Genomic DNA, 144,179 nt, shown 5'->3' on the forward strand with positions numbered 1-144,179 from the left:
GAGAGCCTCCTAGCGGAGAACATAAGAACTATTCGGAACAACCTGCTCGCAAGAGAACGGACGATTTGTCTCGGAGTGGGTGACTGGTGGCCGTTCACTGCTCCCCCCACCCTCGGAACTCGGCCGCTCAACGCTCACCCCACCGTTCTTGACTCTAGCCAGAGTGTTGAGCAAAGCAACTCAGGTGTCACTTTGGTCTCTGCGGTCTTAGCTCACGCAGCAATACAGCTCGCAGCTCGACCAGCTTGACTCAGCGCCTCTGCATCGGAGTTCGTCTATACTGTTCTTCATACTAATACCGATATGTATATTACATAATTATGTTATGTATACATCATTTGTTTTTATTTTATTTTTATTTGTTTAAACTGATCAGATGAGGTTCCTGACGACTCCTCTTACTATAGGATTTTTTATTATGGACACTCGAATTTACACTTTAATTGCGAGCGAACCAATGAACGTATCGCAAAATGTGATACACCAATATTTTCCTTGTTTTATTCTGCGTAAGGCTATATGTAGCACTTTGGTCTTACAGTCAAATTTATATATTTTTTTCTAATTGCAGTACGGATTTTGCGATTTTGGGCGTCTTCGGAAGGAAACGTTTACTTTAAAAATATATGGCTTGGGATGTATTTGTACGAGGTTAATGAAATTTTAATACATTATAGCCAAATACATTGTTAATGTAAATCTCAAGTTACAACATTTTCCGATCACCCAAAAAAACCACGATAGTGCAAAATAAATCGATAATCAAAAACTTTGTCATATCATGGAAATTTCAATAAACAATACAAAATTCTTATTAATTATCTGTTACTTCAAAATAGGATCAAATAAGATCAAAATATAGGTATAGTACTGGAATAAACCAAGTTTAAAGGGCAATGTGCCTTCCATTTATTTTCTGTTGTGAATGAGTGGTGAGTCATGAAAAAGACCTAGTTCATTTCAGGGAGTGAACAGTTCTGATCCGATCTCTGAAAAGAACAGTTTTGCCCATCTCTACTTTCTACCAGGCACATATTTATCAGTGTAACTACAATTAAATATCACGATTGCTGCTGAAGTCTAATACCGAGCCATGTACTGGCAATTTCTCCTCTTGACGGCTATAGTTCTGGAACGAATCTGGCTTTGAAATTTCAGTACCTGTAGCGCACATAATCCTCCACGTAAAATCTCTCTCATACCCTTATGGCTACCGATGTGTTGTTTTTATATCTCTCTCATGATAGGATACACAGTCATTTACTCTGGAGGTGCCGGAGTATAGGCCACAGTAACTTTACACTGCACACACATCACGCAAGCAGTGCAGTACGCAAAAAAATTATGTTAAGCCCACACTCATACCAGCTGTGTGTCCCGACCTGACGTTTAAGTCTGAGTTCAGTGCTTCTGGAAGGCGCTGCATCCTGCCAAGTTTCTCTCAAACAAGTGTTGTAAAACCACAAGCGTGCGGCACTATGTGATAATCAACAGCGCTCCTACGGACGAAAGGATTGGAAAGACGTCATCGATACGGGTCGGTGGACTGAAATCAACATCGCAGTCGATAGTGCAACAAGGAAAACGTGAGGATATGCTTAGGAGAGGCGATGAGTGGACGTTTTTTTACAGCTGTATTGCCCATCCTGTTTGTATACTATAGCAGATCCATTTGAACCCTCGCATTGCTATATTGTGCAGCTGTTTACGTAATGAATTTACGTTGGGACATACTCCTCAATGCGTTGAAATCACAATTCACCACGTCAAACCTCTCTTTCCCTTACAACTAAACACATGTAATTTTTTTTAGATGAATAGTAGTCTGACTACTTCCCACAAACGTCTGGTGATATATCGGAACATAAGCCACAGTACCTTTACGTTCAAGCAGCAGCATAACATTTACGACTATCAATTATAAGTGTATACAAAAAGTATACGATACGTCCACGCTCGCACCAGCTGGGTGTCCTTATCACACTTCCCAGTAGCAAATAGCCTTCGCCATTACATATTTATCGACCAATTTCATCACTTTCACGAAATCTTTTCGTAATTTTTGATACTTGCAAATCCAGCCAACACACAGTGGCATCTTATATACATTCAGACAACCAAGTCGGGGTTTGTGTCATTATAATCCATGTATAGCTACCGTAGACCTACCTACCACCAAACAGATCATACAAATTTCCCCGACTAAGAAATCATTGCGAGTGCCGTACAGACTAGAGTAGTCCATTCGGAGTGGAGAAACGGCAAAACTGTTCTAGTCTAAGCACATGTTTAAGTTCCTGGTGCTAAGTACTGTACCTTTTTAACACTTTGGGTCAGGAGGAGAGTCACTGCTAGATGGATCTATTGCAGCTGGCAACATCATACAAAGATTTTGTTTGTTACATGTGCGAGAAACGGTGACTTAATGATACAGACCTGTTTGGATCCTGTAACGTGTGTGTGGAGCTGAATTTTGAAAAAGGAATACCATTTTATGTAGAGGCCTGCTATAAACTTGATTGCAAAAAATGTTTAATCCAAGCATACAATTAACTTTTGTTGTCACTTTCAAAGTACTGGCGGTATGTAACTGAATCGTGACTGTCAGTCTGGCGTCATTCAGTTATTCAATTTCAATTGTGTGCAGTAGGTCTGTGAATACGGTAATGCCGTAATTTTAATAGTGAATTTGAGGGGTGGTAGTGAGTGTCTTGTGCAAAGTATGGTCATGCTTTAGTTATCTCTATTAAAGGGAGATAGAGTCTGCACAACTCTGCTTATTCAAGAACAGAGCTGCATCCACACAGTAGAAAAAATATTGTAGAGCTCTTACTTCCTCAATATGTTACGACAGTTAGCCTTGAGGACTACGGATTCGCTGGGCAAAGAGAATGTTACTGATTACAATATGTCTGAGAGGGTAAAATCGAGAAATGTGTGTAATGTGTTCTTGGATATTTATATGAAACTGATTAAGAGTGGTCGCCACGTGAAAGCTTTTGATTAACACATGTCCCCTATACAACTTGCACAATTACTGGGTCACAGATTTTATTTGCTACCTGACGTATTTAAAATGATGGGCTACCACCACTGTCCCTTAACTCACTTTAATTTTTGCAGCAATGTGATTCTCTGTTTCTCTGAGTCGTATCGAGGTTGATTTGTTGCTAAGGTGTTTCATTGTTCCAAGTGAACTGAAAATGCTGAAGAGGAAGTATTCATTCGAAGCAAACTATTCAGATGAATACTTCTTCATAAAAAGAGGTAGACGTGACCATGTTGCAGAGTATGTAATGTGTAAGTGTTATGGTATTATTGCGGATATTAATGATCATTTAGATAATGTAAAGCGCAAATCAAACGTGCACTCTGGAAGTACTTAAAGAAATGGACAGCTACTTTGTTTCAAATTCATTCACATAGGGTAGGTGAGTAATAGCAGCGAAATTAACACTGTGCTGTCAATAGCGTTAAACGTCATCGCGTCTTCTGAAATCAGTGAAATATACTTACACGCAAAGCTCAAACTTTTTAATGTTTTCGAAGCCGCAAAAAAAATGTGACGTTGGGGATAACAAAATCAACAGCAATTGTGAAATAATTTTTAGCGACCGGCACTATCAAACAAGTATACAGCGATCTTTCAAAGTTCCGTTACTTTTGTATAGCTGCGGCTGTACGCAGCTAGAAACGGAATTTGCTCCAATCTTTCACTTTTTTAAGCTTAAGAGAAGTAGCCCCCTTTTCCCTATTTCATCTTCCCAAATTACGTCCATTTTTAGTCAATTTGAGAGAAATGTCCCGGTTTGTCAGACAGAAATTATGGCAACCCTAGATATATACAAAGCTGAACGTGGAGTTATCGCGAAATGGGGGGCGAACATTACCTACGTTTCGTCTTGCGTTCGATTTTATCGTGTAGCAAAAATCCCACAATTAGTTAGACACGGGCAGTGCTCGCAGACCGACACAGACTTGTCCAGTGCGCTCAGACCAGCATTAATCTGGTGGTGAGGTAGAACGCTGCTTTCCTACTGGCTCCCTGTGGAAAGAGGTGGGTAGAGGGGGCAGAGGGTATATAAAGGCCACTCCACCCCCAGTCGCCCTCATTTTGTCGTCAGCCACTGTAGTGTGAGGTCAATCGTCTTGGTATCGCTCGTGTGCGTTAATCGTCAGTTTGCTCCTTTTTGCGTGCGCGTTACCAGTTTGTGTGAAAAATGAAGCGTTCAGCTGCATCAAGCACAATCGGTAGTGCCAGTGGCAGAAAACGGCAGAGACCGTTAGATTAGGATGGGGAATTACCTGGCAAGTACAGATTCAAATCGGTAACTGTAATTTTTCGCTTCCACTAAGAATTTAGTACTATTGATACCCACCGACACCAATCGTGGATGCAACAGCAGAGACAGCAGTAGCATTGTAAGTATGTATTACCTGATTGTAGTACTGGGTGTGACCAGCGAATCTGTAGATGATTTCAAGTGATCGAAACTGATAACCATATGTTTTTTTCCCCTAAGAATTTCGTACTGAACACATGACTTCTTGTTTCAGCATACATCCAGTGGGTAGTAGAAGAGCCCGAGAGGCAACAGCTGTAGCAAGCAGTTGCAGCAAGAACAGTGGCTGCAGCTGCACCAGCAGCAACACCAGTGGCAGCAACTGCAGCAGCAGCAGTATCATCGTAAGTAGTAGATATATCTTTTATCGAATACGTAATATGTTGCGACCAACGAGTCCGATGTTGTAGATGATTTCGAGGAGCCAAAATCGATAAATGTTATTTTTTCACAAGGAATTTCGCGTTGTTGCAGTATATGTCGTGTACACGTAGTTTCAGTCTAAAAAAGTCATCGTTTACATAATATGTTGTTCCTGTTATAGATGTTTTTGATGATAAAAAACGATAAAAGTTACTTCTTTTCGTATTGTTTCAGTGTATATAGCCGCCATTACTTTTTTTTCAATCTCCATAGAACTGTGTATATGTAATTAACATTGTACAGTAGAGTCCCGTTAATCCGAACTAATTGGGATCAGACCTTGTTCGGATTACCGATTTGTTCGGATTAGCAGGAATTACGGTGACGAGTTTCTAGAATGAAGTATACCAAGCAGATAAGTAGGTACACCATGGTAACAAATGGGAACAAGTGTGGGAACAATGGCTCACTCTCACTCCCTGCCCTTGTTGTTGTGTGTTGTTGAGACCTTTGTAGTGTGTGAGGTCAGTGCACTGCCAGTTGGCTCGCAAAGCGCTTGGTTATGTTACTTATCGATCGCTGGCACGCGTAACTGTTGTATTGTATTCATTCAGGTATAGTGGTGTACGTATATTCGTCATGAGTAAACGGAAACATACAACGTTAACTCTCAAAGAAAAACTGAATGCTTTGAAGTGGATAGATAATGGTGAGAATGTATCTAAACTGGCAACGGAACTGGGTGTCGGTGAAGCAACCATTTGTGATTGGAAGAAGAACCGAGTGAAGCTTGAACGGTCCTGTGCAACGTCGTCGGGAAAAACACTCGAAATTCGGCAGACTTTGAAACAGTCCTAGTACGATAAAGCAGATGAAGCTCTTTTCCTTTGCTTTAAGCAGGAAAGGGAACTCCTTTGAGTGGAGTACTGGTTCAGAAAAAGGCTGTTTACCTGAACAAGTTAATGAATGGTGATGAGTCTTTTAGTGCGAGTTCGGGTTGGTTGGACAGATTCAAAAAACGTCATGGAATCAGTCAGCTAACAATTACTGGAGAGAAGATTTCTTCTGACCGCGATGCAGCGAAGGAATACTTGAGTGAGTTTGAAGAAATGATACGAGAGGGAAAGTATTCTCCCCAACATTTAACGCTGGCGAGATTGGCCTTAATTTTAGGGCTTTACCAACAAAAAGCCTGGCATCAGAACCAGAAGACCATGCTCCTGGTTTAAAATGTGCAAATATCATGTGACTTTATTATTGTACAGCAATGCTGCTGGTAACGACAAGCTGCCTTTAAAGCTGATCGGCAAATCTGCTAGGCCCAGAGCTTTTAAAAACTGCAACATGAAGTCCTTGCCCGTATATTATCGCAGCCAGAAAAAAGCTTGAATCTATGGTAAGCTGTTCAAAGAATGGTTTCACGGCCAGTTTGTTCCTATCTGTTCGACGGTTTTCTAAGGAAAATCATTTGTCTCCCCGTGCATTCCTCTTGATTGATAACGCACCCAGTACTGAGGAAGTGATGGAGAAATTGTGGCGAAGTTTTTGCCGCCAAATGTTACACTACTTCTACAGCCGATGGACCAGGGCGTACTGCAAACGTTAAAACTGATTTACAGAAAACAACTTTTAAGAATTCTGCTCCAAGATCATAGCAGTCCTTTAGTGGACAAATAAAAGACCAATGTGAAGGATGATGTTTATTGGGCCGCTGAGGCATGGCAGAATATTTCAGAAAATACTCTGAGAAAATCGTGGATATCTCTTGAATTTCAGGACAATCTAGTTGAAAAAGAAGAGAAAAATCTACTACAAATGATACAATCACTGGATGTGAAGAAGCTAGTGAAGGAGACATAGATGAGTGGATGGCAGTGGATGTGTGGAGAACCTTACTGACGCTGATGTAGTTGCTGCTGTGATTCAAGAGCAGGAAGAAGTGGACTGCTGTGGCGGAAGTGACAATGAGCCTGAAAGCGACAAACGAGAGCTGGTGCCATACAGTGACGCAGCAGAAGACCTCGACCTCGCACTACGTTATTGGGGCAACAGCCCGCTGCTACACCTGCTGATTTGATGTTTATGAAACGATGGCGCAACTATGCGCCATATAACAGACTGTCTTCATTACGCCAAAAACAATGACTGAGTTTTTGCCACCTAAAAAGAAGGGATAAAATGTCCGCTGTATATTAGTAAGTTTGACAGCTTTTCTTTAATTGTCATACATGGTTTAAACCTAATGTTTTATTGCCAGTTTTTCTAATACATGTTTACTGTACTGTGTAAATTAAAATAGTGTGTATGTACAGCAGTTTACCGCACAGTTTTCCATACTTGGGCCAACATTTTTCATGTTCGGATTACCGGGTTTCAGATTAGCGGGACTCTGCTGTATATGTAATATGGCGTGTATTCTTTGTTGTAGGTGATTTCCTGGCAGACGAAGAAGGGGGACAGGGAGAGGTATGTGCTGGAGATATGCAGGGGCCATTGCAGATCTCATGTAAGTATGTATTCTAAAACAAATTTTTGCTTATCATAGTATCTCTGTGTATATTGTTTTATTATTAGATCGTTATGTTGTAGACGATATCAGTGAGATGAATCGATGGGCCTTCACCAATTCAGACGAGGACGAAATGCCACAGTGGGTGGAGGAGATGGACAGAGACATTCGTCGTCATGAGGAGATGGGGGAGATGCCAAGAAGCCAGAGCGAAATAGGTAACATACACTCACTCTGCTTACAAATAATAAGTGTTCTTTCTTTCCTTGTAGCAGCAGCAGCAGCAGTAGGCGATGTCTAGAACGTTCTATTTAATTTGTTTTTAGTTACTCTACAACGGCCAGAATGACGGAAATACGTACACCACTATACTTGAACGAATACAATACGACGTTGCACAGGACCGTTCAAACTTCACTCGGTTTTTCTTCCAGTCACAAATAGTTGCTTTACCAACACCCAGCTCCGTTGCCAGTGTAGATACATTCTCACCATTGTCTATCCACTTCAAAGCATTCAGTTTTTCTTTGAGAGTTAGCGTTGTATGTTTGCGTTTACTCATGACGAAAATACGCACACCACTATACCTGAACGAATACAATACAACTGTTACACGTGCCAGCGATCGATAAGTAACATAACCAAGCGGACTGACTTCAGACACTACAAAGGTCTCAACAACGCACATCAACAAGGGCAGGGAGTGAAAGTGAGCCATTGTTCCCACACTTGTTCCGATTTGTTACCATGGTGTACCTTCTTATCTGCTTGGTATATTTCATTCTGGAACAATTCCTACAATACGCTGTGCCTTGGGTACCAGGGGCGGCAAAGCCTATAACATCGAGACGGGGTCCTGTGCGACACGCCTCGCCGGCAAGGGCGCCTGCCACTAGTTGCTGTGCGGGTAGTCGCCGCCGCCACAGCACCGCTCTGGCGTACGTAGACCAACCTCCCTCAGTCTAGTAGATCAGGACTGCAGCAGCAGGATTGCTCGCACTGGCCCGATTCTGTGGCATCTCCTCCTCCTCCGCCATCATGTCCCCGCCGATCTCTTGAGGTACAGCTCATACCCTTCAACACATCACCACAAGCAGATCCGTCATCTAGTTGTAGTTATAGTATTAGTAATAGAGATGATTCTGTGGCTAGTGGCAGTTCCCTCTCCCGTCCTTTTAGTGAAGGCATGATATCAGTGACATCATACGGCATTTAGAATACTCAGTGATCGCAGACGCCTTTGAGGAGCAAAATGCTTTCACAAGGATCGAGAATCCAACAGGAGGGTACCGTCACTCTGTTGGTTTCCTAATGGTGTGCCTTCCTATCGTGGAAACAGAGCTCTTCAAGGTAGTCAATGATCCGCAGTATCCCACCATTAAGTGCACTGCGGTGCTCTGCATCAAACAATTGCTCCCCCTCCCCCCCCCCCCTCCCTCAAAGCTGATTCTGGCATTGAAGAGACAAGTCTTCATTATCCTTGGGGAGGAGGGGGGGGGGGGGAGAGGATGGTGTAATAACGTGGAGCACGTCAATTGCCGAGTGGTTTCGTAAACCCACCTTAAGTGCTGTAATGGACCGGTTTTCCGAGATGGAAATTAAGGGGTCAGCTAAAGCACTCAGCTGAATACTACACCTGGACATGCACACACACATGTCTATGATCCAGTAAATGGAGGGTCTAGCTACATAGAGCTACTTATAGATGTAGCTAATGAGAGGGCATGCATAAATGTTGAAAATAGAAAGGATCGGGCTTGTTTTGCGTGATCAGTCCTGGCTTGTGAGAGAAATTGCGATAGTAGGGAACATCTTGAGCACCTCGGTACATACCACATACCTAAGATACTATCCCTGGAGGGTATAACTTCCATGACATCGAGTCCCCTTTCAAGATCCAGGACATATCTAAATTTGAGGTGCAGAATACCAGTTCATGTTTATGGCCTGGAGAAATAAAGAAAGTTAGATCAGGACAAGCATATTGTCGTCGGCCCCCTCCTTTTCTCAAAATTTGTTGGTGAGCATGAGATGCATGTAAATGTGCTGTTCTTCTCTGAAGGTGATAATTATCATTATGTTTGGATCAAAGGCATGTCTCAACTCCTTCCTGCCCAACAGAGTAAGTATAAAGGTAAACAGCATAATTGCTTAAGGTACCTCAATGCATTTTCCTGAGACAAATTATTAGCAACACATCTAGTAGATTGCACTTCCAAGGACCCAGTACGTGTTATTAGGCCTACTGAGGTAAACAAATTCAGAAAGTTTAAAAATGCTTACCACCAGGAGAAATGCCTCCTTTCTCCTGTGACCTGCTGTGAAGGTGACCGTACGACATCGCTTACCATCTTTACAGAAAAACACATACCATATGCAACAGTGTACCAAATTGTATCTTCCTGTGATTCGGGTCTTAACCATCGAAAAACTTAAGTCAGGGATAATCCTGCAGTTTGGCTGCTTACTGAAATCGAAAAATTTTCGTGGGATGTTGATAAGATTTACAGCGACAACGTTGCAATGACCAAATCGAAGGAGAATGAAGATTTGTACAATAATGCAGTTGACTGTCATATTTGTGGGCTGCCGTTTGCCAGAAATGCAGAAACTCCTCGTAGGGACCACTGTCATCTTACGGGGAAGCTCTGTGGTGTAGCTCACAATATGTGCAATTTTAAATACAAGCTACCAAGGCACATACCCGTTTTCTTCCATATGTTAAGTGATTATGATGCTCACTTTCTAGTTGAGCACTTGGCTGATAGGTGAATATCCTACCTGAAGGTGTCGAGAAATACATCTCATTCGCCAAACATATGATACCAAGAATTACGCACCACTTCCTTGACACGCTACGTCTTATGCAGGCTCCACTACAGAAACTCATTGAAAGTCTACCCCAGGGGGATAAGCATATCACTCGAGCTGCATTTCCTAATGAGGAAAAGTTTCAACTTGTGACTAGGAAGAGGGGGTTTCCCATATGAGTACATGGATGGTATGGCAAAACTCACTGAAACTGGGCTACCCGACATAACTGAATTCTCCAGCGACTTCACAGGTGGTGCCATAATGGGTGCAGAGTATGAGCATATCGTGAATGTCTGGTGGGAATTCAACATCTCCACTTTGAGTGAGTATGCACAGCTTTACATGGACACATACGTGTGCTTGCTTGCTGATGTTTTCGAGAAATTCCGTAGTCGATGTATGACCACATGTTCACCGGATCCCACCTTCTATTACATGGCACCTGGGTTGTCTTGGGACGCAGTGCTCAAGAAAATGAAATGCAGCATCAAATTATTGACCGATGCTGATTTGCTCCTTTTCTTTGAGTGAGGGATCCATGGCGGACTTTGCCAATCTGTTCACAGGCATGCCAAGGCATGCATGGGTGACTGGTTCAAAGTATCCCTTGATCCAAGTTACATAATGTACTTGGATACAAATAACTCATACGGGTACACCATGCAGGAATCACTGCCGATTGTTGAATTTCGATGGGTGCCTGAAGACGAATACAAGGGATTAAGTGGAAAAATCATTGAAGTTATGGCAGCTGATTCTGATGTAGGATATGTAGTGGAGGCAGAACTCACATACCCTATTAATTTGCACGATTCACACGCCGATTTGCTGCTGTGTCCAGAGCAACGAGTCCCATGAGGATGCTCCACCCCAAAACTGATGACAATGCTGGAGAATAATCTCTAGTAGTGTCTTAGCTTGGAGATGGATAGAATCACCTGGGCTATCTTCTTCAAACAGACCCCCTCTTTGAGGGACTATACTGATTTGAATACCACACAGAGAGCTTCTGCGGTGTGTGACTTAGATTTTCATAAATTAATGAATAATTCAATTTTCGGTAAAACAATAGAGAATTTGAGAGAACGACGTGAAATTTTGTTTGGAACCATTTGGGATGGGCGTTAAGGCGTAAGAAAATGTACTGCCAGACCAAATTTTAAGCAGGTCACCATATTCAATAAGAACTTTGTTGCTGTGGAGATGGCGAAGACTGCAGTAGAGTTTACGGAATCTGTTTATGTGGGGATGTGCTCACTAGACCTTTCCAAATTCCACATGTACCGCTTTCAGTAGGAGTTTGTCAAAATTCATTTCACAGATACTAAATTACTTTATATCGATACAGACAGCTTCATCTGTCAGGTGAAGAACAACGATCCATATGAAGTAATGAGGTACCATGGTAATGTATTCGACGCATCCTCATGCAAGGCTGACAATCCTTATTGTATTGTTCCACAGAACAAGAAAGATTATCAGCCTTAAGATAAGGCGAATGGATTGCCGATTGTGAAGTTTGAAGGTCTGCGATCAAAAATGTATGCATATCGCACACTGGAAGGTGCCACCCAGAGGCAGGATAAGGGTGTGTGTCATATGGCATCGAGAGCCATCTCTGTTGAAGACTATTTGCAGTACCTGTACAGTGACGTTAACATTGCTGCACCGCAGGTGCCACATATGGTACAGCAAACTAGTATCTGATCGAGAGGACATGAGGTGTACATTGTGCTGCAGTTTAAAATCGTCCTGTCGTCTCATGACGATAAAAGGGTCGTTTGTGATGATTGGATTGAAACTCTCCTGTACTCACACTACTCACTTGTAGCGAGAGAAGAGGTGGGGGACTCTGAGAGGGAGAGAGGGACCGAGGGAGAACGTGTGTGTATGTGTGTGTGTGCGTGTGTGAGTGTGAGTGTGTGTGTGTGTGTGTGTGTGTGTGTATGTGTGTGTGTGTGTGTGTGTGTGTGTGTGCATACTAGTAATATGACCCATTTCTCATAGTGTAAGTAAATTTGTATGTGTGTGTGTGTGTGTGTGTGTGTGTGTGTATCGCTCACAGTCCATCAGAATTGTTATTGGAAAAAGCCTTTGCTATTGGGTGCTGTGGAAATTGGATTCTAAGTGTGCACATTCCGCCAGAAATATTGTAAAAGCTGTACTGCTGGGGCTGTGGAATTTAGTACTAAAAAGTATCTCCACATTAGTTTTTAGTGTCAATTTATATACCTGGAAAAACGTAAACTTTCTCATCCAGTGCTACTGAGGAAAAAAAACTGTAAAAAAATATTATCGGCCAGCATTACTGTTGTAGCATGTAAGTTAAAAGTATTTCTTCATTGGAATAACAGAGTCAAATTATACCTCTGGAACTATTTAGTACCTCAAGAACTGAATTGTAATCTCAAGAATTTATTTTTAATCTCAAGAATTGTATTTGTGTGAACAGAATAAACGAAAGAATTCGTTACCATGTGGTCTTTGCTGTTCTTGTCATTTACAAAAAAACATATCCCCTGTTGCACTATATAGTCATGCAGGTCACAAATGACATTACTTTTTCTGAAGATGAGTGCTATTAAGGAGGTGAAGTTTAAGATGTAAGATAACAAAACATATAGAATTATTGCATGGAATTACGCATATCACACAGCACAAGTAGGGTTATGGGAGCAGGAGGCACATGACCACATCCACTCGCAAAGTCATATAGCAAACATATCTAAAACTCTATATAGGAGAACCACAGACACAATATCTGGACGAAACTGTACACTGTCAAAGCGAGAAAAAGATGAGGGAAAAAAGTATACACAGGGTTGTGAGGTAAAAAATTCATTTATTTCTCAAAGCAATTTTACATTTTTATAAGCAGACACAGTAACACTATTTTCATGCATCTTCTCCCTGAGTCGACGGAGAACAGGACCACCGAAGAATTCCAGGTCTTGAATAGCAACAAACTTGAGGATTCGAAGCATCCATGAGATCTTCCCCTTCACGTAGATGACGCTATCAGTGTGGTCGAAAAATAGAAGTGACATCACCATATCTGTATATATATATATATATATATATATATATATATATATATACGTATAACTGATAGAAATGTTATGGTGCTGCTTGAACGTAAAGCTACTGTGGCTTATGTTCCAACATATCACCAGATTTTTGTGCAAAGTAATCAGACCACTATTCATCTAAAAAATTATGTACGTCTAGTCATGGAAGGATAGACTTGATATGGTGAATTGTGACTTCAACGCATTGAGGATTATGAACGAATGTCAGGGGTGACAGATTCATTTCGTAAATAGCTGCACAATATAGTAATGTGAGGTTTCAACTGAACTGCTATAGTGTACAAATAGGATGGGCAATACAGCTGTAACAAAATGACACGTCATCGGCACGCTTAAACAAATCCTCACTTTTTCCTTGTTGCACTATGGACTGCAATGATGATTAGAGAACACTGACCCATATCAGTCATGTCTTTCCAATGCTTTCGTCTGCGGGAGTGCTATTGATTATCACATAGTGCCGGACGCCTGTGGTTTTAAAACAATTGTCTGAAATAATCTTGGCAGGATGCAGCACCTTCCAGAAGCACTGACTTAAATGTCAGATTGGGACATTTGATCAGTGCGAGTGTGGATCTATCATAATATTTTTGAGTGTTGTACACATATAAATGATAACTGCACTGCTTGTCCGAAATCTGAATATGTTTCAGTGTAAAGTTACTGTGGCTTATGTTCTGGCATGTCCAGGGAAAATGATTTTGTGTCCTATGGTGAGGAAGGTATAGATTCAACACATGAATAGCCATAAGGATATGAGAGAGATTTTACATGGAAAATTATGCCCACTATAGATATTGAAATTTCAATGCGAGATTCGTTCCAGATCCACAGGCATCAAGAAGAGACATTTGCAGTACATCACTCAGTGTCAACTTCAGCAGCAATCGTGATATTTAATTGTAGTTACACTGATAAATATGTGCATGGTTCCCAAAATTCTTGTGAGTCTGGATATGACCATAGAAAGTATAAGTAGGGGGGCTAGGACATTTCTGGCACATTTTGTTAGTGCGGGTTGCTTACATCGGGAGCAGGTAGGCACTCACGGGCAGACCTATTGTTCTCCTTTGATTAACAGGTACTTAACCTATTGTTCTACTTTGATTGACAGGTCCTTATCCTGTTGTTCTGTTAAGTGGTTTTCCATGTTCCTGCACTTAACCTATGGTTTCCCCACCCCATGCCACCCCCCTCCTCCCTCAGGAAACTCCCCACCCCTCGCTGCTACTGGTACACTTTCAGGTCTGAGTTAACCTATTGATTTGTTAAGTGCTTTTCCATGTCACCCCCATCTTCTTTTGATTAACTGATTGTCCTCCCACCCCATCCCCCATCGCTGCTACAGGTACTCTTTCAGGTCTGAGTTATTGGAATAGGGCCCCCTCTCACTCTTATCAATATGATTGACTAATTAATTAAATTGATCAATTAGTTAACCTCTCTGGTGGGAAAGAGCAACGCCCCCTGCCATGCCTCCCAGGTGGGAAATTCAAATTTTGTCAGATTTTCACGAGTACTACGCCCACATGGAAATGGAATCAATTTTCACGAGTGACACACCCACCTGGACCTGGAAGGAAATAGTCTCCACCACGATCCTCAACCGACCGCCACGTCCCCCAACCAACCCTTGTTGGTAGGCTAATGTGCAACCACATTTACTAACGTGCACTAACATGTACCAACGTGCACAGCACATGACATCATCCAGGATGGTGGCCATGATATCAGCTGATGAGGGCTGCTTTTGGCAGGAAAGTGCCAACCCCCCTCGTGGCAAGTTCAAATTCCCACAGGACAATGCAACCTCTACTAACCTAAGAAAATGGCGGGAAGATTGGTCACATTGACTACTTAATTAGATTTATCAATTAATTAACCTCTCTGGTGGGAAAGTACCATGCCACCCTGCCACACCCTCCTGGCAGGAAGTTCAAATTCCATCAGGACAATGCTACCTCTACTAACCTAAGAAAATGGTGGGAAAAAGGGCGCCTCCACTAACTTAAGTCATCCGACCACCACCTCTTCCTAGGATTTCTCTTGCTCATCATTCTCTGCTGTTTGGAAACATGTAGGTCTTGCAAGAAGCAACTGCATGGAGCAAACATGTTGCATAACCTAATGTTCAGAATTGTACTTTGGGTGTCTTAACCTAATGTTTGGGCCCTTGTCAGCACATAACCTATTGTTCTGTTAACTGGTTTTCAATGTCACCCTCATTCCCTTAAACTATTGCATCGCCTTTGGTACCAAATTAAGTAATCAGTTATGTCCTCTCACCATTTTCTGGTACAAGTTACGAATTTCACATGCTTTTCAAAGCCATTTCTGACGCATTCTCCTTTGTCACCCACCCCCTTAAACTACTGTATTGCGTTTTACATAAAAATTATGCAAATTAACATAGTGTTCTGCACATACCCTGCTGTTCTGCTCGATGTCACCCACTCACACACCCTCTCCCATTAACTACTGTACCGCTAGTACCACACTGATATAAAACATTTATGAAAATTAATTAAATCGGTATTCTTCACACGTATGGGGTAGTGTTTCTTAATTCGCAGCATCCTATTGGTTGGTGAAATTGAGGGAATATAGTTTAAACAAGAGACTGCTAATAAAAAAACACATCTCACCACTTGACGCCCAATGCCGCCGCCGCCCCCGCAGCAGCCGCTGCCGCGAGCCACTGCCGGAGGCAAGCCAGCGCGAGCCATTGCTATCACGCCGCTGCAGGGGAAAGTTGGGTCTATTTTCGTGTATACTGTTAGAATTCTTCGAGTGTTGTACTTACGTCACAGAGCTCCAATCCGTGCTCGCGCTGGTCCCATACGCGATGACGCGTGATGTGGTATGGTCCAGCACCAAGAATGTTTCAATGCTTCCCAGAATAGCACAGGGTGCATTGTTCCTGGCGATCCTTTCGCCATTGTTTTCTGTAGACGAGACTTTCAGTGGTAAAATTATTTTGCATAGATCGCTAAATTTCACTGACAGTTAAACACCGCAAAAGTTATCTACAAATCATCGAATACATACAAGACTCACAAGAATATTGAAATCCAGGAACATATTTACCAGTATAACTACAATTAAATATTACGATTGCTGCTACAGTCTGACACTGATCGATGTACAGGTAATGTCTCCTCTTGATGGCTGCAATTCTGAAACTCTCGCGAATTGCATAGTGTCCCAGAAATACTTAACGTGCACTTTTGTAGGAGTTTTCGTGATGTCTCGGCTTGTATGCACGGAAATTCTTGCCCTAACAGAACCTGTTTACGAAAATAGCGCCGAATAACGGGGCAGCCCGTCCATCACGTGTTACCCTTCCTGCTTTCAACATACGGAAACGTTCTAAAAGCATGTGCACGCTCGCAAAAACACCATTAATCATAAAAGCATTCTTGTTGTTTGGAAAGAGAGCACTCTATAAGCACAGATGGGGAAATCAGAACAATTACGCAAACAGAATTTGAAGGACTGTCTTACAGAACAGAAAAAAATGGCCGGAATTTTCAGTATCCTACAGCTACAGGTCTGGAGATGTCCTAATGCCACAGTGGCGGATGAGTGACGGCATCCCCACGAGAGATTGATGGACTGCTTCAACTTGTCTTTGAACACTTGCTTTCTCAGAACTTTCCGTACATACCTTGTCTCCATCTTGTTTGAATCAGTTTGTAGACGCTCCTACGACCTGGCACAATGGATGTCTTGTGAATGAATAGAGAGCATTATGATTGTATTTTGTACAGATCACCATATTGCATCGACAATTAAACCCTGTAATGTGCCCTACATATTGTAAAATACGGAAAGACTCTTACTCAATTACACTGCTCTCCCACTGAGGACATCAGCTTGAATATTAGAGCGCGAAACAGATCTCCAACCCTGCAATATATCACCAACTACTGTGTCGATGTAGTAAACATACATCCCTTTTACATCATCCATACATATACCATGAAGACAGACAGCACCATATATACTCCTGGTAGCACTGGATATTTCCATGCGAGGTCGGCGGTCATCAACCACTGACGGATGACCAGAACGCTCTCAGCGGACCGAAGTCACTCTCAGAACTGTTTTACAAATTCGGACTCGTTTCCCCTCGGCACAAACGCGTTACTGTTTCTGGTCCGGACCTGTTTGCTTGCTCGCTTTTCTACACACATCTCCAGACTCGGGGATTACAAGAACACACGTATTTTTGCATGGTTCGCCATAATATTATACCATTTCCGCGGAACTTCACGATATCAAGCACACAGCAGCATCCTACCGATCGCTCACGCAACATAATTTCGAAGATATAGACTGGAAATTATTACCTTACAAAACCCGAATCTTCAGCTAGGTGGGGGCGTGCTGTAAACCACTGACTTACTAGAAACTTGTCACGTCTGCGAAGACATTTACGTGGAAACTCAAGAAAAATAGAGAAAATTGATATTTCCACTCGCGAATACCGATGCTGGTGGTGTAGCAGATTCCAAATCATCCCTATAATTTACAAGGTCAACTAAGGTGTTTCTCATGTCTAGAGAACTGGCAAATGTGTCTTCCACATGCTACATGCACACACCACAATCAATTTTCCCTCAAGTAAATAAAGGCGCGAAATGTGCAGAAGCAGTCAACTGAACATTTACATGGGAGAGAATAATGGTCCAGCACAAATGCACCTCCATATTCAATCTCAAATTTCCAAGCGATCACGAAAGCTATGCAACACATACTAAGTATTAGTTCGCTATTCAGTCGTTTAGAGGACAACACATTAATTCATCTACATTCCTACACTCCAACAGGCCTCTTCATTCTGACAGATCCTACCGTTAAAGGGAAACGTGTACCACCCCCGCACAAGTCACCAGCGTTGCCGGCGAGCACGCACAGGTAGAATTAATCATCCTAAGAAATCGGTCACATATACATTTTATTCCCGTACTTATTACTAAATGCTACGATTGCAGTCACAGTTGAACGACATTCGACAATGAGCGAAGTATCAGAAATACACCCTGCTGATGGCTGTGACTCTGGAAATAGAAATATCTGTATCATTCTTATCATCTGACATACTCTTCCCTTTGCTATCACAGTATTCCACATCAAATCCATACCTTCCCTATGACTGGACATAGTCATTGCCTTTACGCATGTCAGAACTCAAACACATCCTTTATAAGCCTGATGCTCAAGACAAACTTATCACGCATCCCCTGCTACTAAGTATAATACTTTGCTAATAACTGGTTGCTGACGATACGGAATAATACTGAGAGAAAATCAGCGATGGGTGGACATGTCTCTTAAGTTTTTCTTGTGAGTGATACCACTGTGTCTTAGAAAGAGCCGTAATCGTCTCATATGTTTAAAAAACCCGATCGTAACAACCACTGTATGCTACTGTCACAAGTGGTCTTGGTTCAACATGTGCACACAAGCTTCCATTTTAAAAGGCTAGCATCCATGTTAAAGGCTATACTTCCTTTATAAATATACGTATGGCGTTACCTACGAATCACGTGGGTTTTCCAGACAAATACCGAGATGGTGATCGTCTTACAAACCGCCAGATGTTAAAAAACCCGATCCCAACAACTACTGTATGTTACTGTTTCAGGTGGTCTTTGTTCTACAGACGCACACAAGTATCCATGTTAAAAGCTATACTGGCTTTATAAGTCCATGTATGGCATTAGCTATGAATGATGTGGTTTTTCTATCCAGGGACATACCGAGACAGTGATCACCGGGGTGTATATTATCACACCAGCAGTGCGCTTACACGTAACCCACGATGCAATCTCGTGATAAAATCGCTGAATTTTGAAAGTGATTTGGCTAAGGAGTGTGGTATGAAACAGATATGTGCAACCCGCTCAAGCCACTGCCACTAGATATTTCTCCAGTATTTGTAACGCATTCTGTCTCGATGCCATATCATACGTCTGGCACTCACACATCTCGAAAACGAGCCACCTTCCTCGAACCTATCTGCTTCAGTAAAATTTCAACGTGATTTTAGGTAGCCCCTATGTATCTTGCAACTACCCTTCAGACTCTGCGCTACCACTCCTACAGCTTTGTGCATGTGATTGTTCCAAGGTAAGCCAGAACAGAGCAGAAGTCGGAGAAAGCTACATCTACCACCTTCGGCAACCCATGTAGAAACAGGCAAAGCTGAGTTACTGTGACAGAACTGTGTGTGGATCATTCGACAGAAACGAAGCCTGATCCTGCAACACAAAGTAGTATGAAAGACGATACGGGAGCTGGGGGAAGGACATGGATTTTCCTACTGCATTGTGGTGCTTCTCCAAACTACAAGCAGGTACTACAGATCCACGTCCCTCAGGGTCCATTCACGTCTATCACCCCAATATTCTGTCTTCGTCATTCTACTCCATCAGCCAGAGAAAACTTATGAACTATAAAAGCTCAACGAACTTTATCTGATAGAGAACAAGATAAGATTTTTACGCATCTCTCTCCCCCCATGTATCGGAACCAAATATCACATGCATGCAGGCATCGAGCACATGTGACGATGCTATTAAATATACTGATATTGATCAACTGCTAAGACCAGTTTAAGGTTTCATCACCTGTACTGTAGGATGACGACCGTATCCCACAGACTATACTCTAAGTCGCAGGAGACGCTCCCGGTGACCCTGTGTCGTTGTTTGAAACATTGTTTTCTAATATGCTTTATACACAGCCATACATTTTCTTTTTCTACCACGACTTCGAAGTCTGTGTCAGGTCCTAAAGTGACATTAAGACACTCTGGTCCACGGCCTCTCGCAGAAAACTAGGCACTGCATGGTGTAAATAATTTTGTTACTGCGGCTACCATAACACATGACACACGTTGGATGATTTTAAATAAAAGACAGTTGCAACATAAGGAAACTAGAAGAGTTTGGCTGCATTGTGAAGAGTTTCCAAACTGATGTCCGAAAGTGACTGACGACCTCTACATTTAAACTAATCTTCCAAAACTAATTCCCCAACTCAAACAAGCGCTGTCAGTCAATCATTATGTGGTAACCAACAGCGCACTAATGCATGGGTGGGATGGAAAAGATACCGCCGGTGTACTCTAATAATAAGCATCACAGCTGATAGCGTGAACACTTATAGCAGTTTTACAGTAATTTCACAGCCAATGATGTGACAGCATGTTCCCCAATTTCAGTATCATAGCTAAACTGCCCCTTCTCTACTTCGCGAGTATGATTGCGATTGTAGATAGATGACTGCGCAGTACATCCATTCAGTGTTAATTCTCGAACACATGAATCATCAAAGTATACCAGACATAGCTCTACATATTTCTAACACAGTGCTTAGTTTACGATTTATCTCTCTGCGTATGAGAGTCACAGAGCATACTCTAAATTATTGTTCTAGAGTCTAGGGTCGGTATCTGGAAGGTATTGGTAGGAGAGAACATAAACATATCCACTCCGAGGGCTACAACATCCCGCACTTAAAACAGGCTATAACATTCGACCACCTACGTTTCCAACCTATCGGTCATATGGAATGTAGCACTGTTAATATTCCTATGTAAGAAATATATTTCAAGCACAGGACATACATCCTTCTGCCCGGTTTCTCTAGGATAAACTATGTTATTGAACCGTAAAATGAAAAAACTACTTCCTTAAAACATTGGCTCTGTGTGATACGGGTACAATATAGCTTTCCGGAGATGTACAGCGTACACTGTTCACATCCGACCACAGTTCAGAAATTATACTATGCCTGCATCAGCCCAATATAAAATGATCGTTAGTAATGGTGGATACCTCTCACAAGGAAACAGATAACGCATAGCAGCATCGTCCGACATGCGAAAATTACCAGTCATTCCGTCACTAACTCTGTAAACAGCACACCTGTCAGGCAAATGTGTACACAGGGAATGCAGTGCCTCGCAAGCACCTATCACTGACTTAGCTGTGACGCTGAAGTCTAGATTTTACACCCAAGATGCCAAGGGGGGATGGAGTATATCGCATAAATCAAAGTTCATTTAGAGGAATGTGTCGTGTCTCATCACACATGAGATTGAAATCCTCTGATGACCGATAGGTTTGTCGTTAATGATCGCAAGTAGACAGTGCTTTAAACCTATACAGAACACGTGGCTGTATACAAGTAGAACGCAGGCTATATCACGCGACTGATGCATCCTGACAGAACTGTGGAAAAATTGACAAGCAGCAATTTCTCCTCCTCTAGAATGCATCATCAGTCAACCATTAAATCGCACCTCGTTACAGCTCCATCTTAATCGGTCACTCCATCCACTCTCTGTTATCCTATAACGCAGATGCAAGTATGTTTAGAGGAAGATGGTTCTCGGTCTTCCTGAAAAGCATCAAAGACAGTAGTCAACTCGCTTGTATCACTGGTACTCCAATAAACATACAGTATAATGCTGCCTCGATGGAGGAAAATTGCTGCCTCCCTGATTCCCTTCGTTTCGATGTCGGCGTTTTCTCGGATTCCTCTTGCTGCCACATACTTGTTCCAATGTACAAATCGTTCGGCGCAAACCAGAAAATACACAAGTACTTCCTCAATTTCCCCGCTTTTCGATATATATTCGGTAAATTTATACCTATTTCCTCCTCATTTTCCGCAATTCTATCGATTTTATGTCAGATCTATCCATGTGATCATGACATAGGCTGCTCGTTCTGTGTTCTAAAATTGCTTGTAAATGTAGCATAGTTGCCAACACCTAACCCAAATGCAGTGATTGGGAGTTGTAATACAGCACTGTACTCGACAGTATTCAGTCACCTCCACATTTGGAGAGCGTTTGCTATGTTTTCTGTATGTCTGTGTACATACATGCCTCGCTGGCAGTGGTTCACGGCGGCGGCTGCGGCGGGGGCGGCGTCGGCTTCGGGTGTCGAGTGGCGGGATGTGTTTTTTACTTTTAAGGAAATGGGGTGACATGGAAAACAATGGAGAACAATAGGTTAAATGCTGACAAGGATTCAAACATTAGGTTAAGACACCCAGAGTACAATGCCGAACATTAGGTTATGCAGCATGTTTGCCCCATGTAATTGCTTCTTGCAAGACCTACATGTTTTCAAATGGCAGAGAATGATGAGCAAGAGAAGTCCAACCCCCCCCCCCCCCTCCCAACTGAATTTTTTATAAATAAACAATATATCCTTGAATTTACTATATGAGATCCTTCCTCTCCACCAATTTTCACATATTCCATACAATGTCTTGAATCCCCTAAATTGTTTAAATAAACAATATTCCACACAATGTCTAAATTGTTTAAGCAATATTCAAAACACTACAATCGAATACCCTCCAAATGATCGATCAACTGAGTTTTTCTCCCGCCAATTCCTAGGAAGAGGTGGCGGTCAGATGACTTACGTTAGTGGAGGTCCCCTTTTCCCGCCATTTTAAGTGCAGTGATATGGAAAACCACTTAACAGAACAATAGGCTAAGGACCTGTCAATCAAAGTAGAACAATAGGTTAAGTACCTGTCAATCAAAGGAGAACAATAGGTCTGCCCCTGAGTGCGTACCTACCCCTGATGTAGGCATCCTGCAGTACAAAATGTACCAGAAACGGCCTAGCCCCCTACTAGCCTAGCAGAAAGCAAGCAGGTCAGGCTGGAAAGAGCATCTGAGTGGATGATGCCTTTGTTCCAGGCTGGTGCTTGCCCATCCTTTGTACACCAGTTCAGAGAGACTGGGAAATTCCCAGCTTTTGACAATTTGGCTCGCGGCTCCCCCTGGATGGCTGAATAGTGAACTAATATCCAGTTTGTGTTGAGCCGCCTTTGGGACTGTGTGTGTCACGTGTATACTCCATGGAAATGTGACAAAATTCAATATGATGAGTGTTTGTGACAGAATTATTGATAACTTTCAAACTCCTACCACACAGGTCCTCCTGGGGTGTAGACCCACCATCGACAGCAGGCCTCTCTCTGACATAGATTTCTGCAGCTGCTGTCATGGACCCTGTTTACAGTGGTAGTTTCCCCTGGTCTCAGAGCGCTGGCACTGTACTGCAGCATCATGTGTGTGAGCATCGAGAAGGTGAGAAGGTGAGCACATGGGATGTAGGAATGTTTTCAATGATCTAACCGTGAATGGGTAGTGTTTCTCAATACATTGCAGTGGTATTTTTTGTTTGTGTTACTATCCTGTCACATGATAGACCCTTTCCTCCTAAGTACTTTGAAAAAAGAAAGTACACTTGGCAGACCTGTTTCGGTCGGGAACACTATTACTGTGACGGTGTAATTCACACCGAAATTTGAAATTGCAGCTGTCATTTCATACGTCACCACTTCCATTGTGACATCAAATAATAATAGGCTTGGATTATTTAATGAAATTTCTCATCAAAAACGTAACACTGCTTTTTACGCACGCAAACTGCTGTGCAGTATCGATATTTTTCTATTTCGAATAGTTTCAAACTGTGTGAAGGAAATTGTTTAAACTCCATACCAACGATTTAATTAATATTGTCCATGGCACATCTTCTAAAGCAACATTTGTGACATCTTCGAGATGTGATATATTCCGCATCATATTTAATAACTCCTGAAGCAGTTCATGAACTGCATCACAAGGAAGTGCGCCGGGATGGCTGGGGGCAGTTTAGAGCCCATGGAGGAATATAATCTCTCATGCTAACTCCTATGTCATCTGCAAAGCAAACTACAGCTGTCTGTTTCTCTCTTTATATTCAACGATCTTTTTTTAAGTGTATTTCCAGTCAGCCAGCTACTATTTTTGTGACATTGTCAATTTCTGTGTGTGAAACAGCTATCGCATTCGCCTTATGTCCCCTACATCACACTGACATGACGGAAAATTAATTATTTATTATCTTCAGCAGTATTACATTATCGATTCTCAGTCAGGTATTTCACTTTCGAGGAAGGAGTCCCACATGCATCAGTATTCTGCAGGGGTTCACCAGGCAAACGCTGCTTTGTTTGCAGTTCAGCCAGACAATGACCTACAGCATGTGCAGGTCTGGCAGTGGCACACTATGGGACGACAGAGAGCAGGTGTTTCGACAGGAATTACTCTGATGTCAAGCATCAAAGGGTTGCCGCCACCTGATGCTTTTTAGCTGGCCGCTGGTGGCCAAGCGGTTCTAGACGCTTCAGTCTGGAACTGCACGACCGCTACGGTCGCAGGCTCGAATCCTGCCTCGGGCATGGATGTGTGTGATGTCCTTAGGTTAGTTAGGTTTAAGTAGTTCTATGTTCTAGGGGACTGATTACCTGAGTTGTTAAGTCCCATAGTGCTCAGAGCCATTTGAACCATTTTTGAACCTGACGCTTTTGTTCGTCAGGATAGAAGTCAGGAGCGGAGGGCGTTGTAAAATGAAAATTAATTGAGTGGAATGGACCCAGTTTATTCTTGTACTGATGGTACAGTGGTGCCTACGTAGGGCTGAGCAGCCCCAAGAGGGGTTGCCGTCTGCTCATCAGAGAGGCAGAGGCTAGAGGAGCGACTACTCGGGGCCGAGGTCAGAAGCTAAGAGAGCGCGGAGCTGTTTCCAAGCCGCCCTCGCCGCTCCCGGCCGCGTCCCCACGTGATCACACGATTAGTCTCTGATTGGAGGATTGATTCCGCCAACGCGCCTTGCTAGTAGCGTGCCCCCGTCAGCGCAACCAACCCGTGGGACTTGAGTCTGACCGAGGAGCACGTGGCAGGAATGTGCCGACCATGGTCTTCCGGCCAGCACCTTCCACCACAGTATGCCCAAGCCGGCTACGGCCGAACATTATGCATTGAAAATTTATTTAAATAAAATTTTGTCGGCAATGATCCCTCTTGGGGGTCTCCTCCCTGCACATCCTTTCCCCTTCCGAAGAAGGCTCTCTGGATGAAAATGAATGAGCTTATTCTAATCGATTATTCCATTTAAAAAATATATGATCATTATGAAGGGTCCCATAACATAGTGATATCAATATGTGCAAATGTTACAAGGTGGCCTGAAGGGCCTGAAGGAAGGCTCTTGAATAACAAACTTGTGAAGTTGGTGCGACGGCAGTGGGGCGGCGCCATGCTGTGAATGTGTGTCGGCGGTATCAGTGGTGGTGGGTACCCAGGCAATGGTGAGGGGCACCGGAGCACAGCACACTGAAACACTCCACCCTCGTGGGGGTGACAGAATGCTCCCAGGCCTAACAGTCACAAGGGGGTTTTTCCCCGTAATATTACTTTGAGTTCTTAAATCTAGGATTACAATGGTAATTGCCCAAGTGGGTGAATGAGAACATTACAAAATGACAAAAATTTTAAGAGAAAACAAAATGACTTACATGAGGGTTAAAACTCGGCAGTTAAATTGTGATTCCATAGACTTTACATAGAAATACAAATCCATTACAAAATTAGTTCATTGACCTGACACCTAGACTACAACTTAATTCTAAGGGGGGGTCATGCCTGATCGCATGCGCCAAGGTTGGCAGGTAGTTTCAGGTGTGATATTCACCTTCAGGTTGTGGGGGTGGTACTACATCTCGGAAGGAAGTGAAACATTTGAAAAACCCTCTTTTACAGAGTATCCAGGATACTATAATCAGAATCATTACAATGATTATTACCGAACCAGCGCTGGGTAATACAACGGTGGTTAATCGCTTGGTTTGGTGCCAATCAGCAATATGTGAGGCCACTCGGTCAAGAGCAACTTGGTTGTGTTCCTGGGTAAGGAGATGATTGATCGATTGGAGTAGATCTGAATCATTGGTATTCGGTAAATTCTTCAGCTTCTCATGGTGATGGATTTTAAAAGGGAGTTCAGGAAGGTATAGGGTAAATGTGGGAATGGTGACATGAAAGGTGGAGTGCAATTGAGCTGATATCCTCATAGAAGCAGCGTATACGTCACATCTTGAACTATTATACACTAGGCCACTATTATTCAGTGTTATCCGGTACGATTCAGTCTCTGACATTGAACGGTGGCACACCAGGGTGGCGGTGACAGTCTGTGGAACAGCGAACAGAAAACTGTTGCCAACAGGCTGAATTATTGGTTGACGAAGTGAGACTAGAACACGAGGACATGGAGGGGTAGTAGTTTCAGCTAAAAACAGTGACATCTCGCACTCGGTAGTGTTAGTGTGTAAAATTAGCGTGGAGCATAAGTAATGTGTTGTATGGAAGCAACTGGATAGTTCAGCGCGAGAGAGAGTGGCGTGAGTTTGTCGATCCCGACTAACTATTAAAAATTCTTGAGTCTGCCAAACAACATGGTGATGAAGGGTAGCCCAAGAGACTGGAAAAGTGTATATTTGATAGCACTCGTATTCGCAATTTGCGCACGTGATTGGCAACCTCATTCGCATCCGAATACCGTCAGAATTACGGGTAAGTCGGACCTCCAACACAGCATAGTAAAAGGGGAGGTTGCTTTCCCGCACGGCATAAAGCATTTGTTTAGGGGCCAAAATTTGCGACGACACATTGTGTAGTATGTGCAAGAAGGGCTCTGAGGGTAACAGATGGGGACTGAGCTTTCCTTGCAGTCCGAGTTGAATGGCCGAGTGTAACATGTGCACGTGTAACTGTGCTGTGTGTATATTAAATAAAAGAATCTGCGTGGTCTTCATAATGTCCAATGTGATAGTTGGATTTCGTAATCCCGAGCGAAGATGAGTCCACTCTTGGTTAAAGGATTGTTCAAGTGCACCATAGTGTCGTGTTAATCTGTCGGCTACAACTTGTATTTGTCTAGTTGTGGCTAACAGGTTATTCTCAAGATGTGTCAGGCGCACCTGTTGATGTACCAACACTTCGTGATTAACTTGTGTTTCCGAAAGCGCTTGCTGTGTGTCCAAATCCCAAAGACAGATTTTAATAATGTACCTCCAACGGGCAACCAGGCTCGTTTGAAACGAGGCAGTGGTACTGCATCCCTAATACTGTTCAATTGACTTCGAAGGGTTGAAATAATTCTAGTCACTTCCCACAAAGATCGGAGAAACTCATGTTCCTTCGTCTGCGTCAAGAAGGTTTCATATTTTGACAATTGCTGAGCTGTATCACATAAAGCACGGTCTTCCTCTTCTAATAATGTTAGGTTGACATCAGCTAACACAATAGCATAATGTGGAGTATGCACCAGATTGTGACGACGTCCAAAGAGCACGCCAGATGTAGAAGGGTAGACGTGAAATGGAGGCGCCTTAACGGCGACGACGACAACCATTGAGATTAACATGCTGCCCATTGCGGATGATAAATTGACAGCCATTTGAACGGAGGTTGCTTTCAGCTTCCAATGTTGATAACGGTCGACTGCGAGAGAAAGTATTAGTGCCCTTAGAAGTAAAAATTTCCTGGCTTACTTGATGAGTAATTCAGAGATGACGGAGGGGGTACAACGTTGTAGCAATAATTACCTGGCAAGTAGCGACGATGGACCCGTTCAGTCACGCTTACTGATGAAGAAGGCCACGAAGTAGAATCACGGCAGGCAACCAACAGTTTGGCAGCCGTGGGGGTAACAAGGCGGCAAGACAATGGTGTAATTCGACACCGAGTATCCGCTGATCAATCACGCGTCAGCAAAAAAGACGCTGAACGAGGAGGCAGTACTACGCAGCGCAGACTAAGCGTAACTCGCTGGGAAAATTTTTCTACCTGCTATGGGACGAAGGCCAAGTGTCATCAATTAATTTGAGATTTTGTACGAAGAAAGTTTTTTTTTTTTTTTAATGAATAAAATGAGAAGGAATCCTGTGATCGCGGTGTAAACCTGCACAGCCTAGGCACCTCCCACGCATTGGCCACTACGCAGGGGCACCCACCCCGCTAAGGTTCGACACGGCGAGACAGGTGAAGTACTTCATAAATTTCAGAAATAATATTGAGTGGTTTTTCAGCTGTAGAAAACCCGAATGAGGGTAGGACAACTCAAGTTAACTCAATAATCAAAGGATCTTTACTTACAGAAGTGGTCAATAGAGAGATTAACTGTACTGAAGTCGGAAATGAATGTTAGCGAGAGCGAGTCTGTTGCTCATGAATACAGAGGCTGGGTGTGAAGCAGTGGAGGCGGCGCAGCGCAGCTTTATCAGCGCTGAGCCGGCAGAGTGCTGAGCTCAGATAACAGCGTCAGAGAGCGCTAGTGGCTCTGCGTCCGAGACTAAGACATTGTAAGTGCAACTTAAAAGTAACAGTTTATTGCAAAGCAATAATACACAAATAGCTGATGTCACAAAGACGTTTGATTCCATTTTAACAGAACAACTTAAGTGTTCAACAGGTAAATTGACTACGTTGTTGATTAAAAGAAACTGCTACTGAACATGACGTACATATGTACCTACATCCCTTTCCCCTTCCGAAGAGCGGAGGGCATAAACCATAAAAGCCTTGTTTATGTACTTAGTATATGACAACAGAGGTCTGGTAACATCAACAAGTTACACCAAGGTAGTGTGGATATGAACAGTGTGAGTGTGTTGTTAGTTGTTATTGGGCGTATGAAGTGTTGTGTAAATGTGTGACTAACGGTAGCTGATGGCGGATACGAATTGAAGGCCAATAGGTGCTATCAGAGATACTTCCAGTCGAGAAACAATGAAACTTAAAAGGGAATACCGAATATGACACAAAAATAGCGTATAACCATAAAGCGTACTAACATTAATCATAACTATAAATTGATAACAATAAAACATGACATTGAAGTAATAATAATTGACAAGAAATAAAATAAAGGAAATATTTCCCGAACATAAACTTCCGAATCGGATACGAAATCCGCCAGGGGAAGTTTTTTTTTTTTTTTTTTTTTTTTTTTTTTTTTTTTTTTTTTTTTTTTTTTTTTTTTTTTTTTTAGTCGGTTGACGAAGTGCATAAGGGACTACGTCAGTAAAATCCGACAGTGTGTGTATATAACAACATTGTTCTTAAAAGTGCAGTTTGCACTGTCAGATGGTGAAAAGCAACTAATCCGTTCAGCAACGGAAGAGGCTGCCATCTGGGGAACGGTATCTGAATCTTTGGCAGAATCCGATGATTTTGCAATGGTATTGCCATCTAGAAGAAGGTGGCGTTGCATAAAATGCAATAAAAGAGCGTCTGGGGCTCAGTTCATTTGTGGTTGAGTGCCAAAGGCGTAGTGTGAGCGCAAATTGTCTCACGGTAATTGATGTATGAATTGTTTTGTGGTCAACCGAGGAGCCTAGGATTCGGTGACGTGTAAGTACAAGTTCGCAGTGCGTATGAGCTACCTGCGAGTGACTCGACTATTAAGTTCAGCAGTGCATTAGTGCAATCTGCAGACTTGGATTGATGATTATATAATTTGCAGGGCAATGGGGCAACCTGCGGACAGTGCTAAGGCAACCTGTCTAATAATTGAGGGGTAGGCAGTGCATTGGAGCTATCTGCGATACCGTGGTTCAGCGGGCCTAAGGGCGTCCGACTGACTTAATAAGAATTAGTGTAGGCACATGGGTTTCCTGCGATACATGTAATAAAAGTATCAGCGGCGTTATTAGCGACCTGCTGTACTAGGAAAATGTCGACTGTTCAAGTAATAAAAATAGCTCTGAAGCTAGAATAGCATACATGCATAAATAGCGTCACTTTTTGTGCGCGCAGTACATAACACTACATAAAATGAAAATCATGAACTATAAATCACTAGCGCTAGCATAATGACATAATTAAACACAATGACATATATTGACAGGAAAATAAAAACACAATTATGTATAATAATAACGCTGTAAGTAGTCGGAACGCTCAACGTTAACATGCAACACTGGCCACTTGGGGCTGGCTGCTAGGCTGCGTGTGTGTTAGTTTTAAAACTGATGATAACAAATTGAACTGAAAGGACAACTAGGCACAGTTCCCGTAGCGCTTACATCACCGGCTAATTAGAGGCAAAGTACGTATCTCACAATGGATCATCGGCCGATATTTTGGGGCAAGACTGCAACAAGGGAGAGCAATATCTCGGTGTAAATGGTGGTAAGACTAAAAGACCGGTACTGTCGGAAGAGGGTACCTAACATGTTGTAGGGGCCTCCTCATCGACAGAAGAAGGAAAACAGGATAGAACAATGACCACGGCGGTAGAGTAAAATAAATGGGGAGGGCAAAAATAACTGCGTAGCAACCAAGGAACAATCGTCCACCGATATACGGCAGCCCGGACGATTGGTCGTTTGTGCCTCGTCAGTAGCGTGAAAAACCCGTGGCATTGTATTGGTTTGCCCATATCTGGCCTTGTCCAAGGCAGTTCGATGTGTAAGAGGATTAGGGCTGTAGTTTGTAGCTTACACAATGAATCAAAGCAGTAGTGAAATTTCACTTATAGGATTGGCAGACTAAGGTATGCAGAATAATGTAAATCGTTAAGAACTTCGTGTGATTTATCCAGCTAATGTGAAACAAAACGAGGAAAAGAATTTAAACAATGAATCACATCTATTTAATATTTATGTTAAGATTTATTGGGATGTTTGAATGAATTTTGTTTGCCGTGTCCTCCGGCTGCATGAAAGAAACCAGCTTGGAGCTGTTAGCGAGCGCGCAGCGCACGCGTAGGTGCGGAGTAGGCAACGGCAGCGGTTATGTGAGACGGCGTGTAGCCGCGAGAGACCGGCCGCTACTGCAGCGACAAATATCACGCGCTTAGCGTGTACCAGAAATAACGATGAATTAGAAATTGCTAATTATCTAGAATAAGAGGTTTTTTTTAAAAAAAAGGCTGTTAGTTATATAAACTGATGGTAAGTGCATTGTAGTCTGTCATACACGGAGGATAGGGCAGTAATTTGCGGTTTGTTTTTGTAACTACTAGGACGCGCCGCGTGTTGAGACGCTGGAGGCGGCAGCGCACGTGGTGATAAGATACGTCATCGCGCGGAGCGCTGTTACTGGCTGAGAAGGAATGATGGCCGCTGGCCAGTTCTTGGCGAGGAGAAGGGACAGCGCTGAAGAGGAGGGGAGGCGACAGCTGATGTTTTGCCCCGCCAACAGCTGGTCCCGTAAACAAAGCGTACGAGTCGTATGCATTTCAAGTCCTGGCTTTATCTGTTCCGATTACTTACGAATAGCTGCAGCAAATACAGAACTACGACATATAGTACAATACACTAGACGTCAACGTAACAAGTATTAAGAAAAGCTCGGAGTAAAAATACTCCACATGTACTGGTTTGCCAAATAGATGGCAATAGAGGACATTGAAGAATATTATTCGGAGTTAGCAGCCGCGGTACTGCCAACACCAAGTGTAATGGTTGCATTTGAAGCAAGTCAGTTGCGTGACGTCTAATGCGTGGCATTGCTTGCAAAACATAAAACATAATCATACATATAGAAATGAGCAAAAATACATGACAGGACTGGAAACTGACAATTGAGAATGGCTGGGAACTCCGTGGTGGCCAGGCACGTCTTGCTTCCAAGTCCTTGGAGAAAATGACTTAAACTAAGCTGCAATAGAACATAACATAAAACTCTAACTAGGCGTGATTAATCACGCGACCTCAACCCATAAGGGTGTCGATTCCGCAAAGGGTATCTACAACCGTGTGGAGGTAATCTCCTCCGTTTTTTCTTTCGTTTTTGTTCTACTTGAGGTGGAGGTGACACAGGCGGATCGGGGGCTGCGACCTGTTGTGGTGACACAGCCCTACAGTGGTAAGGTTGCAGGCGGTCAAAGTGCACTATCACCGTACGATCGGTTAATTGCAGTTCTGCATTGACTGGTGAGGTCAACCGTACAATCCGATACGGGCCTTCAAAGCGGGGAGAGAACTTTTTAGTTCGTCCCTATTTGATTGCCGGGTTTCGTAGTAACACTAAATCACCTGTCTGATAAGTCGGTAAAACAGCATTTTTGTTCTGCCTGTGCAACTGTTTATTAGTAGCTTTGATATTATTCCTCTTTACCTTATACCAGATCGCTTTTAGCCGGCGGGCTAAACCTTTTACTTCCTTTATTTCTACACCTTGAGGTAGTTTGTCTATTTCGAACGGCGAATTCATCGGCCGTCCAAACACAGCTTCGTAAGGGGTATACCCCGTGGATTCATGTATTCGGGTGTTGTATGCAGAAGAAATATACGGTACATATCTGTCCCAATCAGCGTGCGTTTTTGCAACATAATAGGATAACATTTTACAAATTGTACGGTGTACGCGTTCAACGCGACCGTTGGCTTTAGGATGGAAGGGAGTTGTACGCCATTTTTTGATTCTTAATAATTTACGAACTTGTACAAATAAAGCAGACATGAAATTGGTTCCTTGATCCGTTAAAATGGCATCAGGACTTCCAAAAGGTAGTATCACACGATTTACAAACTCTCTCGCCACAGTTTCAGCTGTCATGTCGGGGAGGGGAACCAAAATTAGATAACGTGAAAAGTGATCAATAACAGACAAAATGTATTTGTTACCTTGTTGCGACTGTGGAAAAGGACCTTGGAAATCTAAAGCAAGAATTTCGAAGGGTGAAGATGCCTGAGGAAGTGTTTGCAGCGGCACTCGCGGATGCCTATTTTGTGCTCGTTGTGCACACGGCAGGCAAGATCTTACATACCTGTCCACATCACGTTGTCGGTATTGCCACCAATAACGTGTCGCAATTCGAGCGTTCGTAGCGCGTTTTCCGCTGTGACATGCTTGGATGGTATCATGGCATTGCCGTACTATACGTTGCTGCAAGCATTCCGGTATTACCAAACGATTCCCATGTGGAGTTCTTCGATACAAAAGGTCGTCTATTACTTCAAATTCTGGGAAGGTGGCGTATCTTTGACATTGAACGTCCACCTGCTGTGCTTCTTTTAACTCTTCAATTGATACCTCATCTGATTCAATGACACGCACTTTTCTACTTAACGCATCAGCATTTTGATGCAACCGACCAGGCTTGTGCCGAACTTCAAAATCATATTCTGACAGTTTCATGGCCCAGCGCATAAGTTTGCTGCTAGGGTCTTTAAGATTCAATAACCACTGCAGAGCAGAGTGATCGGTAAGAACTGTAAACTTGCGACCATAGAGGTAACATCTAAAATAATTAATTCCAAAAAGAAGGGCAAGCAATTCCTTTTCTGTAGTACTGTAATTAGTTTCTGCTTTATTCAGTTGACGAGAGGCATACCCAACGGGTTTTTCCTCACCATCTTGCACTTGGCTTAGGACACATCCTACAGCAAAATCAGATGCGTCACAAGATAAAATAAAAGGTTCAGCGAAGTCTGGGTAAACAAGTAGAGGTGAACTAGTTAAAATAGTTTTCACTGTTTGAAAGGCGGTCGAACATTCATCCGTTCAAACAAAAGGAGTATCCTTTTTCAACAATTTAGTAAGTGGTTTGGTAATAGTAGCATAATCTTTAACAAAACGGCGTAATAATTTGCAAGGCCAAGGAAGGATTGTAATTCCTTTAAATTTGTTGGAATAGAAAAAGTGTCTACTGCTTCAGTTAATCGTGGATCTGGTTTGACTCCGCTGGAACTGATGACATGACCTAAATACTGCACTTGTGATTGAGCAAAAGAACATTTTTCTAATTTTAAGCTTAAATTGGCATTTTGCAAGCGCAACAGTACACTGCGTAGATGTTCAGCATGTTCAGCAATGGATTTTGAAAATATAATTATATCATCAAGATACACAAGGCACATAGTAGGTTTCAACCCACGTAATAGCAGATCTGCAAATCGCTGAAAGGTTGCTGGTGCGTTGCGAAGCCCGAAAGGCATCCTTAAGAATTCATATAAGCCGCCAGGAACTACAAAAGCTGTCTTAGCTCGATCTTCAGGAGCAATTGGAATTTGATGATACCCACTGCGCATGTCTAATGTTGTGAAGTACCGGCAATTGCCCGGACGATCGGGTGTTTCATCGATCCGGGGTAATGGATAATGATCTGGAGTAGTAACTTTGTTTACTGCTCGCATGTCTACACAGAGGCGATAGGATTTTTCTCCGTCTATAGATTTCTTTGGAACGACTACAATTGGGCTAGACCACGCACTAGAAGAGGGTTGTATTATTCCTGCTTCTAGTTGCTGTTGTATAGTTTCCTCTACCACTGACTGAAGATGGTAGGGAATTCGGTACCCTTTTTGAGCTATTGGCCTAGCATTTCCGGTTGGAATCTCATGTTGGATTAGATCTGTTGCTGGTAAATATTTCCTGTCTTCAAACAACCATGAATACTCATTCAATACTTCATTTATTAGCTTTTGTTCATGCAATGGGAGGTGACTAAGCTTAGCTTTAAACTTATCTGTCAGATGTGTGTGTTGAGAGGCGGCAGCAGTCTTTTTCTTTTTCAGAGAAGGGGTTCTCTTTGACAACTCATCTTCTGGGATAACCTGTAAGCTGGCTAATACTGTACCACGCGGTATGAAAGCTTGCTTGTGACTAAAATTGTCTAAACATTCGGGTACGCAATTTTCTTTCTGTACTTGCTGCGCTTTGCACAGGCTACGTTTTACGTGGACCTGCATCTGGTCGAGAGTTTCATTCTGGCAGAGTGGATCTACCAAGAAATGAACCTCTTCGGATTCACGTATCCCGACAGGCACCCAAAGGATCTTTCCTGTGCCTTCTGCTATCTCCACGGGATTATCGGCTTTTAGCATCGTTACTGGAGACTCTGAAACTTGGGAAACGGATCCTTTTTTCCCAGCTCCGCTCGCCCGCAACGTGCAGTCACGTCCAAAACGGTGCACGTTGTCGCCGAATTGGACGGTATTTAACCTATAATCAATAACCCCCTGGAAATGACGCAGAAAGTCACTTCCTAGGATGATGTCGTAATCCGTGCGCCTGTTTCGTACAACCTCCATCATAAAAGCATATTCTGTGGAGTCCAACATGAACTCAACGCAACAGCTGCCATCAGCTTTCACTATGCCGGGACCAATACCACTGATATGGTACCGCGGCGGTTGCAATGTTCTTTTATCTCTCTTCGATAAAAATGCCAAGCTGATCTGTGCGCCTGTGTCAATTAGCACGCGTATTGGTTTGCGGCCTCTAACACCATCGACAACCACGCTTGCCACCTGCGTGATTCCCTTATCAACTAGGGGGGTCACTATTTTTAACGGGGGCCGGGAGGGGTGGCACTTCCTGCCCCGCGGCCGTTTCCCGAATTCTGTGATTGGTTTGCATTTCGCCTGGAATTTGCAGGCGGTTGTGGCCTACTATTTGGACAATGCACGCTTTGGTGGCCCATGCTCCTGCACTGATGACAATATGGCACGCGACATTGCTCTGCCACATGTCCTTGTCTATTACAGCGCCCACACTTAGTATCGTTCGAAAAGACACGTCGGGGCTCACTTTGCCGCGCGGAGACGGGCACAAATCGGCTCGCCTCCTCTCTCAAGAGTGCTAATCGCACGGCTTCGTGTAAGGTGCGGGGGGAAGCTACCTTGATTTCGCCCCCTATTTGAGGGTTTATGCCACGAATAAACACGTCTATCGCACGATATTCTGATTCTTCCAACAGAACTTCGTTACGAGCAGAACTGGCACTTAGTGCGTACGTGTGGCATGCGACGCTTCGAATCCTGTCCGCGAATGCTTCTAAATCTTCACCCGTTTTTTGCTTAAGGGTGGAAAGCAAGTCGCGATAGTAACTAGTACCACGTTTGTATGTATACCTTTCAATCAACCCTGTTGCAAGGGACTGGAAGGTAGGGGCATTTTTCAAGCTCTCGACCGACTGCACGTAGTTCCGCGCTTCGACGGTGAGTTTCATTTTCATCACGTTTAAGAGAAATTCATCTGGCCAACCGCAAAGCTTTCCGATGTCCTGGATATTCTGGACAAGCGTTTGAATATCCTCGTGCGGCTTTCCAGCGAACGCCGGAATAAACGCTACTGCTGGGAAGCTCTGCACCAAAGTAGAGGTGGCTATTGCCACAGGTGATTCAGCACTAGTGAGTGGCGGAATCACCTGCTTCGGCTGTTCTTCCACTAGCACTGGCTTAGCAACATTAGATTGCGGAGAAGCCATTTTAAGATCATCTATCTGTTGTTTAAGCTCCGCGTTAGTCAGAATTAATTGATTTAACTGGGACTGCAGCGCCAAGAGGGGATCCTCATCCGCTCCGGCTGCTCCTGCCTCCGATTGCTGCCTGGTGATCGGCATGTTACAATAGTGTGGGCATCTACACCACCGTAGCGTCGCTAGCGACTTACATTATTTGGTGGCGTGCAGACGACGGACGGCGGCGGTGTCGACGAGCGGCGGCAGGCGCGTTGATCACGCGTGGGCGCAGCAGGCGGCGGGCGACAGCACGGACAGCTGCGACGGCGGGGCGGCGCGAGGGCCGCACCCCGGACCCTGGCGCAGGCGGTGACCCGTGGCAGCTACGGACAGCGGCGGCGGCGGCGGCGGCGGCGAGCGTGACTGCATCGCGGACCCTCCTCGGCTCGCGTCCGGCGGCGAACTGCGTCACGCTTGTGGCGCGCTAGTGCGCGGCCACGCACATTCTGCAACGCAGGCGACCGGCTGGCACGCGCATGGCGCGCTGCAGCCTCGCCACGTTCGGTCTAGTTTCCCTTAATTGCTCAGCCTCGGCCCCTTCGTAGTACTCATACTCAACTGATGAGTTGATTTTACAACCGTAAGGTGGGTCGCATCCCACTTCTGACACCATTTGTTCGTCAGGATAGAAGTCAGGAGCGGAGGCCGTTGTAAAATGAAAATTAATTGAGTGGAATGGACCCAGTTTATTCTTGTAATGATGGTACAGTGGTCCCTACGTAGGGCTGAGCAGCCCCAAGAGGGGTTGCCGTCTGCTCATCAGAGAGGCAGAGGCTAGAGGAGCGACTACTCGGGGCCGAGGTCAGAAGCTAAGAGAGCGCGGAGCTGTTTCCAAGCCGCCCTCGCCGCTCCCGGCCGCGTCCCCACGTGATCACACGATTAGTCTCTGATTGGAGGATTGATTCCACCAACGCGCCTTAGTCTGACCGAGGAGCACGTGGCAGGAATGTGCCGACCATGGTCTTCCGGCCAGCACCTTCCACCACAGTATGCCCAAGCCGGCTACGGCCGAACATTATGCATTGAAAATTTATTTAAATAAAATTTTGTCGGCAATGATCCCTCTTGGGGGTCTCCTCCCTGCACACTTTTGTTCGAGGTTAGCGTGACATCTGGTCTGTCAGTTGCGGGGCAAAGTGGACATCTCTTGGACACCAGTGCATGGCTCAACTGCTTATGGGTGCACCACTTCGTGGGGCTCCCTGTGCACCCCGACTCTGGGCAGCCAGGGATGGTGGCTGGTGCATGCTTCATGATTGAAATATTTTTAACAGTGTAATTACGTGTGATGACTGTTTCATGATGGTGTTCCTTGAACGATTCATATTAAAAAATTGATTGATTTAGTTACTTCTTTTTGATGTATTTTACAAGACCTGTGTCTTCCCAAACAGCAGAGAATGATGAGCGTGAGAGATCCAACTCCTGCAAACTGAATTTTTTATAAATCAACAATATGTAATTGAATTTCCCGTCATGAGTTCCTTCCTTTCCAGCACAGACCCGCCAATTTCTAGGTAGGAAGGGGGAGAGGTGATGGGAGGGTTGGGGGTTTACCAAAGGGGGAGGGGTTAATTAATTGATCAATTCAGTATTCAATCAAATTGATAGAGTGAGAGGGGGCTATTCGAATAACTCAGGCCTTGCTGATGCCGTCTTCTTCGGCATCAGGAAGAAGATTTAAGATGCACAGGAGTGTGACATGATGTGTAGAGTCGTTGAGCTTGTGGAGAGGTGAATAAAGCTTGAAGAGAGCACTGTCATGTAACTGCAAGAAGTGGTCGTCGATAGACAAAGAAGAGACATCGATGTAGAAGTGCACAATCTCAGGGGAGGAGCAGGTGATATGGAAGGCTCAAGATGAGCACTCGTGGTGTCAGTGTCGGAGGGAGGAATGTCATATGCAGCACTCAGAACACTTGAAGCACATGGATCACATGTGTTGCCACTACTGGGGAAGTTGGACAGTGAGGTTTCCAAGGGGGCAGGTGACAACTCATCAGCTGGAGGAGATGTCGAGCTATCAGTGGGAGGAAGGTCATCACCAAGCATCCAAGCTGGCTTGAGTCTGTTGATGGAGGCAGTTTGCAGCTTACAATATAATAGAATGTCGAAGGTGAGGGTGGAGCGACAGAGCACATTGTGGGGATCTGAGTAAAGCTGTGAGGTAATGGATCACATGATGTCATCATGGAACATTACATAGTTACAGTGCTCTATGGTTTTATGAATAAAGACATGGGGGGCAGTGTGGGCACATGGATGTATGGTGTGGAAGTGAGGAATGTGAACACAGATGCACTCGATCAGATTTGAGAGCTTGGAAGGAGGTGGAGGCTTGGAGTTTTTGATGAATTCAGTAGGAAAGGTCAGGGGTTTGCCATACTGTGTGTCAGCCAGGGAAGCCTCTAAGTCCTCCTTAAATGCCATGCAAATTCCAAGCAGGACCAAGTGGAGGGCCTCAGACCGGGAAGTAGAATGACACATGGGCATTGGCTTAGGATGCAGTGCCAGTGCTTGACCAACCCATTACTCTAGAGGTGGTAACGTGGTGCAGAATTTATTGGCACTGCACAAATCACACAGCCCACAGAGAAGTATGGATTCAAACTGTTGCCCCTAATCAGTTACAACAGAACTGGGGCGACTGAAGCGAGCAATCCAAGAGGTAACAAATGAATAAGTGGCAATATCTGTGGTAATGTCTGGGAGAGGAACAGCCTTGACCCACCTGGTGATGTGTTTAATAATGGACAGAATGAATTTGCAACCCTCTAAGAGAGGACCACTGAAGTTGAGACAAACTTCTCAAAACCGTCCTTTGGAGATGTCAAACTGACCACGGGGAGGGTGGGTGTGGCATCCAACTTTACTGCATTGGCAAGCGAGGCACGCACATGTCCAGACACAACAGTCTGACTTAATGCCCGTCTAAACGAAACATTCAGTGACAAGATGAATAGTAGCCTTAATATTCAGATAGGCAAGATTGTGGATCACTGAGAAAAGCTTGCGGTCTAGGGGGACAGGGACAAGGGAGTGGAGAGTACTTGTGGAATGTCACATAGCACCAGGTGTAAGGAGCCAAGTAGACGTCATGGCTCGATAACCAATGACGTAGTGTTGTCTCATAATAAATGGCCTATATCTGGATCATTCTGCTGGAGCCGTGCCAGTTCGTCCAAGTCCAACAGTGAAGAGGTGGTGTGTACACAAGACAAGCAGTCAGCGATGATGTTTTTGGCTCCTTTTATACAACAGACATCAATGGTGTATAGGCAAATTAGGTCCATATGACGAAAGTGCTGAGGCGGCAAGTCATTAGCAGGATTATGCGTGGTCTCTGTGAGTGGTTTGTGATCTGTGTAGATGGTTACAAACCAATCCTTTATGTCCTCGCGAAAGTGATGGACCACCTCATATATCATCGACAGTTCCCTGTCGAACACAGATCACTTATGTTTTTAGGCAGAGTGTTTCTTGGAAAAGATACAAAGGGGTTTCATCAGATCGCCTACTTGTTGTTGTAGGACAGCGATGATGAAAGATGCACTCACACTAGTGGTGATAGAAATGATTGCATCAGTAATGGGGTGAGCGATGGTTACGACATTGGCGAGTGCAGTTTTAAGTGCATCGAAAGTGCACCACATGTAACCAGACCATAATACTTCTTAGGTACTGGAAGTGTTCTTGCGTGCCAGGGCATCAGGCAGAGGGGCTTATAGGAATACAGCATAAGGGATGTGCCACTGGAAAAAATTGACCATTCTGAGAGAATGACAGAAGTCAGGAAGTGTAATGGAAAATCATGGATCAATGCAGTGCAGTCGGACGTAGGGCAAAACCACATATGGAAACAGTATGGCCCAGCAAAGTGACATTGGTAGCGTGTAACTGAGATTTTCCATGGTTTATCGTGGGCTCATGCTCTTCAGAAGAAGGGGAGAAGATGAGAATATCAGCAGGTTAAACATAGTAGAAAGGGAGATGGAACAAGACTGAGTCAATAAAATGTTGCCATGTCTGATATGTAGCACTATTCAAATAAGCCAAACAGCGTAATTAAGGCTGTTTTAGGTATATCATCGCAGTGCATAGAAATTTGGTGATAAGCCTTCTGGCAGTCAATAATGCTGAAAATCTGTATGCCATGCAGTTGTTGTGCGAAATACTGGATGTGCAGAAACAGATAATTGTCAAGCATTGTCCGAGCATTGAGTAGGCAATAATCGCTGCACATGCAGAAGGAACTGTCTTTTTTAGGCACATTGTGTATAGGCGACGACCAGTTACTGTCCAAAGGATGCACAACACGTGAATCTAAGAGGACTTATATTGTGGCCTTGCCGTGGCAGAGTTCGGTGGTGCCGGGGTGGTGAGTTGTATATCAGAAAGGGGGCTGGAGTAGTAAATTGCCTAAGGAAGATCCCATTAGTAATATCGCCTATGATGGAGGGAGGCGCACATGTAACAGCACTGGATGACAAAGGTAAGATACACAGTACACAATAAGTTCGACTGTCATTGACATGCAGAGATTGCAGCGAAGGTGGAGGCAGAGGTGGGTCAGGAACAGGTGAAACCTCGGCGACATCATATGGCTGCCATGTGGCGAGGTCGGTGAACATGTGAATGGCACAAGCGAAGTTGGTTGATGTGTCGACAATCAGCTGATGCAGGCTGCTGTTGTCAGCATGGAAGCTAGCGATCTCATGGATCCAGTTGTAAGCTCGGCCAGCATGCTTACGAGATCTTCTGTCAGATGTGAGCACTCAGAAGTAGCACAAATGAGCGTGACACACTGAGAGAAGGTGGATGTGGGTGAGGGGGTGAAGATACCCAATACATGAGAGCCTGACGTAAGATAAAGCAGAACAGCCTGTTGGAGGTCCGGCGAGTGGCCAAAATTTTTGAGGAAGTCGACCACGAGGATGGGGCTGTCAACGTCTGTGGCCTGGATGGTCCAAGAGAATACCAGGTCTAGTGTGAGTTGGAGATGAAGATCCGCTGAGCCATGGACAGAGTTGCTGGCTGTGGGGGAGAACAGTGATGCAGGAAGAAAATTCGAAGGAGTGGACAATGGTAGGATGACACTGGCATCAGTCCTGGTGTCGATGAGGAAGTGGAGAGTGCAGGCAGGATAGAAAATGTAGAGCCTGCCTGCAGGAGGTTTCAGCATATTGGATGACTGAGTAGAGGGGCGGCGCCCTACGGCATTGCCATGAGTTGTGGGCTCCAAATGGACTCACGTCCAGAGTTTGTGTATAGACACGGTGAACAACAAGACCGTGCGGAGTTGCGGAAACTTACATGGTTCCAACATAATGGATATGCAGGATGCGGCATCTACTACGCATCACCCAGATTGCTTGATGTGCTGCATGCTTGCTTGTCCACAGGAAAAGAGTGGGAGGTGGGTGCTGCTGGTGCAGATAGTGTTGGAAGTTCACAGCCAAGTGGCACTGGAGGTAACTGCTGGGAGTGGGCGCCACATGCAAGACCTCTACTTGTTGGGTGAGGAGGCATCAGGACTAAGGCAGGAGGAGTGTTGCCAACCTATGAATCCATGGGGGAGCCGCCAGAGGGAAGGAGCCAGTGATGCCATACAATACGGTGGACTTGGTCAGTAAGACGGAATTTCTTTTCTAAAACAGCAGAGGAGATGTAGTTGAAGATCAGATGGAAATTTGACCAGCCAAAGGATCCACAGTGTAACATCAAATAGCTCCTCAGACTTGGGAGCAGAGGTGGTGCCACAAATGTGATTGCACCACAATTGTGATGGCGCCACAACTGAGATGGGGTCCAATCCTACTTCGGCAGGAGGGCGCAACAGGCGTTCAGTATTGTGAGACCAAGCTGTAGCATACTTATGTTGAAGTGATCGATCAAGCAACAAGTCACTGATGGGGTCTGGTGAGCGGCTAACCAGGCACATGAAGCATGCATCGTCACATGGAATTCCGTGAATGTCAAACAGATTATCAACTAAGGCGAACAACATTTTGGGATTGTCCTTCTGCAGGCAAGCTAGTTTTGGAAAACATCCGACAGGCACCTGTTGCGCTGCACAGGAAGAGGCGAGTGGCAGTGTTGCGACGGCGATGCCGACGTCGGACCCAGGCAATGTGGTATAGGTGGTATGTCTGCATGGGGGAGGGGGGGGGGCTGAGAGCTGCTCTTTATTACTATAAATGACATACTCCAACAGAAGCGAGTGCACACAACGGACGTTCATACCAGACTGAGTTTATAATATCATGAACAAAGTAGTTCTTCTCAATGTCGATAAGGCCGGTATTACACTATCAAATTTCTTTGTCCAATATCTTTGTCCAAAATCTTTGTCAAAGATATTTGATAGTGTAATAGGGATCTTTGACAAATGTCATCCAATATTTGATCAAATCTAGGCCGAGGCCGTATATTTGATCAAAGAAATCGCTTGTCTTCTGTTCACTGCAATGCGATATGTTACCACGCGGAGCGCTAGCATCGCTGCAGCGTTCTGTCGTCTGTAGTGTTTTTATAACCATTGCCGGTAAATACAGTTGGTGTGTGCCGACAACTACAGAATTAATAGAGATGTCTGAAGCTTATGAGGCGCTTTACAACGTGAGGCACCCTGAATAAAAAATAGATTAAGAAGATTGGAGACCTAACCTGACCTAACCTAACATAACATAACCCTCTCCTGTAGCAAGGAATCGGAGTGTTATAGTGTGCCTGTCTTCTGAAGATGTAGCAGTTCTTAAGTGAAAATTGTGCTTTGTGATATGAGGATACACTTCATTGAGCACATACAGAAATGTATGCTCATCCATTCTTAAGTAATTGATGTACGACTTGATGTCTTTCACTGTAAGCTCACGTAACAAGTTTTGTTGAATGCTTTTATCGTGTCGTCGTAAAACCCACGGCTTCACCCAGATTAGATTAGTTTTTCGTTCCGTAGATTCGTGCTGAGGAGATCCTCGTGGATGTGGAACATGTCTATTTTTTTTAAGCCGAAATAAAAATACTAATAGTATGAATAAATACATCATTTGTTTCTATTAAAAATTTCGCCAATGGAGTAGAAGGAGTTGGCCAGTAGTAAGTCTTTCAGGCTCCTTTTAAACTGATCTTTATTTCTAACTAAATTTTTTATGTTTCCTGGCAAATTATTGAAGATGAGTGTTCCTGAGTAGTGGACCCCTTTTTGAACTAAAGTAAGTGTTTTTAAGTCCTTGTGCAGATCATTTTTGTTCCTGGTATTGTATGTATGAACTGAGTTGTTTGTTGGAAAAAGAGATATATTATTTACGACAAATTTTATTAAGAAGTAAATATACTGAGAGGCAGTAGTTAACCTGCGAGCCGGAAGTATAGTGAGACTCTGTCATTTGGGCCTACGAGAGTTATAGTTTTTTTTTTTTGTTTGTTTCTCATGCCTAGATAACTGTACAAACATATCGTTGCATGTATTGTAATAATCATTACATATAATGATCCACATGCAACAATATCTCTACGGAAGTATCTAGGCATGAAATACAAAACAAAAAAAGCTAACCTGCAAATCTCGTACGTCCAAACGACAGTCTCACTGTTCTTCTGGCCCGCCAACAGTTTCATTTTCTTTCTTATTTTCCCCCAGTACCAATGCAAGAATCTGAAGTACCCAGTTCTTTGAAGAGGTTTCTGCAGGAGGTCCGTGAATTTACTCCACAAATAATACGTATTACACGCTTTTGGACCTTGAAAACTTTTGTTTGACTTCAAGATTTACCCCAAAATATTATCCCATATGACATTATGGAATGAAAGTATGCAAGCTTTTTCATTTTTATGTTGCCTATGTCTGCTAACACTCGAATTGCAAATACAGATTTGTTAAGGCGTTTCTGCAGTTCTGTGGTGTGCTCCTCCCAACTATTTATTATCAAGTTGTAATCCCAGGACTTTTAAGACTGTCAACCTCGTATGTATGGTTCCATTTTCTCCCCCCACTTCTTTTCCGCATGTGCACACAATGCAATTGGAGTACGTAGAACTGCTGCGGTTAATAACAAGTTGTTGTCAGCCATCTTGAACTTTGACGAAAAATTTGATGACAGTGGTGTAATACCCCTTGTAGCGCTACGTCAAAGATCTTTGTCAAATATATTGGACGGAATATTGGATCACATCTTTGATCAAATCTTTGACAAAGAAATTTGATAGTGTAATACCGGCCCTTCGACCATAGATATTGGTAGACTGGTCATGACGTATATTTCGTGGCACCAACATCTCTACTGCTATACCACGTGACTATTGGCAAAACAATGGTGGTATCCTGTTGTGCTTATGGTTGTACCGAGCGTTTTGTGAAGGGAAGTAACATTAAATTTCACGTGTAAGTATTATTAGTATAATTTAGCGGCATTTCTTGAATACTGATAAACTATTGTGTGTATCATATCCTTACCCAGAACGCCACAGTTACGTAAATTGGCGGTTTGAAGTGCTGTGTGTGTTTCCAGGCGCACATTGCAATCGTATATATTTCTTGAAATGGTAAGCTACAAAGCTGCTTTTTCTCTTTCGTATAGGTTTCCAAAGGATGAAGGGCGCAGGCAGATGTGGATACAGGCAGTGAAACGAAAAGATTTCAAGCCTACTGCGCACACACGCATCTGTTCGAAGCACTTTGAAGAATATATATATATATATATATATATATATATATATATATATAAAGAAAGATGATGTGACTTACCAAACGAAAGCGCTGGCATGTCGATAGACACACAAACATACACACAAAATTCAAGCTTTCGCAACCAACGGTTGCTTCGTCACGAAAGAGGGAAAGAGAGGAAAAGACGAAAGGATGTGGGTTTTAAGGGAGAGGGTAAGGAGTCATTCCAATCCCGGGAGCGGAAAGACTTACCTTAGGGGGGAAAAAAGGACAGGTATACACACACACACACACACACACACACACACACACACACACATATCCATCCGCACATACACACCTATATATATATATATATATATATATATATATATATATATATATATATATATATTGTGTGTGAGAGAGAGAGAGAGATATTTATTACCAATAACCCTTCCCACTCCAAAAGCAATGGCAATGTGCATTGCTACTACACAAGAAGAAAGGATGATTTTTACTATCCTGGGTTAAATCTGACTTTGGTACAAAAAGGGGTGAATTATGCTGGTATTATTTTAAAGAACAATTTGCAAAAACAAGTTAGGGGTTTGATTTCTCATCAGGGTTTAGTTTTATTTTATACTTCCCAGTTACAAAACATACGAATATCAGAAACAAATACTGAATACCATTTGCAAAAAGGTAGTTGTATGGCCTATGTTAGTTTCCAGATAATAAGCTGTAATGTATGGGATAAATAATATGCTGCTACAAAAATCTTTGGTCATTTACCAAAAAGCATTAAAAGCCTGACAGATAGCCAACCAGCATTTAAAATCAAACTAAAAGAATCTATGAATGACAGCTCCTACTCAGTAGACGATTTTTTAGGTATAAATAAGTGATTGGAAGAATTGTCATGTAGTGATAGGTCTACCTTTCATTAAACTGACACATCATTGTGAAGTATCGTATTCATGATCTGTGGAACAAGTATTCATGTAAGTAGGTACTGATTTTGTAGATATCTTATTTGATACATCTACGAAACAAACTGTTTAAACCAAAAAAAGAGCTTTCAAATGAAACTGCTTTACGTTTTGTGGGTGAACGACACAATTGAGTTCGTTACATTCGATGTGAACACGTATGTTTACGTTACAGGTTTCGTTGTTCATGCCGATTTATGAAGTCTATAACACTTTCTTCAAGCAAGGCACTAAAACACACACACGCAATATTTACATTTTATGCAGTGCATAACGCGTATTGTTAGTAGAGAATGCATCTCATAATTGGTAACACTGAAATATTCGCGGCGAATATATTGCCGAACATCGAAAGTGTTTCAGCAGTTCACAAAGTTCATTGTGAAGTAGTGGCTGTAAAACTAAATTTGTACAGTGGTTACGCAATAATTTATCACTTCTAGCTGTGTTTACATAAGCCACATTTAATGTGGTGAAGTTAGCAGGAAATCCACTGAGAAATACTGGAAGTGAAATCAGGAATCAGAATGCTGCCTTGAACTCCCGCCGACGTTCTGCCAACAGTCACGTGATTCTATGTTGCAGCCACGCCAGATGTATAGCCGCTGCACTGCTTACCCAGTCTATTAGTATCTATGGTCGAAGTACCGGCCTAACCTCATGTTCGATGTTGGTGGCCGCCATAAGCCGTTTACAAAGAGCAAATTAACTGGAAGAAATGACGTGATATCTTCTTTCCATTTCATTTAGTGTTCTATCAAAGCATAATGGGTTATATGAATAAGTAAGAGAACATTCTTCAGGGAAGATTCTCAGAGCAATATAACATTCTCTGAGAAAATTCTCAATTTCGTGTGAATAAAAGTTCTTTGTTTCGAGCAACTCCCCCACCCCCTTTTTTTTCTTTTTTTTACTCTTAGAACATTCTCGGGTGAAGTATGATTCTCCGACTCGCTTTATTCATGCGAACCTGATAATGTTCTCCGAAATTTCCAGAATAATTTATATTCTCCGTTTTACCCAATAGCTCAAACAGTAAGGTTCTAGTCATCTATCGGAATACTTGTAGCACCTGCTCGCCAAATTCCCAGACAGAGCCTACAATACCGTAACTGAGTTGGAGCAAGAACTCCATTATTGAATATTAATGATCTATGTAGACTGGCTATGTGAAACAAGCGCAATGTTACCAATGAAAAGTCAGTTAGTGATAGACATCTATTCGTCAGCATTGATTTCTTTGCGGTGTTACTTGGACGAAATAACACAAATAACAGCATGCTTTAACAGTTGCACACCATGGGACTGGCTTCTCTGGATACAGGGGGCACTATTAAAAATTCTGGCTGCATTTTGCGTCTATTTAAAGCATAAATTGAAGTTTTAATGATACAGGTTTATCATGGTAATACAATGAAAATAAATAGTTCAAATGTACGTACGCATAGAATAAATAGGAATGTTTTTACAAGAAGAAGCAGGTGGTAGGCAATTTTCTCGCTGAAGAAACCATCATGATCTAGGAAAATCACGGGAAACTTAAATCAGGATGCCTGGACAGAACAAACTCATATTCTCCATAATACGAGATCAGTGTCTGAACAAATGCATTTGTTCATTCGGTTGACCATATTGTGCAGTGTTCTCTGATTTTCAGAATCAGCAGAAGATTACTTACAACATGAAAGATAGTTTTCCACTGCGTCACTGAACATGCTATGAACAGCCGCTACTTACTGAAGGATCACAAACAGGATGCTATGCCCCTTGCAGTTTCTTCGTTGTGTTCAGAAGACACTAGAGGCCGTAAACATGCTTCGATGCCCCATATATGTACCCATGATATTATATGTGAAGAATTCTGTATTATTTATTTCGATCCTACGTCACTCTGCACACAACCTCCCGCACTTTAATGTAGGAAAGGTATCGAGTTGGCATGGAATCGGTTGCGGAGCAGCTTTCGATATTTGACCTTCATGTAATAGTTGTGATTTGGTAGAACTGACGAGTGTGGCCGGAGATCTGACAGCGGATTGTTTGTTGTAACCGACATTTCGTAATTTGTTACTTTCATCGTGAAATTGTTACAATGATCCAGGGACGAGCTCTTCACTTTGTATTCAAAGTTGCAGACAGAACATTGACAGCAAAATTTTATAGAGAAGTGCTGGGAATGAAGGTAATCTTTTGCTATGTAGTTCTCAGTCCGATTCTACGCCGCAATACTGCAGACTATAGCTAATTCCATTTTACCCTAGGTTTTGCGACACGAAGAATTTACTGAAGGTTGCGCAGCTGCATGCAACGGGTAAGTACACTGTTTGGATTGCGTGTTCAATACGCAAGTTTTTGTGTGATGTGTGCATCATGCTAGAGATATCGCACAATGATGTGATGTGAAACGTGTCAGTAATCATTAAAAAGAGCAACACAGTGCACCCAGCACCGTTTTTTTACACTTAACAACTGTTCACCTAGTGTATATATGGACTTAAGTTTCTTGGAAAGACAGTCAAATATTGAGTCGACGAAAATATATAATTTTCCGTTCTACTGTGAGCTTAAGTCGCGAGTAGGTGCTGTTTTTAGTTGCAGTACTGTTAGTTGTAATTAGGTGGCCATTTGATAATGAGAAGTACAGTGCAGCACTCTGAGAAAAAATATGCAACAGATTGTTGTTGCTTCATTTCCTTATACAACTGAACAGTACATTACGCTGAATACCTACATCATGTTGAGTGAGTCTGATACTGCTTCGGCAAGAAACAACCAGCCACCTTTCAATCTGACTTGGGCGTCGGACTACGCTAAGTATCACTGGGTTGCCACAACTAAGATTTCATATTCACATATGCTGGTTTCACCAACTCTCAACCATATTGTCATCTTTCAACCTAACCTGCACCTCAGCCTATGCAAAGATCAAACTGTCACAATGAACATTCCAAAAAGTAACATCGATGCAAAATTAAAATTTTGTCAGTGTTCTTCCTCTCTTCGTCAGCACAGACATGAAACACCATGCCACATGATCAGTGCATTATAGGACAACGTACACAGTTCCTGGATTCGGTTCTGAGAGGGGGGGGGGGAAAGGGGAGGGAATGTTTGGTCTTTCTAGGATTTTTGTAATAATATCAACAAAATTTTCATCAGTGCTTAGGAGATTACTTTATAATAACTTTACAATAATTGCAGTTCAGAGAAATTATCAATATTTTAAAAGGTTTCCTACAAAAAATTGATAACTGTTTCTATAGGCCTATAGCTGCTGAGACAATGACACTAGGAAGAAATGAGGCAGAACAACTAAGGGAAGAATTGTACCGGAACATGAGAACAATATCCAGGGAAACCCGACTCAAAAGGGCAAGGTTTGCTGGACATGTAGTTAGGATGAGTATGGACAGAATGACGAAGAGAGTGTGGGAAACAACAGGGAGGACAAGGGGAAAGACAGGAACCAAGTGGGTTGTTGAACTTCGGAAGGACTGGTTCGAATTGAGGATCAAGGTCGAAGGAAAGGAAAGTTGGAGGAACAAATATACACCAACAAATATGCCGGAGATCAATGACGGAGAAGAATACAGGAAAAGATTAGATGTCATCAGTGGAGCCGACTGGAGAAACGGAAACTGAATATCTCAGGAGAAGAGTGGGAGAGAAGAAGAGAAAGAATTGAGAGGTTCTGGGAGAAGAGGAAAATGTAGTCCATGAAGGGGCTACCCGTGGCCCTACAGAGGCCGTAACGCAAGAAGAAGAAGAATATAGGCCTATTGAATGAATTGAAGAATGACAGTAGCTATAAACTGTCAACTTTGACATCATCATAATTTATACTATATGAAATGTGTGTGTGCATTCACGGTTATCAGTACTTCATTTAGCACAGCAACTGTGAAACCAAGTCCACATTGTACATTTGTATGAGCTTGTAATTGGGTGAGCATTGTTTCTTTCAGTTGTTTATGCCAACATTTGAGAAATTCAGTCTTTCTATTATATGCTTCAAAGTGGAGGGTTTTCTCCTGTCTGTCTTCCATTACGAAACTGCTTGTGTTTCACCAGTTCTACCCATGGGCAAGTCAGTCAGACCTACAGATATCAAACATCAACTTTGACTCATGATGCGTTAAAGTAGTGTCTGACATCTCATATGTGCAAAAAAAATGAGAATAGACAACTGAACAATATTTGTTTTGCATCTGTAATATTACTTGGAATGTACGTTGAGGTGCCAGACTGATCTGTAGCATAGCCCAAGGTCTAAGTTCTATTAAATTGTGGCGGTGTTGCTGTGAGTTGACGGAGCACATTTAAAGGCTTAAACCTTTGACTCATAAGCAGTGCTGGATTTTCATGTTGGGACCATAAAGACAAGATACGAGAAATTAGGGCTCATACAGATGCATATAGGTAGCTGTTTTTCCCTCATTCTATTTGCGAGTGGAACAGGAAAGGATATGACTAGTAATGGTACAGGATACCCTCTGCCACACACCTTATGGATGCTTGCGAAGTATGTATGTAGATGTAAATTTATTATTGGCATTGGGGTGGCATCAGTGAATGGATCCTTTTTCTGGTCAGAATGTTTCCTGTAGCTAGTCAACCCACAAGTTTGGGCACATGAGCAAACGGCTGAAAAGTGTTGTGTGTTTGGCATAATTCATAATTTTCTAAAATTTTTTGGAGTTTTTGTGGTACTTTATTTGCGAATTTATATATGCAAAAATATAAATGCTTATAACAAAATATTTATTGATAGGGTCTCAGTACCCCCTTTCTGGTTCTGCACTGGTGTTCAGCTCTAATAGAACTTCACTGCAGAGGGAAATATTAAATCTACTGATACCACCTGTCTGCTTTGGCCTATGACATCATCAAAGCAGCAGACATAAATATTTATAACATGCATACCATCACAAGACTTATAGTTAGTCTCTCTAGATCACTTTCTTTGACTTTACCAACTCACAACCCAGCTGCCAACTTTCAACGTGACCTAGACATCATGTCGTGTTAAAGACCAATACATCACCACAACTAAGATTTTGTATTCAGTCATTGCTTTCTGTACTATCAAACTGTCACTTTCAGCCTAGACTACCATTGGCTACACTGTAAGCTCAGTCTAACACTATAACATACATAAAAAAAATCAAAATAAATATTGTTGATACTCTGAACTCTGTTTCTGCGTATGTGATGTCACAAGCTAAAACGCTGTTGTTATGTTTCAGTAGGTTCATCTGAACCCTCTGTAAAGTTATATAGTAACTGCTAATATTAAATTTACTACATGAGTTCTCATAAGAATCTGTATTTTTATAGATAATATCTCATGCTTGGATAATATAAATTTTCTTAAATAATAGTATTTTTTATGCAATCAGGCCATATGACAATCGATGGAGCAAAACAATGGTTGGATATGGCCCTGAAGATACCCATTTTGTTGTGGAACTCACATACAATTACAATGTTCACTCATACGAAAAAGGAAATGACTTCATTGGCATCACTGTGCGATCAAAGGAAGCTATAGAACGCGCCAAAGCAGTTGGTTGGCCACTGGAGCAGGAGAATGGATTACATGTTGCAACAGCGCCTGGAGGTTACAAATTTTTCCTCATCAATGATTCGCAGCCAACTGGTAGAGGTATAAATATTAAATTTTATCAAATACATAATATTTAATTAAGGACCCTTAAGTGCTGTCACAGAAAAAGTATTTGCTTTTATGTGTAGCAAGAGGAACATGACCCATTACTTTCAGAAATAGCTAACCTAATCGAAAGCGGAACTAAGAGCTACAAGGTAGTAAAGTATTACTGTAAACCATTTCATTAATGACAGTTAGTGATACTTAGCAGCACTGTGAGAAATATAAAATACACAGTTTAGTTAATGGGTAATATAAATTGTGAATCTAGACGAGTTTTGCCAGTATATGCAAAGTAAATGTCCATCATAAATAATTTTCTAATTTTGATGTGGACGTCTAAGGAACTGTAAGAGTTGCTAGGTTTCAGATTGTCAACAGTCACTGAAAGAAGTTATGTAGTTTTCCTTTCTCTTTTGAGCCGTCCCTTTGTTGCTTGGTACTGGCTTGCCATCTGTGCACATGATGTTAATACAGCTGCTTCAGTTTTCTCCAAAGCTCCCGCAACCACTACTACTACTTCCACAACCGTAGACGCAGTGTCTATCTTGCTCGTAGCCACACATACAGCCACAGCTTTACATTTCTTTCCTAGCCATTGCTGCTTTGCACATTCTGCCAATCTCATTGTTTACGCATCTGTATTTTCTTTTAACACAACATTGGAGACCAAGCCTAAGCGTAGATCAGCCGCAGCTTTGTGTTAAAAAGACCATGCCCAAGTATAAGTTTGTCTGTGATTTTCTCGGCCCATGAGTAACCTGTTGTTCAAAGACTGGACTCATTTCATTTTACAAACGTCCTACGACTTAGCACTGGTGCTGCTTTCTGTTGTCAATCATCATCATCATCATCATCATCATCATCATCATCATCATCATTTAAGACTGATTATGCCTTTCAGCGTTCAGTCTGGAGCATAGTCCCCATTATAAAATTCCTCCATGATCCCCTATTCCGTGCTAACATTGGTGCCTCTTCTGATGTTAAACCTATTACTTCAAAATCATTCTTAAACGAATCCAGGTACCTTCTCCTTGGTCTGCCCCGACTCCTCCTACCCTCTACTGCTGATCCCATGAGTCTCTTGGGTAACCTTGCTTCTCCCATGCATGCAACATGACCCCACCATCTAAGCCTGTTCGCCCTGACTGCTACATCTATAGAGTTCACTCCCAGTTTTTCTTTGATTTCCTCATTGTGGACACCCTCCTGCCATTGTTCCCATCTACTAGTACCTGCAATCATCCTAGTTACTTTCATATCCGTTACCTCATCCTCATTGATAAGGTAACCTGAATCCACCAAGCTTTCACTCCCATACAACAAAGTTGGTCGAAAGATTGAACGGTGCACAGATAACTTAGTCTTGGTACTGACATCCTTCTTGCAGAAGAGAGTATATCGTAGCTGAGCACTCACTGCATTAGCTTTGCTACACCTCGCTTCCAGTTCTTTCACTATGTTGCCATCCTGTGAGAATATGCATCCTAAGTACTTGAAACTGTCCACCTGGTCTAACTTTGTTCCTCCTATTTGGCACTCAATCCGTTTGTATCTCTTTCCCACTGACATTACTTTCGTTTTGGAGATGCTAATCTTCATTCCATAGTCCTTACATTTCTGATCTAGCTCTGAAATATTACTTTGCAAACTTTCAATCGACTCTGCCATCACAACTAAGTCATCCACATATGCAAGACTGCTTATTTTGTGTTCACACACCTTAATCTCACCCAGCCAGTCTATTGTTTTCAACATATGATCCATATATTATATGAACAATAGTGGAGACAGGTTGCAGCCTTGTCTTACCCCTGAAACTCCTCTGAACCATGAACTCAATTTACCGTCAACTCTAACTGCTGCCTGACTATCCATGTAAAGACCTTTAATTGCTTGCAAAAGTTTGCCTCCTATTCCATAATCTCGTAGAACAGACAATAACTTCCTCCTACGAACCCGGTCATATGCCTTTTCTAGATCTATAAAGCATAGATACAATTCCCTGTTCCACTCATAAGACTTCTCCATTATTTGCCGTAAGCTAAAGATCTGGTCCTGACAACCTCTAAGAGGCCTAAACCCACACTGATTTTCATCCAATTGGTCCTCAACTAATACTCGCACTTTCCTTTCAACAATACCTGAGAAGATTTTACCCACAATGCTGATTAAAGAGATACCTCTGTAGTTGTTACAATCTTTTCTGTTTCCATGTTTAAAGATTGGTGTGATTACTGCTTTTGTCCAGTCTGATGGAACCTGTCCCGACTCCCAGGCCATTTCAATTATCCTGTGTAGCCATTTAATACCTGACATTCCACTGTATTTGATGAGTTCCGACTAATTTTCATCCACCCCAGCTGCTTTATTGCACTGCAATCTATTGACCATTTTCACCACTTCCTCAAATGTGATCCTATTTCCATCCTCATTCCAATCCCATTGTACATCGAAATCTGGAACATTACTGATCGTATTTTCACCTACATTGAGCAACTCTTCAAAATATTCCCTCCACCTGCCCAAGGAATCCACAGGATTCACAAGCAGTTTTCCTGACCTGTCTAAAATACTTGTCATTTCCTTCTTACCTCCCTTTCGAAGACTGCTAATTACACTCCAGAATGGTTTTCCAGCAGCTTGACCCAAAGTCTCCAACCTGTTTCCAAAGTCTTCCCAAGATTTCTTCTTGGATGCTGCAATTATCTGTTTGGCTTTGTTTCTTTCTTCAACATAACTTTCTCTGTCTACCTGAGTTCTAGTATGTAGCCATTTTTGATACGCCTTCTTTTTCCTTTTACAGGCTGCCTTGACTGTGTCATTCCACCAAGCTGTTTGCTTCATCCTACCGTTACACACTACTGTTCCAAGACATTCTTTAGCCACTTCTAGTACTGTGTCCCTGTACCTTGTCCATTCCTTTTCAAATGACTGTAATTGACTACATTCAACTAACTGGTACCTTTCTGAGATCATTGTTATGTACTTGTGCTTGATTTCCTTATCCTGAAGTTTCTCCACTCTTATCCTCCTACATATGGACCTGGCCTCCTGCACTTTCGGTCTCACAACACAAATTTCGCTGCAGATTAAATAATGATCAGTGTCATCAAAGAATCCCCTGAATACACGTGTGTCCCTCACAGTCTTCCTGAATTCCTGATCTGTTATTATATAGTCAATGACAGATCTGGTTCCCCTGCCTTCCCAAGTATACCGATGAATGTTCTTATGTTTAGAAAAGGAGTTTGTGATTACTAAGCCCATACTGGCACAGAAATCCAAGAGTTGTTTCCCGTTCCTGTTGGCCTCCATATCCTCTCCAAATTTACCCATAACCTTTTCATACCCTTCTGTTCGATTTCCAATCCTGGCATTAAAATCACCCATGAGCAGAACACTGTCCTTGTCCTTTACTCTAACAACTACATCACTGAGTGCCTCATAAAAACTATTCATCTTATCTTGATCTGTCCCTTCACAATGCGAATATACTGACACCATCCTAATTTTCTTGCTAGACACTGTCAAATCTATCCACATCAGTCGTTCGTTTACATACCTTATTGCAACTACGCTGGGTTCCATTCCTTTCCTGATGTAAAGCCCTACACCCCATTGTGCTATTCCTGCTTTGACTCCTGACAGGTAGACCTTGTATTCTTCCTCTTCTTTCTCACACCTTACCCGAATGTCACTAACATTTTGAAAGAAGCATTAGCGAAAGTAATAGCTGCTATCATGAATGGCTAAGCCAATATGATCAAATTGACATAATTTCTTGCATGTACTGTTGAGGTTTTGCAGTTTGCTGTAATTTTGCTACAAACAGGTCACATTGTTGAGTGAGCAAGAAATTTTGGAAGCTCTTGAGGAAGAAATTGCTCAGTAACTTGCCTCACACTTCTTTCGTGGATGATTACACTTTCTGTCTTCATCATTTTAAAATTTGTAATCTGTCGAAGAATTAAAGTGCATATGAAAAATAAATCTTCAATCTTGGCCCTTTTTTGGTGTGTGTTGCTGTTGTAGATATGCAATTACATATGCCAGTAACACTTTAAATGATGGCATAAATATTCTTCTAATCGGCCTGTCTCCAGAGTGATAATGAACATGTCATCACAGTTGAAAACTTTTGCCGGACTGGGACTCGAACCTGGATTTCCCATCTGTCACAAACATTTTTCTTATCTTTTAGGCTGCATGGATGGCTCAAACTTTTGTTGTCACATGTTTCCCTCTATTCCTTTCTTCTTGTCCTCTATCCTTTATCCAACCAATGTTGGGTTGGGATTGGTATGGCATTTCTCCAATTTTGTGGAGAGTGAACTATACTCATATACAGATGATGGGGTACCACTCAAATGCATTTTAAAACTATTGCTGGCTCACCCACAGGGAGGAATCTTTGTACCCCTTCTGTTTGAATCTAGTGCGACCACAGGATCAAATGTGACATCATGTATTCCAAAGTATTTGTCCATTGTGTATCTAAGGTGGGATGTGGGAACCAGCCTGGCATTTACGTAGGTGGATGTGGGAAAACTGCATCCAGGCTGGCTGGCACGTTGCTTCCCGCTGTAAACCGTGAGGCAGATTCAGTCCATAAACGGTTCACCTACCAATGTCCCGGACACATGACTATCAATATGGTTGTATCCACCCACCTATGTCAAGACATTATAATTTTATTTGTAGCAGGAAACAATTCGACGCTTTCTGTTGGCACTGGCCGGCTTATGAAAGATGTGATGGACACTATTTGTTTGGACTGACTCCATCTAGACAATGCAAAACTAAATTGAAAATGTCTACTGAAATACAAGAAATTGTGCCTGATGACTCATAGGAGAGGCACCCTGTACAATCTGTCTGAAAACTTCAGAAGTTTTTATGTCTCTTCCACAATTACAACATGCTTTGCTGATTCTCAAAACTAGTGTTAGCAATGTGTGCAAAATTCTAGTAAGTGGTTTCTCCTTTCACTCATTTGTGACTCCAGTTCATCTTCTCCTACTTTGTTTCCCCTCTCTTCCATTTACTACTATCAGATTATAGACCCTATCACAATTAAATTTTCATATCCAGTAACATGCTGAATGATTTGTTTTCTCACATCATAAATTCTCCCCCCCCCCCCCTCTCTCTCTCCACTATGGAATTAGTAGACACACATACTTGTATTACTGTGGTGCGACATGGTTTTATATGTGTCTTGGCTACAGTAATCTTCCAGGAAGTTCTTTTATGTAACTACACATTAAAGGGATCTAATATTCCTTGCTCTGAGCCATAGGGTGATTGTCCTGGTGACAACGTGCGAGATTGGAATGAGAGATTATTTTACCCAGGAAAATACCATCATCGTTAAACCATACAGCAGCAGTGTATGTCTTAGGGAAATAGAACCCATGGCAATAAAGTTTGGTTAATGAAGTCAGAATGGTCGATCGGGCAACACTGGTGACTCTACACTACACCTGCATAGCGGCCCGTGTTGACAGCTGTCCCCAACGTAGTTCAGTTGAGCACAGTGTGTGTTCTGTGTTAGACCTGTTGGATGAAGTGCTTGTTTAGTGTGTTGGTTCTGAACTGAGAACAGGACAGTGAACGAGCAAAGGATCAAGTTAAAGTTTTGTTTTAAGCTTGGCAAGACACCGAAAGAAACGCATGCAATGCTGGTACATGTTTATGGGGATCAAGCACTGTCCATGAAGTGTGTGTACAAGTGGTTCACCCATTTTAAATGAGGCCGGGAAAGTGTTTCTGACAATCCCTGTAGCAGACAACCAGTGACTGCCGTCAATGACAAAAACATTGAGGAAATTACGACATTAATCACAAACAACTGTCGATTAACTGTGCACATGATAGCGGATGAACTGCAGGTGAACTGGGAATCCATATGACAGATCCTTACCCAGGAGTTAGGGAAGAGGAAAACATGTTTGTCATCTTGTGCTACATCACTTGACTGACGATCTGAAGCAGGCACGTTTAGAGGCTTCACAGGATTTTGTAAAAACGTTAGATGCGACACCCAATTTCTTGAACCGTATTGCCACCGAGGATGAAACATGGTGTCTCTGGTACGACCCTGAAACAAAAAAAGCACGGAATGGCGTTCTCTGACATCACCTCGTCGGAAAAATGTCAGAGCCGAAAAATCACACATCAAAATGATTCTCATCACCTTTTTTGATAGTCAAGGCGTTGTCCACAAGGAATTTCTACCTTAGGGAATGACGTTGAACACTGCACAGTACATTGAAATTTTGACCCGTTTCATGCAACCTCTTTGCAGGGTACTACCCCAGTACGCACAACAAGGTTCCTAGGTTTTTGTTCATGACAACGCTCGTCCACACACAGCCAGTATCATCAAATATTTCCTGACAGAAAAGGGGGTGGCACAATTTGAACATCCACCATATTCACCAGATCTCAATCCTCCAGACTTCTTCCTATTCCCTCGACTCAAACTTGATTTGAAAGGAAAGAGATTTGACAATATTCCTGACGTCCAACGAAACATGACGTCTGTTTTGAACACCATCCCAAAGAAAGACTTCGTGCAAAGTTTCCAGGACGTGTATCGCAGAGCTCAGCAGTGCATAGTTATGGGAGGTGACCATTTTGAAGGACAGTAAGGCAACTGTAGTTCATAGTTCATCTTCTTTAATGTTACAGGACTATTCACCGAACTTTATTGTCAGAGACGGTATAACACTTCTGTATAATTCACATAATTTTGTTACTTTAAATTTGAGTTATTAATTTAATTACTGCTTTCTCCCAAAAGGCCAATGAAAAACACCCACTACAATAACTAGATACAACATGAACATCACCCACTATATCATAAAAAATTTTGAGTGAGAAATCGACACCACTAAAAAGGAAAACTGGCAAGAAAACTATACAGGAAGCAACGAAGCTGCAAAAAAAGACATTGGATTGGAAAAGAGGAAAAGAGAAATTTGGTGGAAAGAAGTTTGAGGAATTACTCTGGAAGAGGTCCTCTAGAAAAATTGGACACAAGAAGCAATTCAGGCACTAAAAGAAATAAACATCCAGATTATTCCAATTTTCTCTGCTGCTTTCTGCAGTATTTAAAGTTTATTTTGTGCCTCAGTGATGTCTTCAGCAGTTAGTTGTATGTCATCAGCAATAGTTAGTCTAATTATAGACCTTTGACTTTAGGTCCTAATGGGAGTTTTGGAACACCTGCTTTTCTCCATTCTCTTACAACTTTTTCAAGGGCACAGTCTGAGAGGATTCAGTTAGTTTCTAAATTACCTCATCACTCGTCTTCAGCTCCGAACAGTCTGTGAACCCACAACTAATTGATAATTATATTCATCTTACATCTTTTGAAGAATTCTGTTTATATCCAAAACCAGAACTCAAAAACCCGGGTTTGTATGAAGTTGTTTTATTATGCCTTTCATATAAGCATGATCTTAATCAGTTAGTACATCTTTTATGAACCAGCTTCAAGCTTACAAAGCAAAAACAAGAGTATATACATAATCATTGAGTTGCAAAATGACTGTGTGGACGATGTGGCCTATTTTACACCATATTTTAGTCCTACATGACAATGCTTTGCTGAGTGTATTTATATGTGTTTTGACGATGCCATTACGGCTTTATCACATTAGGACATGGTGTAGAACAGATCCGAAGGTGGTCATTATGGACAGAAACCGGTCTTCGTCCAAGGACTTTATATTGCAATCAAAGACTGGGATAAAAAAATATTTGACAGTACCTGGATCACTGTTTGTATTCGCGACTGTGTCACAGCTTGTGAAACATTTGTATTTACATTATTAATATTCTGGTCATTGGTATTCCACATCATCATGTTTCATGCAGAAGATTCTTTGTCACCACCAATCACTGTGCATGTCATGATGTCAATCACAGCTTTAATGTTCCAGGGCAGCACAAAGCTCTTGCGGAATATCTCAGAAAAATAACAAAACACACGAAACAAGACCAGCTCCTTACCAAATCTTCCCATAAAATAATTTAACTTTTAATCTCTGTACGATTTTTCTAAATGACCAAATGAACAGATGCCTACTAATAAAGCTTCCTCACTCGTATTCAAAATTGGCATAAGATTTCTCCCTCAACCAACGAAGTAATTTATTTTCAAAAACTTTGGCCACAAACTATCTGAGAAATCAAGACTCTCACAAGTTGAAGGTAGAAGGGATTGACCATGCCCTTGGTGTACTCCTGTGCCTTTTTAAAAGTTTTTGCTCAGCTCTCACATAAATTACACTTTTGACTTTGTACATGTGAGTACTTTCCTTACCACACAAATATCATAAGTAAAGTTATGGAAGGAGAGTAAATAATTTATGAGTAGAAGAGACCACTCAAGTAGTTGCAGTGGGTCATGATGCATGCAAAATGAATGAAAACTTGCCAGTTTGTACAAATCCTTTGATAAGCTAAAGAGAACATACATGCTTGCGTGTGTGCCCAAACTCGCACACACCTGTGCACTTACATTGTGCCACTTCCGCTGATCCTCCTCAGCCCAACACACCACCTTGACATTTGCATCCACCTCTCTGATGGCTCCATCCATACATCTCCACTCCGCCAGCCATCTGATCATTTCGTGAGACATGTGTAGGAGAAAGTAATATATTGTCACATTTTTCCCGGAACATGCTCTCAATTTAAAATGGAGTGTAATGAAATTTGTGCACTACAAGAACTGCACTCTGTAACATGCTCTAATTGGAAAAGGAATCTCTGTAGTATGGGCCAGTGTGCAATCTGGAAGCATTGTAAAAGGGCCTCTTTACATCTCAGCAGCTGGAAGGATGTGTGCCACAGTCATTTGATAGACTTCTCCAACTGTAGCTTGTTATTACTCACTTTCTACTATTCTTCTTCTTAGTACTGAATGATCCTATGCCTATGCCTCATTATACACAACATTGTTCGAACCAGAAGCACTCTACTCATCAGAGACATACTCTCCACCACAAAACATTAAAACCGCATCAAGAAACTTAAACAAGTCCAGCACAACACTGTCATCAAGACATACGAAGAACAATCACTTGATATATCATGTCTACAGAATTGCTGTATTCATTATTGTAAACATTTTATTAACCATAATTCAAGACATACAAAATGAAGTTAAAGGATGCTAGTTATTGGCATGTCATCAGAAAAAAGTTTGTGCCATGTCTTACATTCAAGTAGAATGTATATTATCAAAAGCAGATTAACATGCACATTCTTGACAATTTAAAACATTGTACTTAACTAGGTCTTGAACCTGACACCTTGTTTTTAGCAGATGCTCTTAGAAAATTAGTTATCTAGACATGCTACCTGTCCTATATCTCACAGGTACCATTTCTCACTACTTCTTTCCTACTTCCTAAATTAGATTGTCAGTGCAGGACACAGTCTCCATATATCAGGCAGTTTTCGTAAGACTTTCAACTTTGCCGCAAACAGAAATATTCATTCTGGGAGTTGAACGTGGATAAAATGTTAAATGAAGTAACTTGAAGTAGAGCAAGATAAGTTTTTAATCATGTTGCATCCTCTTGTTTGTTGAAAACTTTTAGCAACACTGAGCAATACAATTACTCCTAATCAGTTGAGTGCTGGTTTCTCGTTCGTCTGTGCCCCAGCAGTGTGCATCATGTTACTTAAAAATAAGTTCAAAGAAAGCTTGCTAGCTGTTTGAATATACTCTGACTGACTAGTGGCTTTACAGACCTGTGGTAGGAAGCAGTGTTCATCCTTCTCTTGCAACTATGAAAAATGAATCATTGCCAGTGGTTATTTTAGTATTACTCTAACTGGTTGTGTAGGAAAAACACAACACTCTACGGCCAGCAGGTGTCTGACCAGGCACAAGACTCTTGAAAGCTATTTACTTTGTCACATTCGGTGTGAATTCAGGGGATATCACTCGTCTGTCGAAAACCTCACCCTGCTGGAGGCAGTGTTGTAACAATGTCTCCTATGTTGGCAATACCTCAGAAATATTATCTTCGATCCTCAGATGGCCTAAAACACTGCTTAGAGGTATATTATTCTTGGACAGCTCTGTAAATGGAGCTTGAATATCTGTTATCCTACAGTACATTATCTCGTGCCATTCTTTTAAACATTTATTCACTGATCTCATCAGACAGATATGAACTGGAGAATCATTAAGGATTTGTTTCTGTGTAACAGTATTTTGTATAGCTATAACTGATATAATGATACCAGTTCAGTTTTCAGTCAAATATTTGTTTATATATGATCTCTTCAGTGCAGATGTGCGCAACACTCAAAATCTTATGGGAATCAGCGAAATGCTGCAAGTAATGGGGATAATGGGCTTGGGAACTGTGTCAGTAGGGTGCGGATAAGTTTAGAAATTTGGTCTGACAGGAGGTGTGCCAGGATTGTCCATGCAGTTGCAATGACCACTGTATCCAGATGGCTCAGTAGTCAGAACATCTGCCTAGTAAGCAAGAGACCTGGATTCCAATCCTGGTCCGCCACAAATTTTCAACTTTCCCCATTGATGTAAATTAATGCCCACTAGCAGCTATATGTCGTAATTCCTTTGAGTCATAAACATTTATTTGTTTGACAGTGAGTTTGCTGTATTCTGTACTTTAACTGCCTTGCAAAGACTGTTCGTCAGTTGCATCAGTCAGTGTAGCTTTTAAAATCAAGTTGCTTTCAACTTTACATTGTTCTCAACTTTAATAACGCAGTTTGAATTTCACGATTTATTTATTTATTAGCATCATAAAACATGCCCTCTTGTGTGTCTGAAGTAGGTAGTACAGTGTGTCAATACTTTGAAAAGTTTCTACATAACAGTACCTTAAAATCTAATCATACAATATAAGATAATTGTAAAGAAAATGAAATGAAAATAAGCAGTGAAACAAGAGACAAATGTGTTATCTTGCTTCTTGTGTAACTTTCTCTTGTGAATTGTGATGCCTCAATACATCTTGAGGTTTTCCCAGCACTGAGTGGGAGTGACAAAATAGCCTGCACGTCAGGCACTACACGAAACTTCACTGATCGTGTAGCATTTCTCTCTTACTCACCATCGCCACTATGGTATCCTTTCGTACCTCATCGTAATTCACATATTCCCCCTCACTCATCCCTCTCTTCTACTGATATTTCTCATACATGTATTTATGTTTCCTATATGTGTATTTATGTTTCCTATATGTGTATTTATGTTTCCTATATGTGTATTTATGTTTCCTATATGTGTATTTCTGTTTCTGATAGCTGCACTGAACTTTTTTAGTTCATTCCTAGATGTAACTAAATATAATGTTTGTGACTATGTTCAGTAATTGGAATGTGTCTGCATTTCTAATTAGATATGTCACTTTACAGTGAGGGAGTTCATGTCTCATGGTTTCCACTTGGTGTGGACATGCGAACAGTACATACTTAGGGGAGACCGGTTAGCTCAAGCACTTGCTGCAAAGTCCACAGTGGCAGTCGGTAGTGCATTGTGCTACAGTTAAACAGCATCCAGGGATAAATTGGCAGGGTCAGTGTTGGCATCTTTGTGCATGATTTTGGCAGCCTTTAGGCAGACTGTATCTACATAAGCCGAGACATTTCTTCTGTCATCGAGGAAAAGTGCTAAATATCTGCTTACAGTGTTTCTTATAACAGGGCTGTTATCTCAGCTAAAGTTTGGATTCTTGTTTAGGGAGAGTTTTCCCTTAAGCAGCATGTATGAATTTTTATTTATAGATATTGTTAATTGGTTTTTCCTGTATCAGCCCTGCACCTTGGAACACATGTGGTTTGCATTTTCCTCAAGCTTCTGAATAGAATCTCCATAGATCAGCATGACATCAGTGTAAGCCACAATTGCATTCGCATCATTAGACCCATCCAGCAGTTTCAACAGCAGCTTTATTGTTAGCTCCCACAGTACTGGTCCACATATTGAGCCTTGTGGACAGCTCCTTGTAATCTTTTCTTATTATCTTATGCCACCTAGCAAGCCATTCGACTGTGCTACCCTTCCAGCAGTCTATGAAACTTAAAGGCATTTTGGGATCTGAAAATTTCTTAATAAATTGAATATCGCAGACCACCATAAATTATCGAAATCACTCGCAATGTCGATGATAATTGTGGCACAATATTTAGTGTTTGCCCTGGTTACAATTTTAAGAGCCTGACTAATGGCGTCATGTATCGATTTACCTTTGCGGAAGTCAAACTGACGTGCAGAGATCTTGGAGCTCTCTGTGCTTTTTAAAGATGCTGGCAGAGTAGCTGCTCCTGAGTTTCTGCCAATGTATTTATTAATCATATATGTCTGTAGCTCTTTGGCAATGCTGGCTCTTGATCGAAGCCTTTCTTTATGACAACTGCATATGCAGATTTCCAGGTTCCTGGAACCCTATCCTGTCTCGATGTCTCATTCAGTAGGTGTGCTAAGAATGGCACTATGATTGGTCCTGTTTTGTGTATCACCTCTGAACAGACATATGAACTCAGTGCCTTGCCACATTTAAGCATGGCTATTGCTACAGCTACTTCTTCCTGAGCAAACGGCAGAGGATATCATTGCTACTGCATTCAGAACTGACCTGGTCATAGAGCACTGATGGATGGTTGTTGTCTGTATTTGTAGAATCATTTGGCAAAAGTGTGTTTAGTGAATGGTAGCTTAGTTCCTCCAGCCGTTCATCACTGTTATTTCTATCTTGCAAATGGTGGACAGGATTGTGGGAGCCTTAATTTTGTCAGTTGGAAGTCACTAGTCACTATATGTTTGTTTCAGAAGCTGGTATATACACTCCTGGAAATTGAAATAAGAACACCGTGAATTCATTGTCCCAGGAAGGGGAAACTTTATTGACACATTCCTGGGGTCAGATACATCACATGATCACACTGACAGAACCACAGGCACATAGACACAGGCAACAGAGCATGCACAATGTCGGCACTAGTACAGTGTATATCCACCTTTCGCAGCAATGCAGGCTGCTATTCTCCCATGGAGACGATCGTAGAGATGCTGGATGTAGTCCTGTGGAACGGCTTGCCATGCCATTTCCACCTGGCGCCTCAGTTGGACCAGCGTTCGTACTGGACGTGCAGACCGCGTGAGACGACGCTTCATCCAGTCCCAAACATGCTCAATGGGGGACAGATCCGGAGATCTTGCTGGCCAGGGTAGTTGACTTACACCTTCTAGAGCACGTTGGGTGGCACGGGATACATGCGGACGTGCATTGTCCTGTTGGAACAGCAAGTTCCCTTGCCGGTCTAGGAATGGCAGAACGATGGTTTCGATGACGGTTTGGATGTACCGTGCACTATTCAGTGTCCCCTCGACGATCACCAGTGGTGTACGGCCAGTGTAGGAGATCGCTCCCCACACCATGATGCCGGGTGTTGGCCCTGTGTGCCTCGGTCGTATGCAGTCCTGATTGTGGCGCTCACCTGCACGGCGCCAAACACGCATACGACCATCATTGGCACCAAGGCAGAAGCGACTCTCATCGTTGAAGACGACACGTCTCCATTCGTCCCTCCATTCACGCCTGTCGCGACACCACTGGAGGCGGGCTGCACGATGTTGGGGCGTGAGCGGAAGATGGCCTAACGGTGTGCGGGACCGTAGCCCAGCTTCATGGAGACGGTTGCAAATGGTCCTCGCCGATACCCCAGGAGCAACAGTGTCCCTAATTTGCTGGGAAGTGGTGGTGCGGTCCCCTACGGCACTGCGTAGGATCCTACGGTCTTGGCGTGCATCCATGCGTCGCTGCGGTCCGGTCCCAGGTCGACGGGCACGTGCACCTTCCGCCGACCACTGGCGACAACATCGATGTACTGTGGAGACCTCACGCCCCACGTGTTGAGCAATTCGGCGGTACGTCCACCCGGCCTCCCGCATGCCCACTATACGCCCTCGCTCAAAGTCCGTCAACTGCACATATGGTTCACGTCCATGCTGTCGCGGCATGCTACCAGTGTTAAAGACTGCGATGGAGCTCCGTATGCCACGGCAAACTGGCTGACACTGACGGCGGCGGTGCACAAATGCTGCGCAGCTAGCGCCATTCGACGGCCAACACCGCGGTTCCTGGTGTGTCCGCTGTGCCGTGCGTGTGATCTTTGCTTGTACAGCCCTCTCGCAGTGTCCGGAGCAAGTATGGTGGGTCTGACACACCGGTGTCAATGTGTTCTTTTTTCCATTTCCAGGAGTATATTTGGCTTTCTATCTCTTCTGCCCTCCCTAGAGAGTGTTGATAATTACTCCTTGCGTTACTGATTTTTCTGCGCAACTCTATCAGTTCCCTACTGCAAGATGACTTGGTAATAGCTCCACATTGCCTCTTTGGGATGTTGTTTGCCTATGCCCACAGCAGGAGCTTGGTAAGGGCCAGAGGTCTTTGTTTTCAGCTATAGGGTGTAGGTTGAAAGAAGCTACATACATAAAAAAAAGTTTTGCATCAGCTTGGTTCCCAGAACTCCTGAGATAGACGTTGACTGTGGATATTGTATCACAGACACAGTCCCTTTGACTGTTCAGAGATGTCACTAAACCCATCCAAAGATGTAAACAACCATGCATGAGCAGCACCTATTATATGGAGGGGGTCCAACAGCCAATCAGTTCGTCATTCCACTAGGAAGGAGGTATACAGCTCTTGTTGTCTGTAGTTCAACCATGCTTAGATGGTCATTACCGCAGTTCAATAATGTCCACACTGTTACTTTGTGCCAGTAAGGAGGAGGGAAGTGTCCAGGCCTCTCTGAGTGAACCAAAGCGATGTTGTTCAGACTTGGAGGAGGTACAGAGAGACAGGATCTTCAGTGACATTCCTTGCTCAGGCCACCCAAGGGCTATTACTGCAGTGGATGACTGCTACCTACGGATTATGGCTTGGAGGAACCCTGACAGCAATGCTACCCTGCTGAATAATGCTTTTCGTGCAGCCACAGGACATCGTGTTACAACTCAAACTGTGCGCAGTAGGGTGCATGCTGCGCAACTTCACTCCTGACGTGCATGGCGAGGTCCATCTTTGCAACCGCGACACCATGCAGCACAGTACAGATGGGCCCAACAACATGCCAAATGGACTGCTCAGGATTGGCATCATGATCTCTTCACCCATGAGTGTCTCATATGCCTTCAACCTGACAATTGTCGGAGATGTGTTTGGAGGCAACCCGGTCAGGTTGAATGCCTTAGACACACTGTCCAACGAGTGCAGCAAGGTGGAGGTTCCGTGCTGTTTTGAGGTGGCATTATGTGGGGCCAACGTACGCACTTGTGGTCATGGAAGCCTGTAACAGCTGTACAATGTGTGAATGCCATCCTCCGGCCGATAGTGCAACCATATCGGCAGCATATTGGCGAGGCATTCGTCTTCATGGATGACAATTTGCGCCCCAATCATGCACATCTTGTGAATGACTTCCTTCAGGATAACGACATCACTCAACTAGAGTGGCCAGCATGTTCTCCAGGCATGAACCCTATTGAACATGCCTGGGACAGATTGAAAAGGGCTGTTTATGGACGACGTGACCCACCAGCAAGTCTGAGGGATCTATACCGAATCACCGCTGAGGAGTGGGACAATGTGGACCAACAGTGCTTTGATGACCTTGTGTGTACCACAACAAATACAGCCATGCATCATTGCAAGAGGACATGTTACTGGGTGTTAGAGGTACCGGTGTGTATAGCAATTTGGACCACCACCTCTGAAGGTCTCACTGTATGATGGTACAACATGCAATGTGTGGTTTTCATGAGCAATAAAAAGGGTGGAAATGATGTTTATGTTGATCTCTATTCTAATTTTCTGTACAGGTTCCAAAACTCTCGGAACTGAGGTGATGCAAAACTTTTTTGATGTGTGTATTTCGGCAGAAAGTGCATTCCAGTTTTCTCTCTTCAAATGCCTGCCTTTTGGTTTTTCCATTAAATTCAGTATTTCTATAGTTCACAGTTACCATTCTGATATTAAAGGTTATGACACTGTGGTCACTAGTGGTCATCTCTATAGTGGTCTCTGAACCAGTACTGTTTTCAAATGTGCTAGGCTGCCCTTCTTCATTGATCAGCCAGGTGCAGTTCTTGGATCAAGTCCTGCAGCACTGCACCACATTCATCTGTTGTTCCTCTAAGCCAAACCACCAACTTTGCATTCATGTCAGCCCCTATTACGTAATGTGCACCATGGCTGCATAGTGCTGCAGCTCTTAATTTGCCAAGGTACAAATTAGTCATGTGGGAGCACTGCTTGTATATGCAGGTAATAATCCATTTCCGTGGAGTACGCGTCTCTATTGTGAAACATGCTCAGTAATTGTGTGACTTTGTCTTCTTGCTAATTTAAGGTTTACGTGGTCACTGCACCTGCAAGACTTAAGGTTCAAATATCTAAAGGCTTTGAGTATATCCAACCACCTCAGCAGCGGCTGACTGGAAGCATATCAGACACATTTGCTCCAGTTCTATAAGGTTTTTTTTCCCCCCAGTTCTGACAACGGTATGGGTGCCTAGTTTCATTCAACTCAGCCAGGCCATCAGCCTTAAAATCATTGGTGCTGTTCATTTAATGGGAATTAGCAGGAAACAAGATACAAGACTAGCCTAAGAGCTTCTGTGTTGAAGGTGAATGAGCTGCCACTTAACATCCAGCAGTAGCTCCTCTTAGAGTATGATGTTTATGGCATCCTGTAAGACGCAAAGTGAACGTCATTCCATACTGTTGCAAGCCCTGTAATGTAGCAAAGATTCGTCAGCTTAATCAGATCCAATGCCATTTGGGATTCACACAACGCAGAACCCAGTGGCAGCAAATGGGAGCCATACTACTAAGGAGGGAGTTGCCCGTCAGAATGGTTGATAAGCCCTGACGTGATACTGGAAGTAATGTACTATACACTATATGTCTAAGGCTCTCTTTTGCAAAATTTTATTGTGTGCTTCAATTACATTGAAGTTTCTACTGATGTTAAGTAGGGTGACTTCTATCAGCTACTATGTAGTATTGCTTTAATATAGCTGTGTAATTCGTTGAACTAACATATTTATTTCACTTGCTGCAGAATTAGGCTATGTGCAATCTTGAGAAAAAAACTGAAATGTAAATACGCTGCTAATAACTAAATGCCTCATTTTCTGCAACTTCCTATGGCCTTCTAGATTATCCATAACATATTGACCAGCTTAAGAAGTTGAACTTTGAAGTTCATATATCCAAGCAAATGTCACCTTCAGTCTTGTTCAGCAGTTCGGTCAGAGAAAATTGACAATCCTTGTTGATATTTTCGAGAGAAGGAAAAATTACCTACATGGATGCCTCAGTTGTATTCTTGAAAGAAACAGCTCTCTTCAATGTGTGGTTGTTCATAAAGCTTTCTCATGCAGAATTATGATACTGCTCATCTCAAACACATTGTATTACAGCTTGTCCAAACTCAATAATAAATTCAGTATGTTTCCCTATACTTTCATTTTCTGAAATTGCATTTAGCCATAGGAAGTGAGCTTTGATCATTCAGAAGCTTTGTGTTCTGTCAGTTCACAAAAGTCTTTTTCGATTGCACAATCAGGGATAACAGATGAATGTAACTGTTTGTCCTGACTTCTTTGCTGAATCTTTAAGTGGTTATCAATCAGCTTTTCATTGAAACCTTGTTTCCAACATTTTTCATGAACTGTTAATAATGTTTCCCCTCAGGATGATCATACTTCTCACCCATTTTTACAAACTGTTCCTAAACTTTTTTGTTTCACTTCTGTCACTGCTTTCCTTCTCACGAATACACTATCACAAATAAAACTTATCATTTTCTCAAAACCATTTTTCAAAACAGCAAATTAACTGAACAAGAAGTAAGAATAATTAATGAGGATTTGTGAAAATAACTAAGATTGATAGGGGGAAAAGAGGGAGTCAAATAAAAAAAAAAGCCCTACCTGCACATCTGGTGATGGCCTTAAAATACACATGCTGAGACAGCAATACAGGAAGAAAGTAAATGAGAGTGAAAGGGGTGAATAAAAATATGAAACAGGAAAGCAAACCAGACGGATCAAAATAGCACTTTCCAGTTCATTATCGCAATGCACTCCTGTTTCAAAACAATATGCCAGGCAAAAAAGATCGTAATCATAAATATTGTAAGGAATTTAGTCCTACATAACTTAGTACTGAATGAAGTTATTCAGAAATGCATCATTTTCAAATTAGGAGCAAACAACTGAAGGAAAATCACTTTGTGCTTTTTTTTGCAACTTTTAATGGGGAAAATTTGGACAGCAAAGTTTAATTTTGTAATCAACACCTCCCCCTCAAAAAAGACAAAATATACATAATAATTTTGTGACAAAGGAACCAGTTTACATAAACATTTTACTCACAAAAGCAAGCACACCGCATGCACACATGACTGCCACTACTGGCAGATGAGACCTTCTGGTATATATATAATCCCTCGCCCTCTTCCTATTGCATTAAGTCTTCTTTACGGCTTTCATGAAGAAGGAATAAGGACGTTGAAAGATTACATAAAAGAAAACTGTGCTTCAGCGTGTTTACCTGTTCCTTGTATTCTTTCCCCATCTTGAATACTTCGGTTCTTTTTCTGAAACCTTTTCAACTGTTCTCCAGTAATCTGTGTTACTGTGTTAGAAAGATGTTCCATATATCTCGAAACTCCACTGATACATCTTACTTAAAAGTGAGCATGAAACACTTGGGCAAGATAATAATCAACTCTCGAGTAGTGTTTTTCATAACACAAGCAGGCGCTCGGCGTACTTTGTACACATGTAAAGGATGGCTGTCTTTATGTTAATAAAGTGAACATGTTTGCACAGAATCACAGTTCAGTCTTAGTTTAATTAAACAATGATAAAATAAATTTACATTATATGATTAAAACACTGTTTACTTAAACATAATAAAATAAACTTTCATTATATCACACTGTTGTTATGTATAAGTGTTACCCCACAGTAATGACCCTCTTGAAACATTAAACAGCACAGTTACATCAGATTCTATCCAACCGCTTATTCCATTAATAATTACGACTGCCTCAGTATGAGATTGTGCTAGTAATCTGGGTCATTTTCTTGCAGGGATCATAATTTTTCTTTTTCCTCACCTAGCTCACTGTTTCATTTTATATTGCTACTGCTCACTCACAGTAAACCACTGCATCTGCTGAAGCGGTATTGAACGAATAGTTATAGCCCTGCAACTGTAAAACAACAATGGAGTGGTACAAAACAGTATTATTTTTGGTTGGTGCACTTCATGCATGTGCTTGCCTGCTCAAGACTTAACATCTCAAATGCATCTATACTCTGTAAACCACTTTAAAGTGTGTGGTTAAGGGTACTTCGTGTACCACTGTCACTTCCCCAGTTTCCTGTACCAGTCAAAAGTAATGCACAGTTCTGAAAAACTTATGCTAAATCTCTGCACAAGTTCAGATTTCTACATTATAAGGAAAAGTATAGATTTATGCTCGCTGAGTTGCAAACAAGCACAACAAAAAACACACAGCTTTCAGTCAAAGCCTCCTTTAGAAAAGGAACACATGATTGCCATCATCGGCAGATGAGACCTTCTGGTATATGTATAATCCCCCCCCCCCCCCCCCCCCCCATCGAGATGAAATTTAAAGCTTTATGAGTAGGCCTTAAATGTGCAATACAGTAAATTTATTAAGTTGAGTGTTAACCTACCATCTCTGAATCGGGTCTTTTTGCATTTTGCTACAGTTTATTGGCATCATAGCAGTATTGTCTGGGAACAGCCTCATAGATTTTCTGACATTATCCATTAATTTGTTTTTATACATTCTGAGCAGTAATGTTCCTACAGCACTTCCTTAAGGTGTGTTGTCCAAGGTGTATCAGCAGCTTGCAGCAACAACAAGAACCCTCACGATGATAAGAGCTGCCTGCGCGCATGCATAGTTTGCGTTTGGGCTGTGACGTGTAGCTGGTGTGGACGCTGTCTCAGCACTGCACTAGTGACCAGTTGTGCAACAGAAGCTGTGCGACTGGGGGGTTCTACCTAGTGTTGTCACATGATGTCTACACAAAGAAAACTACAGTGAGACACTCGCAGAAAATAATACTCTGTGAGTTAGTCTCTCAGCATAAGTATCTTCAGATTTAAAGCATTGTAAGTACAAGGACACTTTTTTCCAGCACCGTCACTGTTGGAAAACTGCCAGTTGGTAAAAAATTCCTTTGCTTGTTCCAAAAGTTTTTTGTTCAAGGAACTGGAAATAAATAGGAGAAAGTTTGTAGACAACTGTGGACAGTACTTCTGCTGACGTATTGTGTAGAGATTTGGAAGGAAAATACTAGAGATGGGAAAGATTCCCCTATTGCTAAAAACCTGAAAAAAACATGATTAAGCTAGTATGCTTATATTTTTAATAATTCTATATTCCATGGCGTTTAAGTGATACTTTCAAGAAGATGTGGAGAAACGTTAGGGACTCACATCATAGAAATAGAAGAGAGAGAATGCCTGGAACAGGACCAAATGTCTCAATGAAACCAAAGAAATGGGTTTTGTATGATCACTTTTTCTTCCTGGGTACAGCACAACACAGAAGACAATAAGTTAATTTCTTGATTTTAACCACACTGTTTTCCTTTGCTAGTAGTTTCTGCTTCTTTGCCTTCAGGAAAAATAAATTTGGGCTGTTAATACACTTGCAGGAAATGTAAGGACAGGCCTAAATTTCGCTGAATCCGTTGTGTCCCTAAAGTAACAGCATTCCTTTACAAGATGTTTTTAGACATCTTACTTCCTGGTTTTCAGTTAAATTTCACTTCTGTAGCTCTAGTAATGTATTGTTGTACTGTTTTGTAAACAGAGCTAAAAAATCCTGTTTCTCTGACTAAAATGTTTCCTGTCTTGAAAACTGCTACTCCTACAGGTACAAAATTTTCACTGCCATTTTATTACAGCATAGAACTCTTACAAATAGTGTTTTTGTGGTCTTCAGTCCTAAGACTGGTTTGATGCAGCTCTCCATGCTACTCTATCCTGTGCAAGCTTCTTCATCTCCCAGTACTTACTGCAACTTCGCCGTTAAATTCGGTGGCAGAATCAGTCAGTTTTGTTACACAATAATTCCCAATTGGCAACAGTTAGTCCCATTTTGACATTTGATCCACTATAAACAAGACACAGAGAAGACAGTCACATGGTCAGTATTTGTCCATGTGTTGCCAATTGGTAGTTATCTTGGAATGAAAGTGACCAATTTTGCCACCAAATACACTGGGAAAAATAATTTTATTATTTTATCCATTTTGGATGGGCAACAGCACTGCTGTTTTAATAAATTACACTCTAGGAAATACTACAACCAGCCAGTCTTCAAACGGTTTTATTATACTATTACCAGTTTCGTATACATATCACTTAACCTGGGAGAGACTGAGATGAGCTCCATCAACTGTTTCAGATGGACATTATGCAGATAAACAAATGTCATAATCCCAGTGGCACAAGTTTGCATGAGACGAAGAAAATGAGTGTAGAGGACAAGATGTAGACGGACTGAAAAGGAAAAAGCATCCACAGAATTAAAAATAAAATACCTAGAGGTGCCTAAGAAGGACTGCATAAATTCATTTCACTGAGCATGGATATGGCTATGATAACACCCCACCCCACTATTTTAGTTGTCAAAAAAGCATATGGAATTTAGGAATTAAGTGATGGGTATAAAATTCAAAACTGAGAGGCATAAAAGTGTCAGAACAATCTGATATTATTTGAAAATGATCTTAGGGGCATGATATATTCCCTTTTAAAATAAAATTAAAGTTTTTAATTTTTTACTGCATTTTGTAAGTTTCTTAAAAAATCTTCCTCTTTCAATGAATATTGTTTATATTAAGTTCTCTGTCTCTCTCTTCATTGCTGTAAATGTGCCAGTGGTGGGAGAATTAATAAGGGCTTTTGTCACAGTGACTCAGTACTATGCAGAAGTTATTACCTCAATGATACACAAGAATTGCATTTTCCAAACGTTTCACTGTTTACACCTTAAAGAAGAAATGTGACAATGTGTAAGAAGAAAGAGCTCAATTACTATCTGAAAACATTGGTTCTTAATAATAAATGAGGAACTATTTAACTTTCCATGATGTGTTAAAATATTAAGAGTTGTTAAACTATTAAACTGTGACAAAGAGAGAAATTATTTTAATAATTTTAGCCAAAAATTTGTGTATTACAGAAGAAAATAAGCATTCACTATGAGTTTTTTCAGCTGAACTGATGGGTTTCATGAACAAATTGCACATTTTTTGTCTGTAAGGTGCAAAATGTGAGCGAACTAACCTAAAATAAAGTCAGAATTTGGTGTCATTTAAAAGGTGCCTGTGTATCAAAATGTTATGACAGCCTTCGCTTTCATATGCCACAAAACTATTATTAATCTTCTTCTTCTTTTTCTTATTCTTCATCATCATCAAGGTGATGAGCAATGATAATGTTACCATGTCAATTTCTTTGTAGAAAAATATGTAATTAGTTCAAAGTCAGATTCAATTTGACAGCACTTCCCATCCCTTTGCTGTTTGTGTCGAAATTGCACCTTGGGAAACAGCAGCGACTGTGGATGAAGTTCTGTCACATCACAGTGTATACCTAAGTGAGCAGGCAGCCCATTTCACCATGGGGGGCTTGTTACTGCCACTGTTGTGCCTTGGACAATGCTCCTTTAGGATATCGATTTGAGAAGGAGAATGGTGTTCCTCAGGGCAGTGTTTTAAGTGTTACCCTCTTTGCCATAGCCATCAACAGTATCACATCTACTATAAGAAGTCCTGTACAGTGCTCCATATTTGTTGATGATTTTCCTGTTTTCTGTTCCTCCTCCAGTGTCACAACGGCAAGCCATCAATAGCAATTACAGTGCGGAGGTTAGAGGAGTGGGCTGCAAAGACGGGTTTTCAGTTTTCTGCAGATAAGTGTGTGTGTGCGTGCGCGCGCGCATTTTAATCATTCTGGTCTTTTAAATTTGCCTGCCTTGAATATGGGGAACACCATCCTACATCTTAGAGACACAGTGCGGTTTCTGGACCTCATTTTTGCTCCCAATTGTCGTGGTTACTACACCTGTAAGACTTAAAAGCCAAAACCCTAAAGGCACTGAACATCATTAAGTGCCTTAGCCAAAGATCTTGGCCTTCAGTTTTATCAGGCATTTGTGCATTCACGGCTGGACTATGATTGCACGGTGTATGGGTCAGCGAGACCCTCTTACTTGCGAATCATTGATGCTGTCCATCACGAGGGGATTTGAGTGGTCATGGGTGCTTATCGGACCCATATCTAGCATATGTGCTGAGGCGGGGGAACCGTCACTTACCTTCCGGCGCTAGCTCCTCATGGTGCGTCAGGCATGCAAGTTTCTCACAGCTCCACTTTCACCCACACACCATACTATTGTTTGTCCACCTCTAGAATGCCTTTTTTCCAACTGCCCACAAGCCACGATTCCATTTGGGATCCACTTGCAGTGTGTGCTGGAGTCACTCGGTGTGGAGCCAGTACAACCCCAAATCTAGGGTTTTAACTGTCTGCCACCCTGGTTACTGGAGAGAGGCCCAGAGTGATTTTAGATTTGGTGCAGTGCAGGAGAGATAGCACTCCTGTTCTCGTTTTTAATGCAATATTCTCTGATTATCTGAGTACCATGACCATGTAGCTGTTTTTACGGATGGGTCTAAGCAGGGGAACTGTTGGTTACTCTGTCGTTTTCTTGGATCATGTACTCAAGGTCAGACTGCCTCCAGAATTTACCGTCTTCGATGCAGAATTATATGCAATCTTGCGAACACTGGAACAGATGAGGCGTTCTCCCAGTGTTAGATTTCTCGTCTGCTCAGATTCTCTGAGCACCCTGTACTCTCTCCAACATTTGTACCCAGCAGATAAAATAACCCAGAATATTGAAGATGCCCTCCTACAACTACACGACGATTCGGGAAGGAGGTGTCTTTCCACTGGGTACCTGGGCACATTGGAATTGCAGGGAATGAAAGAGCGGATCAAGCAGCCAAGGAGGTGTGTAGTGATCCTCTGGTATTTCGGTGTTCTTCCCCCCGGCATGCTATCGCCTCGCTGTTGAGGTACAATGTCAAGTGTCGATGGGAAGACGAGTGCCTGGCAATGATCGATGACAAGCTTCATGTCATTAAGCTATGGAGTACTTCCTTCCAGCCGCATCAGCAAGACAAGGTCCTTCTTACTTGTCTTCGCATAGGCCACAGCCCTATGACACAAGGATTCTTACTCCAGTGAGAGAACCCACCAATGTGTGGTGCTTGTGGCGTGCAGATCACGGTGCATCACATTTTATTGGACTGCATTTTATTTACAACCAGTGGACTGTGGCGTATTTGTCAGTGGATCTGCCATTTATTTTATGTAATGATCAAATGAATGTGGTTAGGAATTTTTAAATTTTTAGACAACATAGTTGTATGGAGATAAACAGCGATTAATTTACTTATAATCAATTACTCAAAATGACAGTCACAATCGCATTATTTATTTTGCCGTCAACAGTGCACAGGCAAGGTGACGACTCCAGTAGGGACCAAATGGTGTAAATTGCCCTGAAAATGACCCTATCGCGGGATGAAACAGGTTGGCGGAAAAATAAATAATGCAATTGTGACTGTCATTTTGAATAATTGATTATAATGTGGTTAGGGTTTTAAAGCTTTGGGAATTGTCCAACGTTTTTAACAAGATTTTAAGGAGATGTTCTTAATTTGTCAAAGGGTGAGTGGCTGGCTTGCCCTAGCTTTTTGTAAGTGGTCAGCCAGTCACATTTTCCTGTGCTTTTCTTTTAGTTCTGTGTTTTGTTTTCTCTGTATTTTAATTTCTCGATTAGCTCTCTTCTCTACTAACTGGTTTTAGTGCATGTGAGAGTGAATGCGATACAGAGTGACTGTGTGGTCATTTCAAGTGCATGCATGTACAACACTTTTACTTCATCTCCACATTTGTTTGTTTTCATAAGTGGAGGGGTGCTGATGACCTCGCCGGGCACCCAACAGATCCAAAAACGCGCGCGCGCGCGCGCACACACACACACACACACACACACACACACACACACACACACACACACACACCTCTACGTACCTTCAGGATATGCCCAAAGCTGCTTTTACACCTGAAGATTTACTCTCAATAATGACACGCCATGTTACATTTGCAAGGAAATCTTCTATGCAATCGCGTAGCTAGACTGATATTTTATGTGCTCGTGTTTTGGTGATTAGGTGATAGTTGGGAACTATTTCCGAAGCGTAATGGGAGATGATATGGTAGATGTGGGGTACCCAGTATGAGAATCATAATTTAAAAGAGCTTCAGATGACTTAAGAACAAATAAAACAGTGGAAACTTCAGGTAGGAGTATCAACAATGTAAGGTGAAGGAAATGGCATTGACTTGGGTGACAATATTTATTACCTTTTCTTGGTTATGTGTACAAAGTGAGTTGGCTTTCATGAGATTTTTACACAGAGGCAGTTTTCAGTCTCCAGAAAAATCAAATGTGTGCACATACAATGTATTCAAAAGTTCTGCAATGGACAGACATAAGTAATGTAGTCCTATAGATGTGTGCATTTTCGCAGCAATCCTTTGTGAAAATGATGCAATCACTTGGAACCCTCCGTTCGTCAAGCGACATAAGACTCCTTCTAGAAGAGGAGAAAGTTCTTGTGTATACTCTCTTAAGACACCCCGTCAGGCCCAGTAGACTTCCCACTTCCCTTTCTTGAATGATTTTAGTTAATTTTTGCATTTGCCACTCACTTACCTCATTATGTCACTTCGCTGACAGTGCAATGATTGAAAGGGATAACCATAGTACAACCTTCACCAATGGGTTGTGTTTTTTTGGGAAAAGCAGCCTTCTGCCATCCTCTGCCAGTGCCAGTATGGTCACTGACTGATTGTATAGGTGGCTTCGATCAATTTACTGTCTTAACATAAGACAAGAACTGCTTACAATTTTTTGTTGTATTGGTAGATGGAATTTTAGTTTTGAGTTCACTGAACATTTTACACATGGTTTTCCACATGCTCTTATTGGCTTTTTTCAGTTTTGACAACTAGGCTTCGGCTATGTTGAAATCTGTGGTGAAGTTTTCTTTACTTGTGGAACAGTTTTCTACCCCACCTGTTGAACCATGGTGAGTCTTTCCCATTCCTCACAACTTTGTTCAGCACAGAGCTGTTTAAAGCACAATGCATAACACTCATGAATTTTGCTCATCTATATTAAACATTTGCAGTTTTAAAGATTAATCTTTCATATGACTGCTCAGATTTGTTGCCCCACTTCACGTACTAAGTCAAAATTTCTTCCTCCCTTTTTTAACATTCCTACTCACACCTTAGTCAGTGATTTTATAATGGCCTTATGATAACTAATTCCCTCTTCTACATTTATGGAATTGAATATTTCAGGCATGTTTGTAACCAGGAAATATAAGATACCCTCACACGTCTGTTCTCCAAACTCAAGGTATTTTTTCAGATGAGGAATTTAGAACAGTATTCCATGAATCCCTGTCCCCCTCACCTGTCCTAATCACTTGTCTTCTGTTCTATAGGTGGTAAGTCAAAATCTCCCCCAATACTGTAACATGATCACGAAATTTACATGCAGTCTTCTCCAAGTTTTTCCTGAAATATTCTACCACTTCAGTTCTACAAAAATACCCAATCACAATATTTGCTGTGATATAGCACTTATCTTCACCCAAATTATTTCACATTGGGTGTGTGCCAACCTCACTAGATGTTATCGTGTTATTTATGTCTATGAACATACCTGCACCACAGATGCCCTGTCTATCTTTGCAATATTCATTCCAGTTGGAATTTATAATGCCATTGCTTCAGCCAGCTTTCTGTCCCTTGTACTATATGAGTATTACTTCCTTTTGTAGGCAAGACTAGAAAATATGAGCTTGGTAGTAGAAATGAGGGAAGAGAGAGACCGAGTTCTGCAATAAATGTCAGCTAGTTATAGCAAATTTACTACTCGACCATCACAAGAGAAGGAGGTGTACTTGGAAAAGGCCTGGAGATATGGGAAGATTTCAGCTGGATTATATCACTGTCAGACAGAGATTCCAAAATCAGGTATTGGACTGTAATGGGTACCTAGGAGCAGACGTAGACTCTGATCACAATCTAGCAATGATGAGTAGGCTGGAGTTGGACTCATCTGGAAGAATTGGTGTGCAAAGAAGTGGGTTATTGAAGTGTGGAGGAATGATGGCACATATTTGAGATTCTCTGAGGCTATAGAAACTGTGATAATGAATACCAAAGCAGAAAGCTTAGTTAAAGATGACTGGACCTCTCTAAAAAGGGCAGTTGTAGATGTGGGACAGGCAAACATAGGTACAAGTAAAGTAACTGCAAAGAAACTTCCGGCAACAGAAGTAATCTGCAGTTGATCGACATAAGGAGGGACTACAAAAATGTTCAGGATAATTCAATAATACAGAAATATAAGGAATTTAGGAATGAAACAAGTAGGAAGTGCAATGAAGCCAAGGCAAAATGGCAGCAGGAAAAATGTGAAGAAATTGAAAAAGAAATGGTTGTCACGAGGACTAATTCAGCTTATAAAAAATTCAAAACAACTTTCAGTGAAACTAAAAGCAAGTGTGTCACCATTAAGAGTGCAGTGACAGTTCCATTGTGAAGTGCAGAGGGGATAATAGATAGGTGATAGAGTACATAGAAAGCTTCCACAATAGGCAGGACTTGTCTGATGATGTGAGAGGGACAAATGGGTGTCTGTTGGCAGACATAAGGCATCCAGTATTAGAATCAGAATTTAAAGAGCTTCAGATGATTGAAGAACAAATAAAACAATGGAAACTCCAAGTTGGAATGTCAACTATTTAAGGAAAAGATAGATTGCTACTTACTGTAAAGACGAGACATTAAATTGGAGACAGGCACTATTAAAAGACATTTACACATTAGCTTGGCCACAGATTTCATCAGAAAAAGGAAGAAAAACACACATGTATTAATTCACACAAGAAAGCATGCTTCACACACACAACTGTCATCTCTGGCAGCTCAGAGCAGAATGAAACTGTTATGCTGAATGGAAGCAGCAATCTGGAGGGAGCAGGGAAGAGGAAGGGAGAGCTATGTAAGTGTGGGGAAGAGAAGTGCTGTCTGGCAGTGTGTGGAAGGACTAGACTTCCAACAGGCATAGTTTCAGGAGGCAGTGAGGTGGAGGAAAAAAAAAACGGAGAGGAGCAGGGAAAGATGGGTGGCGTGCATTACCAGATTGCAGCACACAAGGAGGATGGGAGACAAGGGTAGGGAGGATGTGATACAACAGAGGAACAGGAAACTGTTGGGTGGAGGATGTGGGGACTGTTACCATAGGTTGGGGCCAGGGTAATTTCAGGAGTGGAGAATGTGTTGTAAGGATAACTCCATCTGCACTGTTCAAAAAAGCTGGTGGCGGAGGGGAGGATCTGGAAGGAAGCAGCCATTGAAATGAAGCATATTGTGTTCAGCAGCATGTTGTGCTACAGGGTGGCCTACCTTACTCTTGTCCAGTTTGGCAGTGGCCATTCATCCTGGCTACTTTCACAGGTGTTCCAGCCTCTAATGTGTAGGATAAGCCTGTGACAGGACTGGAATAGGAAGTGCTGTGTGGGTGGTTTGGGCAGGTCTGGCATCTGTGTCTTCCACAGGGATATGATCCTTGTGACAAAGGGAGGGTATTGGGAGCGGCATATAGATGGACTAGGATGTTGTCGAAGTTAGTTCGGAAACTGACACTACTTTGTAGGAGAGGAGAGATGGGGCTTGGGTAGGATTTCCCTCATTTGAGGGCATGGTGATATGTAATCGAAGCCCTAACAAAGAATGTGGTTAAGTAGTTCCAGTCCAAGATGGTGTTGGGTGAAGAAGGGGACACTCCTTTGTGTTTGGTTCTTGAGATTGGTGGAGCATTTTGGGTGTGAAGGGAAATCTGTTTGCAGAATAGGTCTGGGAGATATTGCCTGTCTGTCAAGGCATTGGTGAGACCCTCAGCATACTGGCAAACGATTCTTGTCACCGCAGGTACACCATCCCCAGGTGCCCATGTTGTATGCGAAAAACTTTGTGGTTTCAAAGGGATGGCATCTGTTGAAATGGGGGGCATTAATGTGGACAGAGGTGTGGATGGAGCTGTCAGAGAGGAGGAAGTTAACATCCAGGAAGGTCCCACACTGCTTTGGGGAGAACCAGGTGAAGCAGATAGGAGGGAAGGTGTTGTGGTTGTGAGGGAATGAAGATTAGGGTGACTTGGCCGTGAGTACACATCATGAGGATATCATTAATAAACCTGAACCAGACTAGAAATGTGGCATTTTGGGAGGTTAGGAAGGTTTCCTCTAGATGGGCCCATAAACAGGTTGGCATAGGATGGTGCCATGTGTGTGCCCCTGGCTATGCTGCAGATTTGTTTGTACACCTCTCTTTCAAAGGAGAAGTAGTTGTGAGTTAGGATTAAGTTAATGAGGTGCATGAGAAATGAGGTAGTGGATATGGAGTCGGAAAGACATTGGGAAAGTAGTGCACAATAGCAGTAAGACTATGGACATGAGGCGTGTTGTCGTACAGGGCGGAGGCGTAAATATTGATGAGTAGGGACCCAGGATGCAGGAGAGACGGTGTAGGAAGTGATTGGTATCTTTGATGTGATTGGCTAGATTACAGGCAGTTGGTTGGATCTGTTGGTCAGTGAGGGCTGAAACTCTTTCAATTGGGGCACAATATCCAGCCACAATGAGGTGTCCAGGATTGTTTGGTTTGTGGGTTTTTCAAGCAATTAGAAGATGAGTGTGCAGGGTATCGTAATGGTAAGGAGGGAAATGGATTAAGGGGAAAGGTTCTTCGGAGGGCTTATAGCTTTAAGCTGGGATTGGAGGTTGTACTGAACTTATGGGATGGGATCACTGTGGCAGAGTTTATAAGCAGATCAGTTAGACAAGTGGCAGAGACTTTCTGCCAGATGGCCACTGCCATTCTTAACAGCAGTGGTGGATCCTTTCTCTGTAAATAGGATGATTAGGTCAGGATCTGTTTTGAAGTTGCGTATGGCTCTTCTTTCTTCTACTGAAAGGTTGGTATTCTGAGAAAGGGACCTGGGGAAGGCTGGTGAGACCAAGTTGGAGGTAAAGAAATCTTGTTAGGGCACCATTGGGTGGTCAGGTGGGCGGAGAGGGAGGGGGGATTATGGTTGTATGTTGGTATGAACTGGGAGAGGCAGGGTTCAGTGTTGGGAGGGTTGGCTTCGGTTGGGTTGTTGGGAAACAAATGTTTCCATTGCAGGTATCTGGAGAAGAATAATAGGTCTTTGACTTGTCCAGCATGGTTAAATTTGGGAGTCAGGTTAAAGGCGAGGTCTGGACTGAAACTTCCGTGGGGCTGAGGGCTTTGGTGGAAATTTTAAGAACAATGTTACTGTAATATTTCGTCTCTGGATTAGGTGGAGTGTTGGTAGGGAGTTTTATGGAATGTGCTTAGTTGAAAAGGTGAGGTAAGCACTCCGTCTTCAGGCCACAAATGGCCCATCGGGACCATCCGACCGCCGTGTCATCCTCTCTTGAGGATGCGAATGGGAGGGGCATGTGGTCAGCACAGCGCTCTCCCGGTCGTTATGCTGGTTTTCTTAAAAGGTCAGGTAGGCAATGTTTAAATGCTATTTTTGTTCAGTGTTTTAACTTCGTTGAGTGTTCCAGTGGCCGCTTGAATTTTTGGTTTTTGCTAATATTTTGTGAAGTTTTGTTTATATTGGTATTAGCTGTGGTGTAGTAGTATTAATACAAGTAGTTGCTTTCTTAGTAGACAGAGAATTTCGAGACCGCTATTATTAGTTCTATAATTAGTTCTACTGGTATAACTGAACTTAGGTAATGTAGACTTTTTCAGTAACTGTAAAATTTTATGATGAGTGAGAAGTGTGGGCTCTTGTCATAGGTTTGTGGTTTGTGAGTAGTGGGTTACGGTGTGGAATTTGTTCAAAGTATTTTCATTGGGGGCGGGGGGGGGGGGGGGGAGAATGCAGTGGGGAAGCCAGTGGGCACTTTAGCGAGATCCTCTCCTGAAAATGCAGAATCTGTAGTAGAAATAAGTTGATAGAGGAGCAGGAGCATAAGATCTGTGCCCTTCAGGTGCAGTTACAATGCACAAAGGAGGAACTATATAGGTTGAGGAGGGTGAAGGAAGGTGGGGAATGGGAACTGGCAGTTGGGAAGAAGACAGCTAGGAGGAGGAGGTGTTCAGATATTTATACTTTGTGTGTATGCAATAGATTTGACCAATTGTCAGAGTTGAGTGGAGAGGAGCCTCTTGTAGCTGTAGATGTAGGGAACATGCAGCAGTCCTCAGCAGTTAGGAGGCCTAGATCAGTTGCAAAGTCTGACAGAAAGGAGGAGGTTCTGCTGCTAGGTGGTTTGCATGGTAGAGGTGTGGGCCAGCAGTTGCAGAAAGTGTTGAGGAGTGAGTACTAGATCACCAGCATAGAGGAGTTATGTAGGAATTTTACAAAGGAGGATCATGTAGCGATAGTGGGTGGAGCAGGGAACAGTCTTGATTGGGACAGGGAATATGATGTAGATGGTGACCTGGTAAAGATAACTACTCAGTAGCACTGATGTGCATTTTGTGCAACTGTTTCAGCGCCATGATCGGCCTCACATTAATGAGGCTGTTAGGCGCATTAACATGGGGCTGGAGAGGGCGCTGATGGCAGAGGGCATGGGTCACATTTCAGTGGTGCCATTTGGGTCCATCAGCAGATTGGGTTTCACTAGGCATGGCCTGCACCTCAATAGGTATGGGAAGGGGAGGCTGGCAAAGCTTATAGGTGACAGATTAGTGGGTGGTGGTGGGATCACTCGTGGAAAAATTCCTGTAGTAGTTGATGTTAGAGCTGCACCTCTTTTAGATTGAAGGCAGCTGATAGATATATCTGCTTAAAGGAAGTCCCTCTATCTAAGGGTTCATCTTCAAAGGACGTCATGTTTCCAAGTAGAGAAGGAATTAGAATATTTCATCAAAATATAAGAGGTATTAGAGATAAAGTTATTGAACTGCTTATAGATGTTGACTCTGAAATTATTGGTATATCTGAGCGTCAAATAAATTGACAATTCAGAGGCTTCCTTTACCAGGATACAGATTAGCTGGCTGTATTTCAAGGAGTTCCTTGTGGGATGGGGGAGTGGCTATGTATGTAAAAAAACAGTATTCCATTTGAGCGCATAGACGTATCACGGAACTGCACTGAACAGATATTTGAATGTTGTGCAGGATCATTTACATTTAGTGAAAGTAAATTTTTTATTGTTGTTGTTTATAGGTCACCTAACTGTGACTTCAGAGCATTTCTGCTAAAGCTAGAGAGGGTTCTTGATTCACTTTGTAGGAAGTGCCAGAAATTAGTTATATGTGGTGACTTCAATATAAATTTTGCATATGATGGTGCAAGAAAAAGGATGTCGGTAGATCTTCTAAATTCATATGATCTGATGCAGACTGTTTTTTCCAACTAGGGTGCAGGGGAACAGTAGTACAGCCATATACAATCTTTTTTATTCATATTTCATTCCTAGATGGACTTTCTGTTAGTGAAAGGGTGAATGGCCTTTGTCATGAACCCTCTCTATTGTGCTGGAAAAGTTACCTCCATAAGGACACTGTTACGGTGTGGCTAATGGCTGTATAGTATTTTTGTAGAGTTGGCCGTGATGTCTCCGTTGTTGATGCTGCTGAGTCTGCGTTGTCCATGTGGCTTCTCGTTGTCTAGGCAATGATCCCTTTGCAGCTCTGGGTCCAAGAAAAGGTGCGATGCAGTATTCCACGGTTTATTTGTAACAAAAACACACATTTATTGCCAAAACTCGAAAAAGACTACACTCAACCGTGGCCAAAACTCAAGTGGCGCGGTCATAAGCTACAAAGAACATACCATTTCAATATCGATTATTGATCGCAACACCTAACCTAGTATTATATTAAGCAAAAGCTTTTTTAACACAACTTTAGTGTATAATATAACAAAAATGACATCTATTTGTCAGTTCCATTACACCTTTCAGACCATCATGCACAAATTTTAACACTAAAAGGCTTTTGTACTCGAACCAAAGTCACATATAATTACAAGCTATGTAGGAAAGTTAATCCAACAGCAAACCTTGTCAAGGAACAAGAGTGGCAGGATGTTTACAGTGCCGATAACATAGATGATAAATATAATACTTTCCTTAACACATTTCTCATGCTCTTTGAGAGTTGATTTCAATTAGAACATTTTAAAACGGCATACCTGTCCACCTTTCTCCACACCTCCCTATTCTCATCTCCCACACACTTCATGTGCCGCCCTCTCCCAGCCACCTTCCGATCTCTCCCCACTCCTCTCCTTTTTCACTTATTTCCTGCACTCTTCACCTCCCCACCCCACAGTCTCCCGACAATGCGCCTGTTGGCAGTGTAGTCCCAGCACCCTCCGATAGACAGCACTCCTCTCTCTCCCCCCCACCTGTACACTGCTATGCTTTTCCCTTCCCTGACCCTTTGGGATTTCTGCTTCCATTCAACATTACAGTTGCATTTTGGTCCAAGCTGCCAGAGATGGCAGTCAAGTGTGGATGAGGTGTGATTGCTTATCTGAATGAATGTGTATGCGTTTCTTTTTCTTTTACTGAAGAAGGCTATGATGGAAAGCTAATGGGTAAGTGTGTTTTAATTGTGCCTATCATTTCATCTTTATGGCAAGTAGCAATGTATCTTTGTCTTTTATTGTTGATATTCCAATCTGGACTTCCCATTGTTTGATTTTGCTGAACTACTTTTCTTCGATTCACAACCCTGTGATGTTTTCCATTGTTACTATTCTCTGTAGGATTACTCTTCCCAGTGGCTTCTCTCTCTCTCTTCTTTCCTGTGTTTAATCACTGTCTTACAAACTGGATAAACTTCCAGCCACACTGTATCGATGAACATCCACACACAATGTATGGCTTCATGACTGTGCATATTGTTGATGCACCATCTGATGCCCCATATTCTTTCCACCAATAATTATGTTTATACCTATGAATCCCATTTCCTCCCTCATGCTCATGTACTTCAGCTTGTTATTTCCACACCTACCTGTGCCATATGAGCTTGTGAGCCTCAACCTAAACCATCCCACTTCCACCTCTCCCTTATCACAACACACAGATACTCCCGTACCTAATCTGTTCCATTTCTTCCACATTTTTGTACGTTTTAATGTATTTGTACCTATTTTATATGGTTTTACATGGTTTTACACAGTTAGCATATTTTTACGTATATGTGTGTGTTTCTTGAGTGTCTTTACACATTTCAATATGTCTTTTCTCTTATCAAGCTCCCCTTACAACCATCAGCAATTAATTTTGCTCATTTGTGTGTCATTCTCGTTTCCTCTACACCTTCCTCACCACAGGGGACCCCTTCTCCATCTTTCTGACCCAGTTCAGAAAAGTGTTCCCTTCCCTGGCTAAAACTCAGTCTCACATCGGATTTCATAAATGCTGCCTACATCATGGACTCCTCCCCACTTCCTGTGTCCTAACCATAAAATTTCCTTTCTCTAGATCTCACCCCTCCTTTCACAGTGACCTACACCTTTCCAGATTCCACCAGTCCATGAGCATTCCAGACACCACCTCCAGAAGTTACCCAACCTGCTGATACCCTGCTGTTGCCTCGGTGTACCACTATCCGACCCATATCCTACCCAGTGTGCTCCTCCTCGTTAATCCTTCAAAGCATCCAGACCCTGTCTAGCAGACACTTTCAACGTGCCACCTCTCCCAAACTTCCCTACCAACAGTCTAAACCCTGAATCCAAACAATCCCAGAATACTGTTCTTAACCTTTCCACCAAAACTCTCAGCTCCACAGAAGTTTCAGTCCTGTCCAGAGGCTTCACCTTTAGCCCTACACCCGAATTTAGCCATGTTGGACTTGAGAAAGACCTGCTCTCCTTCTCGTGGTTGCTGCAATGGAAACACTTCTTCGCCACCAATTCCTCACACCAAAGCCAACCTAATTCCAACATTGAACCCTTCCTCACACAGTTCATATCGCCATCCAACCATGATCCTCCCCACCTGCCACAGAACCCATCCCACCCCCAGTCCCCCACCCCCTCCGCCGCCTGGGTGACCTTCAAGGAACTCCTTACTTCCAACTTGGTCTCCCCACCCTTCCCCATGTCCCTTTGTCATCAGAAGCAGAAGATAGAAGAGCCTTAAACAGTCTCAAAACAAATCCTGACTTAATCATCGTAGCTGCAGAGAAAGGTTCCACTACTGTTGTTATGAATCGCACTGACTACCTGACAGAAGGCCTCTGCCACTTATCTAACTTGCCCACCTATAAACTCTGCCAGAGTTACCCCATCTCAGAAGTCCAACAAAACCTCCAGTCCCTGCTTATAGCCTTAGGCCCTTCCCAGAATTTCTCTCTTGAACCCATTTCCCTCCTCACATCTATATACCTTGCACACTCACCTCTTAATTGCTCCCCAAAATCCACAAACCCAACAATCCGCGACACCCCATTCAGGTATATTATGCCTACATTGAAAGAATTTCAGCATTCATTGACCAACAGATCCAATCAATTGCCCATAATGTAGCCAACTACATCAAAGATACCAATCAATTCCTTCACCGACTCTCCTGTATCCCCATCACTTTACATCCTGGGTCCTTACTTGTCACTGTTCACACCTCCACCCTATACACCAATACACCTCATGCCCATCGCCTTGCTGTTATTGAACACTAGCTTTCGCATCATCTTTCAGACTCCAAACCTACTACCTCATTCCTCGGACACCTTACTAACTTTATCATAATCCACAACTTATTCTCCTTTGAAGGGAAGGTATACAAAAAGGTATACAAACAAATCTGCAGCACAGCCATGAGCATTCACATGCCCCCCTCCTATGCCTATCTAGAGGACACATTCCTAGCCTCCCAAAATGCCAAATCTCTAGTTTGGTTCAAGTTTATTGATGGTGTCTTCAAGATCTGGACTCAGCACCAAGACACCCTATCTTCATTCCTTCACAACCTCAACACCTCTCCCATCTGCTTTACTTTGTCCTGACAGCCCAGTATGCCACCTTCCTGGATGTTGACCTCCTCCTCTCTGATGGCTCCATCCACACCTCTGTCCACTTTAAACCCACCAGCCACTAACTGTACCTGCATTTCAGCAGCTTTCATCCCTTTCACACCAAGAAATCTCTTGCATACAGCTTGGCTACCCGGCTACAGTGTCTCTGCAGTGATAAGTATCTTTTGCCAGTATGCTGAGGGTTTCACCAAGGCCTTTATTGACAGGCACTATCCCCTGGACCTAGTCCACAAGCAGATCTCGTACCATTTCCCCTCACAACCCCAATCCTCCCACCACTCCCAAGAACCAGCAACAAAGGAGTGCCCCCTTCACCACCCAGTACCATTCCGGTCTGGAACAACCACCACATCCTTCGCCAAGCCTTTGATTACCTATCATCATACGCTGAAATGAGGGTCAGTTTACCCAAGATTCTTCCCTCCCCTCCTAAAGTGGTGTTCCATTGCTCACCCCACCCCCACAACATCTTAGTCCATCCCCTCCATCTCCACAACATTTTAGTCCATCCCTGTGCACTCCCAATCACAACCCCTTGCTACAATTATCATATCCATCTGGAAGACCCAGGTGCAAGACCTGTCCAATCCACTCATCCAGCACTTCCTGTTCTATCAAGGGCCAGGCCCTGTGGAAGCAGCCATGTCATTTACCATCTGTGACTACCAACTAGCTCCCCATCAGGCTGAACAGCCACCGCCAAACTGTGGCCAAGAGCAAAACAGACCAACCTGTGGTACAACGTAGCTGAACATAACACACTTGATTTCAATGGGTGCTTCACTATCTGAACAATTTGGATTCCTGGCTCCTCCCCGCCACCACCATATGGGAGTTATCCTTGCAACACATTCTCCACTCCCGAAATTATCCCGATCCTTGCAACACATTCTCCACTCCCGAAATTATCCCGCCTTAAACTTACGGCAACATACTGTTTCCACATCCTCCACCCAACAGTTTCCATCCTCTGTCATATCACCTGCCCCCCATTTCACGTCCCTCAACCTCTGTGGGTATCACCTTCTGCCAGTGCAACCACCCATCCTTCCCTGCTCCTCTCCTCTCTCGTTCCATTTCTCCCCTCCCACGAGGAAGCCCATAGCTCTTTTATGGGCATGTGCATGTCGCACACAGGGTTCTGACCTATTGTAGCCTTTCTTCTCTCCTGGGCTGTATTCCCTTCCCCATACTCTCCTTCTCATCATTGCTTCTCACCCTCCTGCTCAAACCAGCTAACCCCTCAGTTCCCATATTCCCTTCCTTTCACTCTTCTGCCTGGTGTTTGCACTCCCTCCCCCCCCCCCCCCCCCTTTTCTGGGTTGCTCTTAGGATTTGACTTCCCTTCCTAAATTGTTTGTAGTGTGAACCATATGGAGAAGAACTGCCTCTCTAGCATCTCCGATGTGGGTTCCTCTTCCCCTCCCCTTCCCTCCCCTCCTTACTTCCCTGCCATATCCCCCCTCCCCAGGTCACCAGCATGGTAGCCAGTCCATGTGGTGGGGGCTCTTACGTACCCATTTGGCCAAATCCTCTGACAACACAGGGATCACTCTTATGGCAGCTGACCTGTCACCATCTCATGTAAGCCTAGGAGCGATTGCATATCTTTTTGGGGCATTGTAATTCCAGCAATGACAGCTGTGCTAGATGGTCTTTGCTGTGTCTTGGTTGTGCCCAGGGGGTGAGCCCCTGGTCAGAGTGGATGGTACCAGAGTGGGCACTCCATCCTTCTGGCTGCTCTTCTGTGGCCGTTTCATCAGAAAGGAACAGTTCTCTGTCTGCTCCTACTCTTGCTTCCTCAGCCCTTCACTCCCTGATCACCCCCTGGGAGGAGGACCAGGCCTGCTGGCTTGGGGTGAAACCCTTTCCATGTTACTTGGTTTGTCAAGGACAGATGCCTAGACTTTTACCACTACGAAACTGCTTTTTTTTGTCACATAAGTTTCATGAAGCACATTCACCTCAGTATGATGCAATCTGATACTGATTATAACCCCCTCCTCACAGTCAGTCAGTGTCTCTTTATGCTTGCAAGTGCTTGGGAGACATCCCCGGTGAGCAGCACTCCTCACCAGTCCTTAAATATGATGTAAGGCGTTATCTTCCAAAGAGACCACTTTCACTCTAACAAGCAGCGCAGGATTAATCTGTCACAGCCTGGTGTTCATTTCATCCGATTAGCCCAGAGAGATCTTAAGGACAATCACATTGGTATCGGCGATTTCATTCTTGCTTTTGAGGAGATACCCTCCCATAAAAAGTCAAGGTCATAGTTTACCGGTACAGTGTGAATCCACTATATCCTATGAGCTGTTTCTGGTGTCTCCATTTTCATCACATGTCTTCACGATGTGATGTGAATCCTGTTTTCAGTGATTGTGGCCACCCTCTCCATGTGGGAAGTCCTTGCACCCCACTGTCCAAGTGCGTGAACTCTTCTGGTTCACACTCTCCTTGCTCACCAGATTGCCCAGTCTGTAAAAATGAAAGAAATATTAATGGAATCAAAATTCTTGACAGTCTATCATAGTCACAGGCCTGACAGAAATATGACCATCTCCATCCTGTATCAGCAACCTTCCCTTCTGTTGCATCCATTCCTCCTCCTCCTCCTCCTCCTCCTCCTCCTCCTCCTCCTCCCTTACCTTCACCCTGTCCCCCTTCCCTTCCCTTCCCTCCACCCCAGTTTCGGTCCCCCCCCCCCCCCCCCCCCCCCCTCATGGAACCCTCTTCTCTGGCACCTGCCAGGAATGGAGCTCCCTCAGGGAGCACCCCTCCCTGCTGTATCCAAGACATGAAGCTTGTTACTTTGAGTTGTACACAAGATCCATGCTCTATGGGCCTCCAGGCTGCTCATTCTCTCTCATATCTAGATATTGTTCTGACATGCTCTCTTCCGACCACGACGACGACGACGACGACGACGACGACGACGACGAGGAGGAGGAGGAGGAGGAGGAGGATGCGTAAGTCATGGGACAGGGTTCTCCCTACATCCTACGCGGTGTAGCCTCCTTCTCCTCCTCCTCCTCCTCCTCAACTAGGGTCTGATCTTACATTCATGGTTGTCATTCTGTCTTTACCGGTGATGGACACTGATTCAGCACAATGATTTATTCTGGCCCATTCAGTGCTTGTCCAGGCTCTTGTACTACTCTCCTCCAATGGAACTCTAATGGTTAGTATTGTCATAATTCAGAATTTCAGTCTTTTCTTTCTCTCTATTCTGTAGCTTCTCATTCACCAACTCTTATTGGTTTCCAAATCTTGTGCTGGAACTTGGCAGGTTCTTTGCGAGCCTCCAGTGGTAACTGTGTGTTGGTCCGCACAGACATAGTTAGTTCCCGGTTCCTCTTCGAGCTGCACTGGAAGTTGTGGCTGTTTGGATCCATTTAGTCTGTGTGGTAACAATATGCAAGCTCCATCTCCTCACAGGCCGGTATTCTGCTCTTTTTGCCCTCCTTAGACAGCTACTTCCCCCTTCCTTCTGCTTGGGGGATTTCAGTGTCCATAACCCTCAGTGGGGTGGTACTGCAACCAATGACCGGAACAGGATTGTTGAAGATGTGCTAGCAGAGCTTGATCCCTGCCTCCTCATCACTGGATCTCTCACAGACTTTAGTATGGCACAAGGCACTTTTTTCGCCACTGATCTCTCCATTTGTAGGCCAGGATTCTTCCCCTCCATTCGGTGGGGAAGCTCATGAGGATTTGTGCAGCGGCAATCATCTTCCTATTGTCTTGTCGTTTATTCAGCATCAATCACCTGGACACCCTTCAGGTGGCACTTTACCAGTGTGTATTAGAATGCCTTTTCCTCAGCTGCCATCCCAACTGCTCCACCACATGATGGCACATATGAGTCCACATACAGTTTGACTGATGTCTTGTTGGCAGCCACTTCAGCGATTCCCTCTTCCGTGAGATCTCCCTGACAGAAAACTGTCCCTTGACAATCCCCGAAAATGGTACAGTTATGAAATACTGCTGCCATGCCGTCCGCCACCACAAATAGCAACTATCTCTTGACCACTTCCTGCCTTCAAATGGCTTTGTGCCTGTGCCCGTTACCCAATTAAATGCAGAAAACGATTTGTTGAAACCAGTATGTCACTGCCATAGGGTCATATACTCCCTCTTCGCAGGTATGGGCAAAGATCAGGTGCATTTTTGGCCACCATGCTCTTGCAGGTGTCCAAGGAATTTCCCTGAATGGTGTTATCCTCACCAGCCTAGATGAAGTTGCCGAGCATTTTGTTCAGACCTCGGTGGTTGTTTCCTGGACCCCCGGATCACGATGGGACCCCAGGGAACGATCTTGCTGCAGGCTGGTCAAACTGGATACTGGAAAGTTGCCTCTTGAGATCAATATTCTGGCATTGGGCCTTTGATCGGTATTATGCTGTCAAGTTTCTAAAGATGTGAAATATGGAGCGGTATTGTCTGACTTTGCCAAACAAACTATGGGTGATAAAGGAGACTATAAATTTGTAGAGGTTCTCCATGCAGACATCTCGCAAGGACTCCATTGTTCTTTTGCAGCTCTGCAATGGCTGTACTTGGCTGACTCTTCGCCATCTCCTCTGTCATAAGGATCTGCATCACTGTCGTTGCAGTGCTTGTTTGACAGTGGTCCACATTTTGCTGGATTGTCTTAACCTCACCGCCCTACGGTGGGCTCTTTAATATTCCTGCCTCACTACCCGTGGAATTAGCAGATGGTGCCCGCAGCATCTGACCAGGTTTTAAGATTTCTTCATGAAGAGTGTTTTTATTACTCTTTCTCTAACGGAGTGTGCCTCATTCTTGTTGGCCTATTTAAGGCTTGGCAGGGTGTCCTTTAGCATCCAGTGTCCTGACTGGACAATGGCTTTCTGGGCTTGACAGTCTACCCCAGCCCTCACCCTGCCTGTTCTTTTGCTCCTCTACCCTTTCTCATGTGTTCTGTCTGAGTTGGTGATCATTCTGTTTTTCTGTGCTTCTCTCACCTTGTCCATGTTGCTAGTCTTTACTGTGTATTGCTGAGTGGGCTGCCTCCGGTAACTGGTGGGGGGTATGTCCCCCACTGCAGTTCCTGTCTTTGAGGGCCTCCAGCTGCTCCCTGGACATGGCAACTCGCATACCTTTCTTTCTTTCCCACCTTTCTTCTCCCTTGTTCCTTTATCTAGGCTTTGTTGACCTTCAATAGACCCTGAGGTTTTCTTTCCTTGGGTTTCATGCATTAGCCACTTCTTTGGTGTGTTGTTTTGTTGTCTTGCCTGCTCCAGGTAGGAGGGACTGATTACATCGTAGTTTGGTCCCTTTAACCCTTAAACCAACCAACCGTTCCCCACCTTCCTGCCCCGCAGCCTCTCGATACTGTGCCTGTTAGCAGTCTAATGACTGTCACACTTCGTCAGGCAGTGCTCCTCTCTTCCCCCGCCTGTACACCACTGTACCTTGCCCCCCCCCCCCCCCCCCCCCCTCCCTGCTGCCCCCTGTGCACTCCAGGTTTACTTGTGCCCCTGCATAGGATTTGTCACTTACAAAAAGCATTTGGGAATGTAAAATCGTGTAAAATGTTTGAAATTCGGAGAAAAATAGAAGTAAGCTATAGAGCAAGATGGTAACTATGCTGCCTTATAAAGACAGTTCATACAAAGTTGTTAACAAAAATGTTGAAAATTTCTTGACTGATTTACTTCAGATTTTTACATGCTACTCTAACAAATGGTCGGAGGGACATAGGCTACGTATTTTATATATGGTATGTAAATATATATGTATCTGAAAAGTGGAAATGTTTTTGGCAAAACTCTTGAAAAGTTCTTGATTGGTTTACTACAGATTTTTGCACATACTCTAATAAACATTTAGACAAACAAAGGCTATATACATTTTTAGCAAGAGTGTGTGTGTGTGTGTGTGTGTGTGTGTGTGTGTGTGTGTGTGTGTGTGTGTGTAAAAGTTGTTAGCAAAAATTTCAAAATGTCCATGACCAAATCATTTCAAATTTGTACATGATACTCCAATAAACATTCAGATGGACATAGACCATAGTTCTATCTCTCTCTCTCTCTCTCTCTCTCTCTCTCTCTCTCTCTCTCTCTCCCTCCCTCTCTCTTCTCTTTAACAGTAATGTAGAGGTTTTCATATATATATATATATATATATATACACCAGAAAACCTCTACATTACTGTTAGAGAGAGAGAGAGAGAGATAGAACTATGGTCTATGTCCATCTGAATGTTTATTGGAGTATCATGTACAAATTTGAAATAATTTGGTCATGGACATTTTGAAATATATATATATATATATGTCTGCTTGTGTCTGTATGTGTGGATGGATATGTGCGTGTGTGCGAGTGTATACGTGTCCTTTTTTCCCCCTAAGGTAAGTCTTTCCGCTCCCGGGATTGGAATGACTCCTTACCCTCTCCCTTAAAACCCACTTCCTTTCGTCTTCCCCTCTCCTTCCCTCTTTCCTGATGAGGCAACAGTTTGTTGCGAAAGCTTGAACTTTGTGTGTATGTTTGTGTTTGTTTGTGTGTCTATCGACCTGCCAGCGCTTTTGTTCGGTAAGTCACCTCATCTTTGTTTTTATATAGAATTTTTCCCACGTGGAATGTTTCCTTCCATTATATATATATATATATATTTTCTTCTTGTACGTAGTTTCAAACAAAAATTGTATACACAACTATGGGCTGTTTTGTTTCCTCCCTCTCTGTCAGTTTTGACGTAAAACAGGAAAGTGGTAGTTACGGTCAGTTTTGACGTAAAACAGGAAAGTGGTAGTTACGGCTTATTGGCTTGTGAATGGAATGCTACTGCATAGTTTGAATCTTCTGAGTGCAGTCCTAGACTCTTACCCATTTGCAGATTAAAAACTATGTGAAATACTGTCATGAAGTGACTCTCCTCATAGATTCAGCAGCAGGCAAGGTCTCCCATACCCTCTATACGAATGATCCCAACCAATTTACGCATTCATTTCAAGTGTCTCCAATTCCCAATTAAGGTTTTGTTGGCAATAACAGTAAACCAGGCTCAAGGTCAGAGAGAGAGAGAGAGAGAGAGAGAGGGGGGGGGGGGGGGGGAGGAGGAATTAACATAGTGGGGGAACAAAATGGACATAGAGAGGGAGAAGGGGGGAGGGATATTAGGAAATATATGTGATTCCCCATACTTATTAAGCAGTGGCAAAGAATTTCCAGATTTGCTAGTATAAAATATGTACAAGAACCAAGAGAAAACCATAAGAATAGAAAATAAAGTGCTCAGACTACAAAGGGTGTAAGACAGGGGCACAGTTATTCTCCTCTGCTGTTCGATCTTTACATAGAGGAAGCAGTGATGGAAATGAAAGAAAGGTTCAGGAGTGGGATGAAAATTCAAGGTGAAAGGATATCAGTAAGGTTCACCTGTGACATTGCTATCCTCAGTGAAAGTGAGGAAGAATTCCACAAATGGAATGAGCAGTGTAATGAGCACACTCCATGAACTGACAGGAAACAGAAGGAAGTTGAAATTAATGAGGAGTAACAGAAATGAGACTAAAGATAAATTTAACAATGACATTGAGGTGTACGAAGTAGGTGAAATGATGAAATTTTGAGGATGCAAATTGCGCCCAACGGGCGAAGCAAGGTGGCTATATGCAGCAGACTAGCATAGAAAACACAGCATTCTTACACAAAAGAAGTATACTAGTATCAAATACAATCCTTAATTTTATGGTGAACTAGCTGAGAGTGTGCGTTTGGAGCGCAGCATATATGAAATTGAATCATGGACTGTGAGACAACTGGAGGAGAACAAATTCAAGTGTTTGATATGTGGTGTTACAAAATGATCCTGAAAAGTATGTGGGAATATAAGATAATAAATAAGGAATTATCTGCAGAAACTTACAGAATGAGGTACAGGATGATAGGACGTGTCAAGACAGCAGAGAATGATTTCTGTGGTACTAGAGGGAGATGTAGAAAGTAAAAAGTGCAGGGAAGGCAGATATTTTAAAATATGCAACAAATAATCGAGGACGTTGAGTGTAAGTTCCTGCTCTGAAATGGAGAAGTTGGTGAAGGAGAGAAGCAGTGCAGTACTGAAGAGGTGCTAAGTCACTTTTTAGGTATTTATGTACCTGCATTCTTCTTCGGTAATTTATGATCCCAAGTAAATTGCCACCTGTATACAATCAAGGTGTGTTATTGTATAAATATAAGCAGGTATGATTCTGACAGCCAGAAATCGCCAAAAACATGACAGTACAGTTTTTCTTCTCATAGGGTTATGGCTGTTGTTAAGCTCTGGTCCTTTCTATCCTATTCTATACTGCACGTTCACACTGCATTTTAAACCACAAAAGTGAGCTGAAGCATATTCCATAATTATAAGATGTGCAGAGTATGATTTCTTCATTTTATTTCTTATTTTTGCAGATCCTGTAGAGAAAGTAGCACTGGCTAGCTCTAATCTCAGTAAGTCTATTCAGTATTGGAATGGCATTTTAGGTCTAAAAAAATATAATGAGACAGGAACATCTGTGCTTCTTGGGTTTGGTGACAACCAAGCAAAATTGGAATTGTTTGACATAGGTAAGTATAATTATACGGCAAGCACACGTGTGTGTGTGTGTGTGTGTGTGTGTGTGTGTGTGTGTGTGTGTGTGTACACCATTAGTATTCCGATATATTTATTAATTTTTGAATTATTTCCAGGCAAACCAGTTGAACATAAAACAGCATATGGCAGAATTGCTTTTTCGTGTCCATTTGACGAAACAACCGAAAATAAATAAGAAAATTGAAGAGACAAATAATACTATTCTAACACCACTTACATCTCTGGATACACCCAGGAAAGCAACAGTAAGAGTAATAATTCTCGCAGATCCTGTAAGTAGTTAACCATAGCTTTGTAACTCAAAATTTACACTATACAAGAACATAAAATTATATATTAAATTATGTTGTTTACAGGATGGCCATGAAATATGCTTTGTTGATGATGAAGGTTTTAGAGAGCTGTCCAAAGTAGATCCAGAAGGGGAAGCTTTGTTAGATAAATACATAAAGAAGGATCTTGAAAGAATGAAAACAGAGTAAAATATCTAACCAATCTCTGTTAATTACGTGATACGTCAGTGGTCCCTAACTTTTCATTGAATAAGAGACTGAAAGCTACTGTGATGGCAATTTCATGAAAGTATTACTCATTTATTTTTCTAAAAATGCTTGAAACGTATTAAGGTGTATTTGTGTTATACATAGCCCAGGTACTCTCATCACATTTATGGATCTGTTTTTTGAAAGTGTATGGCTATGCGATTTGTAACTGGTGTTGGTGCAATAGATGTTTTACTGCTATGCAGAAATATTACTTTGTTATTGTATGCAAATTTTACATACAAATTAAAATGTTTGTGAATTTTCAGTGTCATAGCATTATTCCTGTTGAGGTGACATTAAACCTGTAAAATGGTAAAATTTGAGGTACTTAAAATTCATTAATAAAACTAATTATTCGGCTGGCCATGTATTTATGGCATTTATCATTATCTTGACACAGTAATAATATGTGAAGTTGATACCAAACATTGTGTGTCTGCGATAACAACCATTTTGCGAACTTAATTTGATAACACCATACAAGTACTTCTACCAGACCTACGTATCACATGCTAATCTTGGCATGCTGAGTACTGAAAATCTGTGGAAAATGTAAATTTGTACACGAAGCCAGAACAGAATGTACTTAAACCTATCTGTTCAAATAACCATATGGTATGGCATAGAGACTGTCCTATGTATGTTGCAAAGCAGAAGATTTTGAAACAAACTGCTAAATCAAACATATTTTTAATGGCCTCTGGATAGTATTGCGAATGGTGGTTCGAAAAGAGTTACTTTCAAAGTAAATTTCTTTCTAATCAAGATGAATTATGTTACGTGAGAGAAAGTGGGATGAATTTCTAAATCACAGTGTGTTTAAAACTGAACACTTGGAGGACCAGCCACTTACAAGAATTCCAAGCCCAGAAGGCCTGACATTTATGTTATAATTTTAAATTTACTGGCATATTTGTGTGATGTATCTTAAAGTACAACACACACAAAAAAGATAAATATTACATGTGAAAGCTTAGCTTTTCTTGTAGCTATACTATGTATATTAATGTAAACCTTTAACTTTTCCTCTTCGTGTGTTTGCGCTATGTAACAGTGATCTTGCTATTGGCTGACTATAACACGTGTCCTATGCTCTGAATATCTGTTGTCATCGGCTGGTGAGATCACGTGGCATGAGAGGTGACTGGCTTACAAAAGGACATCGCAATCTAGATTTCAACGCTTCGGAAACTAACACACTGTGTTTGTTGCAATTCGAATTTATACTTTCGTAATACGAAAATATGCAGCATGTATGTTGCTGCACATCAAAGGCCTTTCCAATTCTTTCCCTTTTTTATCATTGAAAGTCTTTCCAAAACTTCTCTCTCCCGTCTTTTTTTTCCGGGAAGTTCTACGCTAGTGTATAAAACGTTAACCATTCAAGGAATTGATAAGTTTTACAGTTAAGAGGGAAAAATCTACAGAATACTTACTGTCACTTAACAAGGAAGAAGTGTATTTTTGCCCGGGAAAAAGCAGATTTTTTAAACAGCATATCGGGGAAAAATCCGGAAATTTTTTTTCCTTTTCCCCGTAAACACCCTGATTACCCTTTTTACAGGGTTTGACTGTGTGTTATGTCTAGTGGATAAGTAAATCAGACTATTCAATTCTTTTCCTGAGATCTTACCCATCGGTTAGAAAGAAATGCAGTATGAATAGTGTTATATTGAAGCTAGGACAACTCGGTTCCAAGCTCATTTTGTGGTTTAAAACATGTACTAATGCTCGCCAGCCTATCCAGGCAATGAGACATGGAAGTATTGGAAAAGCAGAAGTATTAATTTTGCCTAATTTCTTGCTACTGTTTAAGTTGTTTCTTCAAATAAATATTACTCCACATTAACTATGTTGGTGCAGACACCGGAATTTTTTTTTATTACTACACCCTTATACATTATGTTTTTAAGACAAAAAAAGACCAGTAGATAACTTCAAGGAAGCTAAAAAGATTTTGGCCAGGGGAAACCTTCAAAAAAGCGTTGTCTATAACCAACCAACTTAAATACTTAGATACTGAAGCACACACTTTTTATACTGAACATTTCACTTCAAGGAAACCCCTTTCTTACTGGAATTTAATTTCGAACGGTATTACTCTTTACACAAAACAATTTAAATGGTGCCTCTTTATATTAACTTGGCACTTCATAAGTCTGTAAAAACAGGATAATTGGATTAATCAAACACCAGGAAGGAACCCTGTATAGGTGGAGGATTAGAGTGAAATAACAAGGTGAACCAGTTTCTTTAAAGTTCAAGAATGATTGTTCACTAATAAAACACAGTTTAAATTAATGGTTCATGCTGTACAAAAGTAAAATATCAAAAAAATCTTATCTGGTGGCTGTAGGCTTGGGTGTGGTGAACAGTTATAGTGACTACACTACCCACAGTATGGCCTGCAAGTATCTTGCTGTATTGGTTCAATTTCTCTTCTTGGCATTGTTCAGTTTTACATACAGTAGCCAAACAACTCACAGCTATGCTCTAAGCCATTTGCAGTCTTCATCTGAGGCATTTTTGTGCAAGTTTGTGGGCAAGCTTTTCCTGCTCCACAAGGGTGTTGCCTCAATCACTGTGCTACAGGCTGTGTGCCTTACTTCCTGCGCATACTGTAGGTAGCGTGCCAACTCGCCCTTGCCTCCTTTTCCACTCCCCAGAGCCACTTTTGTTTCAAACAAAAGCATACTGGCTTTTACGTATGAGTGTGGTTTGAAATGTTCTCGGCAAGGAATAGAAAAAAGTACTTACATCACTGAAACTTCTTTCATTTTTCAATGTAGCCTCCTTGTAGATTAATGCACTTGGTCCAACGATGTTCTGGAGCCTTGATTCCATCTCGAAAATGAGTTTCCTCCAGTTCTGCAAAATGGTTGACAACTCCGGCTATCAATTCTTCATTTGAAGTGTATCTTTGTCCACCAAGAAAAATTTTCAGTTTTGGGAAGGAATGGAAGTCTGAAAGAGCCATATCAGGTGAATAAGGTGGCTGTGGCAGCAATTCATACCTTAATTCATGTTATTTTGTCATGGCGATGGCACATGTGTACGGGTGCTCATTGTCTTGATGAAAGATGACTTCCTTCCTCGCTAAACCTGTACTTTTTTTCACATATCTTTTGCTGCAATTTGTTCAGGTTGTTAGCATAGTATTTTCCAGTAATTTTTGCCCAGTGAGGAGATAATCTACAAACAAAATTCCCTTCGCATCCCAGAACACTGATGCCATGACCGTTCCCACCTATCTCTGGGGTATAGTAGTGCACTCAAGTTTCATCTGTGGTCACAAACCGACGCAAAAAAATCTTGTTCATTTCTCCTAAAATGGACCAAACATTTTCCAATATGTCCATTCTCATGCATTTTTGATCCAGTGTCAGGAGTTGTGGCACCCATCTTGCAGATAACTTTTTCATTTCTAATTCTTCAGTTAAAATGTGATATGTCCTTTCAGATGAATCTGGCAAGTGTAAGCAATTTCACACACTTTCAAAATCCATGACCATTTTGTGCACTTTTGCAGTGATTTCTGGAGTAGTGACACATATTGGCTGACCGCTGCGTGGATCATCATCTAAGCTCTCCCAACCAATTTAAATTGATTTGTCCACTTGGCAACAGTTGAATATGAGAGAGCAGAGTCCCCAAGTGTATTCTGGAAATCAGAATGAATGTCCTTTGCTTTCATACCTTTCTTTAACAAAATGCTTAATCACTACTCAAATCTCAATTTTTTTCCATCTTCACAAATCACTACACAGGAACAACAACAGAGCCATGTCACTGTCACAGCTCTCTTCCAAGAGCACTGATGTAGCACGTGTTTACAGGCAACAGTCCAATGAATATCATGTGAACAACTCGTTGCGATAGTGCTGGCCTCTCTTGTGATTCCGAGAACATTTCAAACCACCCTCGTAACACCTATTTCTTACATTGTTCCTAAGTGTGAATATTCCTTACAATTATCAAATTTACATCAACATGATCAGTTTATACACACAAATATTTTTAAATACAAAATGTCATCAGAAAATTATTTATTGTAATAAACAATTTAAATAGTTTTTTACATACATTATTCACATACAATGCAAAGAACTTCAACCTCCAATATAGCACACTTTACTTTGCATATGCAAAAATTTTAAGGCACAAATTAGAAAAATATAGATTAACTGTAAACAAATAGTGTTATAATGGCACAGGCTCTGTTCTGTGTCAATAGACAGTGCACCACAAATGGTTGGGAGCCAGTAGGGTTTTGTGACTAACCTGAAGAAAAAAAAAACAAAAATTAAGACAGAATTTCAGAAACAAATATCAAGCATACATTGTTTCATGCACCAGAAAGCCCTTTGTGCTGAAAGTGTAAAATGCAATGAGATCATGAATGTTGTGGTGAAGTGTGTAAATTTTGTAAGGTGCCATGGGGTTAACCACCACTAGTTCAAAGGCTTTTTGTACGGCCAGGAAGCAGCCTATGGTGATATTTCTTATCACTGCACATTAAAGTGGCTTAGCAGAGGCAAAGTTCTCACTGTATTTTTCGCAATTTGAGAAGAAGTTGCATTGTTTATGGAAGTGAAAGGAGAGAAGCAACCATCACTCAGCGACGAGACATGCGTAGCGGACCTAGCCTCCCTGACTGACATGACTAGACATTTAAACAGCTTAAATAAGCCACTTCAAGGAAAGAATCTATTAATTGTTGATGTGTGTGACAAAATTAATGCATTTGTGGACAAACTTCATCTATTTGAAAGGCAACTTGGTAGTGGAAACAAGTTTTTTCAAGTGTTTTTCATCCCTTTAATTGCCAAAGGAAATTAGTTTTGTTAATTATTAGAAAATTATCGTACAACTTCGTCAAAGTCTTGAAGCAAGGATTCAGGACATGTGATGCCCCCAAAATAAGTTAAAACTGTTTAGTACTCAATTTTCAGTTGTATCAGATACTATTCCTTCAGAAAGGCAACTAGAATTAATAGATGCGCAAAATAGCACACTGCTTGACAACAATTATTACAACACCACAAATCTGGTAAGATGGTATCGCGATTTACATGCAGAAGACCTTCCCAAATTACACAGGAATGCAGCTGACATCCTTGGCTCAACATGTGATAATGAACAACCGTTTTATATAATGAAGAGAGTTAAAACTGCAGAAAAGTCCCAGATGCATAACCCAACATTTAAGACTTCTGTGTCTTGCAGCAGCTCAAGGACTGACACACAATATTTCATTCATTGTGAATAAATGGAAACTTATTTCTCAAACTAAATAAAATATTTGTACATTTTCCTTATATTAATGTTTTTTGTTAATTGTAATCAATCATCATATATTACCTTTTAAATTGTCTCCTCCCCTAGCCAGTATCTTGCGCATAGTGCTGCACGAAAGCTTGTTGCCCAGCCATGTCCACCTGTGACATTGCATGCACATGTGCAAGCTGTAAGCTGTTTATTCACTCCTGCCCGCCAGTGCTCTTGGGCACCCAGCTGCTCACAGCTGAGCTCCCAAGCTGTAACAGCCTGCCCTAGGGGCTCCCACTAACTAGCAAATGCCTCTCCCCATGTGCTTCTTTGGACCCTTTTGAAGGAGCAGACACTTGTCCACTCCCAGGGTGAATGGATGAAACCAGACTCTCCACCTCAAGCAACGAGAGAGCTTTACAACCCACCACTCTGCAATATGTGTGGATCCCCCACATTGAGTACTCTGTAAGGTGTCTCAGTAGCAGAAGCTGTGAGCAAAACGAGAAACCTGAGATGCTCCCTGTGATGCACCATATTCTCAGCTGCAGCTACATCCTGAAGTGGTAGCCTGCAGACAGTTGACTGCGGACAACGCCATCTTCACCTGTTCATGAAATGAAATGCAGCCCTTCTGCTCCTGCGGCTGCACACAGCATGCACACACCATGCACACACCCTACACTACAAAGTTTCTAAAATGTGAGACTACATGTCCTAAATACACAAAACTGCAATGAATTTAAGAATTAAACTATATTAATACACAGGAAAAGCTAACTATGTAATTTGCTACTGTCTTGGTGTGTCACAGACGCTAGTGCACGATACACCACAGATACTACCTCGCAACTGGTAATGTTATAGAGAAAGGATAGTGCATCAACACCATTATGACTGCCTCACAAGTGATAATGTTATGGATAACTCAGGTGAAGTCGTCTGGGTTGTTGGGCCGCATCATGTTTCTGCTGTATGATAGATGTTTTGGCCCTTCTGCTGGGATCCTTTTCAGGACCTTGTGATGTCCACGGTAGATAACATCATAACGTCATTTATTTACTGCAGTATCATTGATAAATTTTCTGATTGTGTGTAAGGAAGTGTATTTAAATACAGAAAAAGTTTGCTGGCATATTTATAAAATCAAACAAATTCACTTCCGAATGGAGAGTGCTCTTACACACAATAACAGTGAATATTAAAGAACATATGTCCACTAAATAAATAAGAAAGCCATAGAATCTTATAGAAAAGATGAAGGTGAATAAAATATATGCAGAAAGCAGGACACCCAGCAACTCTTCAGATCTCATTACACAACTCTATCTACTACTATAAAGTTGTCAAATGTCCCATTGAGTATATGTCTTGGTCCTATAATCTCCTGAAAGTTTTAGTGAAATTGTCATTAACTGACAGACCTTAACAAAACAAAGCATTTTTGATAAATCTACAATCTGCTGGCTTCTTGAAATGACATACTTTTGGAACATATATGTTATAATACAAAAATCACGGAATATGGAAAGCTTTTACCCATCGTTACGTCATTTTCTGTCATTTGATATAGCAAATCCTTCCAAGCGCACTGTATTTTTGATAGCTCTTCAATTTGTCAAGGTTTTGAAACAATATATTTATGGCATGTAATTGATAATATAAAAACCAACAGATACGGGCTTCAACTGCAAATACTGTAATCTAATATATCTCATAAGTTCGGATTGTGATTTAGAAAGCACCCATGCATTTTATTTGCCACATTCCTTTCCAAGAAGCAAAAATCTGATGTGTCTATGACTGAACTTCGCAGTAGTAAGTGTTTTGGATTGTGAAAGTCTACATTGTGAGATTACAAAACTCAATCAATGCTACATCCATGGGCACTTTAGCGTCTCCTTTGATGACAGCTGTTAAGAGAATTGCTATCTTTTCTTGGTCTGGAAAACTATTATTGAAATTTGTGGCTTACAGTGCAAAAATTGCAAGCCTCTCGAGCAACAACTGAAAGAAGTTGTCAAATTTTATTGGACTATAGAGTGTGAAGACATTTTTTGTGCATTTGAAGGAGCTACTATTGCCTTAACCCCATTATCATGTGTTCAGACTATCCTCTTTATCTTATCATGTGATGCCAACAATTTCCCAGTTTAAATGTGTGTCCTTACAGGAAGTAAATGAAATGGAACATGAAGTCATATGTGTGTCCCATCCACTGATAAAGCCAAAAAGAATTAGTGCACAATAGAGAAGGAATTATTGAGTGTGATATTCAGAACAATCTGCATCCATTTCTATCTTTATGGCAGGCATTTCTGTATAATGAATGACCATTCGACTTTGAGGTGGCTTCTTTTAGAGCCTAGACTAGGAAAAGCACAGGTGGTGTAAGCTAGACAATATCGACACTGCAACCAGTAAGTGAAAAAACAGTAGAAAATGTGCAGTGGGAGGATGAGCAACGTACCGGTAACAATTTTCAACACAACCCCAATTCAGCACACACAATGGAGTTGTCATGCATACACAAATGATTCAATGAACATAAGAAAATAATGGTAGGTACTACTGTAGTATACAATATTCAAGTCAACAAACACTGTTATGATCATCAGTGTTGTGACCTAATGATCTGAAGAATTTTTGAATGTACTATAAATTGGCTGCATGATCCCAATGGAACATCCCTAGCAATAATTGAGCAGTAATCTCTCAAAATAGGAGGTGTATACTTCCCTGCATTCCACTTCTCCGTGACTGCAATAGCCTGATAAATCACTTGCCATGTTCTGGAATTTTCAGGGAAGAAGTTGACGTCGACATGAAGAAAGTGTGTTTCAGCGACATGTTACAGCCAAGCATTTCATAAAATGATGTATGTTTACTTGCAGGGTCCTTATGATTTTGTAGTCTTTTTCCTAAGAAACGTGAAAAAAAAAAAACATTTAAAATTTTCCTGTGGAGACTTCTCACCACCACATAACATCTCATCAAATTGCTTATTTCTGAAAAGCCCTCAAAGATGCGGGACAGTGATGAAACACTTTTTGACTTTTGATTCACTCAGTCATGGGAATGATTCCTTCAAGTGCTTATAGGCCTTGCCTTTGTGATTAATTTACTTTTCAAAATGTTTCATGAGTTATGTAAAAATGACTTTAAAACACAACGTAAGGACAAATTATGATCACTATCGTCTATAATTCTAAATGAAGTAAGGTATTGAACTGGTGTGACCTGAGCGTTGAAAAATATTTTTACAACAATGTTTCATTCTCTTCTTGTGTAATAATTATGCACATACTAGCAGTAAATTTTCTGTTTTCCTATATGGATGAAAATCTTTGTAAAACAATAACCAGAGCTTAGTTTCAATTTTCTTTGTGATATTCATTGTCCGCACAACAAAACTGATAAGAATTAGCTAGCTTCATACAATTTACAGTTTCACTGGTGCATGGTGTTGTTAGCCCACAACCATTCAGGTAAAAATGAGCACCAAAGGCCTACAGGCATACATTGGGATACAACTTGTTTGCAAGGCTGCAGCTACAAACGCCATTACATAGAGCCGTACCTTATAGATTTTGCCATCTGAGGGAAATAATTACATTTATGGACTCAAAGGATATTCCTAGTAACTGCAGAACGTAAACACCATACCACTTTCACCCTAACGAAGTACGCATATTGCTAACCCAAACAAATCAAAATTTTCCCTTCCATAGCTTCCTACATGAACAACATATTTTTTGAGCTTACACTATTCCTTGGTGATTGGTACTCAACACAAAGCCTTTGGTATGTCCTTGTAAGTTAGTTGCAGTATTTCCAGAAGACAGGTCAATGCAGGTTGTACATCACCACTGAAGAGACAACAACAGCAGTCACAGGCATTACTGAAGGATGACTGGTCAGATGACATTACAGTTAAATGGAGTAGTGCTTAATGGGACTGACTGTAACATACAAGGCCCTGCCTATCACCCACTATTATTGGAAATATCCAGATGTATGTATCCTTACCAGCAGTCTACCTGCCTGAACAGTAGTTTGAAATCCTAACATCTGCCAGCCAAACCTACCTAAATATTACTATTGACTGCCAGGCATTACTCAACCAACTATTTACTGCTCAGTGTGACTAGATTAGTGTAGCACACCTAACACAACATGTCAAACAGTTTCCTGTAACTGATTGACACACACTGTATGCTTATCGTCGCGTCTTCCTCCTCACCATAGATTGTGTCATCCTCGTTGCACAAACAACAATCTGCAAAGGATAGATTGCTGTTCACCAGATAGAGAAGCCCTTGAGTCGCTGACAGGCGCAGTGAATAGACTATTAAACATTTCAAATTTTGGGCAGAAAAGACTTCCTTGAGAAGTAAAACACACACACACACACACACACACACACACACACACACACACACACATACACACACATACACATATGGCTGAGGTCCGACTGCAGATGGTGTCTGCATCTGTTATGTGCAGCAATCTGGGGTGTGTGGTCGGTGAAAGAAAGGGGCATGGGGTGGAGAATGGGAAGGATGGCAGGGTAGTGGTTGGGGAAGATGATGTGCTGTTGTGGTTGAGGTAGCATGCAGAGATGTGGTAGGCCAGGATGGACTCCTAGGAAGCTGTGAGGAAGGGGGAGGGAGATGTGAGAGTAGACACTTAGAGAAGGGAAAAGACTGTAGGTGTGTTGGTGGAATTGAAGGTGTGTATAGTGCTAGAGTTTGAGCAGGGGACAGTGACTAGCAAAGACTGAGGCCAGTAGAGCTATGGCTTGCAGGGAGCGTTACCACTTGCACAACTCAGAAAAGCTGGTAGGGAAGATCCAGATGGCACCTGCTGTGAAGCAGTCATTGAAGTGATGCACATTGTGTTGGGCAGCTTGTTCAGCATCTGGGTGGTCCAGTTGTCTCTTCACCACAGCTCAGCAGCGGCCATTCATGTGGTCAAACAGCTTGTTAGTTGGGTCACACCCACATAGGAAGCAACACAGTGGTTGCAGCTTAGTCTGATCACATGACTGGTGTCACAGATAGCCCTGCCTTTGTTAGAATAGGAGATGTCTGTGACAGGACTGGAGTAGGTGGTAGAGGGAACACGTTTGGGATATTTCGTGCATGTATGTCTGTAGCATCTAGATACAGTATATGAGTTACGACATAGAGGGTGGGAGCAGGGATGGAGTAGGGATAGACAAGGATATTGCATAGGTTCAGTGGATGGTGGAATACTGCTGTAGGAAGAGTGGGGAGGACAGTTTGTAGTATATTCCTCATTTCAGGACACAACTAGAGGTAGCTGCTCCCCTGGTGGAGTAAGTGAAGCAGTTGCTCCAGTCCTGTGTGATACTGAGTCACAAGGACAGTGCTCTTTATGTGGTCGGACAGTGGTGTGTGGGAGGTGGTAGGTGACTGGAAAGCCAAGGCATGGCAGATCTGTTTCTGGATAAAATGGGAGGGTAATGATACTCTGTGGAGGCCTCAGTGAGAACCTTGGTATATTTGGAGAGGGGTGCTTGTCACTACAGATGCGACAGCCACATGTGGCTAGGTTGTATGGAAGTGACTTCTTCATGTGAAATGGGTGGCAGTTGTCAAAATAGAGGTATTGTTGGTGCTTGATAGATCTGATGTGGACAGAGGTACTGGTGTAACCATCATTGATGAGAAGGTCAACATAGAGGAATGTGCATCTTGAGTTGAGGAGGATCAGGTAAAGTGAATGGGGGAAAGGAGTTACAGTTCTGGAGGGGTGTGGGTAGGGTGTCCTCACCCTTGTTCCAGATCATGAATATGTCGTCAATGAATCTGAAGCAGATGAAAGGTTTGGGATTCTGGGTAGTTAAGAAAGGATTCAACTAGATGGCCCACGAATAGGTTGGCATAGGATTGTGCCATGTGGATGCCCATTGCTGTACCATGGATTTATTTGTATATGATGACTTCGAAGGAGAAGTAATTTTGGGTGAGATTGTACATTGGTTTCCAAAATTAAAGCAACAAACAGAAGTTTTGCAAGTTTTCATTTATTTTGCCAAAAAATAGTATAAACAGGTGATAGCAAAGTAGAAACAATGCAAAGAATACAGATCATAAACAACTGCAACATGCAGAACAGTAGACGAAAATGTTCTTAGTTTTTTCCAACTTAACAGATTTGCACACACTTTCCAACAACTGCTTAATGTGCTCGCTATTGGGTGTGACCACCTCTGGCAGCAATAGAGGCCTGACAATGATGGAACATGCTGTGAATAAAGTTATCAATGTCATATTGAGGCAATAACGTCCATTCTTCCTGCAGAGCTGCTCGAAAATTTTGTAGAATGTTTCATGGATTACGTACCTGACGTCACGCTCAGCGCGTTTTGTGATTGGCGGCACGGACCTGCAGTGTGGCACGCGGCAGCGGCGGCTGTTCGACATGTGCAAACCGCGACGCAGAGCCGTGTATGCCGCGCCGCGGACGGCGTTTCCACGACAAACAAGGGCCTACCGCGCGGTATTATTTGTTTACAACTGGGCTATGCTCAAGGCGAAGTGCTGTATTTAGGGTATCGTCGTCTCTAGACACACAAAAGTAAAATTCTTCCTTGTTACAACCACTCATCTTATCGTTTGCACATTTGACATATAAGAAAAAATACAAACAAAAATTTTCCTAATGAACTAACAACATAAATTCTGGAACGTGACTTTCCAGCATCCTAAATCTAATGTTATTATCCAAATATACACCCCTTCTTCAGTATATAAACGTTCTTAGGTCTTCGTATTGGGCAAAGGCCCTTGTCTTTACCTGCATTTGTGGGTACCAATCTGTATGGTCCCGGGTACGGGATTTTAGTGATCATGTATGGTCCAGTGTATAGTAGTTGCCACTTACTGTTCAGTTTATCCAATTTCTGTGGATTTGGGATGTGTTCTAAGCAACACCTTTTGACCTATATAAAATTGTGTTGGTTCAAATGGCTCTGAGCACTATGGGACTTAACATCTATGGTCATCAGTCCCCTAGAACTTAGAACTACTTAAACCTAACTAACCTAAGGACAGCACACAACACCCAGCCATCACGAGGCAGAGAAAATCCCTGACCCCGCTGGGAATCGAACCCGGGAACCTGGGCGTGGGAAGCGAGAACGCTACCGCACAACCACAAGATGCGGGCAAAATTGTGTTGTATGTACGTGTTTGCTTTCCTATATTTAGCCCAGGTTTCAAAGTTAATTACTGCTTGTCATATTTTTTCCTCTAGTGATAATTGCTGTATTGGTATCTTGGGCAAAGGTTTCTCCCACTCGTCTACTTGTTTACAACTGAACATCAGCTCATTTGGTGTAAATCCGGTTAATGTATGGGGAAGGTTGTTAACAAGGGAGTGACATATTCAGTCCACTTAGTATTTTTTGAGGTATATAGGTTTTCACAAACCCGTTGAATTCCTTAAGTTCTGCTCGCTGTTCTTGAGACAAGCACTTTGATTCACTTACCTTTGTGTTTATGGTTCAAATGGCTCTGAGCACTATGGGACTCAACTGCTGAGGTCATTAGTCCCCTAGAACTTAGAACTAGTTAAACCTAACTAACCTAAGGACATCACAAACATCCATGCCCGAGGCAGGATTCGAACCTGCGACCGTAGCGGTCTTGCGGTTCCAGACTGCAGCGCCTTTAACCGCACGGCCACTTCGGCCGGCTATTGTGTTTATGTTTACCTCTTCTGTTGCCGACTGTTAATTATTGTATGGGCTGATAAACATAACTATGGGATTTACCAATTGAACCACAAAGCCATGAGTGACTTCAGTTTTACGTCTATTAGTACTTCCCCTTATTAGGTCTATTCCAAATAATTGGTTATTTACAGTGAAATGTCATTGGCCATTTCCTACATGAATTTGTGCTTGGTATGTCCAGAATGCATCCATACCGATTAAACAATCAACTATTAATTTCTCTACGATCAAAAATTTGCATTGTACAGAAAACTGTCCTAATTGGATGGGAATTAAGGCTTTATTTTGACTCCTTTCGATTACTGACCAGAATCAGTTCTTACCTTGCAATTTTGCACTGGCAGTGTGGGTATATGGCCATGATCCATCAGTTCTTGAAAGAATCCGTGTGACATCAAATCAGTCATAGCACCTGTGTCAAGCACAATGGGTACGCCAAGGCCAAATATTTTGGCTTTAATCGTAGCTTGTACCTTGCCCTCTGTCAAGTTTTTCTTCGTATACTCATTACTTTGATATATATCATCTTTCACATCACTACCTTGATTTTATCTGATAAAGCAAGTGTCGACCAAGCTCGTGCCCCCACTCTCCTCCCAGGTCACAGAACGGGGGCCTACCATGATCGGTTCAAGTTTTCCAGTGGCATGGTGGCATTGGTCTCTGGATTAGGCATAACTTTCCTGCACATATCAAAAAAAGTTTTGCATCACTCTGGTTCTCAGAACTCACTAAACACACCCAAAGATGTAAACAACCAAACATGAGCAGCGTCTATTAGATGGAGTGTGTCCGACAGATGATCAGTTCCAGTCATTCCACCAGGAAGGAGGTACACGGCTTGTGTTGTCTGCAGTTCAATCATGCCTAGACGGTCAATACCATGGTTCAATGGCGTCCACATTGTTACTTTGTGCCAGGAAGGGCTCTCAACAAGGGAAGTGTCCTGGCGTCTCTGAGTGAACCAAACTGATGTTGTTCGGACGTGAAAGAGATACAGGGAGACTGGAACTGTCAATGACATGCCTCGCTCAGGCCACCCAAAGGCTGCTACTGCAGTGGATGACCGCTACCTACGGATTATGGCTCAGAGGAACACTGACAGCAACGCCACCATGTTGACAATACTTTTTGTGCAACCACAGGACGTCGTGTTATGACTCTAACTGTGCGCAATAGGTTGTGTGATGCCCAACTTCACTCCCAATGCCCATGGCAAGGTCCATCTTTGCAACTACGACACCATGTAGCACGGTACAGATGGGCCCAACAACAAGCCGAATGGACCGCTCAGGATTGGCATCACGTTCTCTGCACTGATGAATGTTGCATATGCTTTGAACCAGACAATCGTCAGAGGTGTGCTTGGAGGCAACCCGGTCGGGCTGAATGCCTTAGACACACTGTCCAGCGAGTGCAGCAAGGTGGAGGTTCCCTGCTGTTTTGGTGTGGCATTATGTGGGGCTGATGTATGGTGCTGGTGGTCATGGAAGGTGGCGTAACGGCTGTACAATACATGAATGCCATCCTCCGACCAATAGTGCACCCATATCGGCAGCATATTGGCAAAGCATTCGTCTTCATGGGCGACAATCTGCATCCCCATCGTGCACATTTTGTGAATGACTCCCTTCAGGATAACGACATCGCTCGACTAGAGTGGCCAGCATGTTCTCCAGACATGAACACTATCGAACATGTCTGGGTAGATTGAAAAGGGCTGTTTATGGACAATGTGACCCACCAACCACTCTTGAGGGATGTACACTGAATGGCCGTTGAGGAGTGGGACAATATGGACCAACAGTGCCTTGATGAACTTGTGGACAGTATGCCACAACGAATAATGGCATGCATCAGTGCAAGAGGACGTGCTACTGGCTATTAGAGGTACCAGTGTGTGCAGCAGTCTGGACCATCACCTCTGAAGGTATCGCTGTATGGAGGTACAACATTCAAGGTGTGGTTTTCATGAATAGTAAAAAGGGTGGAAATGATGTTTATGTTGATCTATATTCCAATTTTCTGTACGGGTTCCAGAACTGTGGTGATGAAAACTTTTTTCATGTATCTACAGGGTGGTCCATTGATCGTGACCGGCACATATATCTCACGAAATAAGCGTCAAGCGAAAAAACTACAAAGAACAAAACTTATCTAGCTTGAAATGGGAAACCAGATGGCGCAATGGTTGGCCCGCTAGATGGCAGTGCCATAGGTCAAACGGATATCAAGTGCGTTTTTTTAAATGGGAACCCTCATTTTTATTACATATTCGTGTAGTAGGTAAAGAAATATGAATGTTTTAGTTGGACCACTTTTTTCATTTTAGGATAAATGGCGCTGCAATAGTCACAAACATATGGCTCACTATTTTAGACGAACAGTTGGTAACAGGTAGGCTTTTTAAATTAAAATACAGAACATAGGTACGTTTGAACATTTTATTTCGGTTGTTCCAATGTGATCATGTACCTTTATGAACTAATCATTTCTGAGAACGTATGCTGTTACAGTGTGATTACCTGTAAATACCACATTAATGCAATAAATGCTCAAAATGATGTCCGTCAACCACAATGCATTAGGCAATATGTGTAACGAAATCCCTCTCAGCAGCGAGTAGGTCGCCTTCCGTAATGTTCGCACATGTATTGACAATGCACGCATGTTGTCAGGCATTGTCGGTGAATCACAATAGCAAATATCCTTCAACTTTCCCCACAGAAAGAAATCCGGGGACGTCAGATCCGGTGAATGTGGGGGCCATGGTATGGTGCTTCGACGACCATTCCATCTGTCATGGAAAATGCTATTCAGTACTACTTCAACCGCACGCGAGCTATGTGCCGGACATCCAGCATGTTGGAAGTACATTGCCAATCTGTCATGCAGTGAAACAACTTATAGTAACATTGGTAGAACATTCCGTAGGAAATCAGCATACATTGCACCATTTAGATTGCCGTCGATAAAATGGGGGCCAGCTATCCTTCCTCCCATAACGCAGCGCCATACATTAACACGCCAAGGATGGTTCAAATGGCTCTGAGCACTATGGGACTCAACTTCTGAGGTCATCAGTCCCCTAGACTTAGAACTACTTAAACCTAAGGACATCACAAACAACCATGCCCGAGGCAGTATTTGAACCTACGACCGTAGCAGCAGCGCCGTTCCGGACTGGAGCGCCTAGAACCGCTCGGCCACCTCGGCCAACACGTAAAGGTCTCTGATGTTCCACTTGTCGCAGCCATCGTGGATTTTCCGTTGCCCAGTAGTGCATATTAAGCCGGTTTACGTTACCCCTGTTGGTGAATGACTCTTCGTCGCTAAATAGAACACGTGCAAAACTTCTGTCATTGTCCCGTAATTTCTCTTGTGCCCAGTGGCAGAACTGTACACGACGTTCAAAGTCGTCGCCATGCAATTCCTGGTGCATAGAAACATGGTACGGATGCAATCGATGTTGATGTAGCATTCTCAACACCGACGTTTTTGAGATTCCCGATTCTCGCGCAATTTATCTGCTACTGATGCGCGGATTAGCTGGGACAGCAGCTAAAACACCTACTTGGGCATCATCATTTGTTGCAGGTCGTGGTTGACGTTTCACATGTGGCTGAACACTTCCTGTTTCCTTAAATAACGTATCTACCAGGCGAACGGTCCGGATACTTGGATGGTGTTGTCCAGGATACCGAGCAGCATACATAGCACACGCCCGTTGTGCATTTTGATCATAATAGCCATTCATCAACACGATATCGACCTTTTCCGGAATTGCTAAATGGTCCATTTTAACATGGGTAATGTATCACGAAGCAAACACCGTCCACACTGGCGGAATGTTACGTGATACCATGTACTTACACGTTTGTGACTATTACAGTGCCATCTATCTCGAAGCTAAAAAAGTGGTCCAACTATTACATTCATATTTCTTTACGTACTACACGAATATGTAATAAAAATGGGGGTTCCTATTTTTAAAAAACGCAGTTGATATCCGTTTGACCTATGACTGCGCCATCTAGTGGGCCAACTATAGCGCCATCTGGTTTCCCCCTTCAAGCTAGACGAGTTTCGTTCTTTGCAGTTTTTTCGTTTGATGCTTATTCTTTGAGATATATGGCCCAGTCACTATCAATGGACCACCCGTATACAGCTACAGTACATTCCAGTACAATGATTCTTGCCATTTGTGGATACTTCTAGAATGTACTCGAACCAAATGTAGAAATTAAAATATTTCACTTCAGGAGAGTTTTGAACTCGTGACCCTCCATACAACAATCTGGTATGATAACCGCTACACTACGGCGACTGCACTACCACCTTTCTTCTTCGACATTTCTCCCTCCGTAAGAGAACAGCATCTTGATGTTATGTCCTAGTCCGGGAATGAGTCATTGGTCCTTCATACTGCGACTCCCAATGACTGATGTTCGCCCTGGCGGTGCTACTTTCTTCGTTACCTTTCCGCTTGTTGCCTGTCGTTGGAGTGTCGAATTTACCCTAGGTTGCAGGATCGTTATAGGGCGCCATTCGAAGGACGTGGAGCGTATCTCTGATTCTTCATCGTCTTGTGTCAGGGTCGAAATCTTCAACTTCATAAGTAACATAAGACAATTGTCTTACAACCTTATAAGGCCCAAAGTAGCGCCTGAGGAGCTTCTCAGAGATACCAACCTTCCGAACAGGAGTGAAGATCCAGACGAGGTTACCAGACTGGTAGACAATGGGGCGGTGGCTCGCGTCATATCTTCGACGATCCGTTTTTTTGAGCCTGCAGCGTGCGGACTCGAGATAACTGCCGAGCTTCCTCAGCTCTGCTTAACACCTGGCCGATGTAGTCGTTGCCCACGTCATCAGGATGTAACGGAAACACAGTGTCCATCGTCGTCGTCGCCTCACGCCCGTGCACCAGGGAAAATGGCGTAAATCTTGTTGTGTCTTGTTTGGCGTTGTTGTAGGCAAACGTCACGAAAGGTAGCACCACATCCCAGTTGCTCTGCTCAGCAATGACGAACGTTGATAGCATGTCGGCCAAGGTCTTATTCAGGCGTTCAGTAAGCCCGTTAGTTTGCGGATGGTAGGCAGTTGTGATGTCAGGAGTAATGTTGCACCAACGTTTATTTCTGTCACAAGATTCGATTGAAAAACTTCCCTCGATACGTAATTAACGACCTTGGAGCAACGTGTTTTAATACATTGTCTTCTACGATGAATTTGGCTACCTGGAATGCTTCGGCTGTTTTCACGGCTATTGTAATGGCATAGAGTGTCAGATAATCAGTGCAAGCAATAATCCATCTATTGCCACTAGCAGACTTTGGAAATCTTCCGAGGAGGTCAATCCCAACACGCTGGAAAGCTATTACGGCTGGTGGAATTTGTATAAGTCGGTCAGGTGGTTTCTGAGGAACTGCCTTTCTCCTCTGGCACTCTCAACAGAGTGACACATAGTGATGGACACTCCAAAGTAAACCTGGCCAGAAAAATCTCTTGCGGATCCTATCGTATGTCTTAATAAATCGTAAACGTCTGGCCTCAGGTGTGTCATGGAATTTCTGTAGAGCATCTATGCGCATGTGTTTAGGAATCACTGGTAGCCACCTCTTTCCAAATCAAAGTTTTTCTTGCAAAGTAATCCATTAACTACCTTTAATTGTCCTATCACATCCTCTGACCGATTTAAGGCAAGCATAATTTGAGATATCTTGGCGTCCTACTTCAGGTCAGCAGAGAGTTCCTGGAGTGCTGCGAGACAGTCACTATCTTCTTTAAAGTCTTGAAGGTCTTGCACAGGGTTTCCTGAGAGACAGTCGGCATCTTGGTGTTTTCTTCCACTTTTGTACACTGTGGTAATGTCATACTCTTGAAGACTTAGTGCCCACCTGGCGAGTCGTCCTATTGGATCCTTAAGACTTGCCAACCAACAAAGAGAATGATGGTCTGTAACAACTGTGAATGGCCTTCCACAGAGATACTGTCAAAATTTGCACATGGCCCAGATCACAGCAAGACATTCTCTATCTGTAGTTGAGGTTTCTCTCGGCTATTGTAAGTGTCCTAGAAGCATAGGACCTTCTCTTTTCCATCTGAAATCTGCACCATAACAGCACCAATCCCATACCCACTGGCATCTGTGTGTAGTTCTGTAGGTGCTCTCTAGATTAGATTAGTACTTGTACCATAGATCATGAATATGAGACTTCGTAATGATGTGGAATGTGTCAGGTTAATAAAAGGTGTCTATACAAGATATTACATTACACAAAATATTACATGACACTTAATATTTTTAATTCTTTCTTTTGTGGGGGTTGGGGAAATTTCCCACTTACTATATATCCAAAAATTCATCTAATGAGTAGAAGGAGTTGCCATTCAGAAATTCTTTTAATTTCCTTTTAAATGCTGTATGGCTATCTGTCAGACTTTTGATGCTATTAGGTAAGTGACCAAAGACTTTTGTGGCAGCATAATTTACCCCCTTCTGAGCCAAAGTTAGATTTAACCTGGGGTAGTGAAAATCAACCTTTCTCCTAGTGTTGTAGCCATGTACACTGCTATTACTTTTGAATTCATTCGGATTGTTAATAAGAAATTTCATAAGTGAATATATATATTGTGAGGCTACAGCGAAGATCCCTAGCTCTTTAAATAAGCGTCTGCAGGATGATCTTGGATGAGCTCCAGCAATTATTCTGATTACACGCTTTTGTGCAATGAACACTCTTTTACTCAATGATGAGTTACCCCAGAATATGATGCCATACGAAAGTAGAGAATGAAAATAGGCGTGGTAAGCTAATGTACTGAGATGTATATCGCCAAAATTTGCAATGACCCTAATAGCATAAGTAGCTGAACTCAAACGTCTCAGCAGATCCTCAGTGTGTTTTTCCAGTTCAACCCCTCGTCAATGCATACAACTAGAAATTTTGAATATTCTACCTTAGCTACTGATTACTGATCGAGTTCTATATTTATTAATGGTGTCATTCCATTTACTGTGTGGAACTGTATATACTGTGTTTTGTCAAAGTTTAATGAGATCCCATTCGCAGAGACCCACTTAATGATTTTCTGAAAAACATCGTTTACAATTTCACCAGTTAATTCTTGTCTGTTGGATGTGATAGCTATACTTGTATCATTGGTAAAAAGTACCAGCTTTGAATCTTCATAAATATAGAATGGCAAGTCATTAATATATATTAAGAACAGCAGAGAACCCAAGACTGAACCTTGCAGCACCCCATTCTTGACTGTTCCCCAGTTTGAGAAATCACCAGTTTTTTTGCATATTATGTGAACTTCTTATTTCAACTTTCTGTACTCTTCCAGTTAGGTATGATTTAAACCAGCTACACAGATGGTAGAGCACTTGTTTGCGAAAAACAATGGTCCCAAGTTCGAGTCTCGGTCCGGCACACAGTTTTAATCTACCAGGAAGTTTAATATCAGCGCACATTCCGCTGCAGAGTGAAAATCTCATTCTGGAGTCTAGATTCATATTCATATTTGGGATTAGGTCCCTTCTAGGATAGTTTGTCTGTATTACTGTGTCTGCTTGAATATATACATGTGATCCACAACCTTTACAATTTTTCTTGAACATTAATATACCTATTCCCATTAATTTAATATCTTTTGCTGGATATGGGCTACACAGCACTGTCATGTCTTCCTCCTTAACTATTACAATTAACCATTCATTAGTATTTGAACTAGTCCATAAACTTCTTTCAAATGAAATCATTTTCTTGGCACAATTAGTTGGTATATGATTGTCTTGTAATAATTTTACCTTACAATCTTCTTGATTATACACGGAAATTAATCCAAACATTTGCTTACATATCTTTCTTTGTGCATCTACTTCTTTACAATATAGTTCATCCCATGATAACTTAGCATATAGTTTTTTAGAACTATCTTCTAGTAAGTATTCCTTTTCTGGTTGTATATACGCATATTGATCTGCACCTGAAGTTAATTTAATGGGTACTGTAACATTTCGTACAGATTAAAATCTTTGTTTTCAATCAGTGGTATACTAATAACATATTCCAATATTTCATTACTTACAAATACATCGAGATCCATGATTTTCAATAATATATATCTATATTCTTTCATTAAGGGGATCGATCGGGAATTTGACTTCTCTTAAGTCATTTTGGATTTCTCTCAGATATGTGACAATCTGTACTAGATTAACAATATGAGGTGCAAGACTACCCTTCAATGCAAAAATTATTGCATTTATTAATCCTTCATATTCCCTAATTATTTCATTACATACTATTTGACTTTGTAAGAGTTGTTCATTGAGTGTCATGAATGCAGCCATTCTCTCCTCAGAGAATATTTAACAAAATTTTCTAATTTATTCATTCCGTTTTTGAGTAATTGCTAATTGGTCGCGATTGTATCTACTGTTTTATTCAAACAGTTGTTCAGATCTCGATTCCATATTTTTTATGTGCTTCTTTAATATTGGGTATCTGCCTCGTTAAGGTTCCCAATAAAATTTTAATTCCCATACAAAATTTAGAACACCTCTCTTTTGCCTTCTCACTGGTCTTGCTAATTGATTAATGAGGGACTTGGTTTCTTTCATTTACTTTATAGGGTGTGTAAACCCATTTATCAACATATTACACTCTACTTGACTAATGTTTAACCATTCCAGTCTCTGTTTGCATTGCTGTATCATTTTTAATCCTACTCTTTTTACAGTGTGAAATTTGTCATCTAACGTTTTCAAATTTACATATGTTACCAATTTCCATGTTGTACTCGTAATTTCAACGTCGCCTTTGTGATAGTAATATAGTCCTGGTGATGCTCTTATCTGATTAATCTTCACAAGTCCATCCGTATTTCCTTGCCCCTTGCAACTGTAAATCAACCATCCATTAATGATAGTTAGAATCCACGTCATTATGGTTTATGCCATCCTGATGGGTCTGTAATAGAAATACTGATGTTACCCTTCGAGCTTCTTTAGTAATATGGTTTTAATCTATTTGCATGCACTTTCATTTCATGTCGCTTTTCGTCTTTATGATTACATTGGGCAGCTCCACTTTCACTATCTCATATAGGCCTCTGAACTGGGAATCTAACTTTTTTGATCTCCCACATCATATTGTTTCTTCATGCAATAGTACTCTGTCGCCTACCTGAAAAGCTCTCTGATGGTCTGTTTTGTCATAATGCACCTTGCTGATTTCTTTGGCCTCTCTTATTTTTTCTCTCGCTACTCGATGCGTTTCTTGCATCCTAGCATTGAATTTGTATACATAGTCGTAATAATATCCTATTGTGGCTGTTTCCTTTTTCAATATTCCTGGTAGGTTCACTGTTCTTCCGAACATTAGTTCAAATGAGGTATACCCTGTACTGCTACGTGGTGTCGTATTAAATACAAAACAGCTATATGATATCCACTTGTCCCAATCACTATGATCTTCCTTGATGAAGTGCCTTAAATACTCTACTAGAGTCCTGTGCGTTCGTTACAATGCTCCATTTGTCTGCGTATGAAATGTGGTCGTTTGTATCTTCTTTATCCTTAATAATTTGCATATTCTCTTGAACACTTAATCCTTGATCTGTCAATAATGCTGAAGGAATACCAAACTTCAAAATAACTTATTCTATGAATTTCTCGGCTATTGTGTCTGCATCTTGTCTCTCTGTTGGAATTGTTACTGTAAATGTGCTTAAATCGTCCTGAAACGTCAAAATATATCTGTTCCCTTCCGTGGTTATGTCTAATGGACCATTTACATCCATATAACATATAGAAGATAACTAATGGCATTTTTGTTTCTCCTTGCGTAAATTTATTCCGTTGGCACTTATCACATGTTCTAATATACCCTTCAACATCTTTTTTCAGTCCTTCCCATGAACCGTATATTTTTGCACGACCCAGTGTCCAATGTATTCCTTGATGTCCACCAAATGGATTGTCATGTACTTCTTTCATAATATTGGCCTTTTGTTCCTCACTTAGCTGTGTGGTGCCTTCACTTATTTCTGGGGCATCAATTATACTTCTAACTGGCTCTTGATTTTCGATTCCCTGTGCCTCTTCATTGCTGTGCCTCATTCTGCTTAAGGCATCTGCATTGGCATTTGATCTTCCTAGCTTATATACAATCTCGTACGTATATTCTAATTTTAATCTCCATTTTAATAATCTGGATGATGGATCTTTCACACTAAAAATCCACGTTAAAGGCTTGTGATCTGTCTATTTTAAATTCTCTTCCATACACTTATGGTCAGAATTGTTTCGTTGCCCATACTAATGCTAAACAGTCCAGCTCAGTGGCTGAATAATTTCTTTCTGCTTTATTTAATGTTCTGGAGGCGTACGCGATTGGTAGGTCGCTTCCAATTTTCCCTTGTGACAGTATTGCACCAACTGCTATTGCAACTGCATGTGTCATAATAATAAAAGGTTGCTCGAAATCAGGATACTGTAGAATGGGAGGACTGATTAAACTTTCTTTTAATTCTTCAAATGCTTCTTGTTGTGCCCTTCCCCACTCACACTGTTCGTCATTCTTTAATAATTTATGCAAAGGTGCTGCAATTTCACTGAAATTCTTTAGAAATTTGCGATAGTATCCTACGAGATCTAGATTTCTTTTTAATTCCTTCTTTGTCTTTGGTACTGGGAATTTCTTTACCTTTTCTACATTCCGCTCATCTGGCTGTACTCTTTTATCTGTTATCTTATGCCCCAAAAATATGACTTCAGTTCGTAAAAATTCACACTTGTCTGGCTGTAACTTCAGCCTGTGTTCTCTTAATTTATCAAAAATCTCTCTTAATTTTTCATTATGTTCCTTTAGCGAACTTCCATAGCATATTACGTCGTCTAAATACACTGAACACTTAGTTCCTTGTAATCCTGATAACACTACGTTCACTAATCTCTGAAACGTACTGGGTGCTCCTTTTAAACCCATAGGCATCCTATTATACTCAAATGTTGATAATTAGCGCTAAACGCTGTTTTATCCCTGATAATTAGCGCTAAACGCTGTTTTCTCCCTGTCTTTGGGTTCCATTAATATCTGGTGATATCCGCTGGCTAAATCCAATGTCGAAGAGTACTTTGCTTTTCCTAGCTGGTTTAATATTCCCGATATATTCGGGATCGGGAATGCTTCCCCTACCGAAGTCTCGTTTACTTTACGATAATCCGTCACCAATCTATATTTTAACTGTCCACTGGCATCTACTTCCTTAGGAAGTAATAGAATCTGTGCATCCAATGGACTTTGGCTTTCTACGATAATATCGTCTGCTAACATTTTTTCTACTTGCTCTCGTAATGCTTCTTTCTGGGAGTCTGGTATCCTATATGATCTGACATTGATTACTTTGCCTGCATGCTCTGGCAGTATCGGAAGTCTATGTTTTACCGTCTCTGAAAATGATAATTTATCTCCTTTTAAATGGAATACATCACAGTACTCACTACACAGTTTTTTCGCGTCATGTTTCTCTTCCTCATTTAAATGATCCACTCGTAATGCGTCTCTAACCTGCGCTGTAGTCTTTCACCCTCCTCACTGTTGCTTCCACATCTAATGATTCTGTGCTTAAGCTTACTAAACTCACATCACATTTTACTTCATTGGTATTTAACATATTAATAATACATTTCCTTTGAATGTTTTTCACTATTGCTTCTGGAATATATACACCCTTAAGTACTTCTTGTTTTGGTACTATTACGTCTCCTCCCTCGGGAATTCTTTCGTGTTCAACCAATCTAATTTTCATTACGCTTTCTTCCCTAGGTCCGATTATTTCCGTACGTTTGTGTTGCGGGCGTTCCAGATCTGTTGTCCTATGCTGTGACTTTAACGTGTTGTAATGTTTATCTCTTATCTGTCCGTCCACAGCTAATGCTCCCTTGAGTTTACGTAATTCTGTTGTCAGCTTCTTCTCTTCCTGGTCGGCCCTTGACCCTGACTATGATCACTGTCCTTCTTGTTCCATCACTAACGGAATGCTATGCCCATTTACTCTGAGTTGCCTCCTGTGGTAATCGATAATAGCTTTCAGCCATTGTAGAAAATCTCTTCCTAACAGTCCATCATATGGAACATCTGTTCCCTTGCGTAATACATGGAATGTCTGTTTACTCAATACTTTTCCGTTTAGTCTTAAATTCAATTCCGTTAGCCCATTGTGTTCATTGTACCTTCCGTAACCCCTTTCAATCTTCTTATTTCTCTATAACTCACAGGTATTACCGCAGTTATTGATTCTTCCTTGAGCAGACTTAAATGAGCTCCTGTGTCAATTAAAAACTTTAACCTCGTACCGAATTCTTTGCAGTATATCATAATTATTTCATTTTCTGCTTCGCACTTTCGGCCATTTCACAGTGGTTACGTGCGACTGCTTTGCGTGCCACCTGCTTCGTTTCCCGCCCATTCTACTGGTTGTCTTCTGCGGTTTTCTCCACATTTAAACATTGTATGCCCGTATTTATTACAATTATAACACCTATGAGTTCGACAATCTTCCGCGCTGTGTTCTCCTTCTACATTTTTGACACATAATTATCTTCTCACATGTTGCATCTGCAGGCCCTGGTTTATTGGGGTGATAACAATAATTTTCAAACTTACGCGTTTCTTCCGCTTTGTTGGGTGGTGGTACCCACTGATTTGCGTATTACTGTGACAGTGTTGCGATACATGTCCTATTTTTCCACATTTGTAACATTTCACTGGTCCTAGTGGTTTCTTTTGGCTATCGTGCCTGTCATTCCCTTAGACACCTGATTCTTTTCCTTCATTGACACAGCAGTACGTTCTTCTTGCTGGGCTATCTCTACTGCTTCCCCAAATTTCACATAATCTCCTCTAATGCGCACTATAGTTTGAATTCCCTCGTTTGCTAGCCCTTGTATAAAACATGCATGCCGTAGTGCATATACTAATTCTACAGAACCTTTTTGCTGTTCTCTATCCATTATCCTAGTTACAGCCACCCTGAAAGATTTTGACAATTAGTCTATCCTATTACCCCATGAGGCAATTGATTCCCCTGCATACTGAGTTCCTTTGAACGTATTGCAAGCATAAAAATCAATAGTTCTTTTATCTGGATTATTTTCTTCTAACACACTTTTTACTTCCGCCCAATTTTTCGTGTTTTAACTTTGATCTCGAACCCCAGTGGTTTTAGATTTTACATATTGCAATAGTAATTTTGCATTCTCGTTTCAAAAGCAGCATTCACATTCTCTATGAACTCTTACAATTCTCTCTTATTCCCATCAAACGTTTTCGGAATCAGTACTACTGCATCCTTAGCACTGACACCTATATTATCGCTACTGGAGGACATCTTGTTACAGGTTCAAAGGACCTTGTTATTAATTCGTCTCGTTGGCTTGTCAGTTTTGTTGACTGGATCTTCTTCTTCTGCTGTTGATCTGCTGCATTTGGACGTCACTGCCCATGTCGTCTGCTGGGCTCTACACAATCTCGGGCTCTCCGGAATCTTGGGCTCTCGGGAGTCTTGGGCTCTCTGGAATCTTGGGCTCTGCTATTCGTAAATGGCTTCTTCTACTTGCGGTGCAATTCTGGGATACTATTGCAATTTCCTATTTTCCCTTTCTGTATTACTTGCCAGACTCTATGTATTCTTATCGACAAGCCACTCGCCTAAGCTTGCAAGAGACAATTACTATTCTGTAAATTGTTCTTGTTAATTATGACGCTACAAATGCTAACTGTTTCTTGAGCCAAAGACAGATCGTCTATTTTCAGAGCTATTCCCCAGCATAGATAATGATTACTTATCTTGCAGTTGATGTGTGTGTCTCCAGATCCGATCACCAACTTCTCACTGCGAATATTATTTCTGCATACTCATGTTGCCGGCGCCTGGCATACTACTGCTCTCGGACTGCTCTGTCAGACTACTCCATCAGACTTCTCCATCAGACTACATCTTCTCATTTTGCCGGCCATTGTGGCCGAGTGGTTCTAGGTGCTTCAGTCCAGAACCGTGCTGCTGCTATGGTGGCAGGTTCGAATCTTGCCTCGGGCATGGATGTGTGTGATGTCCTTAGGTTAGTTAGGTTTAAGTAGTTCCAAGTCTAGGGGACTGATGACCTCAAATGTTAAGTCCCATAGTGCTCATAGCCAATTGAACCATTTTTATTCTCATGTTATCTCTTGCTTGTATATTGTCTAAGTCGCGGATGACCCTTGATTCCATTAGCTGGCTCCCTTGACACGTAAATACTTTAATGTTTGATTTCTCTTAGAGGTTTCCGTTCGATGTTACCACTTACATCAGCGTCAGGGCTTGTATCCCTTGGCGCAGTCTCAAATAGGTCCATCACATGTTTAATCTGTCATCCGACGGGCTACTGGATGTCCCTACTTTACATTACATATGGGAAACTTCTGTTGTAGTCCAACTGCAGTTCAAATACTGTCTTAATGGACGTGCATTGATCTTATGCATCTTATCTGTCTTCCCTTCACAAATACCCTCCACTAGGATTTCCCAATGCTTAAACTCTGATGCTTCTAATTTCATGAAGTGGCAGTTGTTCTCCATTCATTTTATCTGACAAGCATTGCTTAATAAAATCACTATTAATTTTTTTTCTTGGGATTGGACAACAGATGATCGTTCTTTTAACATCAAAATGTATGACATTGCATCTAAACCTCAACTCATGAGTGAGTGTTTAAACCTCCTCCTTGCATAGCGTGCTTCTTCTTCTTCTTCTTCTTCTTCTTTGTGAACGTCAAGAGAAACATGATGCATAGATGTCGACAAAGGTGTGTATTAAGTGCCTGATAGCATCGATAATTGTAGAGCACACGTCTTCTGTGAGTGTGGTATTGCTGTAATTCTTCTGGTGGTTGCAGGTCACCAAATGAGTCGAAATAGTAGACGGTATCTGCATTATTCATAACATATGACACCCAGTGGTTGCTGGGGCCTCCAGCAACATCTAAATTCACAATACCTCATTCACCACTTTTTCACATAGTCTTCGGAAATGTAATCCGCATAAACACACCACAGAACCTAGGTGTCTTTAATTTGTCTCTAACAAACTTAAGTAGATCTGTATTTGTGAGGGGTCGACCTGGTAGGACCGTTAATGGTTTTATTTTTTATTTTTGAATAGACCAAGCCCTTTCCTGTACGGTTTCAACTACAGTCCTTTTCTGATGGCTGTGGCTTCCATCATGCGGTTATGTCTTCTTGCCTCTTCTACCTGTGTTTGGGAGTTTTGCACGTTCTTGACCGTTCGAGCAATAGCTGCAGCACCACCAGTGAGGGAACCTACTGCTGAGAGCGCGGAGAGGGCCAGGATGAGAAATGGAATAAAACTGCCAGATGTCTTGGGTAGTGGTAGAACTCTAGGTGCTTTAACCAATCCTTTTCTTCTACTTCTTCTTCCCGCATCTTTCTGCTTCAGTGCATTTATAGCTGCATACATCGCCGTCAAGATAGAGTTCTTCAAACAGCCCTTCCTGTTCTTCTTCTTGTTTAGTGCACAACGTGCAGCATTCATAACTTTCTTGAAATTCATCACCCCTAAACCCAACTTAATTTTTCCATGCATAGTTTTATCAACTGCAAATGCTGCAATGTGTTGACCTACACCAAAATCCTTTTCTTCCCCGTATCGCCTTAGCCTTATCAGTTAAAATCCTGTCTGCTATGTGACGACTTGATAGATCTTTATTTGCAGTGAATGCAATGAGGTGATCCATACATGCTTCGTCGAGCAGATTAACTCCCTTATCACCTCATGCCAAGTGTTTCTGAAGCTATGTGTCAGGTCCACAGTAGTTATACCCAGGGACGTGTAATTCCCTAGTATTGAGGTAACCTGTGTTCTACGCCAAAGTACCATTATCCAAGATGACAGCGATAACATCACCCAGTCCCAAGGCAGCTTCTATGCCAAAGTACCATTATCGAAGATGGCGGTGATGTCATCCAATATGGCACCATGACGTCATCCAAGATGGCGGCCCCGACGTTATCCAAGATGGCGGCTTTTGGCAGGAAAGTGCCACATCCCCCTCCTCTCCTGTCCCCCAGAAAAATGGCAGAAAGTTTAAATTCCAACTGGATAATGCATCACACCAAGGTTATCTCTACTAATCTAAGAAAATCGCGGGAAGATAGGTCACTTGGCCTACCCCCACTAACCTAAGTCACCCGACCGCCACCTCTTCCTAGGAAGTGGCACACAGTTTGAATTTTGTCAATAAAGAAAGGTCAATTCGCGTATCTCTCCTAAGCTAAGAAAATGGCTCGATTCATTCGCATCATTTGTGGTGGGATATAAGAGCCTCTACATAGCGGAGGGAACATTTGTGTATGTTGAAAGCAGGAAGGGTAACATGTGATAGAGTGGGTACCAAGTTAGGTCCGTGAGGAAGACTGTATTCGTCATTATTGTCGTAAACAGGTTCTGCTAGGGCAAGAATTTTCGTGCATACAAGCTGAGACATCAAGAAAGCGAGCATTAACTCTTTCTAGGACACTATACAATTTGAGCGAGGTCGACTCGGTTCTTATCTTCTACACAGTCACGTGATATAAAATTGAGAACCTTGTTAGACGTTGCATGGGGGCTTAATTAAAAAGAATAACGAATAAATTGCAATAATTTTAGTAGCTGTGTGACCGGTTACGAAGTCTCATAACCAGTTGGCCCTGAGTAGTATTAGCACACAATCTGACTGCATAAAATAAAAATAAAGAATGACAAGACATTTCCATTAACACAATTGATTAATTAAGTCCCCTGCAATTATAAAAGCTACGATACAACAAAGGGCAAGTGTAACTGTTCTGTGTGTGGTAGTGTGACTCAGCGTACATGTATCTGGTTCGGTTCTTCCTCAATACGACAAGATATTTTAAACACCATTTACAATGAACTAATTGAAAAACCAGAAACACTATAATTGCACATAGAAACCAGAATTACAAGTCTAATACATGAACACGAGCCAGATGCTTTGTTGACTGAACCTGTGACCAAGAGACATTGTCATTAAAGAAATCTGTAGTACTTTTTTTTACCTCAATATATATTGACGAAAAATACACTGTGATCATTGCAACATCTTCCATCTATACATTGCACCAATCGAACAGCATCTACTCTCTCACCCAACAGAACAACAACTGCACTCGACATCCTCTGAACTACCACTGCACCAGTGGCGGCGGTGGAATAATAATCTTTGGAGTAATCTCTGACGCTGTGACTCAGTGTAACCACCTTTCATATGCCCCTCCTCCATGGGCTAGAATTTGGTGGTATTTTTGCCAGCATTGGAGGTGAAAATACCACCAAATTCGTCCAAAAAACACAGACAAAAATAAAAGATGATATTAATAAGTAAATATCACATAACTAAATAAATTTTGGCTTTGCACTGACCCTTCAATAACCTAATATATAAAAATACAGTAAGGAATACAAATGCTTGCATACATGTGATTTTACATAATAGTTTACACATGTATCATTTCTCAGAGTAGTTAAACAGTTCAGTCATTGGCACCAGCAATGACGAATAGGTGCAGGTAAGTGTCCGATAACATTTCATAAACAGTATATACACAAAAAATCAGTTTACACCAATATTCACATGAAATCTTTTCAATAGTTCAATAAATAAGTAGCACTCCTCAGAGCAGTTGACAGTTCCAACAGTAGCACCGAGCAAAGGTCAACAGGTGCAAATATCAGTCCCATAACATTTCATGAATAGTGAATACACAATAAATCAGTTTACACAAATATTCACATAAAATCTTTTCAATAGTTCAACAAACAAGTAGCACTCCTCAGAGTAGTTGACAGTTCCAACAGTAGCACCCAGCAACGGTCAACAGGTGCAAATAGCAGTCCCATAACATTTCATCAGCAGTATTTGAACAGCTCCAACAGTGGCACCCAGCAATGGCGAGCAGGTGCAGACAGCAACAAGTGACATCTCATCAGTGGTCAAGCAGTTCCAACAGTGACACCCAGCAATGTTGAACAGGTGCAGACAGCAACAAGTGACATTATCTCGGTAGCAGCAGTTCCAGCACTGGCACCCAGTAATGGCGAGCAGGTGCAGGCAAGAATGAGTGTCATCATATCAATAGTAGGAGTTCCAACAGTAGCACCCAGCAATGTTGAACAGGTGCATACAGCAATACGTGACATCATTTCAGTAGCAACAGTTCCAACAGTGCCACCCATCAATGGCGAGCAGGTGCAGACACCAACAAGTGACATCTCATCAGTGGTTGAGCAGTTCCAACAGTGGCACCCAGCAATGTTGAACAAGTGCAGGTAACAGTCCATAATATACACCAGCAATAATTAAACAGTTCATCAGCAGAAATTAAACATTTCCAAGTGGCACCCATCAATGATAATAGGTGTAAGCACGAACAACAGTTTGAATGCACACACAATTGCTTTTACAAAATTATTATCAATGCTCATACACTAAACATACAAATTATAATAAACACACGAATGATATCAGATAATTGTCATATTAACTATTACAAATACACAAATATCAGTAAACCTATAGTATTTATGGGTGTCAGTGCAAGCAACAACAAACAAGTAAAATAATATTTAGGAGGTAGGTTGGTACCAATTATTTGGGGTTAGGAAAGGAAAACACACTCACTCATCTTTCATCCACATACGAAGTACTATTGTGTAATTGAATAGTGTTAACTGTGTAAATGCAATTCTGTCAAAATTTGATGTTCAACATGTGTATCAAATAGTAGTGGCAGCAGTGTATAATAGTCAATAATAGTTAGTCAACGTCATAGTCATCATGTCAAGACCAATGTTTGCCAAGCCAAATCAAAATGTACAGTTGCTGAACAACTCTCAGTGTGCCAAGATATGGAAATACTTCCTCTCTCCAAAAAAAAAGTATATACTGCTTATTGATTTAACAAAGTGTGTGTGTATACAATCTTCCTTCCACTGGAGTGTTCTAGTCTGCCATCTTCATCCTTCTTGTTCTGTATAAACCAACCAAAAAAAATATGCTCCTCTCTTACTTTACCTCTTATCCACCAAAACTCCAATAATAATCAGCATCACATAATCTCAATACTTCAATAATACCTCTGCAATATGTCGATACATATAAACCTTATCACCAATATCATTTACCTTACCTCTTATCCACCAAAACTCCAATAATCATCAACATCACACAATCTCAATACTTCAATAATACCTCTTCAATACTTCGATACATATAAACCTTATCACCAGTATCATATCACTTCCATAACAACTCTTTCCTCTAGTCAGTCTCCTCGAACAAGTACAGATAAAATCCTAGTGCAAACTTCAGTCCATCACCCCATACAATCCGAACACACAATGTCCACACACGACCTCTGTGTAATCCACCTGAGCCAAATCTTCTACTCATTATGAATTATAAAATATATTTTGGTTACCTTGTCCATCATAAAACAAAAGAAATGGGGTCTAGTGCAGCAGGGGATACAACCCGTCGGCTTTGGACAAGGACGTCACAAGCCGCCAGAGAGCAGTTTACCATTTTCGCTTTTGCTGTTATGTTTCAGTTTAGTTTTTTTACTGATTGCTTAATAAAGTGGATCTGTTTATTCTATCTCGTGAGTTTTTTTTTTTTAAGTCAAAAAACACTTATCAGCCACTGAAGGGAGCTACAACACTAAGAAGAATCGCTTCTCGATTGGCCACTTGTGACGTCATTGTCCAAAGCCGACGGGTTGTATCCCCTGCTGCACTAGTCCCAAGAAATGCATACATGACCTCTAACAGCCTTCAGTTTGAATAACTTTCAGTACGTCAAGAATCATGGCAAAACAAAAGCAAACATGTGGAGTATTTTTTGTATCAAGTGTCACTTGCTATTTCAATTGCTCACGAAGAATGCAGTGTAATAACTGTCAATGGTCTAAAGCTCGTGTTAGTATTTCATGTCGTCAGCTTTCTTTCTATTAGAATGAATTTATACAGCTTCCATAGAACCTCCAGTTCATGTGACTTCAATGAAGATTCTTGCACTCATGTAGTGCCTAGAATTATAGCAGTTCATTTTCTTATCTTAAAATGTAAAGCACTGAACGTAAGCAAAACATGCAATACCGAGTAAATATACCAGTAGAGAACAGAATGTCAACAATCCCTACAACGAGGCTCTGCCAAGAGAACAAATTTATAATTAAAACCATAGTGTAGCGTAAACTCCATGTTGGTACACAGTATATAAGTGTTACTCTATACTAAATTAAAGAGTAGTAATGACAACAAAACAGAAATGTGTGAATATGCAATCCATATGCAAAGCAGCAAGTATATATCTTACATAATAAATAGGTCATTAGCATCATATCAGCATAAGCAAATAAATGTTCATATGTAATCTCAATAAGTAAACATGAAGACGCAAGCAGATAAATCACAGAGTATAACTTACATATATAACCATATCAGCACAACTAATCAGGTGACAATTGTAATTTAAATAAATGGGCACAGCAGGCAAAAGAAAAGGTTCAAATGGCTCTGAGCACTATGGGACTTAACTTCTGAGGTCATCAGTCCCCTAGAACTTAGAACTACTTAAACCTAACTAACCTAAGGACATCACACACATCCATGCCCGAGGCAGGATTCGAACCTGCGACCGTAGCGGTCGCACGGTTCCAGATTGTAGTGCCTAGAACAGCTCGGCCACTTCGGCCGGCGCGCAGCAGGCACATAATAAAAAATATGACATCAGTGAAAAAGCAGAGCAGCCAAGCGATGCATAATATACACAAGTAACAACGCTGTTCATTAATAAAACATTGTCAAAATCAGCAAACGTACGCAAGCATGTCGCTTCACAAGTAAATTGATAGAACATAAAATTTAGCACAAAGTATAAATCACGTAATCGCTAGCAGCAAATTACGTATAAAGTACATACCTAAGAAGAAATATGTTACCTGAAAAATAAGCTCAATTAATAGTTACCTTTTTAGTTTATTACTTTCTTCTTCGAAATTACATTCTTCCAGAAATTTTCTCGATAGCAAGTCCTCTTAACGTCGGACACGCACAAAATTTACCTGAAGTTCTTAAATATTTTATACAACTGTATCCTGGAAAACACTGAACGTTAATAACATAAGTTATCAAGTCACTATAGCTTTATACTGAATTTAATCGAAGAAATTAGACTGTGTATTTGTCTACGGCTGTCAGTGCATTCCCACTGAACGCTCGATCAGCTGTAGGTAAGCGTGACGTAGGAAGTAATTGTTTGCGGTCAACGGCTACCTTGACTGTCGCTTTGTGTATGTGCTGCCGCTAGAACACGGCGCGGTATCCCTGTATTCTCTGCGTGTTTACGCGTAACTGTTAGTTTCTCAAAAGTATGTCATTCCACAAAAATTTTAACGTTCGATATATGATGTATTCCCTTAGAGCTCCGTGATTTAAGAGTTTCTACTTCAACAGTGTTATCATGAATAATTTTGGAACTCTATATGGATCGTTATAAAGCAGAAAAAAATTGCGACACAAGCCTTTTCCTTTGTGAGACAAACGATGAGACTTAGTTAATACCTTTTGACCAACTGACAAAGTTTTTAAACGACCAGGACGTTTAGCTGATTTCTCTCTTCTAGCAGCCGCAGATGCAATATTTTGTAGAGCGAGGTTGACAACTTCAGAATGCCGCAGTTCCGTGTAGGCGGAAAAGGAACGATTTCAGAAATGCGATTTGTCGGTGCTTTATTTTTTAATATCAATATAGGCGGTAAAGAAGTTGAATCATTAGGGAGTCCATTCAGAATGTTTTGAAAAATATGAAGATACTGCTGAAACGTCTGAGTTCAGCCACGTATGCTATCAGGATTATTGCAAATTTTGGTAATAATAATCTCAGTAAATTAGCTTACTACGCCTACTTTCATTCACTGCTTTCATATGGCATCATATTCTGGGGTAATTGATCGTTGAGTAGAAAAGTATTCATTGCTCATAAACGTGTAATCAGAATAATTGCTGGAGCCCACCCACGGTCATCCTGCAGACGTCTATTTAAGGATCTAGGGATCCTGACAGTAACCTCACAGTATATATATTCGCTTACGAAATTCGTTGTCAATAATCCAACCCAGTTCAAAAGTAATAGCAGTGTGCATAGCTATAACACCAGGAGAAAGTATGATCTTCACTATGCAGGGTTAAATCTGACTTTGGCACAGAAAGGGGTAAATTATGCTGCCACAAAAGTCGTTGGTCACCTACCGAACAGCATCAAAAGCCTGACAGATAGCCAACTAACATTTAAAAATAAATTAAAAGAATTTCTAGATGACAACTCCTTCTACTCATTGGCTGAATTTTTAGATATAAATGAAGGGAAAAAAAACCAACTTAAACATTAGTGTCACGCAATATTTTGTGTAATGTAATATCTTGTACAGACATCTTTTATTAACCTGACACGTTCAACATCATTACGAAGTGTCGTATTCATGATCTATGGAACAAGTATTAATCTAATCTAATCTAATCTACTTATCCCATGTTCTGTGATTACGATGACAATAAAGACGACACAATTTACTGATTTCCTTCATCCATCTCTCTGAAGCGTTACATTGAGTGTGAAAAAGTGAAATGAAAATTGGTTTAATCTTACGACGCCGTAGAGTACGAAGCCAAATTTTAGAGCGAAACTGTGATCCATTATCTGATATAACTTTATCAACATGACCCACTTCTTTAAGAAAATGTTTGATGAAAGCATTAGATACTGAACGAGCTGTTGCTTTGCGTAAAGATGTAAAACACACATATTTTGATGTCCATTCCACTACTACCAAAATGTATGCAAAACCATTAGTAGAACGAACCACTGGACCGAACAAATCGACTGCAGCCATCTCCTTTAATTTCGCTGGAATGATAGGAAACAACGGTGTCCTGTGAGAAATAGTTGGCGGCTTAGCCTTTTGACATAATTTGCATTTGGCAAGAACAAATCGAAAACGTTTTTTCATATTACTGAAGTAGCAATTTTCTCGTAATTTATGAAAGCGTTTTCTGGGACCAAAGTGTGCATAACTGAAATGTGTATACCAAATCAATTTATTAACCCACTCATCAGGAATGTAAACTAACCAAACAGAGTTGTTAACCTATTTTCGTTTAAAAAGAATATCATTGCGAACTAATTATACGTGTTAAGAAACTCCATACCTAATATAATTTGTGTACTGAGTAATGGAACAATAATAAAATTAGCAGAAAATTCATATCCTTGACAAATGAAATTTAAGTTAGTCTGTTGTTTGACTTCCACACTTTTTCCAGAAATAGCTCCTTGAATTTTAGTTTTAGAAACAGGTAACACAGGACAAGCAATAGTTCTTACACATATACGAAAAACTGATTCACTAATAACATTCAATGGGCTCCCAGAATCTAAAACCGCAGTGAACTTATTCTTACTCACGCATACTTCAATAACAGGATGTAAAAATGCGTCCACATTATTTTCCTTTTCGTCTGGCAAAATATCTCTCATGTCTTCCAAGCGTACGTAGTGTAAAGTCGTAGTGTCATTACTTTCTGAACCGTCTATATTGCTGCCAGAAGCCGAAGCTACAAGTCATTGTTGATTGTTTGCGTCACGTCATTGATTATTTGCGTCATTTCGCGAATCAATTTCTACGATTTGTACTTGTCTCTCTGAATTTCTGTCACGTGGGGGATGCCAATTAGGTCTCTCCTGTCTGTTACATGTAAATTCATGGTTGTGTCTGTTATTAAAATTTCTATTTTCCTGGCTGTCTGCATGACTGCTTCTTGTGTAATTTCGACTGTCACTTCTGAAATTATTGTTAGGTCTACTACCCTGGTTATTTCTGTAGTAAGAATTTCTATTATTGTATGAATAATTTGTGTCTTGATGATACCGATTACTGTTTCTGTATGATTGATCATTCCAGTAAGAATTTCTGTTACTATACTTGTCTGTGTAATTTCTGTTAGAACGTCTGTTATTGTCATAAGGCTGGTATCTATTGTCCTGTCTGTTTCGTCTGTCATTTTCAAAATTATCGCTATAACGTCCGTTCCGATCATTATCCCTTTTCTCTGAAAATCTATTGTGATTACCGTTACTGAAAAAAATTACAAGAAGTTCCGTCGTCGTTGTCATACTCAAGTTCTTGAAGCAAAGTCTTAAAAGTTTCAATGTCGTCTTTACATCTTACGGCTAAAGCAATGTGTCTTATCGATTGTGGCAGCTTAGTTAAACAAATGCGAATTAATTCAGTCGGGCTACAAGGGTTGGAAAGGAATTGATTTTTTCGAATCATGTCTTCAAAGTATTCTGCCGGCTTGCGGAACTCAGACTGTTTAAAATTACGCTGCATAATAAGACTATTTTTACTCTGTCTTGCGTGTTTTCGGACCAATATGCCGATAGAAATGCACGATAAAAATCATTTAAATTATTACAATCTCTAATAAGTGCGCGCATGCGCGTCGCCGGTTCGTTTTTCATCAATATCCTGAAAACTGTCACTTTTGGGTAAAATAGTCATATCCGGTTATTCTTTACTGACTCCTTTTCTAGATAGATTGATAGTTGAAGAGTTGTTTTGATAGATACAAAGAATAGTAAAATAGTAGGCAGCAGTGCAGAAAACTAAAAGGGAAATAGCACCACTACAGCTCGGGGCCCTGTGCACGCAACGGCACATATTCACTTAGTGTAGTGAATCTCCTGAGGACCTAAATAGCCACACATAAATTCCAGTTTGTAACTTAGTGGCCAATTTGGCGGAAGTGCGTACATAAAATGATCTAACCATGAACATGGATGAATGTCATTATTAGAATTGCGAAAGATCTTAAATTTCCTAACAATTAAAAAGTATTTATAGTCAAAGTTTTCGCCTCATGGCGACAAAGACCTACCGTATCTGTCCCAGTCCGAATGTCGATTATTGTTAAATTCGCGCGCCTGGCGCTCTCTTGTTGCATCTCGAAAACGAAATAAATTATTTTCTTCAAAACCCGCTGCTATCGGTGGTTCTAAATTTCTTCTACTGTCTTTTCCGACGATTTCGCTTTCAATTTGTTTAACTTGCTTCCGTGACACCTCAAATTCCCTTTTAACTCGTTCATTAAATTTTCCTTGATTTTCAACATGTTTATTTATGTTCTGGTACTCTTCTGTTTTTGCAAATGGCAATGGAGCTGTATCATCTGAATCTCTGTCCCCATTTAAACTAAGACTTGTCAATTTATCTGAAATTTTCTCAACTCTTTCCGATAAGTCACCTATTTGTTCTTTCTGTTTATTTACTTCTTCCGTAAGTGTCGCGACTCGGGTTTCAGTATTGACACATTTAGTAGTTAACTGTTCATATTTTGTGTTAGGTTATTTATTCTGTCATTTGGTATGGATTCCTCGAGTCTTGCAAATATTTCTTCCTTATCGTGTTAACTCTGAAAATTTTTGTACTATCACACAATCTCTTTCTTCCTGTTCTATATCCTGTTCCTTTTGTCTAATTTCTATTGAAATTAATCTATTATTGTGAGCATTCCAAATCTGTTGTACCTCTTCTCTAATTTCTTTCTTTAATTCATCTTTCATGTTTTTAAACATGTCCCTATTCGTGAATCTAACCGTGTTTCCATTGTTCCCATATCAGTTTCTAATCGTGTTGCCAATGTTCCCATCTCTGTTTTTAATTCGGATCCTAACTGTGATCCCAAATTTAATATTGCACTCATCAACTGCTCCATATTAACTGGTTCAAAATTCTTTTCGCCCCTAACATTTCCCGTAAAACTAACTTCCTTTGCCATAGCTGTAAAGCTATCTGTGTTCGATACTATTCCAGAATCTTCTGTCATTAATCTCGTATTCTGAAAATTTTTTGATTGTGAATAATTTTGAACTGGTTCCGGACTATTTTTCCAGCTTATTAAATTGTTTTCTACTTCATTGCTCATCATACTGTTCTCCTGTGTTGGCGAGTTTGCCATGTTAACAATTTCGTCATTCTGACTAGCCATCATTTTTACCTTTTTCATCGATCGCGTAATCATTTACAAAACATACAAAACTCGTCACTAGACGAAAAGTACACGCAATATAACACTTTATCACCAACAATACCATCAACACGAAATGCTTCCCGACAAATACGATTAACGAACAATTAAAACCTTCACAATTGCACAAAATTGTCAAAGCCGTATATGACTCATCAAAAATTAAATTCTACAAAAATACCATCAGAAGAATGACAAGACAGCTACAAATGTTCAATTACAAGATCTATACGTGCAATATGACTACAATTACTAACCTACCAACTACTACAACAATGCAACTGTCTGCTGTTTTTACTATCAAAAGAATTCCAAGGGACGATCCGAAGCAGCGGTCGCCACGTGCATGGGGGCTTAATTAAAAAGAAATTAATGCAATAATTTTAGTAGCTGTGTGACTGGTTACTAAGTCTCGTAACCGGTTGGCCCTGAGTAGTATTAGTACACAATCTGACTGCATAAAATAAAAATAAAGAATGACAAGGATTTTCATTAACACAATTGATTAATTAAGTCCCCTGCAATTATAAAAGCTACGAAACAACAAAGCACAAGTGTAACTGTTCTGTGGTTGGTAGTGTGACTCAACGTACGTGTATCTGGCTTGGTTCTTCCTCAATACGACAAGATATTTTAAACACCATTTACAATGAACTAATTGAAAAACCAGAAATACTATAATTGCACATAAAAACCAGAATTACAAGTCCAATACATGAACGCAAGCCAGATGCTTTGTTGACTGAACCTGTGACCAAGAGACATTGTCATTAAAGAAATCTGTAATTCTTTTTTTTTACCTCAATATATATTGACGAAAAATGCACTGTGATCATTGCAGCATCTTCCATCTATACATTACACCAACCAAACAGCACCTACTCTCTCGCCCAACAGGACAACAACTGCATTCGACATCCTCTAAACTACCACTGCTTCACTGGAGGCGGCGGAATAATAATCTTTGGCGCAGTCTCTGGCGCTGTGACTCAGTGCAGCCACCTTTCAATGTGTTTGCGCAGGTTTGTAGCTACTCTGTTATCAACGGTAAAGACACTGCTGCCCGGAGGTGTCTTGCATATGGGGGCTGTGTGAGTTTGCCTTGGAGTTCTGTGACGTCAGTATAACAGTGACTGTATACTCGAAAATAGAGGCAATTTTCACCTGCAACTGGCGGCGGCTCCTGGCTGTGACGGCGCGTGTGTCCGGTTGTCATCAATGGCTCCTAGGTGATCGCGTAATTCGTGAGGAATTTCTCAGGTGTCAGGTATGAAAGGGGCGCCACCATCTCATGTGTGCAGATCCTTAACGGGCGTCTGTGTGTCGTTTGACAGCTGACGGCCGCGTCACTTCGTGGGGGCTTCCTTTAACCTCCTGTGCAGTCTAGTGGACAGGGGGTGGCGGAGGGTCTTGCATGCATTGATTGCATGCCTATTTCATTATTTTGTGAGCAGATCTTTAGGCTGTGCTATGCATTATTTGAACAGTTTACGATTTCGTGTCTGCACATCAGTGTACTGCATTATTTAGGAGTTGTTTGCGTGTCTGGAGAGCATTATTTGGAAGTAGTTTGCAGGTCTGCAGACTGTGTATTGTGACCCAAGCACATCAGGGCGAGTGTTTTGTGTAAGTCTGATAAATATACTCCATCCCTAAATAAAATGTTCCAATATAAATAGAGTACACTCCTTCCTCACTCTCCCCAGCAGCTCAGCGCAGGCTGGGACATTTTCGCGCCATTTTCCCCCTCCAGATCACCATCTTGGATTACGTCACAGGATGAATGCGAGCACCCTCTGGTGGCAGTACTGTGTACTAGGTCAGTTGGAGTCTAGATCTCATGGTGGAGACACTGCCTGCAAAATAAAGACACATGTCCAGCACAGGCAGACTCGTTTTCCTGCCATTTCCCCCCCACCATCTAGAACCATGTCACAGGAGAGATGACATCACCATCTGGTGGCAGGACAGTAGTCTCGATAGTTCAAGGTGAACGGGACCAAAACCACGTCGGAGTATCGAAAACTTGGACTATCGAAATTTAAATGGGAAAAAGAAATATTACGATATTGTAAGTAATACAGGTCAAAATATGAACTTTATTAAAATAAAAGTATTTACACATGTATTTGTATTGGCAGAAAAACAATAATTATTTATTTAGACAAGTAATAGTGAAGTGTCTTTTGTTTGGTGGAGCTGCAACGTTTCCTCACGGCATTGTCACACCACCATCTCAGGCACAGTAGGTCAGTTGGTGTCGCCTCAGGCTGTTGTTCCATGTAGCATATGGCAGCCTTGAGAACAGCGTAGCCATTGGTGTGACTCATCATCGGTGCAGCCTCTGCCTCGTCATCCTCATCACTCTCACACTGCTGTGGAATGTTAACCATGTCAATTATAGAAGGTTCTGTCACTTCCAACTGTTCGCCCGAATTTAACCACTCGCCTACTTCCACCACTTCTGCCTCTTCAAACCCTGGCAATCTTCTGATTAAATTACACAATGGTTGATCGTCCTCATGTGCTAAATCTTCAGTTTCTGTGTCTGGCACACTTTCCTGTAGAATTTTCCTCCATGACTTAAAAATTGTGTCTGACTTTATTTCGCTCCAAGATTCGCTAATCCAGTACACGACGTCCTTCAGAGTCACTTTCTTCAAAGCTCGTATAATGCTTTCGTTTTCTTTCGAATGCAGCATTGACTGTAGCAATCGTCGTCGATACTTTTTTTTTAGATGTTCCAGTACGCCCTGATCCATGGGCTGAATGAGACAGGTAACGTTTGGTGGGAAAAACAAGGCGTGGATACCGTCGCACTGCAGTTCTCCTGCACTTGGATGTGAGGACGCATTATCCATGAGCAAAATTGCTTTTCATGGCAGTCCCCTTTCTTTTAAAAAATTCTTGCAGTCAGGTACAAATGAGTTAAAAAACCAGTTCTTGAAGATTTCCTGATTCATCCAGGTATTATTCTGATGTGTATAGACAACCGGAAGAGCTGAGATGGATACATTCTTGAATGCTTTTGGCTTGACAGACTTCCCAATCACAACTAGTTTTAGTTTGTGGTTTCCAGTTGCATTTGAAGCTGCCATAATTGTGAGCCGCTCTTTGCTGTTTTTGTGCCCAGGAGCACTTTTTTCTTCACAAGAAGCAAGTGTTCTCGCTGGTAACATTTTAGAATTTAGAATTTAGCCCAGTTTCGTCACAGTTATATATTTGTTCATTAGACAAATTTTCGTCATTTATGATTTTTTTTAAATCGACGATAAATTTTGAAACGGCCTGAGCGTCACCAGAGAGTTTTTCTCCACATACGTCTAGTTGACGCAGTCCATACCTCTTCTTCCACTTGCGAGCCAGCCCATGCTAGTGGCGAAATTGTCACCTCCTTCCTGCAGCTGGTTTCTGAAAAACAAAGCTTTTTCTTGCAAGATTGGGCCAGAAATCGGAGCACCCTTCTGTCTCTGTTGGGTAAACCACATGAACAATGCCTCACTTGTTTTTTTGAAGTCCAACTTCTTCGACTGAGATTCGTGTGAGTGTTTCTGTGAAGAAAACTGTTCCAATTTAATTCGGTTTCTTCCCAGTCACCAACAGTAACTTCACCGACACCATATTCGAGAGCAAGTTTTTTTATTGTTTCTCCTTTGTCAAGTCGTCTCAGTGTTTCTAATTTTAGATGCAAAGGCATAAATTTCCTCTTTTTGTTACAGCACTCATCTTTGTAAGGTGTACAACGGAACACACAGTCGACAAACAAAACGACACACAACACTGTACAGTATAAGTACTGGGAACTACAGCAGCGTATGAACTCCCCAGTTTTGATCGGTAGCAGTCGGCAGCAGTCAGGGTATTTTGTGCCATACTGACAACAGATGTTCGTGCAACAGGGCAGCGAGATAATTGTTGGTGTTGATTGCATTGGTGTCTGCTTTGTCACTGAGCTGTACTCTCCCTATCTATCTTTTGCAATGATGTTTTCATTATTTATCATGTCAGTAAAAAAAAAGAAAATAGACCGTTGCAACTTTTTTTTTTTTTTTTTTTTTTTTTTGGAAGAGGCTCGGATTATTTGAAACTCGAACTATCGAGACTCGAGCTATCGCGAGTCGAACTATCGAGACTCTACTGTACTGTCTACTAGGTCAGTTGGAGTCTCGATCTCGTGGTGGAGACACTGTCCATTTGTGTGAGCCGTATAGGTCAAAACTCATCCACATTCGACCTTTTATTGTTCTCTTCTGATGCTCCACAATACTTGCCTTCAGGTGAGTGAATGTCGAGCAGTGATGTATTCCATACCGCTGCATCACGATCTTGAAATACCTATTGTAGAAATCCCCACTGTGATCGGTTTGGAGGCTGTCTGGGTGTTGATTCGTTCCTGTCTGTAGCAAATGTTCAAAAACATCTGCGGCACTTCTACCCGTTTTTGTTTTGACGGGTAATGCCCAGGCGAATTTGGATTATGTATCCATAACCATTAAAATATATTTGAATCCATTATTCTCATGTGAATATTCCCTCATATCTGGAAGATCAGCCTGCCACAGGTCATCCAACCCTTTAATCATAACATGCCTGTGAGGATACGTTTTGCATGCTGCTTTATGCAGTTCTTCAACTACTGTCTCCATACTTATTCGATCAAACCTCTCTCTCTATGCTCCGAGATTATTCATTTAAATGAGCTGTATTACCTGCAGCAGCTGATGCCATGAGCAGCCGCAGTCGATCTATTAGTTTGTTGGGGTAGTCATAATATATATACTGAGGGATTCGATTGTTCATTGCTTTATGCTCAATGTCAATACCATCACCGCTGCTGCTGTTGTTGTTTTCACCTTCAAATATTGGTTTTATAATGGATTTATATTTCTTGTTGCTCGGGCTTTTCGTGATCTTGTGCACACCAGTCCGGTGCAGTATTTCACTGTACGTTTCCCTGTCATTAACTCAATAATTTATAGGTTTTTTGGTAGGTCTCAGGAAAATAAGAATCATTAAGCCAGGTGTTCTCTCAAACCATCTATCACCAATCTGTATTGTGTCATCAGTTACAGTTATAGGACGCATACCCAACAGGTACGGTCTTCCCTTGCTAACGCAGAATGTTCTATCTATCTGACTGGGGGGTGTGACGAATAATGAATTCATTAATGGCAACACCCCCGTTATTGTATGTTTTTGTTTTTGTTGAGAGCTGTCGGAGAGATTCGGCAACTGGCTTAAAGGTCTCTCTTAGTGTTTGCTGTCGATTCATATGCCCTAACCTCAGCAGCCGCAAATTCACACGAACTGCTTTATGCGCCTGAATCACTTTCTGCTTCGTCATCATCTCACTGTTTACTAATCAGACATCTCCGCAGTGTGAGGCTTTACATATCTGGTCATTTTCTTCCTCCTCTTACTATGATCCTGATTGCCCTTCTCAACAACAAGGAAGTTCACATCTATTTTCCTTGAATAGCATCGACCTTTTCAGTTACTCTCTTACTGACTTGATTAACTAGCTCATTTAAAGCATTCACCATTCTCAGAAGAGTCTGGTAACACATCTCTAGTTCCCTGTGCATACCTGCAACTTTGTGCGCCATAGCCTGAATTTTCGTATCCACGTACAGGCGAATATTCTGTCTGTGTACACCCATTCTCTCGGGATGAGAGGCAGACATAAGCGCGAATTTGTCCATGGTGTAGCGTAGTCTGATGTACTAACCTCTCTTCCCATGTTATATATGCAAAAACTCCTGAAAGTTTCGCCTGTACCTAGCACCACCCAGTTTCCTTGTTTTATCAGTAACGAGAAACGCATGATTCCAGTAATCTGCACATATCTTTCCAAAATCATTGAATGTCTTGTCCATTCCGACATGAGCCTGGTCAATGTGTTTTAAATTCAGGTTGTCTTGTTTCAAGGCTATAATGAGGTTTACGTTATCCCTAACCATATTCTGGAATATGTTTGACTTGGATAAAATACATCATCACCCATATGACGGCCGAAACAGAAGTATTTTCGAATTTGGTCTTGGTTTTCCACAGCAACGTCGTCAAATATGAAGACAGTGTTTGGCTTTGCTTTTTCAGGTGGAGGGATATCACAACTTTCACTGAATGTCGTGTATGTAACACCATCTACACCACACAGTATCTCCTGCAATAGCTGATACTTGGGTTGAAACAGTGTTTTTGAGAATACACAAACATGTTCAAATTGGACCCCATCTATATGTGTTAGCAGAGTCATGAGGACATTAGTCTTCCCACAATTGGAAGGACCTACAATAATTGCTCATATATTATCAGGAAGGAGATTTCCATTCTCCTTCTTCAGGTCTTCATTTGCATCTTCACAGGACCAGCCACCTACAAGAAAGTCCTTGTGGCGAGGGTGCTTTACCCAGCCTGCCATGATTCCTACTGTGTTAGGTACTGGTGTGCAATAGGCTTTTATATGATAAACAATATGTGTGTAGCCTCTATAGTGCAGTCATCTTACCAGATGAGCTACAATGGCTACACGATAGAATGAACTCCAAGTGGTATATTTAAAGGGAAGAGTGTCACATACATTAACGTAGATAAACGTCTACTAACGTGAATTAACGTATATGCCATTTTGTCTAGAGAAACAAAAACACAAATTTAAGATTGTACATATATTTATTTATTCACCCTTTACAATTATCATCAATGACAAAAAATCACTTGATTCTTTTTTAATTGGTGCAGCAGCAGTATAGTATTTGGAAAGTAGCTGATTCTTGTAATGTTATCAACAAATTGCAATTGTATGGTATTCCATCAGTAAATTTGAGTTCAACATTTTCAACACCTATTCGAGGAATAGCACAAGACTTCAGCACTGCACTTATACAGGCACTAAAACAACGATCTATATCTTCTGTGTGAATCCTACATGTGCGAAGCCAGTTAATGATGTCACTGTATACAGCCTGAACATGTGGAGCCATCTACTTAGTCTCTCTATCGTACTAGTTACCACCATGTCTAGATTGAACAATTTATCAACAGTCGAGTGTTGCATGAAAATACTCTGACCGTCATCACTTTTAACTCTTAGTGTACCATCGACATACATTGATAGAGTACTCACAGTTAGACTGCCGCAGTACATGTCTTGGTAGGAGTGGGATGGAGCATATTCGGTAATCATATGCTTCTTGATGTATGTTTGTACACGACAGAGTTCATCCCACTCGTAGTCTGAAAACCGCACTTTAATATTTTTCGGCACATTTTCGAGCACTAACACATTTCACAGTCTACTGTCTTGTAAACTTCAAGTCCTACATGAAGACGTTTTGAACCACTAACTGTTAACACATAGCATGAGGCGAATAGTAAAGGTTGCGGTGCACTGGGGGTCAGTCTCTTCTCATTCACAACATTCACACCAGCGCAGTTAGCCACATGTTCTTGCACTGATGGTTGTAAGTCTCTTGTGTGATGATCAATGGGCAGCACGTACGAAGGAGTCCAGTACTGTGAAGCCCCCTCAAGTGCAGTCTCTGGCACTGATATTAGTACCTCACTATCCTGCTCCAGCATGTTGAGAAGCTGCACTACAGGATTCTGCATTGAAGAGTCTGAGGCCGCCGCGTGTGTGGACCCGGCAGGTTGGAGCCTGCTGATGTTGATGTCATGGGTGCAGGTCCTGACATGCTGGACCCCACTGCTGATGTCACGAGTGCAGCTACTAGACAAAGAAGAATATTCATAAGCATCATATGCTGCTGCTACAGAAATAGTAATAATAATATTGCGAAATAGATACTTACTTTCCTGCTGCTTCCTCCTCCTATTCTGCTGCTGCTGCTAAGGTGACTGACGCTTCATCTCGA

General features: G+C 41.7%; 1 protein-coding gene across 1 annotated transcript; it reads left to right on the top strand.

Moving 5' to 3' along the window:
* The first annotated feature begins 47,815 nt into the window (after positions 1-47,815).
* LOC124714046 (glyoxalase domain-containing protein 4) lies at positions 47,816-97,310 on the top strand. Its single transcript, XM_047242990.1, is given in 7 exon segments — positions 47,816-48,062; positions 48,142-48,191; positions 51,280-51,545; positions 96,317-96,472; positions 96,596-96,657; positions 96,659-96,772; positions 96,857-97,310. Coding segments are annotated over 7 exon segments (864 nt in total). The 5' UTR covers positions 47,816-47,972; the 3' UTR covers positions 96,983-97,310.
* The last annotated feature ends 46,869 nt before the right edge of the window (positions 97,311-144,179 follow it).

This window comes from Schistocerca piceifrons, chromosome 1 (genome assembly GCF_021461385.2).
Source record: "Schistocerca piceifrons isolate TAMUIC-IGC-003096 chromosome 1, iqSchPice1.1, whole genome shotgun sequence".
Classification (NCBI taxonomy): domain Eukaryota; kingdom Metazoa; phylum Arthropoda; class Insecta; order Orthoptera; family Acrididae; genus Schistocerca; species Schistocerca piceifrons.